The sequence below is a fragment of the Lycium barbarum genome, chromosome 2 (genome assembly GCF_019175385.1).
Source record: "Lycium barbarum isolate Lr01 chromosome 2, ASM1917538v2, whole genome shotgun sequence".
NCBI classification, from domain to species: domain Eukaryota; kingdom Viridiplantae; phylum Streptophyta; class Magnoliopsida; order Solanales; family Solanaceae; genus Lycium; species Lycium barbarum.
Genome location: NC_083338.1, coordinates 30,784,102 through 30,928,280, shown reverse-complemented (window position 1 = coordinate 30,928,280; position 144,179 = coordinate 30,784,102). Strand labels below are relative to the sequence as shown.

Genomic DNA, 144,179 nt, shown 5'->3' with positions numbered 1-144,179 from the left:
GGCAAGTAAGTGCCCATGATGATGATATTACTATCCCCCATCTTATGCTATTCTTTTGTTGCTTATTATGCTTCTACGTTGATATTGATCATGCTTTACATACTCAGTACATTCTTCGTACTGACGTCCTTTTGTTTGTGGACGCTGTGTCGTGCCCGCAGGTGCACAGGGAGACAAACTTGATTCATAGCTACATTCTCAGAGACTACATAGCAGAGCTCCATTTCATTCGGAGCCATAGCTTTTGGGTACTTATTCTTTTGTGTACATAGTTATGGGCATAGCGGGGTCCTGTCCCGCTCATGTAATGTGTTATACTCTTCTTAGAGGCTCGTATACATGTGTATATGGTTAGATATGTCTGGCCTTGTCAGCCTATATGTTGTACATCATTTTGTTAGCCTTGTCAGCTCACGTACATTGATACGGCATGGATGCCTATGGTGATATAAAAGATGTTGTTGTCCAATGGGACTAGCATAACGGATAACTAGAAATATATGTTTTATTATGTGGCTCACCTAGATATAAGCGTAAGTGCAAGCTAAGGGGTGCCCGGGTGGGCTAGCACGGGGTGCTCGTCGCGGCCCCAGTCGGGTCGTGACACATACTGAGTAAGCATCACAGGACAACAATGTTTAGAAGAACATATCAATAAAAGAGCACACAAATAAGCATGGTAGGTAAGCTAGGTCAACATCGCACATTACCTTCCGCTCGTCATAACATCAAGATTCTTAATTTCATTAACTCTTTCTTAGTGATCCGATTGCTCAACTTACATTATACATTCTTTCACCTCACCTACTATACACTAAGCAATTTCAGACAAGTATCACCTGCCAAGTATCATTACGCTATGCAATCTTAGTATTGAAGTCATGTTGTCATTTTGATAATCATTATCCACCAAATTTTAGGAAACCAACGCATACAACTGGACCAACGAACAGTTAACAATGTAATCCAAGATCATGGCATATGGTTATAGCAACTAAGCCCAATTATGTCAAGTATCGATATACTCTATCCAAATCCATATAACACAGGTACATCCTAAGAATATCAAAACAGAAGACAAGTGCAATGCAATGTAATGATGTATGAAATGTATGTGCAATGCAATGCAAAGTTGTGTACACATGTACTCCGGACAGAAGTATCGATTTTTATCAGTACCACAACAGATGAGGGACCCGTGAAGTCCATGTACCACTCGTTTCGTATCTTTTCTGAACGGTCGAACGACACTCTGGATCTTTGCCCACAAAGGATTTTCATCAGCACAACCCATGGGGGACCTACAGAGTCCATGTACCTCACGGTCTGACAACAATCTTAGGTACCGCTACCACTCAACCACGATTTTGGGACAACCATTGGATATCAAACCTCACATCACTCTCATCCAAACTAAGCATACCTCATCACAGTGTTTCCTCAAGTATCATCAATGTATCAACAGTATATCATGAAGGATGAGAATGCGTGCAATGTATGAGATCAATGTCAATGATCATGTCAATATCACAAGTACCAAGCATGGATACACTAACAATATCATGGGGGAAGGTTACATAAGCCATATAGAATAGTATCCTCGTATCAAGCATCAACAAGTAACATACCACAATATGATGAATAAGATATGTTAATAGTCTCTGATAACCAACACAGACAAGTCACATACCAATATTACCTCACTTCTTTTACTGCCTATCAACATTAATACACGATAATTTCACTTTCTACTTACAAGACATCACTAATACCTAGTCTAGAATCAATTCACGATCTTTGATACATTTTATCCATTTCAAAACCAATTATGATTCACTATTAATAGCATAGAACAAATTTATGAAAATCACAGGGACATAGTAAGCTAAGTACAGCACAACTAATCTTCCAAGTCACATAACAATTTTTTTTTATTTCACTAGCCTACATTATAGAATTGGTCGATCCGCAACTCATTATTTTTTAGTAAACAATTTAGCAAAGTCTTAGTCATTTTTTTTACTGATATAGGTCCTAAAAGGGTCAAATATTCATAAATAAGAGTATGACCCTTATACTGAATTTCTTCCAAGAGTTATTGTGAGATGTGTTGTCACATTGAATGGTAGTAACCATTCTAGTTGTTCCATTATTCCTGGTTTAAAAAATGGCTGGAGGAGAACAAGCTCAAAATTCTCCAAGTGGGAGTGACACTAAAAGCCGAGTTAGGGACAACATAGAAGAGTATGTTGACACAGGACCATCATCAGTACTAATGATTGTGATTCTGAGATCGTCAGGTCTAATATTTTGACGATGATACGAAGGATCTTTTGGGATGAGAGATCGTCATAGTAAGGGGAGAAGAAAATATGAGTAATTTATAACGTTCAAAATGAACTTTTCTGCTATTATATACTTTGCCTATTTGGGGCAAAATTAGCAGAATTGATAACCTATTATTTATGGATTCAATATGAGAACATTTCGTCCAATTGAGAGATTTTCTCCGAGAGTATTGGGAACAAAGAATTGAATGGTATTTATCATGGTTTGGTCCAAATCAGTCCCATTGGGTATATACTGGCGCTTCAAGCCGAGTGGGAGGAGAAAAAGGATAGAAGCAACAATTAAGAGATTTGGCTTCTAAAGACTTGTCCAAGGCCTCGCATTTATCAACCTTCTCCTATAGACAAGCTAGCTAAGACTTTGGATGAAAGAGTTGTAATTTTTTTTTGATATGTATAATTGAGTATGTAAGAGGATGAGACTTAAAGAATCTGTGTGATTCTAGTCAGAAATGTAATTTGATACATATTAAGAAATGATTTTCATTTTTGATTAATCATTGGATTGTAGATGAAGATTGTAAATTAAATGACCTTTTGATTTTACACTAAATGCGAAGTCATTATGAGAATTGATTTGCTTGAGTGTGTATATCACATGCATGATTGATGAGTCTTACTTTCATGATTGTCTCTTATGACTATGGCTACAAAAGAAAAATAATATATATATATATATATATATATATATGCTGATGTGAATAAGGGTGATGTGTCAAAAGGTGAAAATAATGATACAAGAAGCCGTAAAATATGGTTTGTACTGAAAAGGCTAGATGCTATAAAGAGTATAAACTTTGTGATGTGTTACCCAAAAGAGGATAACACTACCTAACATAGGAGAGATCTTGATACTTACAGTGAGTAGAAGAAGAAATACTCCACTACCTATGGAGTTCTTGTAAGTCCAATTGTTATTGATCCCATCTATGATGTGAATAATATTTTACTGCTTATGTCACATTGTCACACTTATGCGATATATATGGCAGTACAATTTTGGGTCGCCTTAGATAGTTGACAATCAACTTTGGCATGTAAAAGAAGTGAATTACCCATCGTGTCAGGAAACACCAAACGGTGGTGTCTGAAATAGTTGCTCAACTTAAAAGTGTTGGCCATGTTCTATTGTATGAGGTAACGTCAGGCAGTGATCTAGTCTCTTCCCAATTGTTGGGAATTAAAGTTTAACTTCACCCACAATGATAGCATCAAAACATTTGTTTCCCATCATGTGCAGCTTGAAGATGAGTGGCTTGGTGCTGCTAAATCAATACCTAGTGCTTATGTGGCAAATCAAGTGGTAAAAACTTTTCAGGCTTCAAGCGCAAGGAATTAGTAAAGGTTCAAGGAGACTGGAGGTGGATCCTCTAAGGAAAGAAACCTGCTGAATTCCAACAAGCAAAATTGGTATTACGAGATGAAAGATAAAAGGAAGATGCAGTGCTGCTACTGTTAATGTTTGTTCTTCTTGTATTAGGTTTCTCTTGTTATATCCCGTATTTTTGTACATTGGGATATTTTAAGCTAATCGCGATAAGTTAAGGACAAGACTATTTTGGGATACGAGGTAGAGACTTTTAACCTCCGATTTTGTTTTAGTGCACAAGTTGCTTATAAATTTTACTTGGTATAGAAATATTAATGGATATTAGGGATTAATTAACCATTATTATATTATTAAGTGGGATTAAAAGTTTAATTATTCACTAATTAAGCCATAAGTGGCCGTGTGGGCCCCACCCATGACATGGCCAAGTGTAATTGGCTCAAAATTTTGGTGGGACACGTGTCCAACTCATGGACATCCCATATATAGAATGTGGATGACTAAGAACTTCATTTATCATCTTCAACAAACATAGAAATTTAGAGAGGGAGAGAGAAGCTCTCGGCCGAGATTGAGCTTGTGATTAGTGATCAAAATTTAATTTTCTCCAAGCATTTCAACTCTTTGTATGGTGTATAACAAAGTGGGATTGATCCTAGGGCAACAAGAACAAGTATTGATTCAAGGCACAAATTCTAGCCAAGTTGAGAAGTCAAGTGTTAAAGGTATGGTTTAATTTTCTTTTGCATGTATTATGAATGGTTTGTGCGTGTTGTAGTGTGTAGAAATGAATGAAATTCATGGAACTATGTGTGTTGGTGTTGAAGTCGTGTAGGGGCTGCTTGTGTAGGAAATGGTGAATTGATATTGCTTGGTATTTTGGTCGTTGTTGTTATGGATTTTATGATGAACATGAAAGTATTGATGGTTCAAGTTGGAGTTGAAGTCGTTTGTGGGCTGTTATAGAAGTTGGTACGTTGTTAATATAGTTTCTTGAATTTATATGAATAATATTGTAACGTGTGGATTGTTGGTATAATTCATGAATTTGGAAGAAAAGAATGTGTTGTTGTTAATCTTGTTGAACTTGGAAGATTTTATGTTGTATTGTGTGTTGGTTAGGCTGTTTTGAAGTGTTGTACGGGCTGTCCGGAGTATCCTCGAGTCATATTTGAATAGTCTCGGGTTGATACTTGAATGCATGACTAGTGATATTAGCTTGGTTGTATTAGTTGGTTTGAATATGAGCGAAACGTCGTCTAATTGTTTAAAAAGGGGTTATTAACATTAGAATACATTTTGAATCTCCCCGTAGCGTAACCGTAGTTCTTGACGTCTTAATATAGGTTGAAGTGCTATTGGGCAGCATATACGTGTTATGTTATGAATAAATGCTAAAGGTACGTAAACCCTATCCCTTCTTTCCTTTGGCATGTCCTATATGTAAGTAAGATATGATATGAGCTTTAGGGTAATTCTATTCACAAGTTCCGAGTATGATTTATGATTCTTATTCACTTCTTGATGTTAGAACTCTCAGGATAGTCGAGCTATTTCCCTCGAGTCTTTTATATGATTGAATAGTAAATGATGCATAAAAGTTCCTATTCTTGAAGGATTCTATAATGAATAATGTCCTTAACTTTCATAAGTTGTCTCGCATTGATTTGATACATGTCTACGATCCCTGAGACTTTCCTTAATGTAGTTCTTAATGACATTTAGAGAGAACTTAATATGGCTATTATCCTGATACTTGAGAGCTGATTAGTCTACTTATCTATTGAGTCTCAAAAGAGGATTTGTATGTATATGTTTACTCACTACTCTGTTCGTGCATACTATTGTTACATCTTTCACCGAGTCCCGAGTCGGGTATGTTATCGTGCACAGTGTCACTGCATTATTCACCGAGTCCCTCACTAGACGGCCGGGTACGGTATATATATATATATATATATATATGATATAATGATATGTTATGGCGGCCAGGAGGGCATATGATGACTTTATTCACCGAGTCCCTCACTAGAGGGCCGGGTACGGTATATATATATGATGATACGATAGTATGCTGACATGATGACATGATTTTATCCACCGAGTCCCATAGAGGGCCGGGTAGGGTATATGATAATGATATGCATGATTTTGTTTCGTAATGCGCAGGTACAACGATTTCTTGATTATCATACTTGTCCCCTGGAATCTCTATTTCAGTTATGATCTACCTAATTGTATTTCATGCTTTATATATAAGTACATATTCCGTACTGACCCACTTTCTTCGGGGGGGCTGCGTTTCATGCCCGCAGATATAGACGCTCACTTTGGTGACCCGCCAGCTTAGGATTCCTATTCAGCTATTTTGGAGTGCTCCCTTGTTCCGGAGCCTAGATTTTTGGTACAGACCTTTTATTGCATATATGTGTTTATCCAGGGGTACGGCGGGGCCCTGTCCCGTCATATGATACTGTTGTTACTCATAGAGGTCTATAGACATATGTGTGGGTTGTATATAGCTACTGTTCAGTCGTGTCTGTATGACTTATGTTTTGGGACATTCCCATTCGTAGTGGCAGCCTTGTCGGCTTGCGTATATATATGTTTTGGGATGTTGTGTGTAGTGGCAGCCTTGTCGGCTTGCGTAGATATATATGCATATGTTCTGGAAGCTATATATTATGGTAGCCTTGTTGGCCCGTGTATAGCTGGGACGTTCCCTTATATCATGACAGCCTTGCCGGCTTATGTGCGATATTATCTGTTGGAAGTTGTACCTCCTCAGGAGACAGGTGGCTATGATATGCATATATGCGACAGTTTTAAGATGACGTCTTGTCTTTTTATATATATAAGTTCTTTATTATGCTAGTTGTGGATGATTATAGCTAACAGGTGTATATGAGTGTCCAGCTCGGGCACTAGTCACGGCCTACGGGGTTGGGTCGTGACATCTCTTCAACATTAATATTGTGAAAATTACTTTAGAATATGTCTTCTATGGTTCTGGACACTTTTATGATGGTTTCATAGTGTAAATTGTAATTGTTTACTTATGGTTATTAAGAGGACCAACGCGTCGTGGCATGCTATATTGGGTATCATATGCAAGGTCAAATGAATAAATTGGCTAGATACGTGTGTTCTTTCTCTCAAAAATAAAAAATAAAAAAATAGACATGCCAACTTGTGAACGTTATCTTGTCAGAAATATTATCTATAAACAATCTGGGATGGCTAAGAGAGTTGACTTCTTAATATAAGTAATCCATTCGGATGTCTGTAATTAAATAAATATGAAGGCTAGGTCTGCTGTGTTTCTTTCACATTACTTTGTCGATGATCTCATGCACTTTGATTATGTCTATTTGATTTCGCATAAATCTGAAGCACTTGAATGCTTTAGAAGATCTATTAATGAAGTTGAGAATCAATTAGAAGGCGTGAATGTCACTCAAGACAATTTGATAAATTATGTAATGAAAAGGGCAGTGTCAGACAATTAATTGTTCCTTACACACCTCAACAAGATGGTATAGCAGAAAGAAGGAATAGGACACTATTGGACATGACATGGTCAATGATGGCGAGGCAAATTTACCTACCTTCTTTTAGAGAGATGCGTTATTGATTGCGGCCTACATATTGAAGAAAGTGTCTTCTAAATCAGTTATTCCACTCCTTGAGCTATGGACTGGTCAGAAACCAAACTTGAATGATCTGCAAACTTGGGTTGTGCTGAATATGTAAACGATCATTCTAACAAGTTTGGTAAACTAGATCCAAAAGTCAAGAAATATATTTTTATAAGATACTCAGAACGCTCCAAAGGGTATGTGCTCATTGGTGAATTGGAGAATAGAAGTGGTACTGAAATTGAATCACGAGACGTCACATTTGTGAAAAATAATTTTCCAAAGAAGGGAGAAGTAAATGAAGGAGAGCCTCCTTATGAAATGTTGAACTCAGATAGTCAGCTAATGTCTTCTGACAGATTTGACAATCAAGTTGATCAAGATCTTATGCTTGATCCAAGTGGGAGTGGGATTTCTCAATCCCAAATTTTTTTTGGTTAATCTAAATTTCAGCTATGTAAGAGTAATTGAAGATTAAGTTTTCCTTGCATCTCCCACAGGATTGGATGAGCCTAATTCTGTGACTGAGGCTTTAGAGATCCTTGAAACGATGAGTGGTTAAAGCAAATAAAGAAGTATTAAAGTCCATGAGAACAAATAAAGTCTGGGATATGGTTGACTTTCCTCCCAGCGTAGAGCTATTGAGAACAAATGAATTCTCAAACTTCAACGCAAAGCGGACGGGTCAATAGAAAGATGCAAGACACGATTGGTGGCAAAAAGTTTTACTCAAGAAGCTGGAATAAGTTATGAGAAGACATTTATACAATTTTTGAAGTTTACCTCGATTTGCTTACTTTGGCTATTGTTGCGCGTTTAGATATAGAATTACTCCAAATGGACGTGAAGACAGCTTATCTCAATGGAGAACTAAACGAGGAAATCAACATGGAACAACCTGTAGGTTTCATCGTTAAAGGCCAAGAACATATCATCTATAAATTGAAAATGTCTATTTATGGCCTGAATCAGTCTTAAAGGAAATGGTATTTGTAATTTAACAAGGAGGCGATCTCAAATGTTTTTATCATGATCAATAAAGACCATTGTGTCTATGTAAATAAGTCCAATGGAATTCTTGTAATTCTTTCCTTTTACGTGGATGATATATTACTAGCCGAAAATAATTTGGAGTATTATTGCTCCCAAACGCACACGCAAGTATACGTGGTCGTACAAGTAATATAGAACTTTTAAGTCCAAATATTGATACCGCAGAGACTTAGATTCTACTATTAAACTAATTCAAATTCGAATAAAACTATTCAAAAAAGTGAAGATCAATGTGTTTGTTTTGACTAAACTAAAACTGAAAAGTAAGCAATTTATGATAGGTGTTTTTGTGAGTGAGAATATTTCAACAAAGCTTGTAATGTTTATCAGATGATGAAGAGTTCCAGAGTCATGGCTTTCGACAATCCAGTTGATCTTCTGACAATTCTACCTATCTTATTTCTTGGGTTACTAGTTGACGGGTTAATTATAACTTTATGATATTCTCTTGAACTAATCACAAGGCTGTAGATGTTACTATAACGCCTATATCTCTATGGTTATCAGAGGTAACAAGAACGCATTTAATTCTCCATATTCAACTAAGTAGGACTAAAAGGTATATCTCTATCCTCTGTAGCGAAATGATAATATCGAACAAACTCTATTTATTTTTAATACGTACGTAAATTTCCCTTTTCAAGTCCAATTCACGCACCACAGGTAGTGTGTTCAACTATTGGCTAGATAATTGTCACACCCAAATCTCCCTAGGGTGTGATGGGCACTCAACCCTATATCCGGAGCCGAGCGAACCCACAGATTCTTATTACATACATAATCTCTTCGGACTCTGAAATCAAATAAAAGTGAAATACATAGTAAGCTTTCAAAATCTTTCTTTTATCGCTTGATTCTGTTAATCAGTGAAAATGACAAACATAATAAATTCTTTTGCAAACTTCAAAAACAAGTCAAATCTCTAATCATACGAAATTTGTAACATAACATAAAATGACACATCGGCTGATGAAGCCGCTTACAAAACAGATGTCCTATACCCACGACTCTGTCTGCAAAGTCTCTAACTTCGAACAAAACATCATAGCACATATACTCTAACTCGGCACCACTCCGGGAGCAAATGGAGTTGCCACTCCAGCTGAAGCATCTTCTAGAAATGTCCTTTACTTATCTTGGTGTACCTGCATGGCATGAAACGTAGGCCCCGAAGAAAAGGGGGTCAGTACGGAATATGTACAGAGTATGTAAGGCATGGAATATAGAAAACAGAATCATAATCGAAACAAACAGTACAAAATTAAGTACATTTTCAAAATACCAAATTACTTATTTTCTAGAATACAAATGGTGTATACCGATGTCATGTGTCAGAAGAAGTACAGAAAATAAGTAGATCACCCAGAGTGACAAAATGTGTACTTTCCAAACACAGACTGTGTGTGCCAACATCGTATGTCATCATATACATACACACATAACTTATTCATATGTAACATAATAGTGCCGAGGAACGTACGGCCCGATCCATATATATAACATATTAGTGCCGAGGAACGTTCGGCCTGATCCTCAAATGTATTTGCTGCGGAACGTGCAGCCCGATCTATATACATATATTATATTGCTGTGGCACGTGCAGAAGGTTAGTACAGACAATAAGCACGATATGTAGAATAATAAAAACAACTTACTGGAAACACGAATCATGCATGCCAAGAACGGTATCCAGCCCCTTAAGGAACCCGGGGAACGTGGCGCCACCCTGCCTTTGGCGCCACACATATCATACTCCGAAAGGTTTGCTCCGTAATCTCCGTCACACATCATAATATCACATCATAAGATCAGAATATACATATACACATATATGGTTCGGCGAACCATGAACACATCATAACACCATAACACATCATACTCCGGAATACATATATGGCACCCGACCCTCAAGCAAGGGACCCGGCGAACCATGCGCACGATCTATACCGGCCCGGGACTCGGCGAACGATATAATAGTAGTATGCACGAGTAGAGTACTGAGAAACCATATGCACATAATTCAAGACTCGATGGATAAATATACTTACCGACCCCTGAAGGCTCAGAAACAAGTTTCGGATCAATCTGAATTAGTATAAGAAAGTTATGAACATTTGAAGTACAAAACGTTCTACAAGCGTTTCAGAAGCCATTTTTGGAAAATCAAGGCCATAATCATGTCAAGTACCTTTCGGATATCGTTATGGATCAATTCAATTAGAGTTTTTGGGACCATATGCACATATCAAAATATATCAAAGGCTCGATGGAGTAATCGAACGTGCTAGCATATGAAAATCAAAACCTTATTCATATCAATTATTTTTCGAATGCCATTTGGAAACATATCAACAAACTTCGGACATCATATATATACATCAAAACCATATGAGACAACTTATGGAAGTAAAAAATATTAGCCATCCTAGTGGCTCTAAGAACAGGAAATTTCTTTGAAATCATACATATACGTCATTTGCTAGTTTCATAAAGATCATGCCAAAAGAAAGAAAGGGTAAGCCTTACATACCTGTTCGACCGCTTATAAGCTACGCTTATTCGTCCAAGCTTGTAAGTCTACATTTAAAAGGAATTTATGCTAATGTTAGCCTTTTCGTCGCACATTTGTACCATATTTCGAATCATACTATTTTCTCCGTTCTAGTTTGATAGAACTCTAAATAAACTTATTAGCAATGAAAAGGAACCTTTATCTTACCTCAAGTGTGCAGCCACCACGTCCACCCCCTTCTTTTTGGTTGATTGTAGCTCAAATTGGAGGCAACGCAACATAGAACACTTTTCGCTTCACGGGCTTCGGGATTCGGGGCTCAGATTTTGGTCCAAATTGATCTTTTCTCTCTAAGCTTTCTTCTCCCTTTTTCTCCAGAATTTTCTGGGTGTTTTTTTTCTGAAAATTAGGAAAAAAGGCTGATATATCACTTAAATAAACATGGGTCATGGGCCTAACCCGGTTGGGCCCGGATTGGGCGTAGCCCACTGACCTTTCTGCCTTAAAACGTCCATATCTCCTTATCCCGACATCACCTGTGGACCCACGACCTATGGTTGAAAATCTAATTCAATTATCTAAAACTTCTATTTCTTGGTAGTTTTCCAAATTCCAAACTTATAATACCGTTTTTGCCCCTCGAAGTCAGATCACCCGAAAACGTTACTTAAAAATATTTGTTTGGAGGACTTCCACTTTGATTTGGCTCAAGGGTCCTTCTTGAGTTGTGTTTAACTTCACGTATCTGATTCATATAACTTGTCACGTGTTCCAAAAAAAATCTAGATGTGTAGGCCCCACCTCCGTTTACGAATAATCTGACGTACAAAAAATACGAAATATAATACTATCAACGTGAGTTTAAATTATGTTGTAACAACGTGATTGTCAATGTTTGAGGAAGTACGTGTCACGCTCAGGCTCTGAAAATGCGAGGTATAACATCCTTCCCCCCTTTGGAACATTCGTCCTCGAATGTTTAAACTAAGCTCGTACTCTGTCTATAATCCCATTCTCGGGTACATCCATTATCGGATCATCCTTTTCTAATACTATCGTAATTGATGCATTATTGCATCATCTTTTTCCTACAGCCTGGTCATTTAGTTGTTCGGCTCTTGCTGTTTTGTAGTCTCCCTTTGCTGGGTGGTCATTCCATAGTAAGCATCGTATTTATTCCAATATCTTGTTAATGTTTGTCCCCTTCACCGGAACATCGTTCAATTCCTTTTCTTCCTGATGAATTATTTTCAGTCCAATCTTGAAAGATACCCTGCAATCACTCTATTCTTTTGCTGACTGACCCTTATCTCTTATTGAATTCGCTTCTACAAAAATTCTCACTTCAAATTACATCTGTTTATCATGTCTGAGTACGTTTTGAATATTTGCATCCTATTCACTCGCTTTCTCCTTATGAGTCTTACCTTACGGTGCCTTCCAAAACAAATACACACTTTGGTCTTCAATCCTTACTTTTCAATTTTAAGCCCAATACGTTTCTTCAATAGATTCACTCAATGTCCGTACTGAAATGGATAACGATAACAACTATATCATTCCCGTATAACTCTCACTTTTTGTTTTAGGGTCTATAATTGTCACATTTTAGGATTTGTCGTTCCAATCTCTACACATATACTTTCCTTACTTGCTTCCCCCCTTTTAAAGTCTTACTTATAACACTCATAAATCCATTACCTCATCTCCGATCTTGAATTCATGTACCCCTTCCTCAATTCCCTTTTCAAACTACATCATATTCATGCCATTTCCCATAATTTATAGTTACAGTACTTTATGTGCGATGCCTTAACATACTCATCATGCAGTAACGTAATTCAATAGTACAGCCAGTGTTGCAATCCAAACAAAGGATGTATTTTACTTAACTCAACCGTTAATTATGGGTCAATGTTTACCTCTGCTCCAATTAACAACTCTGTCCCATGGGGATACTTAGAATACTAGTATGTCAAACCGTCTGTACCCTCCGAGTAGTACCATTTATCCCATTCTTCAATAATCAACATTCACTGGTAGCGTCATCTTCCCCTTTTCTTTCCATCTCCGTTATTTCTCTCTTTCCCGTAATTGCTTTTCCCTTGAGCCGCCATCTGTCTTATCAAGGATCTAAGTCTCATGTACAACAAAGACCCCTTGTGCGTCATAGTCTTTTATTCTTGTGTTGTACTCAGAATTGATTTCAAGGACAATCATAATCATATATTTACTTGTTATTGGTGATATCCTTACTTTATCGCCTTATTATCACGTGATGAAATCGCAACTCATAGCCACATCTTTCTTTCCAGCTTATTTCTTTAGGTACTTTACTTGTTCTGTCTTAGTATAAGGTATCGTAGGAGACGCATCCTCTTTTTTCTCATAATATGACTACTTCTTAGGCTTGTGTACTTCGCCTGTTTCCTTTTCTTTCTATATCCCTCGACACCAGTATACTTGTCTTTAATTTCCTTGTATTGGCTATCGTTTCGTCAATCGTTATTCCTTGTTGGCTCTCCGGCGTAGACCCCTCACAATTATAATTGGGAATAGCTTCACGTTGATAGTTCACATTATTCCATAGCGTATACTCTCATATTCAGTATAATTAATGGTCCATGAACTATTTTCTAATACCCGGTGGCCTCTTTTATTTTCCAACCATAAGAACAACGTTCTTTCTTTTCTTTGAAAAATTACTAACTACCAATCGTTGTTACTTCGTTATAATAGTCATCATCTGAAATGTCCTTTGGATTTGTCATCCTCTTCATATTCCCTTGTGAACTTAGCTTGTAGCCATTTTCTTGCTCTTTTTGTTACTCTTTAAAACATATCGCTGCGTGCTTAGGTACGGCGCAAATTTTCCCGATATGAGGGATTCAAATCATGCTCTGAACATATCATAATTCATGATGGCATGAAGCATTCTCTTAAAGTGTCTTTCATCCTTTCCCTTCATGTCGACCTCACGGTACACTCATTGTCAATTCGTTTCTACTTCTTTCATGTATTCTCTTGATATGCCGATATGTTTCGAACTCTGGCCCCAAGCTCATAAATTTTTCCTCCTCTAGAGTCTGAAATCGTTGTGATTCCCTTTTAGGTCTAATATAATATGGTCTCCCCCCCCCCCCCCTTTAAGGGGTTCCTTATACACCAACAGTCTTTTGTGAAGTCTTCGTTTCTACCTTACTCCTCATCTTTCTTTCCAACTCTATGCACAATATATCGAAACTTTTTACCATAATTCTTTCTTTCTTTTACGCTTATATTATCATTCTTATCAATATCCCCATATCTTTCCATCCACTATTAGTCCTTTTACCCATTTAACTCACTTACTCGTTACTTTTCTTAACTACGCGTTCGCGTTGCAGCTGTGCGTCCATATTTTTCGAGCGTCCCATTACTTTTGCTCTTAGCACAGAATTCTTACAGTTTACACTCTCTCTATCCCCGCTCATTGAACCTTTGACCATACTTATGACACTATGGCCGAGCTGTCTTCCATGCACATTTTTTTTTATATTGCATTCCATTTTCCTCTGAGATCCAATCTCCCCGACCTCACACATTCCTCTTTTGTTCCACATTACCACACTTTATCCTTTTCACAATCCTACTTTAAATTTTTATTCAAATAGTGTCGTGCTTTGCCGATAATTTCTCTTGGGGTTTCACTCACCGAGGTTTCTTACCTTTCACCTTTTTTCCGACATTTTAATCTCCTTGTCTTCCATTTACTCACACTCTTTCTTTTTAAGATATCATTGTATTAGAATTTCCAATCTTAACCAGTAGAGAAAATAACATCAGCTTACCTTATAACATTTGTGCCGTTTATTTTTGCTTTCACTCGAACTTCGGTACCCTTACTTGATTAATGCCTTCTTTATCGTAGCGCCGATTACTGGGACTCACATCACATGCTCGTCAATATAATCACATAGGGGATATCATGTGCATTCATATAATTACTGCCAACTCGCTCACAAAATACTTCCAAACGTTATTCAAGCCTATCCAAATTCCAGAGCTGGGAGGCACTTTCTGTCTCTTCACCAGGCTCGTCTGCCTCGTCCTACGTGACCTCTTATGGTCTCCAACCATCCCATGTACTCTAGTTTCCCTTAAGCCACTCTAGCTTCTCATTTGTCTCTTATGTCTACATATACAGAGTTTCTTGCACACTTCCCAAGGGGTCACCCATCCTAAGATATCTCCCACCTTAGCACGCTTAACCTCGAAACTTCGATGGAATCCGGTGCCTTAATGCTGATATAATCGCGCCCGCGTTCTCGCATGACCTTTATTACATGATCTAGAGAAAATCGAAGTCTCACAGATTCCGAGACATTTTCGTAACACGTCCTTTCTTTTACAATTACTATTTTACCCTTTTCAATCCTCAATATTCACCTTTCGCTTATGTGTATACTACTTTTCGTCCTAAATTCCTAGATTCCCGATGGTAACAAATATAACTTCGTCGCCGTTATTTATAAGTATTCGGATATCAGTTTGTTCGGATTCTGATACGCTCAAATTACACCTATTAATGGTATAATGCGGACGTTGTCAAATATAGTAACCCAACAAGGTTGGGGTCGAATCCCACAGAGAACAATATGTAGGCGATTTAAGCAGATTAAAAATTATCACTAACAATTGCTAGACCGAACGCATCAATGGTGATTTTTGATAAGGTTTTGATAAAATACGAAAATGTAAATTCTAATCTAGAAAGCAAGAAAATTGATCAATGGCAACAAGAATGGGATAAAGGAAAATACTTCTCAAGTAACGATCCAATCTATTTCACGAATTATAAATAATGGCAAGTTTATGTTATTTAGCCTCGGATAATGACTCTAAATTAACTTCTTCCGAAGATTAACTAGACTACCCAATTGAAGATCCCTCAAACAATTAGGAGCATTAAGAACACCCGAATATAGCTACAAGTGGTATTGCCTATTCCTAGGTCAATTTCCATTAGATGAGGGTTAACGCCCCAAATTCATGTTAATTATTCTATCCCAACTCCGTTCTTCCTCTTCCGAGTTTCAAACAAAGTAAATGGGCGAGCTCAAGGGTTAGCTAATCCATTGAGAAACATTCAAGAACAAGAATAAGTAAAATAACAAGAACTTACTTGATTAAGAATAATGCAGATGAATAAATAAGCATAACAAGAGTATCAATCATAATTGTCATCAAGAGATTTCCATCAACAAGAATTAAATAAAAGAAAGAACATTTTTGTAGGAACCCTAGCCTCCAAACTTGTGAAAACTGCCAAAGATATGTTTAGAAAACTCTAGTTGGCTTTTTATAGGACTTGGAATGGCAGAAATCGTCAAAGCCCAAGTTCTGGTCGAACTGGGCCAAATATCCTTCAGCGCGAACGCGCCATTATTCTGCGCGAACGCGTGAGCTTCTAACGCGAACGCGCAGAGTCCCCGACGCGCGTGGGCGCGAACGCGCAGAGTGTTTTTCCACAAAATTTTCCAGAACCTCCAGTTGTTTCCAGTGATCAACGTTTTTTGCTCTGTTTCGCTTGTTTTCCACACTTAGGCTCTAGGGACCTCGTATTACTTGAAACATAATAAAAACCACGTAAACTAACATAGACTTGCGTAAAAATAAGTAAAACTTATAGCCGAAAAGCATCGATTGTGATGTAAAATCACGCCACATCAGATTCCCACTCACCATTCTTGTATAATAATTTATAGCAAAACTGATTATCGACTTTCTGATTCCCCCAACAGACCTTGTTCCTACTAAGCCTCAAATGTTATCCATTGCAATCCTTCGGACTGCTAATCGTCCTTCTCACAATTATCTTTCACGCTACGCCCAACCCGTAGCTCCTCTAAAACATCACATCCCAGTTATTGTGTACTTACGATATTTCCCTTCCACACTTCCTTCTGTTAGGCATACTTAACTAAGTGACCTGATTTTTGAACAATTCTAGCAGAATCTTCTTTTACAGTTCTTACTATTCAGAATCCACACACAACTAATACCAACAATGCCTCACAGGGCATACAGTCATATGACATATTCCAGCCACCCAGAGCTTCCAATTTCCAAGTAACAGAACAATTATATCAAGGCTTACCTCTATGACCTTCCATATCGTTACTCGCTTTCTTCCGTCGTATGTAAGGCTTATATAAGGAATTCCATTTTCCTATGACTTGGCTCTATCGCACGATCTGAGACAGAAAGAAGGTCAACAATCCCTAGATGCCATGTAGCCTCCTGTTTATAAATGTGGCCGGCTTCACACCCATAAACAGGACTCTACTGGGCACGACTTTGCAGACAACCCCTAGGACAAACCTGCTCTGATACCACTTTGTCACACCCTAATCTCCCTTGGTTGTGATGGGCACTCAACCCTATATCCAGAGCCGAGCGAACCCATAGACACTTATTACATACATAATCTCTTTGGACTCTGAAATCAAATAAAAGTGAAATACATAGTAAGCTTTCAAAATCTTTCTTTTATTGCTTGATTCTGTTAATAAGTGAAAATGACAAACATAATAAATGCTTTTGCAAACTTCAAAAACAAGTCAAATCTGTAATCACACGGAATTTGTAACATAACATAAAATTACACATCGGCTGATGGAGCCGCTTACAAAACTGATGTCCTATACCCACGACTCTGTCTGCAAAGTCTCTAACTTCGAACAAAACATCATAGCACATATACTCGGACTCGGCAACACTCCGGGAGCAAATGGAGTTGCCACTCCAGCTGAAGCATCTTCTAGCAATGTCCTTTACTTATCTGGGTGTACCTGCGTGGCATGAAACGCAGGCCCCGAAGAAAAGGGAGTCAGTACGGAATATGTACTGAGTATGTAAGGCATGGAATATAGAAAATAGAATCATAATCGAAACAAACGGTACAAAATTAAGTACATTTTCAAAATACCAAATTACTTATTTTCCAGAATACAAATGGTGTATACCGATGTCATGTGTCATAAGAAGTACAGAAAATAAGTAGATCACCGAGAGTGCCAAAATGCGTACTTTCCAAACACAGACCGTGCGTGCCAACATCGTATGTCATCATATACATACACATATAACTGATTCATATGTAACATAATAGTGCCGAGGAACGTACGGCCTGATCCATATATATAACATATTAGTGTCGAGCAACGTTCGGCCTGATCCACAAATGTATTTGCTGCGGAACGTGCAGCCCGATCTATATACATATATTATATTGTTGTGGCACGTGCAGAAGGTTAGTATAGAAAATAAGCACGATATGCAGAATAATAAAAACAACTTACTGGAAACACGAATCATGCATGCCAAGAATGGTATCCAGCCCCTTAAGGAACCCGGGGAACGTGGCGCCACCCTGCCTTTGGCGCCACACACATCATACTCCGAAAGGTTTGCTCCGTAATCTCCGTCACACATCATAATATCACATCATAAGATCAGAATATACATATACACATATATGGTTCGGCGAACCATGAACACATCATAATACCGTAACACATCATAATCCGGAATACATATATGGCACCCGGCCCTCAAGCATGGGACCCGGCGAACCATGCGCACGATCTATACCGGCCCGGGACTCGGCGAACGATATAATAGTAGTATGCACGAGCAGAGTAGTGAGACACAATATGCACAAAAATGAAGACTCAATGGATAAGTATACTTACCGACCCCTGAAGGCTCAGAAACAAGTTTCGGGTCAATCTGAATTAGTATAAGAAAGTTATGAACGTTTGAAGTACAGAATGTTCTACAAGCGTTTCAGAAGCCATTTTTGGAAAATCAAGGACATAATCATGTCAAGTACATTTCGGATATCGTTATGGATCAATTCAATAAGAGTTTTTGGTACCATATGCACATATCAAAATATATCAAAGACTTGATGGAGTAATCGAACGTGCTAGCATTTGAAAATCAAAACCTTATTCATATCAATTATTTTTCGAATGCCATTTGGAAACATATCAAAAAACTTCGGACATCATAGATATACATCAAAACCATATGAGACAACTTATGTAAGTCAAAAATATTAGCCATCCTAGTGGCTCTAAGAACAGGAAATTTCTTTGAAATCATACATATACGTCATTTGCTCGTTTCATAAAGATCATGCCAAAAGAAAGATAGGGTAAACCTTACATACCTGTTCAACCGCTTATAAGCTACTCTTATTCGTCCAAGCTTGTAAGTCTACATTTAAAAGGAATTTATGTTAATGTTATCCTTTTCGTCGCACATTTGTGCCATATTTCAAATCATACTATTTTCTCCGTTCTAGTTCGATAGAACTCTAAATAAATTTATTAGCAATGAAAAAGAACCTTAATCTTACCTCAAGTGTGCATCCACCATGTCCACCCCCTTCTTTTTGGTTGATTTTTAGCTCAAATTGGAGGCAACGCAACATAGAACACTTTTCTCTTCACGGGCTTCGGGATTCGGGGCTCCAATTTTGGTCAAAATTGATCTTTTCTCTCTAAGATTTCTTCTCTCCTTTTCTCCAGAATTTTATGGGTGTTATATTCTGAAAAATGAGGAGAAAAGGCTGATCTATCACTTAAATAAACATGGGTCATGGGCCTAACCCGGATTGGGCCCAGAATGGGCCTAGCCCACTGACCTTTCTGCCTTAAAACGTCCATATCTCTTTATCCCGACATCACATGTGGACCCACGACTTATGGTTGAAAATCTCATTCAATTATCTAAAACTTCTATTTCTTGGTAGTTTTCCAAATTCCAAACTTATAATACCGTTTTTGCCCCTCGAAGTCAGATCACCCGAAAACGTTACTTAAAAATATTTGTTTGGAGGACTTCCACTTTGATTTGGCTCAAGGGTCCTTCTTGAGTTGTGTTTAACTTCACGTATGTGATTCATATAACTTGTCACGTGTTCCAAAAAAAATCTAGATGTGTGGGCCCCACCTCCGTTTACGAATAATCTGACGTACAAAAAATACGAAATATAATACTATCAACGTGAGTTTAAATTATGTTGTAACAACGTGATTGTCAATGTTTGAGGAAGTACGTGTCACGCTCAGGCTCTGAAAATGCGGGGTATAACATCCTTCCCCCCTTTGGAACATTCGTCCTCGAATGTTTAAACTAAGCTCGTACTCTGTCCATAATCCCATTCTCGGGTACATCCATTATCAGATCATCCTTTTCTAATACTATCGTAATTGATGCATTATTGCATCATCTTTTTCCTACAGCCTGGTCATTTAGTTGTTCGGCTCTTGCTGTTTTGTAGTCTCCCTTTGCTGGGTGGTCATTCCATAGTAAGCATCGTATTTATTCCAATATCTTGTTAATGTTTGTCCCCTTCACCGGAACATCGTTCAATTCCTTTTCTTCCTGATGAATTATTTTCAGTCCAATCTTGAAAGATACCCTGCAATCACTCTATTCTTTTGCTGACTAACCCTTATCTCTTATTGAATTCGCTTCTACAAAAATTCTCACTTCAAATTACATCTGTTTATCATGTCTGAGTACGTTTTGAATATTTGCATCCTATTCACTCGCTTTCTCCTTATGAGTCTTACCTTACGGTGCCTTCCAAAACAAATACACACTTTGGTCTTCAATCCTTACTTTTCAATTTTAAGCCCAATACGTTTCTTCAATCGATTCACTCAATGTCCGTACTGAAATGGATAACGATAACAACTATATCATTCCCGTATAACTCTCACTTTTTGTTTTAGGGTCTATAATTGTCACATTTTAGGATTTGTCGTTCTAATCTCTACACATATACTTTCCTTACTTGCTTCCCCCTTTTTAAAGTCTTACTTATAACACTCATAAATCCATTACCTCATCTCCGATCTTGAATTCATGTACCCCTTTCCTCAATTCCCTTTTCAAACTACATCATATTCATGCCATTTCCCATAATTTATAGTTACAGTACTTTATGTGCGAAGTATTAACATACTCATCTTGCAGTAACGTAATTCAATAGTACAGCCAGTGTTGCAATCCAAACAAAGGATGTATTTTACTTAACTCAACCGTTAATTATGGGTCAATGTTTACCTGTGCTCCAATTAACAACTCTGTCCCATGGGGATACTTAGAATACTAGTATGTCAAACCGTCTGTACCCTCCGAGTAGTACCATTTATCCCATTCTTCAATAATCAGCATTCACTGGTAGCGTCATCTTCCCCTTTTCTTTCCATCTCCGTTATTTCTCTCTTTTCCATAATTGACTTACGGTAACCGTAATTGCATTTCCCTTAAGCCGCCATCTGTCTTATCAAGGATCTAAGTCTCATGTACAACTAAGACCCCTTGTGTGTCATAGTCTTTTATTCTTTTGTTGTACTCATAATTGATTTCAACGACAATCATAATCATATATTTACTTGTTATTGGTGATATCCTTACTTTATCGCCTTATTATCATGTGGTGAATTCGCAACTCATAGCCACATCTTTCTTTCCAGCTTATTTCTTTAGGTACTTTACTTGTTCTGTCTTAGTATAAGGTATCCGTAGGAGATGCATCCTCTTTTTTCTCATAATATGACTACTTCTTAGGCTTGTGTACTTCGCCTGTTTCCTTTTCTTTCTATATCCCTCGACACCAGTATACTTGTCCTTAATTTCCTTGTATTGGCGATCGTTTCATCAATCGTTATTCCAACCATAAGAACAGCGTTCTTTCTTTTCTTCGAAAAATTACTAACTACCAATCGTTGTTACTTCGTTATAATAGTCATCATCCGAAATGTCCTTTGGATTTGTCATCCTCTCCATTATCCCTTGTGAACTTAGCTTGTAGCCATTTTCCTGCTCATTTTGTTACTCTTTAAAACATATCGCTGTGTGCATAGGTACGACGCAAATTTGCCCGATATGAGGGATTCAAATCATGCTCTGAACATATCATAATTCATGTTGGCATGAAGCATTCTCTTAAAGTTTCTTCCATCCTTTTCCTTCATGTCGACCTCACGGTACACTCATTGTCAATTCGTTTCTACTTCTTTCATGTATTCTCTTGATATGCCGATATGTTTCGAACTCTGGCCCCAAGCTCATAAATTTTTCCTCCTCTAGAGTCTGAAATCGTTGTGATTCCCTTTTAGGTCTTGTCACACCCGACCTTACTGGGGTGTGATGGGCACCCGACGCTTACTTAGGGCCGAGCGAACCCTCAGACTCTTGCTGCACATAAAATCACGTCAAACTTTTTAAATCAAATAAGATAAAATACATTGTAATTTTTTTTTTCAGAAATATTCTTTCTCGTAGTTTCCAAGTAGAACAAATCTATAATCATACAAAATTCAGTACATAACACAGACCGGCATATCGGCTGACGGAGCCACTTACAGACTGACTAACAATACCCACGACGTTGTCTGCAAAGTCTCTAACATAAATCAAAAACCTTTACATACGAACTCTCACTCGGCAGCGCTCCAGGAGCAAATGGAGCTTGCCAACTCCGCTGGAACATCTTCTATAATAATCTCGACTCATCTGGGAGTACCTGCGCGGCATGAAACGCAGCCCCCGAAGACAGGGGGTCAGTAAGGAATATGTACTGAGTATGTAAGGCATGCATCACAAAGAAGCAGACAGAACTAACAAACAAATACGGTATTCAGAGTACCGGACGCTCATTACTTTTCAGACACAAAGCATACATACCTGTCTCACATATCAGTGAATATACAGAAAGTAAGGGTGTTGACCAAAGTACCAAAATACATATTCTACATTTACAGATCGCATGTCCGAAGAGGTGCAGAAAGTACAGAATACAGAACGGAGTACCGAACGTACAGAGGTGATATCACGCGCAAGACGGGGTACCGAAACGTACAAAATGCTCAGATGATGTCATGTTTCGGACGGAATACAAAACGTACAAAATACTCAGATGATGTCATATATCGGACGAAATACAGAACGTACAGAATACCAGAGTGGTTACTTTCCGGACACAAATTATGCATATCGAAATCATATAATATTTCCACAGATAACAGATCCCGGCCCTGTGATAAGGGACGCGGTAAACAGAATCATCATATGTCAAAATCATGTGTCAATATATACATATGCAGATAGCAGATGACAGATCCCGGCCCTGTGATAAGGGACGCGGTAACAGAACCCGACCCTCTGGGAAGAGACGCGGTGAACAAAATCATATGCCATCCTGGCCGCCATCCCCATATCATCATACACAGATAACAGAACCCGGCTCTCCCACCGAGGGGCGCTGTGAACAATGCAGAGGAAATGCACGATAACAGAACCTGGCCCGGGACGCAGTGAACAAGCAGAAGAAGGGCACGATAACAGAACCTGGCCCGGGACGCAGTGAAAGAGACATTGAGTCATGCACGAGCAGAGTCATGAGAAACCATATGCACATAAATCCAGACTCGATGGATGGGTACACTTGCAGACATTCGAAGGCTCAGAAACGAGTTTCGGGTTCTTCCAAGTTAATATCAGGAAGTTATGAGCATTTGAAATACAGAAACCTCTTCGGACTTTTAAGCGATCCGAGATCGTACTTAGAGAACTTTAAGGCTTACAGAGAATACTCATATCAGAATACTTGGATCAGAAGGCTCATATCCAGACACTCATAGCCGAATACTTATTTCGGAATACTTATATCGGAATACCCATATCAGAACACTTATACTAGACACTCATACCAGTATACCTAACTCAGAATGCTTATATCAGAATATTTATATCGGATTATTTATATCGGATTATTTATATTGGAATGCTTAAATCAGAACAGTTATATCGGAATATTTACATCAGAATACTTATATCAAAATGTTCGAATCAGATCATTCGTATCGGAGTATTTATATCATAATAGTCGAGTCAGAACACTTGTATCTGAGTTACTAGGTACTTATAACATACTCGGAACATTATCCAAAGTTTCCCTTAATTATCGTACGGAAATAGGGCAAATAAAACAATACAAATAGGTCTCGGGGGTTGTGGGCCCACCTTGGGTCAAGTCGAGGTGACATACGTAAAACTATAAACATTTGGTCTTATAAGGTCATCTACGAAAGTTTCAGGGCAATCCAGTTCCGTTGGTGGAAGTTACATATATTCAAACTAACTTTTTCAACTAAACATAATATGCCTAATTCAATTACACTGAATGAAAAAGGGTCAAACATAAGCTCGGATTTCTAAGAGTAGAGTCATCCCCGAGGCTCGAATCTGTCACACCCCGACTTTACTAGGGTGTGATGGGCACCCGACCCCATACTCGGAGCCGAGCGAACCCGCAGACTCTTATTACGTACTTAATTTCCTTAGACTCTTGCATTAATAAGGAGTGGAAAACATAGTAAAGCTTTCAAATTTTTTTTCATCGTACTCAATCAATATAATCTGTGATCATATGAACTTTATAACATAACATAAAATGACACATAGGCTAGTGGAGCCGTTCACAATACCGACATCCTATACCCACGACTCTGTCTGCAAAGTCTCTAACATTTATCAGACATCGTAGCACATGTACTCTGACTCGGTAGCACTCGAGGAATAAGTGGAGCTTGCCAACTCTGCTGGAATATCTTCTATATTAGCTTCAACTCATCTGGGTGTACCTGCGCGGCATGAAACGCGGCCCCCGAAGAAAGAGGGGGTCAGTACGAGCAATGTACTGAGTATGTAAGGCATGAATAATAACTGTATGGAACATAGAACATGTCATAAGATAAAAGAGTAACCTGTACATATGAGTGCCGCTTAGGCGGATGCCATGCATACTTATCTGGTCATATCATATCATATCATGTCATAGCGCCGAAATACGTCGGCTCGCCCATATATCCCGCGTCCGGGCATCCCGCGTCCGGGACGATATCATGTCATACAGTGCCAACTGATCAGGTGGATAGCGTCTATAGCGCTCTGGCCCCTTTTTCCCATATACATATACGTGTATCATGTACATATATCAGCGTCTATAACGCTCTGGCCCTTTTTCCCATATACATATACATATATCATGTCCATGTGTCATATACATATATCATATAAGCAACATACATGAGAGCCCGAAGAAGGTCATGTATCTATCGGAGTGACGTAAGGTCGGTAACCTCCGATTATATTATGGAATAGCCGTGGGCGTTGTGTCTCACCTTGAAGGGACAATTAATATAAGGCGAGACTATCAATGGAGAGTGTCATCATAATAAAAGCATAGAACGGGATCATAAGACATCGTTTCATATACTTGGAGCCTTTAAAATAGTGAATATCCATAATAGAGTTGAGGAATCAAGAAATAACTTAACATTTTCATATTGTCATATTCATGGTAGGAACATATCTGTCATAGACATTTTCTCATATTTGACGTCAGCGTTGTCATTGTAATACATATCCATCATTTTTGTCATAAAAGCTTACAATACCATAAACCTTTGTTTTGAAAAAATACGAACATTTTGAAAAATGTTGACGGGTTATCCGGAAAGTAATCATACCTTAGAATCATAGACATCTAACTTTTAAAAACAAGTAAGATATGGAGACAATTTTAAATTCGCAATATCGGGATCATGCCTTTGAAAGAAAAGGGACGAGCCTTAACATACCTGTTCCACGTCCTATTAGCTACGCTTATGTGTCCGAGCTTGTAAGTCTACATTTAAGATAATTCACACTAATGTTAGCCTTTTCATCGTACACTTGTACCATAATTCAAATTATACTATTTTATATTCTGCCGAAAATCGGGCAGCATCTCCCCTGTTTATATGCCTAGCCCAAATTTTTAATTCAACAACCAACAACACAATCACCCCCACTTATATTTCAGAAAATTCAGCCACAATAACTCTGAGATCATATTCCAAATCAGTCCAAAAAACTAGCAAGAGCTCTAGCATGCATCCTAACTTCTCTTCCACAATTTCTTTATCTAACACGTTGACTAAAGACTAAACTAACTCAAGAACATAGAGAAAATATATAATCTTACCTCGATCACACAAGAACAACCTTAATCTTAGGATACTTCACCAAGAAGAAAAGCTTCAACTTCAACACAAAGTAATCCCAAACTTGCTTTTAAAGAACTTGAATTATTTTTGTAAAAAGGAAACCCCCTATAATTGTTGCTGCACTTCGTTGGATATAGAAAAATGGATAAAAATATTTGTAGTGCTTCATCAAACTTGAAAGATAGAGAAAGTTATACAGAGCACTTCGTTTAAATTTGGAAGAGTGTAGAAAATGATACTTGCTAGTACTTTTATATTAATAGCTTAGGTGGTGGAGTACTTTTTCTTCATAAGTACTTATCCACTACTTATATTATTAATATAATCAAGTAAATATCTTCTATTAAAAAGACATTTTCACACGACCACACATGGAGCAAAAACAAAGAATTAAATATTTTATCCTTTCTCAAGGTCCTATTATTAAAATATTAATAAATCATGGGAATTGTTTTTTAAAAAAATTGATATATACACCAATATTTCATAAAAAGTAAAATATTTACAAAACATATTTCATCCAGTTCTATTATATTTTTCCAACCCCAAGTACAAATTTTTGTACTATTATTTCTTAAATCGGTAAAAGATAACCTTCTTTTCTTAAGAGAAAATTATTTCTATATTTACAATAAGGAAAATTCCATTTATAAATTAACTTCCTCATATCATGTGTATGATTTAAAGCATATACAAAAAGTAGTAGCAAAATTTAACTATATAAAATCATATTTATCAATTTTTCACAAAAAGGGTTTCACTTAATAGAAAATACATTATCAAGGCTATATATGATAGTTACGAAACTCGTCAAACTTATGGGTCTTACATCTATAACCTCATGCACGACGTTAATCCTCTAAATCCATATTGATCAACTCGTGATGCATCTAAACGTAAACGTTCGAGATGTAACATCCTCCCCCTCTTTAGAACATTCGTCCTCGAATGTTCGACTAGCCTCATGGGGTGTTGTAATATTTCGGGAGGGTCTTTCTTATAGTTGTCCTTTTCTTCATGTCCATTCCTTATCTTTCACCCTATTTTCTTTATAATCGAACTCTTCGGTCTTCACATGAATCCTCATTCCATGTCATGGATTTTCTAATCAACTACGCCAACTCATTATCCTTGTCCTTCCCTTGGCGAGTAATCGGTTTCCTATCGCCAACTTGTTAACGTATCCTTCGTACTCCGATATGTTCTTCCTATTTTCACCCTTAACCGTCCTTGGGTCTATTCCTCTTTGTGTCCCATACTACCATACTCTAATCCTTTTACGGACCTATCCTTCGAATTTCTACTCAAATAGTCTCATGCTTTGCCCATCGTCTCTCTCTTAGAGGCTTTATACACCCATACTCCTTTCCTTTGACATTTCTGACACTTCGAAGTTCCTTACCCTCCACGTACTCACTTTCTTTCTGTTCCCGAATATCGTTGTATTAGGACTTTCCAGCCTTAACCAGTAGTGGAACCAGTATCAGTTTACCTTGTGATATCTGTACCACATTTTTCATTTTGTCTCTTGAACTCCGTTCAATTAATGTCTTTCATACATCGCAACACCGGTTGCTGCGATTCACCTACCGATTGATACAGTTATAAATGGGATATCATATGCATACATATATTCACCGCCCTCTCGTTTACATAATATTTTCAAGCGCTATTCAAACTTACCCTAATTCCAGGACTGTGTTGCACTTTCTTCCTCTTCATCAGTCTAGTCCACCTCGGCCTACGCGGCCTCTTTAAGGTTTCTAACCACTCTGCATACTCTAATTTCCTTTAGGTTATCCTAACTTCCTATTTGTCTCTTATATCTACATTTATGGGACTTTTAGTACACTTCCCAGGGGGTCACCCATCCTAATATTTCTCTCACCTTAGCACGCTTAACCTCAAAATTTCGATGAAATCCGGTGCCTTAATGCTGATATATTTGGGTCCACTTCCTCGCATGACCTTTATTACATAATCTGGAGCAAGTCGAAGTCTTACAGATTCTGAAACATTTCGCAACACGTCCTTTCTTTTACAATTACAATTTTACCCTTTTCAAATCCCTATGTTCACCTCCCACCTGTGTGTAGGGCTACTTCCTGTCCTAGGCTTCCAGATTCCCAATGGTAATGATCACACCTTCATCGCCATGCCCAATCCATAACCTTTCTGAAACAACGCATGTCACTTATTGCCTATTTACAGTATTTCCTGTCCTTGCTTCTTCCTGTTAGGCGTATCCATTCAGGCAAAACCTCCTTTACCATTCTTACTTTTCAAAATCTGTACGTAGCAAATATCGATAATACCTTACAGAACATACGGTTATATAACACGTTCTAGCTATCCAGAGCTTCCAGTTCCAGAACAAATATCAATACTTACCCCTGTGGCTCTCCAAATCGCCATTCACTATCTTCCGTCGTATATAAGGCTTATGTAAGGAATTTCTTTTTCCTATGACTTGGCTCTTTCGCACGATCTAACACAAAAAGAAGGTCAACAATCCCTAGATGCCCTGCAGCCTCCTGTTTATAAATGTGGCCGGCTTCACACCCATAAACAGGACTCTACTAGACACGACTTTGCAGACAACCCTTAGACCGACCTGCTCTGATACCACTTTGTCAACCCCGACTTTACTAGGGTCTGATGGGCACCCGACCCCATACTCGGAGCCGAGCGAACCCGCTGACTCTTATTACGTACTTAATTTCCTTAGACTCTTGCATTAATAAGGAGTGGAAAACATAGTAAAGCTTTCAAAAAATTTTTTCATCGTACTCAATCAATATAATCTGTGATCATATGAACTTTATAACATACCATAAAATGACACATAGGCTAGTGGAGCCGTTCACAATACCGACATCCTATACCCACGACTCTGTCTGCAAAGTCTCTAACATTTATCAGACATCGTAGCACATGTACTCTGACTCGGTAGCACTCCAGGAATAAGTGGAGCTTGCCAACTCTGCTGGAATATCTTCTATATTAGCTTCAACTCATCTGGGTGTACCTGCGCGGCATGAAACGCAGCCCCCGAAGAAAGAGGGGGTCAGTACGAGCAATGTACTGAGTATGTAAGGCATGAATAATAACTGTATGGAACATAGAACATGTCATAAGATAAAAGAGTAACCTGTACATATGAGTGCCGCTTAGGCGGATGCCATGCATACTTATCTGGTCATATCATATCATATCATGTCATAGCGCCGAAATACGTCGGCTCGCCCATATATCCCGCGTCCGGGCATCCCGCGTCCGGGACGATATCATGTCATACAGTGCCAACTGATCAGGTGGATAGCGTCTATAGCGCTCTGGCCCCTTTTTCCCATATACATATACGTGTATCATGTACATATATCAGCGTCTATAACGCTCTGGCCCTTTTTCCCATATACATATACATATATCATGTCCATGTGTCATATACATATATCATATAAGCAACATACATGAGAGCCCGAAGAAGGTCATGTATCTATCGGAGTGACGTAAGGTCGGTAACCTCCGATTATATTATGGAATAGCCGTAGGCGTTGTGTCTCACCTTGAAGGGACAATTAATATAAGGCGAGACTATCAATGGAGAGTGTCATCATAATAAAAGCATAGAACAGGATCATAAGACATCGTTTCATATACTTGGAGCCTTTAAAATAGTGAATATCCATAATAGAGTTGAGGAATCAAGAAATAACTTAACATTTTCATATTGTCATATTCATGGTAGGAACATATCTGTCATAGACATTTTCTCATATTTGACGTCAGCGTTGTCATTGTAATACATATCCATCATTTTTGTCATAAAAGCTTACAATACCATAAACCTTTGTTTTGGAAAAATACGAACATTTTGAAAAACGTTGACGGGTTATCCGGAAAGTAATCATACCTTAGAATCATAGACATCTAACTTTTAAAAACAAGTAAGATATGGAGACAATTTTAAATTCGCAATATCGGGATCATGCCTTTGAAAGAAAAGGGACGAGCCTTAACATACCTGTTCCACGTCCTATTAGCTACGCTTATGTGTCCGAGCTTGTAAGTCTACATTTAAGATAATTCACACTAATGTTAGCCTTTTCATCGTACACTTGTACCATAATTCAAATTATACTATTTTATATTCTGCCGAAAATCGGGCAGCATCTCCCCTGTTTATATGCCTAGCCCAAATTTTTAATTCAACAACCAACAACACAATCACCCCTACTTATATTTCAGAAAATTCAGCCACAATAACTCTGAGATCATATTCCAAATCAGTCCAAAAAACTAGCAAGAGCTCTAGCATGTATCCTAACTTCTCTTCCACAATTTCTTTATCTAACAAGTTGACTAAAGACTAAACTAACTCAAGAACATAGAGAAAATATATAATCTTACCTCGATCACACAAGAACAACCTTAATCTTAGGATACTTCACCAAGAAGAAAAGCTTCAACTTCAACACAAACTAATCCCAAACTTGCTTTTAAAGAACTTGAATTATTTTTGTAAAAAGGAAACCCCCTATAATTGTTGCTGCACTTCGTTGGATATAGAAAAATGGATAAAAATATTTGTAGTGCTTCATCAAACTTGAAAGATAGAGAAAGTTATACAGAGCACTTCGTTTAAATTTGGAAGAGTGTAGAAAATGATACTTGCTAGTACTTTTATATTAATAGCTTAGGTGGTGGAGTACTTTTTCTTCATAAGTACTTATCCACTACTTATATTATTAATATAATCAAGTAAATATCTTCTATTAAAAAGACATTTTCACACGACCACACATGGAGCAAAAACAAAGAATTAAATATTTTATCCTTTCTCAAGGTCCTATTATTAAAATATTAATAAATCATGGGAATTTTTTTTAAAAAAAATTGATATATACACCAATATTTCATAAAAAGTAAAATATTTACAAAACATATTTCATCCAGTTCTATTATATTTTTCCAACCCCAAGTACAAATTTTTGTACTATTATTTCTTAAATCGGTAAAAGATAACCTTCTTTTCTTAAGAGAAAATTATTTCTATATTTACAATAAGGAAAATTCCATTTATAAATTAACTTCCTCATATCATGTGTATGATTTAAAGCATATACAAAAAGTAGTAGCAAATTTTAACTATATAAAATCATATTTATCAATTTTTCACAAAAAGGGTTTCACTTAATAGAAAATACATTATCAAGGCTATATATGATAGTTACGAAACTCGTCAAACTTATGGGTCTTACATCTATAACCTCATGCACGACGTTAATCCTCTAAATACATATTGATCAACTCGTGATGCATCTAAACGTAAACGTACGAGATGTAACAGAATCATAGCCTACCACATCTAGGACATGCCAAGAGAAAGAGAGGGTAAGCCTTACATACCTTAGTTGCGCCTCACGCTCGTCCAGATTCAATTCCCGTTTCGCCCAGAATCTACAAATGGTCATTTTTACCAAATGTTAACTATAAGGCTTTTGGTATTCAATCTTGAATTGGTACTTGTCTACCGGAATTTCGGCAGCACCTCCCCTGTAAATACAACGCCCCGAGAATTTAACTCGGCCCAGAATATCAACAACAACAACACAACAATACCAACAACAAACCAACAGCATCAATAGTCAATCAAAATGCATTCTAACATACATTGTTTCCTTTCCTAAATAGTGCAACAACTTCCAACCCAACTTTGCACTTCTAAGTCAATATCAACATTTTCATATTCATGTACCAAATTAAGATCATTCTAACACAATTCGAAAGCTTTTCGTGTCACTCTACAAAATAGGCAAGATTCCACCAAATTCCATAACTTGCCCGAAAACTCCTCAACTTCCCTAGAAACGATTTTTAATGCATTTCTTGCTTCCGAATTCATGAACTACTCCAACAACACACATTCTAACAACATTATACTCGTGAATATAGAAACGACATTAATATCACATTGGCTTCCAAATCAACCCATAATATTTCCAACACCACTTTAAATCATCAAATTCCCATTTCTATCATAGGATACATATCAACAACAATTAAATTACTACATATAAATTTGGTCATCTTTCCTACACAACATATACACCACATGGCCAACCCAACATCTACAACTTCAACTAAAATCATCACACTTTCATTGTCAACATAGAATTCACAACAACAACAACAACAACTAAAACACTTCATAAAATCATTGAATCATTGTTCCTACAATCACCCATGCACACGGCCACACACAATCATCATGCAAACTTCCATATTCTTATGAATTCTACTCCTTTCTACATTCCACAACATAAACAAAGACTCCATAACATATAAAAGGAGATGAATTCTTACCTTTTCCTTCAACTTCCTCACTTAACCAAAGTTGTCAACTTGCAACAAAGAGAGAGATTCTTTCCTCAACAACTATACCATGTTGAAGAGCATCCTTGAGTTAGTAGAAATGCATGAAGAAATAAATTTTTGGGACAAGATTTCATGGGGATGAAATCCCCTCCTCTTGGCCGAAACTCCCCTTCTTTCTCCTTCATCTTTTTTTTTTGTTCTTTCTCTCATGTTCTTGAATTTTCCAAATGACAATGTGATGAATTCTTCTCATCCATGTGCCACATATTAAAGGGTCATGTGCATGACACATGCCCTCCTCTAGAATTTTCTTGAATGGTGGCAAAAGATGACTTATTTGTCATCTTTGCTTATTTTTTTCTTTTCTCCTCTTTTTCTAGAATTTTGTAAAATTACCATCTTGCCCTTAGTCTTCCACATTATTTCCATTGGCCATTTTGCAAATTTCTCTTTTTACCCTTGGCCTCTCCCAATATTTTCATACCACTAATGTTCATAGATAATATTCCTAACCACTCGTACATTAAAATAATTCTTGAAAATGATCTTGTCCTTAACTTGTCATGACTTTCTCGGATTATCCGAATGTATGAGATACGGGATATAACATCCTCCCCCCCTTTAGAACATTCGTCCTCGAATGTTCAACTGATCTTGTGGGGTGTCATAACACTTCGGGAGGGTCCCTATCATAGTTATTCCTTTCTTCGTACCCATTCTCTGCTTTACACCTTACTTTCTTCGTAATCGGATTTCCCTACGCATAACATATCGAAAACTTCTTACCATGAGTCTTTCTCTCACTTTAGGTCTGTATCCTTATTTGTCCACATCTTCATGCCCTGTCTTTTTTCAAATAGCCTGGTGTTAAGGCTTCTCCATTCTTAACTTATGATAGGAATAACATCAACGTATTTTATAACACTTGCACCATTTACCTTTGCTATCACTTGGACTTCGGTACCCTTATTCAGTTGGTGCCTTCCATATCGTAGCACCGGTTACTGGGACACACGTGTCCACTAATACAATCACAAATAAGGTGTCATACGTATCCATATATATATATACATATAAGTATTATCAACTAGCCCATAAAATACTTCCAATCGTCATTCAAGCCTATCCAAATTCCAGAGCCGTGACGTACTTTTTGTCTCTCCACCGAGCTAGTCTGCCTTGTTCTACGCGCCTTCTTATGGTCTCCAACCATCCCATATGTTCTAATTTCACTCAGGCCATTCCAACTTTTCATTTGTCTCTTACAGCTAAATTTTTGGAATTTCTTGCATACTTCCCAAGGGGTCACCCATCCTGAAATTGCTCCCACCTGAGCACGCTTAACCTCGAAACCTTGGTGGAATTTGGCGCCTTAACGCCGATATAATCACGTCCACTTCCTTGTATATCCTTTTCTACATGATCTACAGCAAGTCAAGGTTTTACAGATTATGAGACACATTCGTAACATGTCCTTTCTTGTGAAATTACTATTTTACCCTTTTCGGTCTTCCATACCACCTTTACAAATTCTTATCATTCGAAATCTGTACGCATCAAATACCAACAATACCTTACAGAGCATACGGCTATATATCACATTCTAGCCGCCCAGAACTTTCTGTTTCAGGGAACAGAAAGATTATCTCCAGACTTGCCCTTGTGACCCTTCCATATCATTTCCCATCTTCTTCCGTAGTATGTAAGGCTTGCATATAAGGGATCTCATGTCCTATGACTTGGCTCTATCGTACGATATATGACAGAAAGAAGGTCAACAATCCCTAGATGCCCCGTATCCTCCTGTTTATGAATGTGGCGCGCTTCACACCATAAACAGGACTCTACCGGACACGACTTTGCAAACAACCCCTAGGACAGACCTGCTCTGATACCACTTTGTCACACCCGACCTTACTGGGGTGTGATGGGCACCCGACCCTTACTTAGGGCCGAGCGAACCCTAAGACTCTTGCTGCACATAAAATCACGTCAAACTTTTTAAATCAAATAAGATAAAATACATAGTAATTTTTTTTTCAGAAATATTCTTTCTCGTAGTTTCCAAGTAGAACAAATCTATAATCATACAAAATTCAGTACATAACACAGACTGACATATCGGCTGACGGAGCCGCTTACAGACTGACTAACAATACCACGACGTTGTCTGCAAAGTCTCTAACATAAATCAAAAACCTTTACATACGAACTCTGACTCGGTAGCGCTCCAGGAGCAAATGGAGCTTGCCAACTCCGCTGGAACATCTTCTATAATAATCTCGGCTCATCTGGGAGTACCTGTGCGGCATGAAACGCAGCCCCCGAAGATAGGGGTTCGGTACGGAATATGTACTGAGTATGTAAGGCATGCATCACAAAGAAGCGGACATAACTAACAAACAAATACGGTATTCAGAGTACCAGACGCTCATTACTTTTCAGACACAAAGCATACATACCTGTCTCACATATCAGTGAATATACAGAAAGTAAAGGTGTTGACCAAAGTACCAAAATACTTATTCTACATTTACAGATAGCATGTCCGAAGAGGTGCAGAAAATACAGAATACAGAACGGAGTACCGAACGTACAGTGGTGATATCACGCGCCAGACGGGGTACAGAACGTACAAAATGCTCAGATGATGTCATGTTTCGGACGGAATAGAGAACGTACAAAATACTCAGATGATGTCATATATCGGATGAAATACAAAACGTACAGAATACTAGAGTGCTTACTTTCCGGACACAAATTATGCATATCGAAATCATATAATATTTCCACAGCTAACAGATCCCGGCCCTGTGATAAGGGACGCGGTAAACAGAATCATCATATGTCAAAATCATGTATCAATATATACATATGCAGATAGCAGATAACAGATCCCGGCCTTGTGATAAGGGATGCGGTAACAGAACCCGACCCTCTGGGAAGAGACGCGGTGAACAGAATCATATGCCATCCTGGCCGCCATCCCCATATCATCATATACAGATAACAGAACCCGGCTCTCCCACCGAGGGGCGCGGTGAACAATGCAGAGGAAATGCAAGATAACAGAACCTGGCCCGGGACGCAGTGAACAAGCAGAAGAAGGGCACGATAACAGAACCTGGCCCGGGACGCAGTGAAAGAGACATTGAGTCATGCACGAGCAGAGTCATGAGAAACCATATGCACATAAATCCAGACTCGATGGATGGGTACACTTGCCGACATTCGAAGGCTCAGAAACGAGTTTCGGGTTCTTCCAAGTTAATATCAGGAAGTTATGAGCATTTGAAATACAGAAACCTCTTCGGACTTTTAAGCGATCCGAGATCGTACTTAGAGAACTTTAAGACTTACAGAGAATACTCATATCAGAATACTTGGATCAGAAGGCTCATATCCAGACACTCATAGCCGAATACTTATTTCGGAATACTTATATCGGAATACCCATATCAGAACACTTATACCAGACACTCGTACCAGTATACCTAACTCAGAATGCTTATATCAGAATATTTATATCGGATTATTTATATTGGAATGCTTAAATCAGAACACTTATATCGGAATATTTACATCAGAATACTTATATCAAAATGTTCGAATCAGATCATTTGTATCGGAGTATTTATATCAGAATAGTCGAGTCAGAACACTTGTATCTGAGTTACTAGGTACTTATAACAAACTCGGAACATTAGCCAAAGTTTCCCTTAATTATCGTACGGAAATAGGGAAAATAAAACAATACAAATAGGTCTCGGGGGTTGTGGGCCTACCTTGGGTCAAGTCGAGGTGACATACGTAAAACTATAAACATTTGGTCTTATAAGGTCATCTACGAAAGTTTCAGGGCAATCCAGTTCCGTTGGTGGAAGTTACATATATTCAAACTAACTTTTTCAACTAAACATAATATGCCTAATTCAATTACACTGAATGAAAAAGGGTCACACATAAGCTCGGATTTCTAAGAGTAGAGTCATCCCCGAGGCTCGAATCATAGCCTACCACATCTAGGACATGCCAAGAGAAAGAGAGGGTAAGCCTTACATACCTTAGTTGCGCCTCACGCTCGTCCAGATTCAATTCCCGTTTCGCCCAGAATCTGCAAATGGTCCATTTTTACCAAATGTTAACTATAAGGCTTTTGGTATTCAATCTTGAATTGGTACTTGTCTACCGGAATTTCGGCAGCACCTCCCCTATAAATACAACGCCCCGAGAATTTAACTCGGCCCAGAATATCAACAACAACAACACAACAATACCAACAACAAACCAACAACATCAATAGTAAATCAAAAATGCATTCTAACATACATTGTTTCCTTTCCTAAATAGTGCAACAACTTCCAACCCAACTTTGCACTTCTAAGTCAATATCAACATTTTCATATTCATGTACCAATTTAAGATCATTCTAACACAATTCGAAAGCTTTTCGTGTCACTCTACAAAATAGGCAAGATTCCACCAAATTCCATAACTTGCCCGAAAACTCCTCAACTTCCCTAGAAACGATTTTTAATGCATTTCTTGCTTCCGAATTCATGAACTACTCCAACAACACACATTCTAACAACATTATACTCGTGAATATAGAAACGACATTAATTTCACATTGGCTTCCAAATCAACCCATAATATTTCCAACACAACTTTAAATCATCAAATTCCCATTTCTATCATAGGATACATATCAACAACAATTAAATTACTACATATAAATTTGGTCATCTGTCCTACACAACATATACACCACATGGACAACCCAACATCTACAACTTCAACTAAAATCATCACACTTTCATTGTCAACATAGAATTCACAACAACAACAACAACTAAAACACTTCATAAACTCATTGAATCATTGTTCCTACAATCACCCATGCACACGGCCACACACAATCATCATGCAAACTTCCATATTCTTATGAATTCTAATCCTTTCTACATTCCACAACATAAACAAAGACTCCATAACATATAAAAGGAGATGAATTCTTACCTTTTCCTTCAACTTCCTCACTTAACCAAAGTTGTCAACTTGCAACAAAGAGAGAGATTCTTGCCTCCACAACTATACCATGTTGAAGAGCATCCTTGAGTTAGTAGAAATGCACGAAGAAATAAATTTTTGGGACAAGATTTCATGGGGATAAAATCCCCTCCTCTTGGACAAAACTCCCCTTCTTTCTCCTTCATCTTTTTTTTTTTGTTCTTTCTCTCAAGTTCTTGAATTTTCCAAATGACAATGTGATGAATTCTTCTCATCCATGTGCCATATATTAAAGGGTCATGTGCATGGCACATGCCCTCCTCTAGAATTTTCTTGAATGGTGGCAAAAGATGACTTATTTGTCATCTTTGCTTATTTTTTTCTTTTCTCCTCTTTTTCTAGAATTTTGTGAAATTACCATCTTGCCCTTAGTCTTCCACATTATTTCCATTGGCCATTTTGCAAATTTCTCTTTTTACCCTTGGCCTCTCCCAATATTTTCATACCACCAATGTTCATAAATAATATTCCTAACCACTCGTACATTAAAATAATTCTTGAAAATGATCCTGTCCTTAACTTGTCACGACTTTCTCGGATTATCCGAATGTACGAGATACGGGATATAACAGGTCTAATATAATATGGTCTCCCTCCTTCCCCCATTTAAGGGGCTCCTTATACACCAACAGTCTTTTGTGAAGTCTTCGTTTATACCTTACTCCTCATCTTTCTTTCCAACTCTATGCACAACATATCGAAACTTTTTACCATAAGTCTTACTTTCTTTTACGCTTATATTATCATTCTTATCAATATCCCCATATCTTTCCATCCACTATTAGTCCTTTTACCCATTTAACTCACTTACTCGTAAGTTTTCTTAACTACGCGTTCGCATTGCAGCTGTGCATCCATATTTTTCGAGCGTCCCATTACTTTTGCTCTTAGCACAGAATTCTTACAGTTTACACTCTCTCTATCCCCGCTCATTGAACCTTTGACCATACTTATGACACTATGGCCGAGCTGTCTTCCATGCACATTTTTTTATATTGCATTCCATTTTCCTCTTAGATCCAATCTCCCTGACCTGACACATTCCTCTTTTGTTCCACATTACCACACTTTATCCTTTTCACGAGCCTACTTTTATTTTTTATCCAAATAGTCTCGTGCTTTGCCGATAGTTTCTCTCAGGGTTTCACTCACCGAGGTTTCTTACCTTTCACCTTTTTTCTGACATTTTAATCTCCTTGTCTTCCATTTACTCACACTCTTTCTTTTTCAGATATCATTGTATTAGAATTTCCAATCTTAACCAGTAGAGAAAATAACATCAGCTTACCTTATAACATTTGTGCCGTTTATTTTTGCTGTCACTCGAACTTCGGTATCCCTACTTGATTAATTCCTTCTTTACCGTAGCGTCGATTACTGGGACTCACATCACATGCTCGTCAATATAATCACATAGGGGATATCATGCGCATTCATATAATTACTGCCAACTCGCTCACAAAATACTTCCAAACGCTATTCAAGCCTATCCAAATTCCAGAGCTGGGAGGCACTTTCTGTCTCTTCACCAGTCTCGTCTGCCTCGTCCTACGTGATCTCTTATGGTCTCCAACCATCCCATGTACTCTAGTTTCCCTTAGGCCACTCTAGCTTCTCATTTGTCTCTTATTTCTAGATATACAGAGTTTCTTGCACACTTCCCAGGGGGTCACCCATCCTAAGATTTCTCCCACCTTAGCACGCTTAACCTCAAAACTTCGATGGAATCCGGTGCCTTAATGCTGATATAATCGCGCCCGCGTTCTCGCATGACCTTTATTACATGATCTAGAGCAAATCGAAGTCTTACAGATTCCGAGACATTTTCGTAACACGTCTTTTCTTTTACAATTACTATTTCACCCTTTTCAATCCTCAATATTCACCTTTCGCTTATGTGTATACTACTTTTCGTCCTAAATTCCTAGATTCCCCATGGTAACAAATATACCTTCGTCGCCATTATTTATAAGTATTCGGATATCAGTCTGTTCGGATTCCCACTCACCATTCTTGTATAATAATTTATAGCAAAACTGATTATCGACTTTCTGAATCTCCCAACAGACCTTGTTCCTACTAAGCCTCGAATGTTATCCATTGCAATCCTTCGGACTGCTAATCGTCCTTCTCACAATTATCTTTCACGCTACGCCCAACCCGTAGCTCCTCCAAAACATCACATCCCAGTTATTGTCTACTTACGATATTTCCCTTCCACACTTCCTTCTGTTAGGCGTACTTAACTAAGTGACCTGATTTTTGAACAATTCTAGCAGAATCTTCTTTTACAGTTCTTACTATTCAGAATCCACACACAACTAATACCAACAATGCCTCACAAAGAATACAGTCATATGACATATTCCAGCCACCCAGAGCTTCTAATTTCCAAGTAACAGAACAATTATATCAAGGCTTACCCCTATGACCTTCCATATCGTTACTCGCCTTCTTCCGTCGTTTGTAAGGCTTATATAAGGAATTCCATTTTCCTATGACTTGGCTCTATCGCAAGATCTGAGACAGAAAGAAGTTCAACAATCCCTAGATGCCCTGTAGCCACCTGTTTATAAATGTGGCCGGGTTCACACCCATAAACAAGACTCTACTGGGCACGACTTTGCAGACAACCCCTAGGACAAACCTGCTCTGATACCACTTTGTCACACCCTAATCTCCCTAGGGTGTGATGGGCACTCAACCCTATATCCGGAGCCGAGCGAACCCACAGACTCTTATTACATACATAATCTCTTCGGACTCTGAAATCAAATAAAAGGGAAATACATAGTAAGCTTTCAAAATCTTTTTTTTATCGCTTGATTCTGTTAATCAATGAAAATGACAAACATAATAAATGCTTTTGCAAACTTCAAAAATAAGTCCAATCTGTAATCACACGGAATTTGTAACATAATATAAAATGACACATCGGCTGATGGAGCCGCTTACAAAACTGACGTCATATACCCACGACTCTGTCTCCAAAGACTCTAACTTCGAACAAAACATCATAGCACATATACTCTGACTCGGCAACACTCCGGGAGCAAATGGAGTTGCCACTCCAGCTGAAGCATCTTCTAGCAATGTCCATTACTTATCTGGGTGTACCTGCGTGGCATGAAACGCAGCCTCCGAAGAGAAGGGGGTCAGTAAGGAATATGTACTGAGTATGTAAGGCATGGAATATAGAAAACAGAATTATAATCGAAACAAACAGTACAAAAGTAAGTACATTTTCAAAATACCAAATTACTTATTTTCTAGAGTACAAATGGTGTATACCGATGTCATGTGTCAGAAGAAGTACAGAAAATAAGTGTATCACCCAGAGTGCCAAAATGCGTACTTTCCAAACACAGACAGTGCGTGCCTACATCGTATGTCATCATATACATACACACATAACTTATTCATATGTAACATAATAGTGCCGAGGAACGTACGACCCGATCCATATATATAACATATTAGTGCCGAGGAACGTTCGGCCTGATCCACAAATGTATTTGCTGCGGAACGTGCAGCCCGATCCATATACACATATTATATTGCTATGGCACGTGCAGAAGGTTAGTACAGACAATAAGCACGATATGCAGAATAATAAAAACAACTTACTGGAAACACGAATCATGCATGCCAAGAACGGTATCCGGCCCCTTACGGAACCCGGGGAACGTGGCGCCACCCTGCCTTTGGCGCCACACACATCATAGTCCGGAAGGTTTGCTCCGTAATCTCCGTCACACATCATAATATCACATCATAAGATCAGAATATACATATACACATATATGGTTCAGCGAACCATGAACACATCATAACACCGTAACATATCATAATCCGGAATATATATATGGCACCCGGCCCTCAAGCAAGGGACCCGGCGAACCATACGCACGATCTATACCGACCCGGGACTCGGCGAACGATATAATAGTAGTATGCACGAGCAGAGTAGTGAGAAACCATATGCACATAAATCAAGACTCGATGGATAAGTATATACTTACCGACCCTTGAAGGCTCAGAAACAAGTTTCGGGTCAATCTGAATTAGTATAAGAAAGTTATGAACGTTTGAAGTACAGAACGTTCTACAAGCGTTTCAGAAGCCATTTTTGGAAAATCAAGGCCATAATCATGTCAAGTGCCTTTCGGATATTGTTATGGATCAATTCAATTAGAGTTTTTGGAACCATATGCACATATCAAACTATGAAAATAAAAACCTTATTCATATCAATTATTTTTCGAATGCCATTTTGAAACATATCAACAAACTTCAGACATCATAGATATACATCAAAACCATATGAGACAGCTTATGGAAGTCAAAAATATTAGCCATCCTAGTGGCTCTACGAACAGGAAATTTCTTTGAAATCATACATATACGTCATTTGCTCGTTTCATAAAGATCATGCCAAAAGAAAGAAAGGGTAAGCCTTACATACCTGTTCGACCACTTATAAGCTACGCTTATTTGTCCAAGCTTGTAAGTTTACATTTAAAAGGAATTTATGCTAATGTTAGCCTTTTCGTCGCACATTTTTACCATATTTCAAATCATACTATTTTCTCCGTTCTAGTTCGATAGAACTCTAAATAAACTTATTAGAAATGAAAAGCAACCTTAATCTTACCTCAAGTGTGCAGCCACCACGTCCACCCCCTTATTTTTGGTTGATTTTTAGCTCAAATTGTAGGCAACGCAACATAAAACACTTTTCTCTTCACGGGCTTCGGGATTCGGGGCTCAGATTTTGGTCAAAATTGATCTTTTCTCTCTAAGCTTTCTTCTCTCTTTTTCTCCAGAATTTTCTGGGTGTTTTGTTCTGAAAAATGAGGAGAAAAGGCTGATATATCACTTAAATAAACATGGGTCATGGGCCTAACCCGGTTGGGCCTGGATTGGGCCTAGCCCACTGACCTTTCTGCCTTAAAACGTCCATATCACCTTATCCCGACATCACCTGTGGACCCACGACCTATGGTTGGAAATCTAATTCAATTATTGACAACTTCTATTTCTTGGTATTTTTCCAAATTCCAAACTTATAATACCGTTTTTGCCCCTCGAAGTCAGATCACCCGAAAATGTTTCTTAAAAATATTTGTTTGGAGGACTTCCACTTTGATTTGGCTCATGGGTCCTTCTTGAGTTGTGTTTAACTTCACGTATGTAATTCATATAACTTGTCACGTGTTCAAAAAAAAATCTCGATGTGTGGGCCCCACCTCCGCTTACGAATAATGCGACGTACAAAAAATATGAAATATAATACTATCAACGTGAGTTTAAATTATGTAGTAACAATGTGATTGTCAATGTTTGAGGAAGTACGTGTCACGCTCAGGCTCTGAAAATGCGGGGTATAACAATAATCAAACAATTAAGATCAAGAATAAATAAACAACCCAAAATATGGAAATTTAATTAATAAAACTTGTCGTCAATCCAACTATCACATCTTTCGCCACAACCTCAATATTAAGAAGTTTAGCTACTCATGATTCTCGATGAAGACCAAGAATTCATGAACAACTAGAGTTTAAAAGAAGAAAATAAAATAATTCTAGGGAGAGAAAATGGAATGGCGGCTTATAAGTCTTAGAATAATCCCATCACACCATTTACAACTAATAAAATGTCTATTTATAGTCTAGAGATAAAAATAAATTAAGTAGACCTAATCCCGGTCAAACCGGGATAACGTTGCGAAAAAAGGATTGGTACGCCGCCCTGCGTGTTGCCCGAGGCGGCTCCCCATGAGGATATTTCAGGGCTTTTGCTTTCTTTTAGGATTTCGTGACCTTTGTGCAGGGGCGCCTCCCCCGAGAGGCTTTTACAGGCTTCTTGTTTTTTTCCGGCACTTGTTCTTCGCTCCTTCTCGTGCACACTTGGTCCTTGATTCCCAAACTCGATCAAACTGCTCGGTTTCTAGTCATTTGTCCTCATTGTACCTAAATACACAAAATATACCAATATAAGCATGAATACAACGATTCCATCATAGAAATTGCGATTAAAGTAATAAGAACAAGAGGTAAAGTGACGCTAAATATCGATATTTGTGTCAAATATCACCACCTTCCACTTAGACTTTGCTCGCCCTCCACAATCATTTGCACAAATTCTCTCGAAAGACATGCCAAAGATTAGAATTTCCGTTTAAAAAACCACCAACAACCTTCTCAAAAATAATTTTCTTTCAAGAACAACATGACTCAAAGACACAACTTAAAAACAAAGCGATCATGCGACTTAACCAAGAATCCAACATTTCACCATTCTATTGTCAACTAAGTGCCCTCACAAGAAGAGAGTTGTCCATATTGTTGACACCTAATTTTTGACCTTCCGTAATTTATTTCAATCACTCAGAGTCCCCAGATAATAAATAAAATGTGCTGGGCATCTTGAAAGATTTAAATTATTTTTATAAATTGTCCAAGTCAATGTTTAACTCCCTTGAATTGATAAAAGGGATTTTCATACATCATAAATTTATTTGGAAATTAATGAGTACTTTTATGATTAAAGGTTTGTTAAATTTGAATAAATAATTAAAAAAAAGGAGAAAGAGAGAAAAAAAGGGGTTTCATTTATTTAATTATTTAAAATTGTCAAGAAGTCAAAATTCTTGCAAATACTTTATTGCCTTTAAATCCATGAAGTTTGAGTAATTTAAATAATTCAAGTAGTTAATCATTTAACCCTTTAAACATCTAATTTTTATATAATTTGCATGATTTGTCAAAAAGTATGCATAGTTGCACATAAATGTTTAATTAGGCTACTTAATTAATTAATTAAATGAAAATTATTGCAAATTGATCCTTTTTATATATAAATATTTTCCTATGGCCCCAATTAAATTAATCAGTTCATGATTTAAAGAAATTAGAGTTATTTTGTAAAATCAACCTGCTAATGTTTTTATTTGAAATAACCAGTTCAATTTAATTTCAAAGAAATTGTTGATTAGGCCAAGCAAGGGAATAATTGAAATGATCATGCCACGATAGAAAATAATTAAGGCCAAGTTTGTAATTTTCGGCCCATTAACAATTTGGCCGATTTTTAAATCATTTTATTAAAATAATTATGTCTTAATTTTTCCTATGATTAAGACTTCATTAATTTTAATATTTTTCAAATTATTTGTTTTTTTATGTACTATGTGTGTGTGTGTGTGTGTATATATCTGTATGCACTTGGTGTATACATAAACACTTGGGCCCTTTTTAATATTCAGAATTCAGACCGAGTCCTACCCAAACTAGGCTGAGACCTGGCCCAATTCATTTAAAACGGATAAGAGGGTATACTCCCCACCCTTTATTGCATTTTCTTTTCTTTGCAAAAGGTCCCTCCCCTTCCCTAGCTTCTCTCTCTTCCATTTTCATGAAACCCTAGTGCCGCCATGATTTTCCATCGCCTCTCTCTGCCACAAATGGCAAGTTTACAGAGCATGGCTGCCATATACAACTATTGCATCTTATTGTGGTGAAAGTATTAAATGTTCTACTCGATTTCGTGTTCTTTTTACCCGAATATTGTAATGAATCTTTATTTTTCAGATTTCGTAGTCAAAATCTTGAATTTTCTTTTTCTTTTAAGTTATTTTGATTTATTATTTCTCGCATTTTCCTTTGGTTGATGGTTGTTGGGTCAGATCAACCCAAGAAAGGTCAGATCTAACCGCATGTTTGGCTACGCCTTTGATCTAGGTCGTTGGTTCTTTGTTTACTGAGTATTTGGTTTGGAAGAGGATTTATCCCACATCGTTTGTTATTAGTTTTCGTTGGGGTTCTACAAATAGAACCCCACTCTCACAAAAATAGGAAACAAGGGAAAAAATATTGAGATAGAAAAATAGAGGAAAATCTGAAAGTGGAAGAAGTTGGAAAATTTCAATTTTTAAAAAAGCTTCTTAGTAATTTTTTGTTTTAAAACCTTGATTGAAATAGTTGGGGTTTTCTCTGTTAAAATATTTTTTCTTACTTCATTTTATTTTTTGTGCGGCTAAGTTGTTCAGGTTGGAAGTACAAAGCTCCCAAATTTGTTATTTTCTTGGCTGCGTACACAAAGGTAAATTTTAATTCATTTTATTATGTTATTTAGATTTTTTCCTAGTGTCGGTGTATTTACATAGTTAGACTGCTCTGGTTGTTCACTTTGCTAAGAGTTGCCCTATTTGATTGTGTGCTTAACTTATGGATTTACTTGAGGTAAACATGGTTGAACTAATGTGAATGTCATTATGAAACTCATTAGAATGTAGGCTGTTTAGACTTCCTACTGATTTTTTTTGTTCATGTGATTCTAATGTTCCATGTCTACTATGAAGGGGTTTGGTTGAAGTACTTTCAAAAGAAAATCTCCCTTTTTCTTTTCCTTTCCTCTTGAAGTCATGTTAGTTTGTGACCTGTAATCCTAAGTAGAAACAATGGAGTAAAGTTCAACTCATCTTCCCCTACTCAACTCCTAGGTGTTATTTAAAGGAGATGAGGCAGTTTATATGTTGGTATAGATGAATGTAGATAGATTACTTGTGATATGTGCTTGTGTTTATTGTTAGAAGTCACATGTTGTTGCTAATCTGTCATGACCTACCCCTCCTTGTGAAGCAAAGCCTTTTGTCAAAATCATCTTAACTATGAATGTTTTAACTTAACAAATTGGTTTAGATGCAATTTCTGATGTGTTCACTTCTTTCAAAAAACACATAAGTATAAGTTGAACGTATTTGCTAAAGATATAACTGTAGTTTATTTATTTTCCCTTTCCTTCCCTCTCAAATGATCTTGCTCACGTAGAATAGAGTTAAGACAAGATAAATCAATAGTTTGTTTGTTTTATCAATTAATATTCATATTAAAATGGATCAGGTTCAGTTAAAGTTTGTGGGTTGGTAGTGTCACACCCCGACGAGGAGTAGGAAGGGCTCCGACCCATAGACCGGGAACCACCTGAATTAATAGTTACTTTGAACACTATATACCATGACTCAAAGAACACCTGCATGCAGAAAAGGCCTAACATAGAAATATTTGATAATCCAACACATATGTACAAATGCGAACCGACAATGCCGTTATAACATCACGAGTATCATAAAGCGGGCAAGGCTAACAAGAAAGTATCACAGACCAAAACAAGGCCAACATGACCAAACACAAAATTTACATACCCCACTATGCTTATGAGCCTCAAAGAGTGTACATATGAACATGTATTACACTAGCAGAAACGTACAAAAAAATAGAAACTCCGGAGTAGTGGCACTTGCTGATACTGCTGAAGCTGGAAGTCCTACTGTAGATGCTCTCCAATAGCTCTGTCAGAGCCTGCAGCACATAATGCAGTGTCCCGTGCAATGGGACGCCATTATGGGTAAAAGTACTGAGTATGTAAGGCTGCAAGCAATAACATAAGTAGGACGGAAATATAAAGAGAGTAGAGGTAGCCTATCATCTGAGAACGTACAATTGTAATGCATGAATCTTGAAAATCGTTTGTAAGTAAGCGCGCGCGCACACACACACACATACAGAGAGACACAGATATATATATATATATATATATATATATATATATATATATATATATATATATATATAAGTGTTAGTGTTGCGAAACGTGCAGCCCGATCCATAAATATAAGTGTCGGGGAACGTACAGTTCGATCCATAAATATAGTGCTGCGGAACGTACATCCCGATTCATATATGTTAGTACTGAGGAACGTACGGCCCAATCCATAAATATTATATGTTAGTGCCGAGGAACGTACGACCCAATCCATAAATATACTATATTGTCGTAGAACAGACGGCCCTATCCATAAATATACTACATTACCGCGGAATGAATGGCCCGGTCCATAAATATATTATATTCCTATACATAATGTAAATAACATGCATGAGAGCCTAATAAACGCCACTACTCAGTCGGAGTTACATAAGGTCGGTGGCCTCCGAATAAATTATGGAAATACGTATCGAATCCAAAGAAATAACTCAATGATGATAAGCATGATAATATACCAAGAATCAATCAAATAACTAAGACATTAAGTTTTGAGCTACATGATATAGGAATGGAGTGATTAATTATAGAACGTTCATGTTCATGCTCTAGTTGGATTCATGGCAAGGAAAGAGAGAGAAACGAACACCTTGCATACCTTATTCCTCAAGCCACCTCTTAAAGGATCTTTTACCCCGATGCTCACGTTTCACCCGAACCTATATAACGAGAAATACATCTTTAATCATACTTTCCCATCAACTTATTCGTACTAGTTATCGAAGACTAATTTGGGTTACAAAAATTTGGGCAGCATCTCCCCTATATTATCTACTTCCTCCAAATACCAAAACAACTCCCAAACAATACCAACCACATCAACAACAATATCATCAAGATTATACAAGATAAATATGTACAGTTCCATATAAAACTTTCTTCAAACCTCAATCCGTAAGCCAACAACACCAACAAAACAAACTATAACTTTTATTCTCGTAAATATTCCTAAATCGAGGTTAATAAATAGAGATTCATACCTTATCCTTACTAGAATAGCAAGATATTCAATATTTACTTTTAATCCAAGCCAACTCCAGTGCAAGAAAATACTATAATCGTGACTACATCTTACTCGGACCTGAAACTCCAATTCTCATCGTCGTACATCTGCATAAGATTTCTAGAGACTCTGGGTTGTGCCTAACCGTTCCTGAATAATCTTTACCTTTCTAATGCCCTAATGAACAAGGTATAGCCCGAACATGTTTGCTTCTTCGACTTCAAACCATTCGGCAGGAGACCTACACTTCCTGCCATATAAAGCCTCATACGGAGCCATTTTGATACTGGCATGATGGCTATTGTTATAGGCAAACTCTATCAGAGGCAAATGTCCATCCCAACTTCCTTAGAAATCCAGTACACAGGCTCGTAACATATCGTCCAAAGTTTAAATAGTCCGCTCAGCCTGCGGATGGAAAGTGTCACGACCTGACTAGGGGGCCGCGAGGAGCACCCGGTGCTAGCCCACTCGGGCACCCCTTAGCTTACACTTACTCTTACATCTAGGTGATCCACATAATGAAACTTATATTTCTATTTATCCGTCATGCTAGTCCCAATGGACAACAATACCTTTTATATCATCATAGGCGTCTATGCCGTATCAATGTACATAACCGACGAGGCTAACAAAATGATGTACAAAATATAGGCCGACAAGGCCAAACGTATCTAACCATATAAACATGTATACGAGCCTCTAAGGAGAGTGTAACAAATTATATAGGCAGGACAGGACCCCGCTATGCCCATAATTATGTACACAAAAGAATAAGTACCCAAAAGCTATAGCTCCGAATGAAATGGACCTCTGCTATGTAGTCCCTGAGAATGTAGCTATGGATCAAGTCTGTCTCCCTGGGCACCTGCAGGCATGATGCAGCATCCACAAACAAAAGGACGTCAGTACGAAGAATGTACTTAGTATGTAAAGCATGATCAATATCAATATGGAAGCATAAGCAACATAAGCAGTAGCATAAAATGGGAGGTAGAGGAATCGTCGTCATAAGCACTTACTTGCCTTGCATAGGGACTTTCCATTTTTTAGTACGTGATTGTGTACATACATCCGTATCCATATCCATATTCATAGTCATATCATATACATATTCTATCTCGTAATCATATCGTATTCGTATTCATACTCATATCTATATCATTTATCTACCCATAGCATATACATATTCATATTAGACACATCTCATTTACATAGCATACCCGATCACGAAGGTTCGGTGTTTCACGTACCTGACCATAACTAGGCTCGGTGATCATACATACCTGGCCAACCAACGCTCAGTGTTACACATACCTGGCCCTACCAAGGCTCAGTGTTTTCCGTATCCAACTGCAGTGGTGTGCGTGTATTGCATAAACATACATATATACATATACATCTCTATATATATTCTACCCGGCCATATAAGCTCGGGGTTTCATAATAGCCATACACAGACACACATACATATAAGCTCATAAGCATCTTTACTATTATCATCGCTATCATCATCGTCATCGCTATTACCATTATAGTCGTCATCAACATCATTATCACCATTATCGTCATTCATTACATCTATCTTAATAGGCTTGATCATCGTATGAGGAACTTAGTACAATCGTATCATATCAAGAATCGTGAGCTTACTAGCTCGGAAGATCAATTTATTTTAAGGATATCATAGTCTTATAGAGGATTTAGACGTTTGGCCAAAGAACCATGCTTTATGAAAGAAGAGTTAGCCTTACATACCTTTCCGTTCAACTATTCTACACTTGCACGTGCTCCATCAACGCTCACGTTTCTACCTTCATTAAAGTCATATTGTCATTAGAATCGATAGCTAGCATACATGACAAAAACTAGAGAAAATCGGGCAACATCTCCTCTATTTACACGACATTCCTCTATAGCGTATATCAACTCTCAAGCGTCAATAATACATCCACAATACTATAACAATAGTCATTATTCATCCACATTATCCATATTCTAGACTTACTTTCAATCATCCATATCCATGGCCATAACGCACGACGACATCCATTCACAAACATTGCTCATCTCATGTTCTCAACATCATTTATAACATATTTACATCACAATACATCAAGAATCATAACTTCATTCAAGCTATTTCTCAAAATGGCACTATTCTACATTCATGACCCACGTTTCTATACCCTTCTACAATCCAAGTATTTCAACTCTCAAATACCTTAAACAACATAGAAATATCATAAGTCTCACCTTAGATGTCGTAGAAACAAGCCTTGGTTAACAATACTCCACTTGAGCAGAAACCCTAGTTCATCTCCAATGAGATTTCTTGACTTGTATGATCTTTAATGGGTTTTCTTACACTCGATTTACTTGGTTTATGTTGTTGATCACTAACAACCCTTGAATTCTTGTGGAATAAATGTAGAGAGATGTTTTAGAGAGAAGGGGTGAAATGTGGAAATGAGATAATAAACTTGGTCCTCTTTTTAATAACCCAAAATCTGATCTGAATTGAACAGTCGTTGAAAGTGCAACAGTGGTCATAAACTCAATTTATGGTCTGTATTCCAGTTTACGGGCCGTATTTCGTGGACGTATTTAATCATAACAGAACGAGAAAGTCAGGCTGAATCATGGTGATTTACGACCACAATTTACGGGCCGTATTTCAGTTTACAGTCTGTATTTCAAGTTGTCTTTAACCATTCAAGCATTTGACAGAAAGTTGAAGTTTTGGAAGCTGAAATACGACATGGCAGTTTACGGGCCGTATACCACTTTATGGTCCGTATTTCATTTTACAACCAACTGGCCAAAGTGCAAATCTGCAACATTCCACATTTTTAGAACCTATAGTTAGTCATCATGATGCATAACCTATCTCTTATTGCAATCGCCTTTGGAATCTTACTTAGGGTCGTCAAACGTCATTCCCTTCTTATTAAAACATCGTATACTCGTATTCTTCATTAGTCTATTCCCTGTACATTCACGGGGAAATTTCCGAGGTGTAACATTCTCCCCCCCCCCCCCCCCCTTAAGAACATTCGTCCTCGAATGTTAAAGTCTTCGGCGATTCTATAAAAATTTCGCCAGAGTTTCCCCTATAATTTGGCACTACCAACCTGTCACAACAACCCATAATATCATCGCCTCATAGGGCTACATCACAATATCAACATATCTATGGCCACACACAACCAAAAGCATGAAAAGTAAGCATATATACCTTAGTTAATGGTGTGGCATGAGAATGGAATTTGTTTCCCCTGAATTGGGATGACATACTCCAACTCTTTTTCATAAGTAAGCCCGGGCTCCTAATTGGCATAAAATTCTTTAACTATATCGATATTTGCAGGGCCAACTATTTGTCCCAAACGACCATAACCCAAGTAGAAGATACTTATAAGGATGCGCGGGGATCTATTGCGCAGCTTATTCGCATCAATGGCAACCTCTGGAGCGGAGAAATTGCTGGCTAAAAGTGTTGGAACCAGTAGTGACCATGCGGTTCTATTGCCCCAAACTGCGGTGCATTGTTTGTGTCATCCTCTTCTACGTGGGCAGGCCTCTTGTTTTTAGCTCGACTACTTGAGGCTGTCGGAGCTTTGCCCCGTATTTGCTCGTTTCGGCCTTTGAGACATTATTTTTGCAATAAAAAAAACCAATTAGCCCAACATATAATTCAAGAGTGTCCACCCCACATTTAAATCATTGGTATACTGATAGTGACAACAAATTTGTGGTGTTTATAAGGGGATTCAGACTACCCCATTTTATCGAATTCGTGCGGGTGGTAGTTGAATGGAACTCGGTGCCATTGCTTTTTATGATAATAATTTCAACACAAGACCACATACACCCCACACTTATTTTTCGCAACATAATAACAACCAAGCATATAGAAACATTCATGACCATTAACAACAAATTTTCTTCCTTTGTGGCATTTTGACAAACTCCTAGCATACATAAAAATATTTTATCATTCATTCACTTAGAAAGCCAGGATTTTTCCAACAATTCAATCCGACCCACATATCAACACCAGCCCACACTTAATTTTGGGTCATTACACCTCATAATCCACAAACTGTCATATATTACATGTTATATTTTCATTAAAAATGAAATTAATGGGGGCTTTGGGAAGTGGGTTTGCCATGGAAAACATCCTTATCTTCAAAATAACCCACAAGAAAAGAGAAAGAAGAAAGATACATACCTTGATTCTTGTAAAGGATGGAAGGGATTTAAGAATTTGGGAGGAGAAAGGGTTAAAGGTTATGGAGAGGTTTGTTTTAGAGAGAGAGAGAGAGAGAGAGAGAGAGAGAGAGAGTAAAAAGGAAAATAAGAAAATAGGGGAAAAGAAAAGAGGGCAGTATGTTTTTTGTTGTTCCAGTTTTTTGTGTTTTTTTATTTTTATTTTTTTAATTTTTTAAAAAAAATTCGAAAATAAAAAAGAATTAGGCCTGGAGCGCCGCCCCAAGAGGGTTTTTTTAAGAACCTGTGTTTTTTTCTCTTCGTCCTAAGGATCAGCATCGAACCAACGTGTGTGTCGCCGGTGCACACGATCATTTTTTACCTAGACAACCTTTTGCCTCAATTCCAATCCCGTTTAAGTGCTTCCTTTGACTCAAGCCTTTTCTAGATCAATGGAGGACCTCGCACAGCCAGTGGCCTCCCTGTAGTAATGCTTCACTCTCTGCCTGTTCTCCAAGAATGTTTCATCCAAGTTGGGCTTCTTTAGCTCAACCGCTCCATGTGCGTTCAAATGAACTACCTCGAATGGCCCAGACCACTTACTATTCAATTTCCCACCAAACATCTTCAGACGAGAATTATATAGCAGCGGTAACTGCCTAGGCTCAAATTCACCAGGTTGGATGCGCTTATCGTGCAATCTCTTAGTTCGCTTCTTGTACATTTTTACAATCTCATAAGCATGATTGCGAAATTCGCCTAACTCGTTCTACTGCAACAATCTCTTTTCTCCAGCTTGTACCATTTCCAAATTCAATTTCTTTATTGCCCAATAAGCTCTATGCTCAAGCTCAACCGTAGATGACATTCTTACCAAAGATGAGCTTATAAGGAGATGTGCCAATAGGAGTTTTGGAGGATGTTCTATATGCCCACAGAGCATCATCGAGCTTCAGTGACCAGCCTTTCCTACTCATGCTCACAGTCTTCTACAAAATTCTCTTAATTTCTCTATTCGATACCTCCACTTGACCACTCGTCTTAGGATGATAAGCAGTCGCTACCTTATGTTTCACTCCATACTTGAGCAATAATTTATCAAAAAGTCGATTGCAAAAGTGCGTACCTTGATCGCTGATGATGGCTCGAGAGGTTCCAAACCTTGCAAAAATGTTCTTCTTCAAAAATCTTGCCACCACACTAGCATCATTGGTGGGAAGTGCAATGGCTTCCACCCACCTCGAGACATAGTCTACAACAAGTAATATGTACTTATTCCCCTTGGAAGGTATGAAGGGGCCCATGAAGTCGATACCCCACACATCAAATAGTTCAATCTCTAAGATGCCTGTCAAAGGCATTTCATGACGCTTGGAGATATTTCCGGTTCACTGGCTGCTATCGCAGGCTCTCACAAATTCATAAGCATCATTGAACAAAGTAGGCCAATAAAATCCGGATTGAAGTACCTTCGCAGCTATTCTGTCACCCGCGTGAAGTCCACTATAGGGTGACACGTGACACTTCTCAAGAATTGCGAGGACCTCTTCCTCTAGGAGACATGTTGTAATCAGCTGATCTTTGCCAACCCTATAGAGATAGGGTTTATCCCATAGATAGAAACGACTATCATGCAAAATCCGTTTCTTCTACTCGTGATTAGAATCAAGGGAATAAATATCACTCACTATAAATTCATATGTCTACATACCATGGCAACTCAGCTGATTGAGGAGCAAAGAGTTGTTCATCAGGAAAAGTCTCCCTAATCACCACTGCTTCATCAACATGTTCCCGATCTTCCAATGTCAATAAGTGGTCTGCTACTTGATTTTTTGTGCCCTTTCGGTCAAGAAACTCAATGTCAAACTCTTGCAGCAGTAACACCCAATGAATAAGCCTCGATTTTTTCATCTTTCTTCGCAAACTAGTGTCGAACTACAGTGTGATTAGTATAGACAATTTCTTTTGTGCCCACAAGATATGATCGGAACTTGTCAAAGGCGTAGACCACTGCCAATAACTCCTTCTCTATGACATTATATTTTGTCTGGGTTGCATCAAGAGTATTGGTGGCATAGCATATCGGATGAAATATCTTGTCCCTCTTCTATACAAAAACAGCTCCCACAACAAAGTCACTTGCATCACATATCAACATAAATGGCAGAGACCAATCGGGTGCGATGATAATTGGGGCAGACACTAACCTTTTCTTCAACTCATCAAAATCCGTCAGAAAAGCTTCATTTAACACAAACTTCACATCTTTTTTCCAATAGTTTGCACATCGGATTAGCAACTTTAGAGAAATCTTTGATGAATCGTCGATAAAAGCCTATATGCCCAAGAAAACTGTGCACTCCCCGAACTGAAACGGGTGCTGGCAATTGTTCAATCGCTTCGATTTTCACCTTGTTAACTTCTATTCCCTTGCTCGATACCTTATGCCCAAGAACAATGCCCTCTCGAACCATGAAATGACATTTTCCCAGTTAAGTACCAAGTTCGTTTTTTTCACAACGAGCTAACACGACATCAAGACGGTTCCGACAATCATCAAAAGAGTCCCAAAAAATAGAGAAGCCATCCATAAATATCCCACATATGTTTCCACCATATCGGTAAAAATAGCTATCATGCATCACTGGAAAGTACCTAGAGCATTGCACAAACTGAAAGACATCCTCCGGAATGCCATAATGCCATATGGACACGTGAATGTGGTCTTCTCTTGATCCTCAGGTGAAATCATGAACTCGTTGTAGCCTGAATAGCCATTCAAAAAGCAATAATAATCGTGCCCAGCCAATCTATCGAGCATCTGATCCATGAAGGGCAAAGGGAAGTAATCTTTTATGATGGTGTTGTTCAACTTGTGATAGTCAATACATATCTTCCAACAATTAAAAGTTCATTAAGGGACAAATTCATTCTTCTCATTCTCTACCACAATCATGCCCCCGTTCTTCGAGACACATTATACAGTACTTACCCATTTGCTGTCAGAGATGTGATAAATAATGCAGCTATCAAGCCACTTGATTACCTCTTTTTCCTCACCTCCTTTATAATATGGTTCAGTCGTCTCTGGCACTCAACACTAGGCTTGTTGTCTTCCTCCCATAATATTTTGTGCATGCAAAACGAACTACTAATACCTCGAATATCAGCTATCGACCACCCGAGGTCTCGGATTCGATCTCTTAGCATTTGCAATACACGTTCAAGCACCTCATCAGTCAAATAAGCAGAAGGTATCACAGGAAATATATCTCTGCTACCCAAGAAAGCATAGCGAAGACGAGGAGGTAATGGCTTCAACTCAAGGAATGAAGGCTCCTCGACAGATGGCTTCAGCTTCATCCATGACTCTGGTCTGTCTAACTCCTAAAATTGTGTATTTACTCGTAAATAAGCACATGAAGTATCAAGGATGCTTAGATACTCCTCGACTTTTGCATCAATTATCAAGGCTTCCCTATACACCAAAGCTGTCTCCAAAGGATCTCGCGAAGCTAGAAAGTTATCTAACTCTGCATTAGTAAGCTCGGACTCCAGCACTGTGATCATCTTCAACTAGTAATAATGGGCTGGAAACTTGGTAGTTTTAAACACATCAAAAGTCACCTCTTGTCCATCACCTGTCATGGACATCTTCCAATCACTAACTCGAATCATAGCGTCAATAGTAGCCAAGAATCCTCTCCCCATCATGAGATGAACACTCTTATCTCCCTTATAATCAAGTATAACTAAATCAACTGGCATAATAAATGGGCCCATCTTCACAAGAACATCCTCAATAATGCCATCAGGATAAGCAAGAGATCGATCATCTAGCGGCAAAGTAATAGTCGTTGGCCGGGGCTCACCCAAGCCTAATGTTCGGAACACGGAAGTAGGCATCAAATTAACACTAGCATCTAAGTCACACTATGCTAGCCCAACTTCAATGTTGCCAATAGTAATCGAAATCATAAAGCTACCCGAATCATTCAACTTTGGAGGAATTTAAGTCCTCACTCTAGAACTAAACTCCTCAGTAAGTGCAACTGTCTCAAACTCTTTCCAATGCCTTTTATGCACAAGTACATCTTTGATATACTTCGCATATTTTGGAACTTCTTGAAAAAGCTCCACCAAAGGAATGTTAATGTGTACCTGTTTTAAGAGCTCAAGAAATTTCTTTCTGTCAAATCTACTTTCTGTTTCTGAATTCAATATGGAAAGGGAGGGGTTGGTCGAACGACTTTCTTTACAGGTTGTTCTGTAGCTGTCTGCTTTGGCTCATCTTGCTTAGCAGGGATAAGTTTTGCTTCTACTATGTTCTTTTTTTTCGGAGGCACTTCTTCAAGTTCTCTGCCATTCCTCAAGGTGATTGCCTTGCACTCCTTTAGATTCTCCTCATCATCACTAGGAAAAGCACCTTGTGGTCTGACATTCTGCTTAATAGACATCTGCTCATCCTTAAGCTCATGAATATATTTGTGCAACTCACTTTGAATTTTCTGATTCTGCTGTTACGTTACTTGTGGTTGAGCTATAAGCTACTTCATCATCTCTTCCAAATTGCTAGCTAGCTGAACCTGGGGTTGCTGATAATTGTTCGGCTTGTGGAAGTCCTGCTTCCCAAATGGAGTATTGCAATTGTTTCCATAATAATTTCCACAATTTCCAACACCACGATTCTGCTGCCCCACATAATAGACAGATTCTGAATTCAATGGGCAATTGCTATAATCATGAGGCTCACCATAACTTACACACGCTGTTTTCTGAATATGTTGCACTGGTTGGATCTGTTGTGCTTGAGGAAACACCCTCAACATCACATTAGTAAGAGTGCTTATATCGGCCCGAATAGCTGCAACATCATTTACTAGAAGAACCCTAGCAACTTTCTGTGGTAACCCCCGACTCATCGCTTGATACTCATAAGCACATTCGGACATCAACTCAAGAAGAGCTTCCGTCTCCTTATACATTTTGTTTAAGATCTGCCCTTGAGTTGAAGCATTCAACAAGGCTCTTGATTCATGCTTAAGTCCTTCTACAAAATAATTTCCAATGATTTCCTTTGGCTGTATGTGATGTGGGCAATCTCGCAAATAGCCCTTATACCTTTCCCAAGCGTGTGTTAGAGATTCAGAGTCTCTCTAAGTGAAGTTAGAAATTCTCCATTGCAGCTCCTTTGTTTTCTTGGGTAAGAAAAACCTGTCGATGAATTTATTCGATAATACCTCCCAAGAAGTGATAGAACCCGTAGGCAGATTTGTCAACCATTCCCTTGCTTCACAAATTAATGAGAACGAAAATAAGGACAACTTCACATAATCATAGCGAACATCTCTATATTGAAAATTCTCGCTCAACTCCATGAATTGTATCAAGTTCTTATGCGAGTCTTCACTAGACTTACCCATATACTGGCACGTATGTTGCACCAGCCGCACTGTTCCTTCTTTCAGCTTAAAATTTCCAGTAATGTCAGGCCTAACGATTGCCTTAGCAATGGTCGCCAAACTAGGCCTAGCATAACTGGACAAAAGAATGTGTTGTTCTTGGGCCCTCGTAGCCTCTCTTGCAACTTGTTCAACCCCATTTCTGTTTCTATCCCTTTCTACCGCTTCAACAGCAAGTCTTGTTGCTTCCTCGGTGATTTTTCTTTGTATGTGTAAAGTTCTTTCAATTTCGGGACCAAGATCAACTAACGATTTTCCTGAAATTCTAGTGATTGGCATAAACTAGAGAAACCTGAAGTGACACAAGTAGAGCAATGAAATAAATTAAAGACTTAAATAGGAACAGTAAATTTTTTTAAGTCCCCGGCAACGGCGCCAAAAACTTGTTTATCCCCAATATATATGGAAGTATACGTGGTCGTACAAGTAATATAGAACTTATAAGTGCAGATATCGATCTCACAGAGACTTAGATTCTACTATTAAACTAATTCAAATTGGAATAAAACTATTCAAGAAAGTGAAAATCAACGTGATTGTTTTGACTAAACTAAAACTGAAAAGTAAACAATTTATAATGGGTGTTTTTGTGACTGAGAATATTTCGACAAAGATTGTAAGTTTTATCAGATGATGAAGTGTTCCAGGGTCATGGATTTTGACAATCCAGTGGCTCTTTTGACAATTCTACCTATATTATTTCCTGGGTTAATAGTTGACGGGTTAATTATAACTTTATGATATTCTCTCGAACTACTGACAAGCCTGTAGATGTTATTATAACACCTATATCTCTATGGTCATCAGAGGTAATAAGAACGCATTTAATTCTCCGTATTCAACTAAGTAGGGCTAAAGGGTATATCTCTTTCCTTAGTAGCGAAACGATAATATCGAAAAAACTCTACTTATTCTTATTACGTACGTGAATTCCCTATCTCAAGTCCAATTCACTGTCACACCCTAACCCTACTAGGGTGTGATGGGCACCCGACCCTTACTTAGGGCCGAGCGAACCCTCAAACTCTTAGTGCATGCATTATCTTCTTAGACTTTTAAATCAAACACAAATGAAATTCATAATAAATGCTTTTAGAATATTTTTTTCATCTTTCTCATATCAAATAAAATCTGTAATCGTATGGAATTAATTTCATAACACAAAATGACACATCGGCTGATGGAGCCGCTTACAGACTGACTTCCAATACCCACGACTCTGTCTGCAAAGTCTCTAACTTCGAACAAAACATCATAGCCTATATACTCTGAGCCGGCAACACTCCAGGAGCAAATGGAGTTGCCAATCCAGCTGAAGCATCTTCTAGCAATGTCCTTTACTCATCTGGGTGTACCTGCGTGGCATGAAACGCAGCCCCCGAAGAAAGCGGGTCAGTACGGAAAATGTACTGAGCATGTAAGGCAAGAATCACAGTAAAAGAACCATAACTGATATGAGGGGTACAGAAACATATACAATGTCCAGAATACCAAAACTCTTGCCTTTAGAGCATTAATCATGCGTATCGTCATCACATAGCGTACCCGGCCCGTGATGGGACTCGGTGGATAAAATCATATCATCATATTTTCATATCATCATGCATACATATACATATACATATATATATATATATATATATATATATATATATATACCGTACCCAGCCCTCTAGTGAGAGACTCGGTGAATGAAGTCATATCGTATCCAGCCCATTAAGGGACTCGGTGAATAGAATCATACATGCGAACAACATATATCATATACATACTGTACCCGCCCTCTAGTGAGGGACTCGGTAAACAGAATCATACATGTGAGCATCATATATCAGATACATACCGTACCCGGCCCTTTAGTGAGGGACTCGGTGAATCAAATCATCATATGAGCTCCTGGCCATCATAACACATCATCATCATCATCATATCATCATAAACATATACCGTACTCGACCCTCTAATGAGGGACTCGGTGAACAATGCAGAGGAGTGCATACGATAACATACCCGGCCCGGGACTCAGTGAATGGACATATTAAGGCGTGCACGAGAAGAGTAGTGAGAAACTATATGCACACAAATCAAGACTCGATATACAAGTATACTTACTGACATCCGAAGGCTCAAAAACAAGTTTCGGGTCAATCCAACTTAGTTTATGAAAGTTATGAGCGTTTGAAGTACAGAACGTTCTACAAGCGTTCCAGAAGCCATTTTTGGAAAATCAAAGCCATAAGCATGTCAAGTACCTTTCGGATATCGTTATGGATCAAATCGGATAGAGCTTTTTGGAAGCATATATACGTATCAAAATAGATCACAGACTCAAGGGAATACTCAAACGTGTTATCATTTGAAAACCAAGACATTAGCCATATCACTTATCTCTCGAATACCATTCAGATACATATCAAATAGATCTTCAGACATCATAGATACGCATCGAAACCATATGACACAGCTTATGGAAATCAAGAACGTTAGCTCCTAGTGGCTCTAAGAATGGGAGTTTCTTTGAAATCATACACATACTTTATCATATTGGTTTCACAAAGATCATGCCAAAAGAAAGAAAGAGTAAGCCTTACATACCTGTTCCACGTCCTATTAGCTACGCTTAGTTATCCAAGCTTGCTGGTGTACATTCAAAAGAATTCACACAATCATTAGATTCATCGAGATATACTTGTCTTAGTATTCCAAATGAGTTCACTTATTTCCTACCGAAATTTCGGCAGCATCTCCCCTGTAAATACACCATCCCCGAGAATCTAACTCGGCCAAATGATCAATCAACAATCCGAGAATTTAACTCGGCCAATTTATCAACAAGAATCACAACAACCATACTAACAACTTCAACAATCAACCCAAAATATATTCTAACATTAACAACCTTCGTCACACAATTCAACGGTATTCCATTTATATTCAATCTAATCGCATATATTCAAACTAACACCAATGATTCCACATTCAAGTATTAATCCGAAATCATTCTAACATGATTCGAGAATACTTCAAACGATTCACATAATATTCAAAACAACCCAATCAACATACTACTTCACCTGAAACCTTCTAAATGCAACAAGAACAATAACAACACATTCTCTTCCTTCAATTTCATGAACTACACAAACAATTCACACACTAACACATTGTTTTCCATAAATATAAGAAATGGCTTCTAACATCACATTAGTTTCTAAAATAACTTTCCAACACTTCCAAATTCAACTTGAATCATCAAACTTTCATTATCAACATAGCATCCATGACAACAACAATCAAAATACTAAGAAAATTGATTCATTCTCTTCTACAATACACCATATTCACACGGCCACAACACCATATATTCGGCCACCACATAGCATCCATGTTTTAATGATTTTCATTCATTTCTACATACTACAACATACACAACCATCCATAACATATAAAAAGAAGATTAAATCTTACATTTTTCCTTCAACTTCTCACTTGGCTAGGGTTGTGAATTTGCAACAAAGAGTAGTTTTCTTGCTCCAACAATTATACCACGTTAAAGAGGACCTTCCAATTAGTTGGTTTGCTAGAAGAATATAATTTCTTGATCAAGATTTCAAGGGGTCACTTTTGGCCATGCTTGGCCGAATGAAGTGGTCCTTTTTCTTTTTTTTTTCTCTTCCAAGTTTCTTGATTGTTCTTTTGGGTTTAAGATGTTAAAATGATGGATTGGTCCCCTTTTTATTAGTAGTATTAAGTCCCCATGTTGGCCTTGGCCCATCCTAGATGGCCGGCCACACTTGGGCCTCCTCTTTGTTTTTTTTTTGTTTTTTTCCTAGCCCATTTTATTACATGACCAATCTTTGTAATTCATGAAAACCATTTCCAAATTTGCCCTTAGCCTTCCTCAATATTTTCACATCAAAAATTTTGTGAACAACCTATGTGCCAAACAAGATCAAATATATAGGCTTGCTCTTAACATCCCGCAATTATCTTAAATTATCCGAATGCACAAAATGTGGGATATAGCATTCACGCACAACATATAGTGTTCAACTATTAGCCAGATAATCAAACAATTATGATCAAGAATAAATAAGCAACCTAAAATATGGAAATTTAATCGATAGATATTATCATCAAACCAACTATCATGTCTTTTGCCACAACCCTAGAATTACGAAGTTTAGCTACTCATGATTGTCGATGAATAAAAATAATTCATGAAGAAACTAGGGTTTAAAAGAAGAAAATAAAATAATTCAAGAGAGAGAAAGTGGAACGGCGGCTTACAAGTCTTAGAATAATCCCAGTGTTACATCTTGGAAAAATCCCCTGTAGGTGTACAGTGAATAGGATAGCAGAGGAAATAGCATATACGATGTTTTGATGAGTAAGAAAGGGTATTAGATGACCCTCAACGATATTTTTAAGGCATACAATGTAAGGACATAAAGTTGTTAATGAAAGTGAATCATATGTTGTGTAGCGGATAAGAATAACGAGAAACGATTTGGTGATGGCACAAGGATGTTTTATAGATGAGTGATAACGTCCCTTAGGTTGGAATTGAGGTGTTGAATAAGTTCCAAGAAGGTTCCATAAGGATTGGAGATCAAACGAGACAACGAGAACGAAAACGGAACAACTGGCGTTATACGGTCCAATCTACGGACCGTATAAATTATACCAGCCGTAGATTTGGCCGTATAATCAACCAAAGAAGGGACCAGCCACTGGACCAAATGTACGCCCAAACATATGGTTCATATAAATAGTACGAACCATATGTTGGTCTGTATAATAATGGTCGGCCAGCTTTGTATTTTTAATATAGGGGACCCTTTCATTTTATTTTTCATTCTATTCCCTCTCCACACTTAAAGAACCATCTAGAGAACTCTCCACTCTTCCACTACAAGGGAAATCAAAGGATAACTAAGATCATCAACACCAAATATATGGAACAAAGTGTATAAAATCTAATTGGAAGTAATCTCCTTCAAGAAATTCCAAAAGAGGTGAAGAATGGTTTTAGTGCTAAAGGAGTGATCCCACTCTAGGCTTGTTTTACCATCATCTAAGGTATGTTTTGTGACTTTAGCATGTTATTTAAGGTATTGGCAAGCTAAGATGCTTGAAATGTAGAAGAACATAGAAAATGGGTCATTACTGAGTGAATAGTGCCATAGTTGGGTGATAGCTAGATTGGATCATGAGTGTTGATGTGCTATGATTGTGAATACGTTGTAAATGATGGTTAGGCTACGAAATAAGTAGTATATAAAAGGAAATGCGATAACGATCTATAACCATAAATGTGAAGAAATTGGAGAGAAATGGTAGATTTTGCTTAAAGTATGTGAATGATGATTATTGCTTGCAATATTATGAGTTTTGTTGTAAAGTTTGGGAGTTGAAATAGAACATGGGAAAAGTAGTAGAAACAAAGGAAATGCTGTCCGATTTTCCCTAGAAATAACGATGCGTTTTCATAATCGATTAACTAACATTAGTCCAAATTCTCTCGTGAAGGTAAAGACGTGACATCAAAGGAGAACAAGTGAACGATAGTTTAGCTAAACGGCAAAGGTATGTGAGGCTAGTCCTTTTCTTCCATGGCATGAATCCTATGACATGATTCTTTTTTCATCCTCATGATTCCCCTACATTCTTAAAGGCTAAGAGTTTAAGATCATGAATAATTATACGAGATAAGAGCAATGTTATGAGTTTAGTAGTGATATAATTTCATTTATTGCTTACACTCACCTCATGCACTAATCCCTTCGAGGTGAGGCAGAATGTTTGTAAATGTTCATAATGGAATCGAGGGTGCACGACCTTCTGTCACCTCGATAAAGTATAGTTGCTCTAGAGTATTTATGCATATACTATAATGAGCATGACATGATGATATTACACCGCGCCTAGTTGGCCGGGCAGTCACCGCCAAGGCGGGCAGCTATGTTATACACCATGGCCAGTTGGCACGGGCAGACACCACTAGTGGGCGGCACGAGATGATACCCCGGACGCGGGAGGCCTGGACACGGGCTAATGCTATGATTATCACACCGATCCTATACGGACGGGCAGTTTATATATTATGCATATATGATGATGATGAGTATGAGTAAGATTGCATGCATTGCTTCTTTTATGTTTGTCAGTCAGATCCAGATGCTTCCTTTTGATATTCCCTTTATATCATGTATTATTTCTTTGTTTATGCCTCTCATACTTAGTACAATATTTGTACTGACATCCATTTTCTTTGGACGCTGTGTTCATGCCCACAGGTAGACAGGGAAGTGAGCTCGGCCCAAATTCTTAGTAGCTGTCAGCGAATTGAGAGCACTACATCGTTCATGTTATACCCCGTATTTTATACGTTTGGATATTTTAAGGTAGCCGTGGTAAAGTTAAGGGAATGACCATCTTCAAAAATTATTTTAACGTACAAGTGGTTATGAATATTATTTATGAAAATTATTAGTATGGAAATATTGAGAAAGGGTAAGGGCAAAAAGGAGAAGTTGCAAAATGGTTCATGGTAATATTGTGGAAGACTAGGGGAAAAATAGTAATCTCACAAAAGTTCAAGAAAAGTCTTGAAAAGGCCAAAGCTTGCATGAGAAGACAAAAGGGGCATCTTTGTTAATTTTCAAAAAAAAAAAAAAAACTCTAGAAAATGGAGAAGGGGGGTTAATTATAAATAATAATAAAATACATGGACTAAAGTTTATATAAGAAGACAATTGGTCTTCTTTGACCATGTGAGAAAATTCAAGAAAAAAGAAGAAAGCTCTAGAAGAGAAAAAGAAGGGGGACATGTGACCATATTTAAGGGACCTAAGCATAAATATATAAAAGTGGTGGCACATATATATATATATATAAGGAGTCATCTTTTAATTCAAGAATTTGGAGAAAGAAAAACAAACTTGAAGAAGGAGAAAAATCACAAAGGCCATTCGGCCATGGTGGAGCAAAATTGCTCCCTTGAAATTTTGACCAAAATAATTATTTCCTCCTAGTTTCCTACCAAATGGAAGGTCCTCTACAACATGGAGTAGTTGTTGGAGTAGGAAAAGCATTGGTTGTGCAAGTTGGAAACTCTAGCCAAGTTGAAGAAGCAAGTGGAAAAAGGTAAGAATCAATTTTCCTTTATGTGTCATGGATGTTTGGTACATGTTGTAGTGCGTAGAAATGAATGAAAGTCATGAAAATGTGGATGTGGAGTTATGGCCGTGTGTATGTTGTGGTGTGGGAATATTGAATTTATGTAGTGTGTTGCTAGTTGTTGTAATGTATAGAAAAAAGATGGAAAATTCATGGAAATATGTATGTAATGTGGTGGCCGAAAATGGTGATGTTTTGGTAAGCTATGATGAATCAATTTCATGTGATATTCTAGTTGATGTCGTTGTGGATTCCATGATGAAAATGAGAATTTAATTGTTAGAAGTGAAGTTGTGATTGTTTGTGGATTATGGAAAAAGTTAGTGTGACATTGGTATGGTTTCTTATATGTGATAATGTGTAGGATATAAATATAATGCATGAACTTGGAAGTGAGCCATTTGTTTGGAAGGTGTTGGATGGAGTAGTATGTTGATTAAATCGTTTTGAAAGCTATGTGAATTGAATTGAATTGAATTGAATGTTGACGTGTTGCTAGAATAATTGTTGGTATTGTTGTTGATAGTTTGGCTGGGTTGAATTCCCGGATTGTTGTTGATTAAAATTAGCCGAGTTAAATTCTCGGGGATGGTGAATTTATAGGGGAGATGCTGCCAAAATTTCGGCAGACTATAAAGTGAATGTACTTGAAAGGTTAAGACAAGTATATGTCGATGAATCTAACGATAAAATTAATCTTCTTGAATGTAGACTAACATGTTGGGGCGAATAAGTGTAGCTAGTAAGGCGCGGCGCAGGTATGTTAAGGCTCGTCCCTTTCTTTCAAAGGCATGAATCCTGTGTTATGATTTTATAAATGTTCCATATCTTTCTTGTTTTCAAAAGTTAAAAGTCTAGGGTTCCAAAATATGATATCCTTCCTAATCACCTATAATGGTTTCCCAAAATGTCTATATCTTTCCAAAGCAAAGGTTTATGATTTTATAAGCTTTTATGACTATAATGACGGACATGTTTTCGTAATGACAACGATGATGTCAAAGAAGAGAATATGTGTATGACGATTATGGCGATTATTTCTTAAAGGTTCCAAATGTATGTGAATTGATGCCTTATGAGATGATAATTTTATTTTATGTTGTCCTAACGCTATTCTTTATTGATAGTCTCGCCTTATAATACTAGTCCCTTCAAGGCGAGACACGACGATCCTGATTGTCCATAATGTAATCGGAGGTTACCGACCTTACGTCACTCCGATGGATACATGAATTTCTTGGGCTCTCATGCATGCTGTATAGATGATATATGTTTATATGTATATGTATATGTATATGTATATGGGGAAGTACGGGGAAGGTCAGAGCGTTATATACGCGTAGCCACCTGATCAGTTGGAGTATGATATCGTCCCGGACGCGGGGCATATGTGGTTAAATGGATCGGCTGCCGACGCCTCGGCAATATGATAAGAACTATTTTCTATATTATATGATATATGTATATGATATATGTATATGTATATGGGGAATATGGGATTAGGGCAGAGCGTTATATACGCGTATCCACCTAATCAGTTGGTATTATATGACATGATATCATCCCGGACGCGGGATGCCCGGCCGTGGCACATATGTGGTTAAATGGATCGGAGCCGACGCCTCGGCAATATGATATGTTCTATTTTCTATATATATGAAAAAGAAATGTTTTCAAGGAAAGTAAAGTATGATATGTATATGGATCGGGCTGCACGTTCCGCAGCATTAAGCATGCATGGCATCTGCCCTCAGAGGCACTCACACGTACAGGTTACTCTCTTATCTTATGATATATTCTATATTTCCATACAGTTAATATTCATATGTTTCATCTCTTACTATGTTATTATTCATGCCTTACATACTCAGTACATTGCTCGTACTGACCCCTCTTCTTCAGGGGCTGCGTTGCATGCCGCGCAGGTACACCCAGATGAGTTGAAGCTATTATAGAAGACGTTCCAGTGAAGTTGGCGAGCTCAATTTGGCCCTGGAGTGTAGCCGAGTCAGCGTACTATGCTATGATGTCTTGTTCGAAGTTAGAGACTTTGCAGACATAGTCATGGGCGTAGTATGTCAGTCTTAAAGGCGGCTTCACCAGCCTATGTGTCTTTATTTATTATGTTACAAATTCCACATGACCACAGATTCTGTTTGATTTGAGAATAACGAAAGAAAGATTTTGAAAGCTTAACTATGTTTTTCATTTCTTATTAATGTAAGAGTCTAAGGAAATTAAGTACGTAATAAGTGTCAGCGGGTTCGCTCGGCTCCGAGTATGTGGTCGGGTGCCCATCACACCCTAGTAAAGTCGAGGTGTGACAGTTCAGAGGTGCTTATGATTATTCTTTTGGTACATATGTATATTTTGGGCACGACGGAGTCTTGTTCCTTCTATATGTATAGTATGTCAGTAGAGGCTCGTAGATGCGCAGTGTGGGTAGTATGGTCTTACATTTTTCATGTATATGTACATTTATTATTTTGATAGCCTAAAGGCATATATGTATAAAAGTATTTATGTTTTCATATGAAACATGATTTTTCCATGCTTTGAGTATAAATACGATGAAAGAGTCTTAAATGGATAAGGTGAGTAATAGAACGAGCGGTGCTCGGTGGTTAGCCCCGGGTGCCTGTCGCGGCCCCTAGCCGGGTCGTGAAAAAAGTGGTATCTGAGCGGTTCAATCCTAGGAAGTGTCTACGAGCCGTGTCTAGTAGAGTCTTGTTTATGGTGTGTAGCGCGCCACATCAATAAACAAGAGGCTACAGTGCATTTAGGAAAAATTACCATCTTTCTTCTTATGAGATCGTGCGATAGAGCCATGTATAAGATTTTGTCCTCCCCAAAAAGTGTGTTGTGATTTCAGAATGCCGCCAAAAGGAAAAGCTACAGCCGCCCAGAAGGGCAAAGCTATGACGAAAAGACAGGCACAAAGAGAGCTTCCGATGAATGTAGAAGAAGGTGAATCACAAAATGAGGCCTCGACCAATGTGGAAGGGGAAGGAGGAGCTTCAACTCCGATTCCTTCACCGGATGCTTCGGGTCAAAAAATGACCGAGGCTATATAGTTATTGACACTGTTGGTTGCCGCCCAGGCACAACGGCAAGGGGCAGGCCCGAGTGATCATTCAGCTAGTACGAGAGCTCATGATTTTATGACCTTAAATCCTCCGGAGTTCTTTAGGTCGAAGCCGGACGAAGATCCGCAAAGCTTTATTGATGAAATGTTGAGGACCTTAAAGATTATTCATGCATCTGAGACCGAATCCATGGAGTTGGCCTCTTATAGACTCCGGGATGTGGCAGTGATATGGTACAATAATTGGGTATTATCAAGAGGAGATAATGCACCACCTCTCGTTTGGCAAGAATTTGTTGACGCTTTTATTTGTCATTATTTGCCGCCCAAGGTCCGCTGAGATAGAGCAGACAGGTTCTTGAATTTAAAGCAAGGAAGCATGAGTGCTCGGGAATATAGCTTGCAATTTAATTCTTTGGCCAGGTATGTGTCACGACCCGACTAGGGGCCGTGACGAGTACCCGACACTTGTACCGAGCACCCCTTGTCTATCATATTACCTTTACCTCTTAGCAAGCCGAGTAAACAGAGCCACCTTTTTTTTTTTTGAACATTAACATTAGCAGCGTCATTCTGAACATGAACTAGTAAACTTCGTTATTACTTTATACAACAATCATACCGAGACACCATACATATACCTGTACCTGACTGACTGTACATATCTGTCTACGAGCCTCTAGACATAGTACATTTATACATAGAAAGGGCCGAGTACTGTCGTGCCCGAGAATACATACACAAAATAGTACCACTGAAGTGAGGCTCCAGGACAACTGGAGCGCTGTAGAGTACCGCTGGTAGAGCTCCTAAGGATCAAGTCCACCTGTCTGCTGACCTGCGCGGCATGAAACGCAGCGTCCACAAGAAGGGACGTCAGTACGAATAGTGTACCGAGTATGTAAGGCATAGAAAATGATACAAGCGGTAACATAGAGTACGATTAATAATATCATGGAGTCACAGGGCATATAGCGAGGCGAGAGAGTAACCTGTGCATATGAAGGCCCCTTTTTAGGCCGGCTGTCATGTAGGCTTGTCCTTTCGTTTTTGAAACGTTTCTTTTCATAAGCATAGGAATTAACATTTATATATTACTTATTCCCGTGTACAGAAAACAGTACATTTCAGTAACGGTACCCTTTGCTCACATTTACAGACGCCGAATACAATCGGCTCCACCCCCACGGTGTCCCTTATTCTCGTAAACAGAAAACAGTACAATTCAGTAAACAATATCTTTTATTCACATTTACAGACGCCGAATACAATCGGCTCTCCCAAGCCCCCTCCCCAACGGTGTCCCAACACATTACATCATATATAGGTATCATACATTATATATATATATATATATATATATATATATATATATATATATATATATATATATACAGACGCCGCGTACGGCTCTCCCATATCCCGCATCCGGGCATCCCGCGTCCAGGATGGAATCCAGCTGGTGATATAACAGTGGCCCTTCCCCTTTCCCCATACACATATACATATACATTTGTTTATCTTTTATACATATACACGCCTCATATACAATTACTTATCTTATTTATATATACATATCGATACACACATACCTGTTTTATATACATATATCATATAAGCACACAAGAGCCAAGGAAAATCAGGTATCCATCGGAGTGACGTAAGGTCGGTGACCTCCGATTACGTTATGGAATGCTAGTTATAGCTTTGTCTCACCTTGAACGAACAAGTATTTTAAGGCGAGACTATCAACGGAGAATAGTATTACAGTAATCGTAGAATGAAATCGTGGGCATCATAGATGACCGTCATAGGCTTTGGAGCCAGAGAAAATAAAGATATAGCTAGGAAATATAAATACGATTCAAAAATTAGTGTATCACTTTCATATTTACATAAGATACTTAGCTTAGTCATCCTAGTCATAGAGTCGTTCCGGTCGTACTTATCAAAGGTACATTCTCTTGTCTAACATTGCCATTATCATTATCCTCGTAGAAACATTCTCGTTAGAGTAGTCATAGTACTTATCATTCGGTAACGAGATTGGGATCAAAAGTCCCCTTTGGATTTACTTCAAGTAAGTCAACCACGACTATAGGAAAATCCGAGAGTAACGGGCCCACCTCTGGCCGGATGAGGTAGCGCATACGATTTACGTATGTTACGTGTCATAGCGTTACTTGTGAGGGTCTAGGGGTAATCGGGTCCCATTTATACAAGTTCTAAGGGTGTAGGAGGTTTTTCCAACAATTGGCACACTTTCTAGTTCAATTCTATTGAAAAAAAGGTAGAAAACATTAGGTGCGGATTCCGGGGAACCGGGTTGTCCCCGAGGCTCGTACCCAACTTATTACCACTAAGACATGCCATAGAAAGAAGGGTGAAGCCTTACATACCTCTTTCCGCTCCTTTTGCTATTCCAAATTCACGATGCAATCTCGTCAAAATCTGCAAATTGGTCATGTTTACCAAAACTCTTATTAGGATACTTAGAGTTAGAATCTTAAGGAAACACTTGGCTACCGAAATTTCGGCAGCATTTCCTCTGTAAATACTCCATCCTACCAAGTTCAACTTGGCCAATTTCAATCAACAACCATCCGGGAATTCAACCCGGCCAAACTAACAACACAATATCAACAACCATACTAACAATTTCCATATTCATTCCAAATTACATTATAACAATTCAATCGATATACTACTTCCTTCAAAACCTTCCAAATCTCATAGGAACATTAACAACATTATAATTCATGCGCCGACAACACCATACTATCAATATTATCTTCCATGCATGCAAGACATTATATTAAATTTTTACATAAACTTCTAAAACAAGTCTCCAACTACTACCATTTTACTAAAGTCATCCATCCTTCATTTTTCAACATAGTATCCACAACAACGCAATTTCACTCCTTAACCATTGAATCCTTATTTTACATCATGGAACTTACCATAACAACAATTACAATGCTAAGTAAAATTAATTCACCACACCTTTCCATAACCTACACCATTCGGCCAACACACCCCATATACATATTTTCATGAATTTCCATATTTTCTATACTTTACAACAATAACCAACACACAACATAACACAACACAACACACAACACACACACATATTATACCTCACGGCCTCCACCCCTACTTCCCTATTCTTCACAAATTTCATTCATTTTTATACACTACAACATGCATAAACATCCATAAAACATAAAGAGAGAATTAAACCTTACCTCTTTCCTTGTTTCTTCACTTGACTACAACTTCCAACTTGTAAGTATTTGTGTTGTTCTTGCTCTAATAACCACTCCAACTTGGTGAGGACCCTTTAATTATTTGGAAATAATTTTTGAAGGAATTTTTACCAATTTTTCTTGGCAATCTTGCTCTTGGCCGAATGGCCTCTTAAATTTTGCTCAACTTTCTCTTGTTTTTATCTTCTTGAATTCTCTAGAAAATTTGATGGATTAAGATGACTTCCTACATATATATCCACAAGTCTTCCACCAATTTTCATTATTTATAGATAGGTCCCCCAAAATGAAAGTATGGTCACATGATCCCTCTCTTTCCTTTTCTAGAAAATCCTTCCATTTTCTTGGATTTTCTTAAAATAATTAAAGAAGACTAAATGTCTTCCTTTGTAAGATTTAGTCCACATTTCCTTATAGTTTGTAATTATCCCCCACTAATTAATAAAAATGTGGGCATATGCCACACGGCCAACTTGGAATTTTTCCAAGAATTCTTCTTGAACACTTGTGAAATTACCATTTTACTCTTCATCATCCTCCATAGTTCCACGAGTCATATTGCGCATTTCCCTTCTAGCCCCTAGCCTTTCTTAATATTCCCACTTCTAAATTCTTCATAAGCAACTCATATGCTAACTATAAATAAAATTATAGTCTTGCTTGTTATCTTCCCGCAATTGCCTTGAATTGTCCAAACGCACAAAAATGCGGGGTATAACATCCTCCCCCCCTTTAGAACATTCGTCCTCGAATGTTAAACTTGCCTCATAGCGTAGTATAATATTTCGGGGAGGTCTCCTTTGTAAATACCTCATGTCGCTTAGCATACTCATCTTAGAAGCTTAGGTTGCCCCTTCTTTTTTGTTAGATTAGTCCGTCTCGGCTTATAGGACTCGTGTGGGGTTTCTAACCGCTTTCCACACCCCAGTTTACTCTGGGCTGCCTAATTTTACACTCGTCTCTTATTTCCGCATTTATGAAATTTTCAGTATATTTCTGAGGGGGTCACCCATCATGGAATTACTCCCACCTGAGCACGCTTAACCTTGAAACTTTAATACATTTCAGTGTCTCGGTGTTAGTATTTTTACCTCCGCTTCCCCGTACTACTTATATCACATAATATGGGGCAAGTTGGGGTCTCGGCAATGTTCGAACGCGCTCATAGCACATATTTCTCTTTTAATGACTATTTTAGCCTTCACGGTCACTACTATTCACCCTTTTTCTTGTGTGCACGACTACCCTTATCCTAAACTTTCCCGAATTTCTTATATGTTCCGCAACACACGGGACGGTGCAAGATAAAGTAAAATCCAGTTCAATTTAACATCCATATATTATAGAAAAGATGCCGGAAGTGTACCTGTGGCCGCGTCGGCGGAAGGTTCAGGGTCCTGTCGTCCCGTCAGTGCATATAAGCGGTACGGAGGACCGACTGAACTAGATGCCCCTCCTCTACCTCGGCCGCGGCCCGCTGGAGCCTGGGTAGTCTGTCCACGAGGGCGCACGGTCGACGATGAACCGATTGCTGATCCGGCTGGCTGAGTTCGGCCTCCTTCATCCTTTAGTGGGAAGTCACGCACCAAATGGTCAGTTCGACCGCAAACAAAACAACCGCCTGTTTCCAGGTAACACTGCCCAGAGTGTGGCTTGCCACACCGAGCACATCATGGTGGGGGCAGCCCCGTCCTGCAAAAATCAGCTCTGTACTGGGATCCTGAAGCTCTAGTACACTGATCTGGTCCCGAATAGATAGAGCGGTCAAATCTCCTATCCGCAAATCGAGGTGGTGCACTGGCCACTGATTGGCCTGAATGCCTAGACTGCTCTTGTGCCTGCCCTCCTCTATACTCGCTTCTAGCCCCAGAAGATCTGCCTCTTTTTCTGGAACCCCTATCTGGATAACGCTCCTCTCTCCGTGACTGGTACTGTTCTTCCAGATTTTGGGCGCGGGCCTGGATGCGGGTAATAGTCATCCCGTCGTGGAGTGAAGCCGTCAAACATTCCTTAACCAAATGTGGCCCTAGCCCACTCACAAATCGGTGCACATGATCTCCCCTATCAGCTATCATGGCTGGGGCATACCTGGCTAACGAATTAAAACGGAGGCTGTATTCTCGGACACTCATATTTCCCTGTCTCAGGTTCAAGAACATATCGGCACGAGCCCGTCGAACCTCTGGCGGTAGGAAATGTAGTAGGAAAGCCTTAGTGAATTCCTGCCAAACCAGAGGGGGTGCATTTGCTCCCCTCGATGCTATCCAGTTACCGTACCACAGAACTGCCACATCCCGCAGCCTATATGAAGCCAACTCTACGGACTCCGTATCCGAAGCATGTATAATCCTCAGAGTCCTCAGCATCTCATCTATAAAGCTCTGCGGGTCTTCCTCTGGGTTTGACCCATAAAACCCTGGCGGCTTCAGGGTAATAAAGTCACGGGCTCTTTCACTTACCGCCCTGCCTCCCAAGTCTACATCTTGCCGCTGAGCCTGTGCGGCAACTAACTGGGTCAATAACTGGATGGCCTCTGCCATCTGCTGGCCTGGAGCTGCTGGCGGTGGAACTGGAGGGGCGGGGGCTAGAGCTGGAACTCTTCCCTGCTCTGCCGGTGTAGGGGGAGCAGGAACAGTCTGAGGGGGAGCCTCATTATGAGATTCTTCTTCTTCTAGCTCCTGTTCAACTCTGCTGGCCGCCACCCTGTTGGCTTGCTCGGCCATCGTAGCCTTTCTCTTCGGCGGCATTACTGAAACCATAACATAGGTTTAGGAAAAGGAATATGGAAGCCTGGCAACTTAGCTCTATCGCACGATTTCAGAATGCAAAGAAGGTCACATTTCCTAAATGCCCTGTAGCCTCCCGTTTATAAGCGTGGCGCGCTACACACTCATAAACAAGAATCTACTGGACACGGCTCGTAGACAAACCCCAAGGACCGAACTGCTCTGATACCACTCCTGTCACGACCCGACTAGGGGCCGTGACGAGTACCCGATACTTGTACCGAGCACCCCTTGTCTATCATATTACCTTTACCTCTTAGCAAGCCGAGTAAACAGAGCCACCTTTTTTTTTGAACATTAACATTAGCAGCGTCATTCTGAACATGAACTAGTAAACTTCGTTATTACTTTATACAACAATCATACCGAGACACCATACATATACCTGTACCTGACTGACTGTACATATCTGCCTACGAGCCTCTAGACATAGTACATTTATACATAGAAAGGGCCGAGTACTGTCGTGCCCGAGAATACATACACAAAATAGTACCACTGAAGTGAGGCTCCAGGACAACTGGAGCGCTGTAGAGTACCGCTGGTAGAGCTCCTAAGGATCAAGTCCACCTGTCTGCTGACCTGCGCGGCATGAAACGCAGCGTCCACAAGAAGGGACGTCAGTATGAATAGTGTACCGAGTATGTAAGGCATAGAAAATGATACAAGCGGTAACATAGAGTACGATTAATAATATCATGGAGTCACAGGGCATATAGCGAGGCGAGAGAGTAACCTGTGCATATGAAGGCCCCTTTTTAGGCCGGCTGTCATGTAGGCTTGTCCTTTCGTCTTTGAAACGTTTCTTTTCATAAGCATAGGAATTAACATTTATATATTACTTATTCCCGTGTACAGAAAAAAGTACATTTTAGTAACGGTACCCTTTGCTCACATTTACAGACGCCGAATACAATCGGCTCCACCCCCACGGTGTCCCTTATTCTCGTAAACAGAAAACAGTACAATTCAGTAAACAGTATCTTTTATTCACATTTACAGACGCCGAATACAATCGGCTCTCCCAAGCCCCCTCCCCAACGGTGTCCCAACACATTACATCATATATAGGTATCATACATTATATATATATATATATATATATATATATATATATATATATATATATATATATATATATACAGACGTCGCGTACGGCTCTCCCATATCCCGCGTCCGGGTATCCCGCGTCCGGGTATCCCGCGTCCAGGATGGAATCCAGCTGGTGATATAACAGTGGCCCTTCCCCTTTCCCCATACACATATACATATACATTTGTTTATCTTTTATACATATACACGCCTCATATACAATTACTTATCTTATTTATATATACATATCGATACACACATACCTGTTTTATATACATATATCATATAAGCACACAAGAGCCAAGGAAAATCAGGTATCCATCGGAGTGACGTAAGGTCGGTGACCTCCGATTACGTTATGGAATGCTAGTTATAGCTTTGTCTCACCTTGAACGAACAAGTATTTTAAGGCGAGACTATCAACGGAGAATAGTATTACAGTAATCGTAGAATGAAATCGTGGGCATCATAGATGACCGTCATAGGCTTTGGAGCCAGAGAAAATAAAGATATAGCTAGGATATATAAATACGATTCAAAAATTAGTGTATCACTTTCATATTTACATAAGATACTTAGCTTAGTCATCCTAGTCATAGAGTCGTTCCGGTCGTACTTATCAAAGGTACATTCTCTTGTCTAACATTGCCATTATCATTATCCTCGTAGAAACATTCTCGTTAGAGTAGTCATAGTACTTATCATTCGGTAACGAGATTGGGATCAAAAGTCCCCTTTGGATTTACTTCAAGTAAGTCAACTACGACTATAGGAAAATCCGAGAGTAACGGGCCCACCTCAGGCCGGATGAGGTAGCGTATACGATTTACGTATGTTATGTGTCATAGCGTTACTTGTGAGGGTCTAGGGGTAATCGGGTCCCATTTATACAAGTTCTAAGGGTGTAGGAGGTTTTTCCAACAATTGGCACACTTTCTAGTTCAATTCTATTGAACAAAAGGTAGAAAACTTTAGGTGCGGATTCCGGGGAACCGGGTTGTCCCCGAGGCTCGTACCCAACTTATTACCACTAAGACATGCCATAGAAAGAAGGGTGAAGCCTTACATACCTCTTTCCGCTCCTTTTGCTATTCCAAATTCACGATGCAATCTCGTCAAAATCTGCAAATTGGTCATGTTTACCAAAACTCTTATTAGGATACTTAGAGTTAGAATCTTAAGGAAACACTTGGCTACCGAAATTTCGGCAGCATTTCCTCTGTAAATACTCCATCCTACCAAGTTCAACTTGGCCAATTTCAATCAACAACCATCCGGGAATTCAACCCGACCAAACTAACAACACAATATCAACAACCATACTAACTATTCCATATTCATTCCAAATTACATTATAACAACTCAATCGATATACTACTTCATTCAAAACCTTCCAAATCTCATAGGAACATTAACAACATTATAATTCATGCGCCGACAACACCATACTATCAATATTATCTTCCATGCATGCAAGACATTATATTAAAGTTTTACATAAACTGCTAAAACAAGTCTCCAACTACTACCATTTTACTAAAGTCATCCATCCTTCATTTTTCAACATAGTATCCACAACAACGCAATTTCACTCCTTAACCATTGAATCCTTATTTTACATCATGGAACTTACCATAACAACAATTACAATGCTAAGTAAAATTAATTCACCACACCTTTCCATAACCGACACCATTCGGCCAACACACCCCATATACATATTTTCATGAATTTCCATATTTTCTATACTTTACAACAATAACCAACACACAACATAACACAACACAACACACAACACACACACATATTATACCTCACGGCCTCCACCCCTACTTCCCTATTCTTCACAAATTTCATTCATTTTTATACACTACAACATGCATAAACATCCATAAAACATAAAGAGAGGATTAAACCTTACCTTTTTCCTTGTTTCTTCACTTGACTACAACTTCCAACTTGTAAGTATTTGTGTTGTTCTTGCTCTAATAACCACTCCAACTTGGTGAGGACCCTTTAATTATTTGGAAATAATTTTTGAAGGAATGTTTACCAATCTTTCTTGGCAATCTTGCTCTTGGCCGAATGGCCTCTTAAATTTTGCTCAACTTTCTCTTGTTTTTATCTTCTTGAATTCTCTAGAAAATTTGATGGATTAAGATGACTTCCTACATATATATCCACAAGTCTTCCACCAATTTTCATTATTTATAGATAGGTCCCCCAAAATGAAAGTATGGTCACATGATCCCTCTCTTTCCTTTTCTAGAAAATCCTTCCATTTTCTTGGATTTTCTTAAAATAATTAAAGAAGACTAAATGTCTTCCTTTGTAAGATTTAGTCCACATTTCCTTATAGTTTGTAATTAACCCCCACTAATTAATAAAAATGTGGGCATATGCCACACGGCCAACTTGGAATTTTTCCATGAATTCTTCTTGAACACTTGTGAAATTACCATTTTACTCTTCGTCTTCCTCCATAGTTCCACGAGTCATATTGCGCATTTCCCTTCTCACCCCTAGCCTTTCTTAATATTCCCACTTCTAAATTCTTCATAAGCAACTCATATGCCAACTATAAATAAAATCATAGTCTTGCTTGTTATCTTCCCGCAATTGCCTTGAATTGTCCAAACGCACAAAAATGCGGGGTATAACAGTATGCTCCAACTATGGTGGCCGACATGGGGGATCGTGTGCACAGGTTTGTGAGTGGTTTGGGACAACATTTATTCAAAGATTGCTTGACAGCCTCATTGCAGGATGGGATGAACATTTCCCGTATACAAGCTCATGCCCAGAATCTAGAGGGACGACATCCACCACAAATAAGTGATCGTGATATTGACATGAGACAAAGTAAGAGGGCTAGATCTATGGGAGAAAGTAGTGAGTGTAGAGGGGGACCGAGACAGATGCATCCTAGGCATTCAGGCCAGTCAGTGACTAGTGCGCCTCCCAGATTTTCAGATAGGAGGTTTGATCATTCTTTTCGTTCAGGACAGTGCCAGAGTTCGAGGGCCTCAGATTTTCAGTCTAGAGGAGATTTTAGTCAGAGGGGACCCCTAGTACCGCGGTGCAGCCAGTGCGGTAGACTACATTCCGGACAGTGTCGCCAAGGTTCGGACGGTTGCTATGTTTGCGGCCAAGCTGGCCATATGATGAGGGATTGTCCTTCGATGAGAGATAGAGCTGGGACTCAGCCCACAGGTTCAGCAGTGGGTTGTTCTTCAGTACGCCCGACAGCACAAACTTCAAAGGCTACTGCAGGTAAAGGCAGAGGCAGAGGGGGAGCATCTACTTCAGGTGTTGTTCAGCCCCTCGTATATGCTTTAGCTGGGCGACAGGATCTTGAGTCCTCCCCAGATGTTGTTACAGGTATATTGACTATATTTTCCCGTGATGTGTATACATTGATAGATCCGGGTTCTAGTTTCTCTTATGTTACTCCATATGTTGCTGGTTGTATTAGGGTGAAACCCAAGTCAATTAGACCCTTTGAGGTGCTTACTCCGGTTGGTGAACCCGTGATAGCAAGACAAGTATACAGAAATTGTGTTATTGTGACATGTGATCGTAAGACCCAAGCCTATTTGATTGAGCTGGAAATGGTAGATTTTGATGTAATTATGGGAATGGATTGGTTGGCTTCGTGCTATGCTAACATTGATTGTCAGACGAAAATGGTTCGATTTCAATTTCCCGCAGAGCCCGTGCTTGAGTGGAAAGGTAATGCCGCATCGCCAAAGGGTAGGTTTATTTCCTACCTCAAGGCAAGGAAGATGATAGCCAAAGGTTATATTTATCATCTAGTTCGGGTTCATGATATCGAGGCAAAACCGCCAACTTTCCAATCTGTTCTGGTGGTAAATGAATTTCCAGATGAACTCTTCGGTCTTCCTCCAGAAAGGGAAATTGATTTTGCTATCGATGTATTGCCAGACACCGAGCCTATTTATATTCCTCCGTATCGAATGGCTCCGGCAGAATTGAAAGAGCTAAAAGCACAACTGAAAGATTTACTTGAGAAAGGGTTTATAAGGCCCAGTTCATCACCGTAGGGAGCACCAGTCTTGTTCGTGAAAAAGAACGACGGATCTCTACGAATGTGTATCGATTACAGGCAATTGAATAAGGTGACAATAAAAAATAAATACCCTCTTCCCAGAATTGATAATTTATTTGATCAACTACAGGGCGCCAAATGGTTTTCTAAAATAGACTTGCGATCGGGTTACCATCAAGTGAGGATTAGAGAAGCAGATATTCCCAAGACTGCCTTCAGGACAAGATATGGTCACTACGAGTTCCGAGTAATGTCGTTTGGGTTGACAAATGGCCCGGCGGTGTTCATGAATTTCATGAATAATGTGTTCAGGCCATTCTTGGATCTCTTCGTGATAGTATTTATCGATGCTATTCTAGTGTATTCTCGCACAGAATCAGAACTTGCAGATCATCTAAGAATTGTCCTTGGCGTTTTCCGAGCTTGGGAATTATATGCAAAATTCTCAAAGTGCGAGTTCTGGCTGAATTCTGTGGCATTCCTAGGTCATGTTATTTCATATGATGGCATCTGAGTCGACACTAAGAAAATACAAGCTGTGAAGACTTGGCCAAGGCCTACGACACCCACAAAAGTTCGTAGTTTCCTGGGTTTGGCAGGATATTATAGAAGATTCATAGAGGGCTTTTCTTCTATTTCAGCCCCTTTGACGAAACTAACTCAGAAATCCGCTAAATTTCAGTGGAACGATGCGTGTGAGCGTAGTTTTCAAGAGTTGAAAGACAGATTGACCTCAGCTCCAGTGTTAACTCTCCCAGAAGGGCTAGATGGCTATATTGTGTATTGTGATGCTTCCGGTGTGGGACTAGGATGTGTATTGATGCAGCATGGCAAAGTTATTTCATATGCCTCGAGACAATTGCGGAAACATGAGCAGAATTATCCAACCCATGATCTCGAAATGGCCATGGTTATTCATGCCCTGAATATTTGGAGACATTATTTGTATCCAACATATTTATAAGCAAAAGTCTCCAACATATTTTTAAGCAAAAAGAGTTAAACTTGCGGCAGAGGCGATGGTTAGAATTATCAAAAGATTATGATGTTGACATTTTATACCACCCCGGGAAGGCAAACGTTGTAGCCGATGCGCTTAGCCGCCGGTCTATGGGCAGTTTATGTGAAGTCCCTCCGGAAAGGAAAGAGATAGTTCAAGAACTTCATCTATTGGCTAATCTTGGAGTACGTGTAATTGATTCGGGTGATGCAGGTATTAGAATCAAAGATTCCACAATTTCGTTCTTAGACATGGAAGTGAAGGAACGACTGTCATGACCCAACCACATGGGCCGTGACTAGTGCCCGAGTTCACCTACTTACCAAATCGACAAATCCATACTTAATCATATCCAATATATATTAATCATTACAGATATCAAGGGCAAATATTATCTTAAACGATCTCATATTTCAAACACATCGTCTAAAGCATATGCATAAGTATATATATATATATATATATATATATATATATATATATATATATATACACATACCAGCCGTTAAGGCTGTCATGGCTAATAGTACCGCTTAGACGCAAACCACCGACGTAACAGAACGATGACGACCCACGACCCACATATATGTCTACAGGCCTCTAACAAACACAACAGAATCATATGACGGGACAGGGCCCCGCCGTACCCCTGAACATACACTTACATAAACATGTACACAGAAGGATCTGTACCAAAAGTGTAGGCTCCGGAGCAAGGGAGCACTCCATGGCAGCAGAGTAGGAAGCCTAAAACGTCGGGTCACTCTCACAAACGGCTGTACCTGCGAGCATGAAAACGCAGCCCCCGAAGAAAGGGGGTTAGTACGGAATATGTACTGAGTATGTAAGGCATGGAATACAGAAAACAGAAACATAACCGGAACAACGGTACAAAAAAGTAAGTACATTAGTCAGAATACTAAGGTGCTTATCTTCTCAACGTAAACCATGCATACAGATGCCATATGTCAGAAAGGTACCGAAAATGAGTAAATCATCCAGAGCACCAAAATACTTACTTTCCAAATACAGATCATGGGTGCCGTCATCATATGTCATCATATACATATACACAGAACCGATCCATATTTAGTATAATAGCGCCGAGGAATGTACGGCCCGATCCGCATATAACATATTAGTGCCGACGAACGTACGGCCCGATCCACATATATATATATATATATATATCCATATATATAACATATACTGTCGAGGAACGTTCGGCCCGATCCATATATATATCATATACTGCCGAGGAACGTTCGGCCCGATCCATATATATAACATATATTTCCGAGAAACGTTCGGCCCGATCCATAAATATAACATATACTGCCGAGGAACGTTCGGCTCGATCCGTACATATATTATACTGCTGCGGAACGTGCAGCCCGATCCATACATATATTATACTGCTGCGGAACATGCAGCCCGATCCATACTTATAACAGATACATATCCGTAGTAATACTTCATTTGAAAAACATATCATGTTCATATATATATATAGAAAACAGAACATATCATGTTGCCGAGGAGTCGGCTCCGATCCATATATATCATAACATGTTAGTGGCGAGTATAACATAGTGCGCACAATGATATAACCAACCCGAGGCTCGGTGGACGATGCCATAGTAGCACGCACGAGCAGAGTGGTGAGAACCATATATATCATAACATGTTAGTGGCGAGTATAACATAGTGCGCACAATGATATAATCAACCCGAGGCTCGGTGGACGATGCCATAGTAGCATGCACGAGCAGAGTGGTGAGAACCATATGTATATAAATCAATTTTAGGACTCGGTGGACAACTATACTCACCGACCACTGAAGGCTCAGAAACAGGTTTCGGGTCAATCGGAATTAGTATACGAAAGTTAAGAGCTTTTGAAGTACAGAACGTTCTACAAGCGTTTCAGAAGCCATTTTCGGAAAATCAAAGCCATAATCATGTCAAAGATCCTTTGGATATCGTTATGAATCAAATCAAATAGAACTTTTGGAATCTTATGTACGTATCAAAATGTTTCAAAGACTCGATGGAACGATCAAACGGGCTATCATTGGAAAACCAAGACATTAGTCATTTAAATTTTCTTTCAAATACCATTCGGAACATATTAACCGAACTTTGGACATCATGGATAGGCATCAAACCACTTGAAACAACTTATGGAAATCAAGGACGTTAGCCATCCTAGTGGTTCTAAGAATAGGAGTTCCTTCGGAATCATATACATATCGTATGTTCGCTTCACAAGATCATGCCAAAAGGAAGAAAAGGTAAGCCTTACATACGTTGCCCGCTTTCCACGCAAATCCGAATTTGAGTATTTGACTTCGCAAAATCTACAACAATATTCGTACATAACAAACATTAGCCATAAGCACTTAAGAGTTCAATTCCAAACCAACACTTTTCTACAGAAATTTCGGCAGCATTTCCCCTGTAAATTCAACATCCCCGAGAATTTAACTTGGCCAAATTTATCAACAACCATACCAACAATACCAACAACCATACCAATGACATCAACAATCAATTTAAAACGCATTCTAACATTAGTAACCTTCTTCTCTACGTAGCTTATCACATTCAATTCAACTACGTACATTCAAGCCAACATCAACGCTCACATATTCATTACTAATCCAAGATCATCCAAACACAATTCAAGAGCATTTCAAACAATCTACAAAATATTCAAACAACTCCACCAACAACATACTCCACCCGAAACTTCTACAAATGCGACGAAACTACGACGACACATTTTCTTCTTTCAAATTCATAAACTACAACAACAATGCACACTTTAGCAACTCCATTTCCACAATTACATAAAACCATATTAAAATCACATTAATTTTCCTACAACAAATTTCAATGCCGACTTGAACCATTTCACCTTCATTTACATCATAAAGGCCACAACAACACAATTAACATACTAAATAAATTTAATTCATCTCCCTTCACTACACCCCACCACACGGCCACACACACTCACACACACCCACACGGCTGCACCCACAACACCCAAATTTCATACTTTTCATTCATTTACACATACTAAAACACAACATAATATATAAGTCTTTCATAACATAAAAAGGATAGAATTCTTACCCTTTTTTCAATTTTCCACTTGCCACAAAAGTAGTTTTCTTGCTTGAATAATTATACCACGTTGAAGAGGGTCTTGAGCTTAGTAAGAATACTAGAAAATTATAATTTTTGGATCAAAGTTGGAAGGCTTAAAATTTTTCCCTTCTTCTCTATGTTGGCCGAATTCTCCTTGCTCTCCCTCTCTCTCTTTGTTTTGTTTTCTTGAAATTTCTAATGGAAGACATATAATAGGCCCTCTTTATTTATTCATTACCTGGATCAATTTATCACATGGGCTTGGGCCCCCTTTTGTTTCTACATGGCCGGCCACTTATTGGGCCATTTCTCTTTTTTTTTTAGCCCAATTACTTATGGTTCATATTTTGTAATTCACGAAACTAATTTCCGAAATTCCAATTTTTCCCTTAGCCTTCCTCAATATTTCCGCATCAATATTTTTCATGAATAACATATATGTTAAATAGGATCAAAATGTTTCCTTTTCTCTTATTAGTCCAATTAATTCGATTTATCCAAATGTGCAAAATTACGGGATATAACATCCTCCTCCCCCCCCCCCTTTAGAACATTCATCCTCGAATGTTAAACTAGCCTCATAAGGTTTTAGAAATACTTCGGAAGAGTTTCCTTTCCATTACATACCGTTCCCGTATGGGTTTCACTTTATCGACTGCTCGTTGAGTCGTATCTGAGCCGATTAACTTAGTTCCGTCAATATCGAACCAACCAATTGCTGACTTGCCCTTCCTGCCATATAGAGCCTCATATGGTGTCTTTCTGGGTTATCCCCTTATATTTGTCGGCCTCTCCAGGTGTCTTTTATACTTTCTCCCTTTATTTTCCTCATGGCACACTTTTCGTCATTTCATTTCTATGTCCTTTTGTAATCTTCACGATATGCCAACATACCCTGAACTCTGGCCCCGACCTAATATGTCTTCTTTTATTGAGCTTGAATCGTTGCAATTTGTTTAAAATCTAGTATGTTCTCCCCCCCTCCCCTTTTTTTTTTAAAGGGGGGTCCGTATACACTTATGATCTTTAAGTAACCATCGCTTTCTGCGACCTTCTCACAATTGAAGTTCCTTCATTGCAAAGTCTACCATGTTTATTCCCTTGTTAACTACGTTCTCGTATTTAATCGAAATACTTATAAGGGAATCCATTTCCGACACTTACTTTTTCTATTTTGACATAGCTCTACCCTTTATGTCTAACGGTGTCATTAACCTTTTGATGTGTATCCGTTTTCCAGTCACCTTCTTTCTAACCTCTCTCTTTTTTCCTTCGATCAAGCCATTAGTATCCTTAATCCCTCTTAGGGAGTAGTTTTTCCTCTTTTTACGTACTCTTTTTTTTTCCATTCCCGAGCATCGTTGTGCTAGGACTTTCCAGCCTTAACTAGTGGTGGAACCAGTATCAGTCTACTTTGTAACATCAGTACTATATCTTTCGCTTTGTCTCTTGAATTCCGTTCAGTTAATGTTTTTCATATATCACAACACTGGCTGCTAGGGCCCACCTGCCGATCGGTACAGTCATAAATGGGATGTCATACGCATACATATACATTTGCTGCCATTTTGCTTATAGAACATTTCCAAACGCTATTCAAACTTACTCTGATTCCAAAGCTGCGTTGCGCTTTCGTTTTCTTCACCGGCCCATTCTACCTTAACCTACCTGACCTCTTTAAGGTGTCTAATCACTCCGCATATTCTAATTTCCTTTAGGTTACCCCAAATTTCCTATTTATCTCTTATATCAAAGTTTATGAAAATTTTAGTATACTTCCCAGGGGGTCACCCATCCCAAAATTGCTCTGGCCCTAGCACGCTTAACCTCGAAACTTCAATACATTCGATACGTTAATGCTGGTATAATTGCACCCATTTCCCCGCACGACCTTTTTCACATAATCTACGGTAAGTCGGGGTCTTAACGATTTCCGGAAGGTTCTCGTAGCGGGTCCCACTCCGATCTAGAAAGGATCCTTTATTTTTCTGACTATGCAATTACCGAGTTAGCCTTTTTAAATTCTCAACATTCACATCTCATTTGTATGTATAACTACCTCAGACGGTCCTATCCCAGTTCTTCTAACAATCGGGGGAGGGGGGGAATATATAATAAAATATAGTCTAAATCTATCAATGCATATACATTTCAATAAAAATTAACAGTATACCTGTAACCACGTCTGGTGACGCCTCCCGGTCCTGTCGGCTGGCCAAAGCATATAAGCGGTTCGAAGGACCGCTAGAACCGGGAGCTCCGCCTCGACCTCTACCGCGGCCTGCCGGTGTCGGCATACCTTGCCCCGTAGGGCGCAGGGATACAGAAGGGGTCGATGAACTAGCAACTGACCCGGTAGGCTGAGCTGCACCAGCTGAACCTATCCTAAGCGGACAATCCCTCATAAAATGGCCCTGACGGCCACAAGTGAAACAAGCACCCGTGGAGCCGGTAGCCCTGGAGGTCTTACCTGCTCCTGAATATCCTGCACCATCTGGTCTCCTGCTCGTAGACTGTGGGGGCGCACTCCGTGCTGACTGGGAAGGGTATCTGCTATACTGCTGTTGAGGGTGGTTGTAACAAGCTAAATGGTCATATTTGTTATTTTTAAGAAAATTCAAGAAAAATAGAGGAGGGGGGCATGTGGCTATTTCATATTTGAAGGGGGCAAATATATATATATATATATAGGGAAAGATGGCCAATTCATCATAATTAATTTGGAGAGCAAGAAAGAACAAAGAAAAAAAAAAAAAGAGGATGGAAGAGAGTATTCTGCCACCATGGCCAAAAAAATTGGGCATGGAAAATTGATCAAGAAAAAATATTTCCTCCTAGTATTTCAACCAATTGGAAGGTCCTCATCAATATGAAGTAGTCGTTGGAGCAAGCAAAGCATTCATTTGGGCAATTTATAAGCTTAGCCGAATGAAGGAGTTAAGTGAAGAAGGTATGTATTCAATCTCCCTTCCCATGTTTTATGGATGATTTGTGAGTGTTGTAGTGTGTAGAAATGGATGAAAATCATGAATTTGGTATGTTGGGGTGTTGGCCGAAAATAGTAGTGTTCTGTAGAAGTGATGAATTAATTTTATTTAGTAGTTTGATTGTTGTGTTGTGGATTCCATGATGTAAAATGAAGGTTTGATGACTTGAAATGAATTTGAAATCATTGTGAGATTGTTGAAGAAGTTAATATAATATTAGCATGGTTTCTTGTGTTGTGAAGACAATGTTGTTAACGTGTGGTCGTAGATATAATGCATGAATTTGGAGGTGAGAAATGCGTTGATTTTATTGAATTGGAAGATTGTAATTTGGTTGTTGTAATTGAATTGAATATAAGAAAAATGTTGTCGAATTATGTAAAAGAGGTTACTAACGCTAGAATGTATTTTGGATAAATTGATGAAGTCGTTAGTGTGTAGATTGTTGTTATAGTTTATGAACTTGGAAGAGAAGAAATGTGTTGTTATTGTTCGTGTTGAATTTGGAAGGTTCCGGGTGAAGTGGTATGTTGGTTGGGTTGTTTGAATGTTATGTGAATTGAATTGAATATAAATGAAATGTCGTAGAATTGTATGAAAAAGGTTGTTATTGTTAGAATAAGTCTTGAATTGATTGTTGATGTTGTTGGCACGATTGTTGGTATTGTTGTTGCTGATAGTTTTGCCGAGTTGAATTCTCGGATTGTTGATTGATGATTTGGGCCGAGTTAGATTCTCGGGGATGGTGTATTTACAGGAGAGATGCTGCCGAAATTTTGGCAGACTATAACTGAATTCATTTGAAGCATTAAGACAAGTATATGGTGATGAATCTAATGATTGCGTTAATCTTCTTGAATGTAGACTAGTGATAGCGAGATTGGACAATTAAGCGTAGCTAATAGGACGCGGAACAGGTATGTTAAGGCTCGTCCCTCTTCTTTCAAGGCATGATCCGATGTTATGATTTCATAAGTGTTTCCATATTTTCCTTGTTTTCAAAGGTTAGTTGTTTATGACTCTAAGGTATGATTGTTTTCCTGATAAACCGTAAATGTTCTTCAAAAATGTCTATACTTTTCCAAACCAAGGTTTATGATTTTGTAAGCTTTTATGACTATAACGACGGCCATGTTTTTGTAATGAAAACGATGTTGTCAACGATGAGGATATGTCTAAGATGATCATGATGAGAATGGTTCCATGTTTGAAAGTCTCAAGTTACGGATTCAATATGAATATGAGAATATTGAGTTAGTTCTTGATCCTCAACTTTACTCCTTGATTATGACTCCACTTTCTAAAGACTTCAAGTATATGAATTTACGCCTTATGAGGTTTATGATCTTATTATATGTTTTCTCTTAATGCTATTCTTTATTGATAGTCTCTCCTTATAATACTAGTCCCTTCAAGGTGAGACAAAGCGATCATGGTTATTCCATAATGTAATCGGAGGTTACCGACCTTACGTCACTCCGATGGATACATGACTTTCTTTGGGCTCTCATACATGCTGTTATATGTATATGTATATGGGGAATATGGGGAAAAAGGGATATATGTATATGTATATGGGGGGGAGGGAGATATGTTGCGCTATAGACGCATTGCCACCTGGTCAGCTGGCGTATTCATCCCGGACGCGGGACATATATGGGCGAGCCGACGTATTCGGCGCTATGTGGGCGAGCCGGCATTGTTCGGCGCTATGACATGTTCTATTTTCTATATATATGAAAAGAAATGTTTTCAAAGAAAGTAAAATATGATATGTATGGATCGGGCTGCGCGTTCCGCAACACTAAGCATGCATGGTACTGCCAAAAGGCATTCATACGTACAGGTTACTCCTTCATCTCATCATATGCTCTATATTTCCTTTGTGTCATAGGCTTGTTCCTTTTAATTATAATTTAGCCCCTCATTTAATAAAAATTAACATGCACCACACGGCCAACATGGCCCATTTTTTAACTTTCATGAACTTTGTGAAATTCCCATTTTGCCCCTAGCCTCCCGCAATATTACCATGAGCCATTTTGTGAATTTTCCTTTTTACCCTGGACCTTTCTCAATAGTTCCATGCCAATAATGTTCATAAATAATATTCATAACAAACTTGTACATTAAAATAATTTTGGAAGATGGTCATTCCCTTAACTTACCACGACTACCTTGAAATATCCGAACGTACAACATGCGGCATATAACACTGGTCGCCTCGAAACTCCCCAAAATATCTAGCCAATCTAGCCCTCTTGGGCTGGCCTCTATCACGATCTCTGTCGGGCTGGCGCCTTCTGTGGTGATCCTCCATTCCTTGCGCATATGCCTGCACCCGAGCAATATCCATCCCGGACTGAGATGCCATCGCCATACACCTATCAATCAGGTAATCATCTAACCCCACCACGTATCGGTGCATCCTATCAGTCATATCGGCTACAATGGTGGGCGCGTATCTGGCTAGGGAGTTAAACTCTAGGCTGTACTCTCGAACACTCCTGCCCCTTTGTCTCAGCTGTAGAAATCTATCAACCCTAGCTCGTCGTGCCTTGGGAGGTAGAAAGTGACCAAGAAAGGCCTCTGTAAACTCGGCCCACATCGCTGGGGGAGCATCCTCACCCCTAGACAGCTCCCAGGACTCATACCAATTAACCGCTACATCGCGCAGTCTATATGAGGCCAGCTCGACAGACTCAGTCTCAGAAGCTCTGACTAATCTCAGCGTATGCTGCACTGTCGGATAAAGTCCTGGGGATCCTCCTCGGGCTTTGACCCGTAGAACTCTGGGGGATTACAAGTCAAAAAGTGGCGAACTCTTAAACTGTCATGTCTATCCACATAATCACCCCCTGGCCCAGGCCTGCGAGCCTGTGCTGCTACTAATCTCGTCAGCAACTGCACGACATCTCTCATCGCCTTGTACTCTGCTCCTAGCTGAGGAGCTGGTGGCTTGGGCGCTGGAACCTCTGGAGCTACTGGTGGAGCCGTCTCCTGATCCACAGCGGCAGCGGCTGCTGCTCCAGGCTCCTTTGATGACGATAGTGTAGCAGAGCTCGCTGACTGGGGCATAATCTCGGGCATAGTCTGAGCACGGGCCCGAGTAACTCTCTGAGCCTGGCTAGTCTCTCCAACGGCTGCTGACTTGCCCTTCTGGGCAGCTGTCGCTTTTCTTGGAGGCATCGCTGAAAACATAGCATTTCGTCAGAAAGGAACCATCGTAATAATACTGCTCTATCGCACGATCTAAGATCGAAAGAAAGGCAACATCCTAAATGTCCTGTAGCCTCCTGTTTATAGATGTGGTGCACAACACACCGATAAACAAGACTCTACTAGACACGACCTGTAGACATTCCGAGGACAAACCGCTCTGATACCACTTTTGTCATGACCCAACTCCGTGGGCCGTGACTAGTGCCCGAGCTGGACACCCTTACGCACCTACTTACCAAATCGACAAATCCATACTTAATCATATCCAATATATATTAATCATTACAGATATCAAGGGCAGATATTATCTTAAACGATCGCATATTTCAAACGCATCGTCTAAAGCATATGCATAAGTATATATATATATATATATATATATATATATATATATATATATATATATATATACACATACCAACCGTTAAGGTTGTCATGGCTAATAGTACCTCTTAGACGCAAACCACCGACGCAACAGAACGATGACGACCCACGACCCACATATATGTCTACAGGCCTCTAACAAACACAACGGAATCATATGACGGGACAGGGCCCCGCCGTACCCCTGAACATACACAAACATAAACATGTACACAGAAGGATCTGTACCAAAAGTGTGGGCTCCGGAGCAAGGGAGCACTCCATGGCAGCAGAGTAGAAAGCCTAAAACGTCGGGTCACTCTCACAAACGGCTGTACCTGCGGGCATGAAAACGCAACCCCCGAAGAAAGGGGGTTAGTACGGAATATGTACTGAGTATGTAAGGCATGGAATACAGAAAACAGAAACATAACCGGAACAACGGTACAAAAAAGTAAGTACATTAGTCAGAATACTAAGGTGCTTATCTTCTGAACGTAAACCATGCATACAAATGCCATATGTCAGAAAGGTACCGAAAATGAGTAAATCATCCAGAGCACCAGAATACTTACTTTCCAAATACAGATCATGGGTGTCGTCATCATATGTCATCGTATACATATACACATAACCGATCCATATTTAGTATAATAGCGTCGACGAACGTACGGCCCGATCCGCATATAACATATTAGTGCCGAGGAACGTACGGCCCGATCCACACACACACACACACACATATATATATATATATATATATATATATATATATATATATATATCCCTATATATAACATATACTGCCGAGGAACGTTCGGCCCGATCCATATATATATCATATACTGCCGAGGAACGTTCGGCCCGATCCATATATATAACATATACTGCCGAGGAACGTTCGGCCCGATCCATAAATATAACATATAATGCCGAGGAACGTTCGGCCTGATCCATACATATATTATACTGCTGCGGAACGTGCAGCCCGATCCATACATATATTATACTGCTGCAGAATGTGCAGCACGATCCATACCTATATTATACTGCTGCGGAACGTGCAGCCCGATCCATACTTATAACATACACACACCGTAGTAATACTTCATTTGAAAAACATATCATGTTCATATATATACAGAAAACAGAACATATCATGTTGCCGAGGCGTCGGCTCCGATCCATATATATCATAACATGTTAGTGGCGAGTATAACAAAGTGTGCACAATGATATAACCAACCCGAGGCTCGGTGGACGATGCCATAGTAGCACGCACGAGCAGAGTGGTGAGAACCATATGTATATAAATCAATTTTAGGACTCGGTGGACAAGTATACTCACCGACCACTGAAGGCTCAGAAACAGGTTTCGGGTCAATCGGAATTAGTATACGAAAGTTACGAGCTTATGCTCGTATGTTCGTATGTTCCTTTGGAATCATATAGATATCGTATGTTCGCTTCACACGATCATGCCAAAAGGAAGAAAAGGAAAGCCTTACATACCTTGCCCGCTTTCCACACAAATCCGAATTTGAGTCTTTGGCTTCGCAAAATCTACAACAATATTCGTACATAACAAACATTAGCCATAAGCACTTAAGAGTTCAATTCCAAACCAACACTTTTCTACAGAAATTTCGGCAGCATTTCCCCTGTAAATTCAACATCCCCTAGAATTTAACTCGGCCAAATTTATCAACAACCATATCAATGACATCAAAAATTAATTTAAAACGCATTTTAACATTAGTAACCTTCTTCTCTACGTAGCTTATCACATTCAATTCAACTACGTACATTCAAGCCAACATCAATGCTCACATATTCATTACTAATCCAAGATCATCCAAACACAATTCAAGAGCATTTCAAACAATCTACAAAATATTCAAACAACTCCACCAACACCATACTCCACCCGAAACTTCTACAAATGCGACGAAACTACGATGACACATTTTCTTCTTTCAAATTCATAAACTACAACAACAATGCACACTTTAGCAACTCCATTTCCACAATTACATAAAACCATATTAAAATCACATTAATTTTCCTACAACAAATTTCAATGCCGACTTGAACCATTTAACCTTCATTTACATCATAAAGGCCACAACAACACAATTAACATACTAAATAAATTTAATTCATCTCCCTTCACTACACCCCACCACACGGCCACACACACTCACACACACCCACACGGCTACACCCACAACACCCAAATTTCATACTTTTCATTCATTTACACATAATACAACACAACATAATATATAAGTCTTTCATATCCTAAAAAGGATAGAATTCTTACCCTTTTTTTAATTTTCCACTTGCCACAAAAGTAGTTTTCTCGCTTGAATAATTATACCACGTTGAAGAGGGTCTTGAGCTTAGTATGAATACTAGAAAATTATAATTTTTGGATCAAAGTTGGAAGGCTTAAAATTTTTCCCTTCTTCCCTATGTTGGCCGAATTCTCCTTGCTCTCCCTCTCTCTCTTTGTTTTGTTTTCTTGAAAATTCTAATGGAAGACATATAATAGGCCCTCTTTATTTATTCATCACATGGATCAATTTATCACATGGGCTTGGGCCCCCTTTTTTTTCTCCATGGCCGGCCACTTATTGGGCCATTTCTCTTTTTTTTTAGCCCAATTACTTATGGTTCATATTTTGTAATTCACGAAACTAATTTTCGAAATTCCAATTTTGCCCTTATCCTTCCTCAATATTTCCGCATCAATATTTTTCATGAATAACATATATATTAAATAAGATCAAAATGTTGCCTTATCTCTTATTAGTCACAATTAATTCGATTTATCCAAATGTGCGAAATTACGGGATATAACAACGACAGTATGAAGATCCTCGGTTATGTCGTTATAGAGACACATCTCATGGGAATGGAAAGTCTCATTTGAAGTTTCCATAGATGGAGTCCTTAGATACCAGGGCAGACTATGTGTTTCGGATGTTGCAGAACTGCGTCACCGAATTATAAAGGAAGCTCACTATTCTCGGTATTCTATCCACCCAGGAGCACCAAAGATGTATCATGATCTAAAATTGATATATTGGTGGAATGGAATGAAGAAAGACATAGCAGAATTTTTAGCTCAATGTCAAAATTACCAACAAGTAAAAACTGAACATCAAAAGCCATGAGGCTTATTGCAAGCAATGGAAATTCCTACATGGAAATGGGAAAAAATTAATATGAATTTCATTGTAGGATTACCTCGCTCCCGAGGCAGATACGATTCTATATGGGTGATCATGGACAGACTCACAAAAGCAGCTCATTTCCTCCAAGTTAGAACCATGTATTCAGCGGAAGATTATGCTAGGTTGTACTTGAAAGAAATTGTGCGACTTCATGGAGTTCCATTAGCCGTTATTACAGACAGAGGGGCACAGTTTATAGCCAAGTTTTGGAAATCCTCTCAAGAAGGTCTGGGTACTCAAAGTCAAGTTCAATATGGCATTTCATCCGCAAACCGACGGACAAGCCGAACGTACTATTCAGACCTTGGAGGACATGCTACGAGCGTATGTGTTGGATTTTGGTGGTAGTTGGGATGAGCATTTACCCCTTATCGAATTTGCCTACAATAACAGCTACCATTCTGGTATTCAAATGGCCCCGTATAAAGCTTTATATGGGAGAAAATGTAGATCTCCAATTGGATGGTTTGAAATAGGAGAAGCAAAATTAATAGGCCCCGACTTGATTCAACAAGCAGTCGAAAAAGTCAAGATCATCCGAGACCGATTGTTGACAGCCCAGAGTCACCAAAAGTCTTATGCGGATAATCGCCAACGAAACTTGGAATTTCAAGTCAATGATTGGGTGTTTCTGAAAGTATCGCCAATGAAAGGGGTAATGAGTTTTGGTAAAAAGAGGAAGTTGAGCCCAAGATATATTGGACCTTATAGATCATCCGTAAGGTGGGTCGTGTAACCTACGAATTGGCCTTGCCTTCAGAGCTCGAGTCAGTGCACCCAGTTTTTCATGTTTCAATGCTCCGCAAGTGTATTGGAGACCCAACAAGATTAGTCCCGATTGATGATGTCCAAGTGACGTAAAAATTGGCATATGAAGAAATGCCTATTGCCATCTTAGATAGACAGGTGCGAAGACTTCACAATAAAGAGGTTTCTTCAGTCAAAGTCTTGTGACGGAACAATAATCGAGAAGAAATGACTTGGGAAGCGGAGGATAATACGAAAGCCAAATATCCACATTTATTCCAACCCCAGAGGAGATTCGAGATTAAACGTCGACGAGATGAGGTATGTGTGCTTTATTTTTATGCCTTTGGTCGTGTGCGGCCATAGATATGTTGGTATGGTGATGTAGCCCTATGAGGCGATTATATTATGGGTTGTTGTGACAGGTTGGTAGTGCCAAGTTACAGGGGAAACTCTGGCGAAATTTTTGTAGAATCTCGAGTGTTTAACATTCGAGGATGAATGTTCCAAAAGGGGGGAAAAATGTTACATCTTGGAAAACTCCCCCGTAGGTGTACAGTGAATAGGATAGCAGAGGACATAGCGTATACGATGTTTTGACGAGTAAGAAAGCGTACTAGATGACCCTCAACGAGATTTTTAAGGCATACAATGTAAGGAGAGAAAGATGTTAATGAAAGTGAATCATATGTTGTGTAGCGGATAAGAATAACGAGCAACGATTTGGTGATGGCACAAGGATGTTTTACAGATGAGTGATAACGTCCCTTAGGTTGGTATTGAGGTGTTGAACAAGTGCCAAGAAGGTTCCATAAGGATCGGAGATCGAACGAGACAACGAGAAAGAAAACGGAACCACTGGGCATTATACGGTCCAATCTACGGACTGTATAAATTATACCAGCCGTATATTTGGCCGTATAATTGGCCAAAGAAGGTACTAGCCACTGGACCAAATGTATGCCCAAACATACGGTCCGTATAAATAGTACGGACCGTATGTTGGTCCGTATAATAATGGTCGGCCAACTTTGTATTTTTAATATAAGGGACCCTTTCATTTCATTTTTCATTCTATTCCCCCTCCACACTTCAAGAACCATCTAGATAACTCTCCACTCTTCCACTACAAGGGAAATCAAAGGAAAACTATGATCATCAACACCAAATCTATGAAACAAAGTGTATAAAATCTAATTGGAAGTCATCTCCTTCAAGAAATTCCAAAAGAGGTTAAGAATGGTTTTAGTGCTAAAGGAGTGATCCCACTCTAGGCTTGTTTCACCATCATATAAGGTATGCTTTATGACTTTAGCATGTCATTTAAGGTATTGGGAAGCTAAGATGCTTGAAATGTAGAAGAACATAGAAAATGGGCCATTTACTGAGTGAATAGTGCCATAGTTGGGTGATAGCTAGATTGGATCATGAGTGTTGATGTGCTATGATTATGAATACGTTGTAAATGATGGTTAGGCTATGAAATAAGTAGTATATACAAGGAAATGCGATAACGAGCTATAACCATAAATGTGAAGAAATTGGAGAGAAATGGTGGATTTTGCTTAAAGTATGTGAATGATGATTATTGCTTGAAATATTATGAGTGTTGTTGTAAATGTTTGGGAGTTGAAATAGAACATGGAAAAGTAGTAGAAACAAGGGAAATGCTGTCTGATTTTCCCTAGAAATAACGATACGTTTTCATAATCAATTAACTAACATTAGTCCAAATTCTCTCCTGAGGGTAACGACGTGACATCAAAGGAGAACAAGTGAACGATAGTTTTCCTAAACGACAAATGTATGTGAGGCTAGTCCTTTTCTTCCATGGCATGAATCCTATTACATGATTCTTCTTTCATTCTCATGATTCCCCTACATTCTTAAAGGCTAAGAGTTTAAGATCATGAATAATTATACGAGATAAGAGCAATGTTATGAGTTTAGTAGTGATATAATGTCATTTCTTGCTTACACTCACCTCATGCATTAATCCCTTCGAGGTGAGGCAGAATGTTTGTAAATGTTCATAATGGAATCGAGGGTTCACGACCTTCTGTCACCCCGATAAAGTATAGTTGCTCTAGAGTCTTTATGCATATACTATAATGAGCATATATAATGAGCATGACATGATGATATTACACCACGCCTAGTTGGCACGGGCAGTCACCGCCAAGGCGGGAAGCTATGTTATACACCATGGCCAGTTGGCATGGGAAGACACCACTAGTGGGGCGCACGAGATGATACCTCGGACGCGGGAGGCCTGGACGCGAGCTAATGCTATGATTATCACACCAATCCTATACGGACGGGCAGTTTATATATTATGCATATATGATGATGATGAGTATGAGTAAGATTGCATGCATTGCTTCTTTTATGTTTGTCAGTCAGATCCAGATTCTTTATATCGATATTCCCTTTATATCACTGTCATATTTCTTTGTTTATGCCTCTCATACTCTGTACAATATTCGTACTGGCGTCTTTTCTTTGGATGTTGTGTTCATGCCCATAGGTAGACAGAGAGGTGAGCTCGACCCAGATTCTTAGTAGCTGTCAGCGGATTGAGAGCACTCCATCGTTCAAACGTGCTTATAATTATTCCTTTGGTACATATGTATATTTTTGGCACGACGGAGTCTTGTTCCGTCTATATGTATAGTATGTTAGTAGAGGCTCGTAGATGCGCAGTGTGGGTAGTATCGTCTCACATTTTTCATGTATATGTGCATTTATTATTTTGATAGCCTAAAGGCATATATGTATAAAAGTATTTATGTTTTCATATGAAACATGATGTTTCCATGCTTTGAGTATAAATACGATGAAAGAGTCTTAAATGGATAAGGTGAGTAATAGAACGAGCGTTGCTCGGTGGTTAGCCCCCGGTGCCCGTCGCGGCCCCTAGCCGGGTCGTGACACCCAGCACACCATTTACAGCTAATAAATGTCTATTTATAGTCTAGAGCTAAAAAAATAAATTAAGTAGGCCTAATCCCGATCAAATCAGGAGAACGTTGTGAAAAAAGTCTTGGTATGCCGCCCTGGGCATTGCGTCAGGCAGCACCCCAAGAGGAAATTTCAGGGCCTTTGCTTTCTTTCAGGATTTCATGACTTTTGTGCAAGGGCGTCGCCCCAAGAGGCCTTTGCAGGCTTCTTGGTTTTTTTTGCGGCCTCTTCTTCGCTCCTTCTCGTGCACACTTGGTCCTTGATTCCCAAACTCGACCAAACTGCTCGGTTTCTAGTCATTTTTCCTCATTGTACCTAAATATACAAAACATACCAACATGAGAATGAATACAACAATTCCATTATAGAAATTGCGATTAAAGTACTAAGAACGAGAGCTAAAGTGACGCTAAATATCGATATTTGTGCCAAATATCAAGTATTGGCTATCAAATTCAGTTGACATTAAATATATGGGTGAAGTAGAAAATATATTGGGTGTTAAGATCCAAAGAGATCGTTCCAAGAAATTTTTGATTCAGTCTCAAGAAACATACAAAAAGAGAATTTTGGAATGTTTTTGAATGAATAGTTGCAAACCCATGAACCCTCCTATAACAAGAGGTGAAACTTTAAGTCTTGATATGTGTCCAAGCACTAAAGAAAAGAAATGGAAGAAATGTCTCGAGTTTCATATTCAAGTGCTGTCAAGATCTTGATGTACGCTATGATGTGTACTCGTTTGGATATTTGTTATGCCATAAGTCTGGTAGCGGTTAACAATCCCATCCTAGAATAGATCATTGGAAATCTTTGAAGAGCATTTTATGGTACCTGAAAGGAACTGCAGATTATTAACTATGCTATAGTGGATCAGATTTACTCCTGAGAGGTTATATAGATGCCGACTGAGCTGGTGACCAAAATGTTAGAAAATCGATCTCCGGCTATGTTTTCTAACTTATTGGTAGTACTATTTCACAAAAAGTAAGAAATAAACTTGCACGGTGCTTTCGTCTAGGGAAGCTGAATTTGTGGCTTGTGCATCTGTAGTACAAGACACTGTTTGGTTAAGGATTCTTTAAGCATTTTCCTATTGCGAAGAATTCTCATAATTCAGTAATTTTATATTGTGATAGTTAAGAGGCTATTGCATACACAAAGGATTCTAAGTTTCATAATAAGACCAAACAAATTGATTTCAAGTCATGACTTCGTGAGACAGTAAGGCAAGTGGGGAAATAACATTACAGTACATACCTTCTCAATGATGATGGTTGATCTTCTTACAAAAAAAATCAATATCTAGAGACATTTTAGAAACATGATGTGGCTCTAGGTTTGCGAAGGTTATTTTAAAATTTATGTATTGTAAAACTTACTCATCGATGAATTATGATTAAGATTATGTTGATATTATATATGCATGTGATGATATCCTAGTGAAGGATATAAGTGTGTCGAACAAGTCATGAGATTGTGTAACGACCTATTTAATCGTTGTTTGACTTTCGGGATATTCACGACCTTGACCCCCTTGAAACACCTTCGGTTTGTTATGCTCTTAAAAATCGCTGACTTGATCGGACCAGTCGTGCGAATTGTGTGTAAATATCGAAATTGAGCCACTGGGCCAGATATACCATTATAATGACAATCTGCTGCCCCAGCGATTGTACAGCAACGACAATGTGATCCGCCAAAGCGGAGATGCATATTAGTTAAAGGACCGCCCTAACGGTTCTTCAGCCGGTGAATCAGTGCCGCTGTGGCGACGGCTAGACTGCACGAGCGGTTGATAAGCAGTTATATCCCTATTTAAAACCCATTTATTGACTGGACCTGATATTCATTTCCCCCAAATCTGCAGCGGCCAGAAAGAGAAAATTGCAGCCTTAGATACTTAAATGGTTGAAAGGTAAACTCTTTAAATCCCTCATTTCATCTTCCTTTAACTCTCTATTTCTTCTTGCACCATTTATGATTATAGTAGAGCATTAATTGAGGGTTCTTTCTTAAATCTTATGAGACCTTTGGGTAGTTGTAATAATGATTGACCTAGAATAATTAGTAACTCTAGGATGGCTTCCTCATTATAAGAATAAGTTTAACAACTAGTTCTAAGCCTAAATCCTTGCTGTTTCTCAAATAGGTTAACTTGTTAGTTTCTAATAATGTCTTATGTGAATTAAAACTTAGGTAAACCATATTTTCCATAAAATAGGTGAAATAACAATAATCAAGAATCTTGAATGATTATTTTAGAAATGACGATTTTACCCCTATGACCCCGATTTCCTCAATTGTTGCTTACTTGAATACATCCATCGTCCTTAGACCTCTTGGATCTATAAATTCCCTACAAAGATGGAAGATAGAATCCAAGTGAAAGTTCGCAGACCTGTACGACCCTGTGGTAGGTTACAACTTCCTTTTCTTGGTAGATTCTAGTTAAACTTTCATATACGAGTGTTAGATGAAATAGAGAATGCATGTATAGGATCTCGGAGATTTGGATGGAAATTTATATTGTAATGTATAAGAGCTAATGGTTATTTCGTATTACTAAGATAGTGATGGATATATGATTACCTTAAGGTGAGACTTAGATTAACGAAGCGTATGTTTATATGAAATTGTCAGAGAATGCATGTAAACTTTCGGGTATGAAGTAGGGTGGCATATTGCCTTAGGTGGTGACTTATCTCATTCTATTTGTTATAGGCTCGTTGCCACGTGGAGATAGTAGAAATTTGTGACTAATGCTATATCTTGATGATGATATTATAGCACCTTACTTGTCCCTATTTTGAGAGGAGGATTGTGAATCTATTGTGGCTTATTGTGTATCCTTTTATTGATATTATTAGTGTGTCCGTGTGTGGTACTGTTGAGATTGATTTGATTATTGACATTGAACTCATACTTTGCATGCATTCTCATCCTTCATGATATACTGTTGGTACATTGATGATACTTGAGATAACACTGTGATGGGCTAGGCTTAGTTTGGATGAGAGTGATGTGTGGTCTGATATTCGATGGTTGTGTCGAAATCAAGGTATTAGTGCTGTTAGTAATTGCCGAGGTTTTTTTCGAAATCGTAAGGATTGGTACATGGACGTCGTGGGTCCCTCAAGGGTTGTGCTGTCGAGATATGGTGTTCCATCATCGGAGTACATGTGTATCGGTGCATATACATTGTATGAAGTACATCCATACTTCATACATTATTGCATCACATTGTACCTTTGGCTTCTTGTGATATAGTTGTGATATGCGGATTCAGATTGGATGTACTGAGACTTTACTCAGTTGGGTTTAGATGCTATAACATAGGTGATGACTTGTTATGGTATGATTGTGTTGTATTGATTTAAATTGACTATTCTTTGGATTAGTTACCATAACTGTAAGCTGTGGTTTGTTTTGGGAAAGCGTGGTGTAAGATGATCTCATTATGTTGGTGGATGATCTGCTAGGTTGGGTGAGTAATGAGTATTAGAATGACGTTAGAACTTTCCTTAGAACTTAGTGATTATATTAATGAGAGTTGGCTAGTGATACTGGAGCATAATTGTCTATTATATGTTAAATGAGCTATAAGGCAAGTGGTAATGTAGTAAGTAAATGAATCCCTAAGGATGAGTTAATAGAAATAAGGACCTTATATTGGTAGAGGTGAGTGGTAGGTGATGTGTACTATTGACTTAGTTTTTCCTATCATGCTTATTTGTAGATTCTATTACCGTTATATTATTCTAACCATTGTCGTCCTCTGATGCTTACCAGTACAAGTGTTGTACCAATACTACTCTTGCTACATCCCTTTCGGGGTGTAGAGTTTTCAGGATATTGATTGATTGGAGTTTTTTGGAAGATGCTCGATGCCTATCACGAAGGCCTCCATCATTCTCACTCATAGATGGCGGTTGAGTCTTTATATTTATTACTGTATTCAGTCTTCGGTATTAGTCACTCTTATACTAGTCTAGACCAACTCATGGGAAAACAGTTGTATTTCTTAAGTTGTTGTAACAATTCTGCTTTTAGTCTATATTCAGTGGTTTTACTTCCGCATTTTGATTATGTTATAATCAGGAGTTTAATGAACCTTGTTCTTACTTGCAAATGATTTTGTTTTGGGTTAAGGGTTAAGGGTTTGGCTATTGAGGTGGGAATGGTATGTGCCCACACGATCCTAAAATGGGTCGTGACAAGTTGGTATGCGAGCCTAGGTTACCGGTTTCACAAGTACAAGAGCATTGTCTAGTAGAGTCTCGTGGAATGGTACATAGATGTTTGTGCCCATCCACGAGAGGCTATAGGAAATTTAGGAAAGATTCCCTTCTTGCATTCTATTCGTGCTACTTCGGTCAAATTGGTATCTCGGTGGGTTCAATGGGTATCTAGACAATTCCAATTGGTATCTAAGCGTGTAATTATGTTATGTTACTGATTAAACTTAGTTTGTGTGGAAGAATTACTCGGTTAAATTCTTAGTTGCAGAAGTTACTCGGTCGTGAAGCACATGCCACTGTTCAGTCACGAGCGGCACAACGGTTAGTCAACAGCTGTAGCATTACCACTATAGTGGTTATTCGCACCGCTTAAGCGATATTCTTCATTCCCTGTCGACCGCTCCTGGGTGCCCTTGTTCCGCCGCAGCGGGACTGCCATAGCAGTCTAATAGACCGTAGAAGTGGCATACCTGAATCTGAGACCTGGAAGTTGTCCCTTGTTTTCTAGAAATGTACCCTATTCTACAAACCAGCAAAAACCAAACAAACCAGTAGAAATTTCATAACCAAACTGCTATCTAAAACCAAGCCCGATAAGGGCGAAACCATTCTAGCCAATATTACAACCCAAAATACGAAAAAACAAGAAAGAAAATTGTCCAAACATCAAACCAAAATAGAAATTGTTCGAAAATAGAAAGCCCTACAAGGGCAGCCAAAATCATTATCATAGAAAAGGGAGAGTCTCTAGGCCGTCATCCTGCTCATCGCACCATCATCATCTGAGTTGTCGACATCATCACCCAGTCCACATTGACCACCATCACCTCGAGCCATACTCTCGAAAGAGTACTGCTCCTAATCGTCATAATCCTCCACCGAGATCGTCTCACGGAGTGCATATCCCTCCACAACCCCTTAATACCCCTCCATGCCTCAATATGAAGTTTATCACAGGATCGGTTCTTAGCCTTTTCTTTGTCAAAGTCCCTGCAAAGGTCACCGTGATTCTTGGCCAGAGTAGTATACGCAGTCTGTAGGATGGGAAGTGACTCACCCATTTTATTTTAGGTATCAAAGTAACCTCTCTTCTCCTCCTGAGTGGCGAAACCCACAACAACCACTGATGAACTGGACCCGTCAGAAGGCATGGATATCTTCTGAAACAACGGGATCAGCTCATCGAAGTGTGAGTCCATGAACTCAAAAGGGCCCTAGATACAAGGGACCTCATCCCTAGCCTCATGATCAGCCCCATCCCCAGCCTCAATATCGGCTTCAGCTCAACTCCCTCCCTCACCGGTATCATCCACCTTTCTCTTCTTCCTGCTGATGATTGCGGTACCATGACCCTTAATTCGTAATGGATGAAGCAAAGCATCGGAGCAAACCCGGTCATCATCGCCCTCCTTGAGAACCTTGGCCCTCCTACATAAGGAAGTGATCAGCGGTGGGAACATTAAGCTCGCTGCACCAAACCTTTACAAAATCCATCCACTCCTCAATTATCTGTGAGCCCACATTCTCCGGCATGTCAGCAAGGATGCAGGCAACAATGAAAGCCCTGGGGAAGGTCACATCATGGACATTCCTAGAAGGACTGATCTGGCGGGAGACGATGCGCAGCCATCTCTTCGTCTTCGCAGTAAATAGGTCGCTATGGATCGCAACCTTTCCATGAACACAAGGAGCATGCTGTATGTCATCCTCATGCACTAATTTGGAGACCAACCACACCGAGTTCTTCTCTGCGTCCTTCACTGCTAAGGGCTCCTCTTGAGGATCATCTAGTCTATACCCAGTTAATCACTCTTGCCCTTACTTTCACTGGAACACCACCTATAATGATCTCCAGCTCAGGAAAATTCCAATATACCATAGGCAGCACCGCGTAGAACTCGCTCACCCATATTTTATTGCAGTCATCGGGATCCCAGAACAAGCGAGTCCACATGATTCTGACAAATCTTTTGAGGTCGCTCTTGTCTATTGGTCATATCGAAACCCCGCTCCAACAGTAGGGGCATACACATCTGGCTCAAGTGTAAGCGTTGGCTTTGGGGGTGGGAAGCTTCTCATATGTGGGAACCTCTTCGTCTTGTATTAACTCTTCTTGATTTTGAGCCATATTACCTGCAAAGGAAATTGAAACGCATTAGATTTTGTGTCAGCCAAGTTTAGTATCAATTCTAGTACGTTACCGTGGAAATTACTCAGCAAAACGACCAGCGTATCAGAAAATTTAAGCTGCAGTTTCTGGTGCCTGATATTACTGGCGCCGCTGTGGCGGTCACTTAGACCACTGTAGTGTACATACGCAATCCCTCTAAAAACTGCTTCTGCACAGGGTTGAGAGCCATAGCGGGGTCGCTGTAGCGGTTAACAAGTCGTTGCATCCGTCTTGTCTTCTTCGCAAAACACGAAAAATTTCAAAATTTCGACTTCAATTTTTGACTCAAAAGCTTATTTTTATGTATGGATCGAGCAAATATCAAGCATGCATGATGTTTAAAACCTTTGGGAAAAAATTTCTAGCAACAAACAACCCCAAATTCGATGAAAGCCAACACCCACTTTCAAAGAAAAAAAAAATCTTTACTATATTCAAGTTTCCTAACCCAAATTTGTGCACTAACTACGCAATATTCGATTTAAGGATTATTATAATTCTAGGCAAGTTGTATATTCTATTTTATCAACACCTATGAAGTTCATCAACCAAAACAAAAAAAAATCCGAATTTTGAGTTACAAATTTGGTCTTTCTAAGCGTATTTATTGGAAAATCTAGTTCTACTTTATATCTACAAGTTGAGAGGAATGATTTCTTGCTTGGTTTTTGATTTCTGAACGATATTTGTTCCTATTAAGTGTTACCTTGAAATTCTCTCTTTTTTTTTGATCAATTTGTGAGATTGTGGGTTTGGGTTGGTGTAGTGAGAAGTGTAGCGTGTTAAGGAGACTTTTTTTGTTTTAAAGAGGTAGATGGAGAGTTGTGGTGTATTAGGAGATGGAAGGGCAGACGTTTGTTGTTGGGAGTGTAATGGAGGAAGTGGGCAAGTGGAAAGGTGATTGACCCATTTATTTTTTCTCAATCTGCGACTGCCGCTGTAGCGGATTTCTTACTGCTCCAGTGGTGCTGCTGCATCGTTCCTTCTGATCGCTAATGCGGTACTTTAGAATTCGCTGAAATCGATTCTTTTAATTGCAATCCGAGTTTAACGCCTTTACCCGTGTGTGCCTAATGGATCTATAATTGGTAAAAGTTTAATTTCTTGGACCTAATCCGACTCATGAGCTATTACCTGTTCAAATTTCCTCGTGAAGAATATTAGCCAAGCCATCACAAATTGTACGCTGCCAGAGTTAATTTCGCATATGATGATTCTTACGGATAAGGTTCGGACGGGAGCGATAATGTAATTTTTGATAAATTGTTAAGTTGAGTGTTACTTCTTTCGCGCCTTTTATTACTGGAGCCAATTTAAATAAATACTCCTCATTTTATGGCTGACACATATTTCTGCAAGATAAGTTGTTCCAAATAAATCTAGGATTTTTCATCCATTTCACTGACCTAATTTTATACACTGCAGTATATATTTCTTTGTTACTGACACAAATAATGAATACCTTTGACCTCACAAGTTCGACTGCTAAGTTCGTTTCATGTGCTTACCTTCCCGTGAGGCTTTGCCCGCCCAAGCCATTCGAGGACGAACGATTGTTTAATTGGTATCTGATGTAACGACTTGTTTCGTCGTTACTTTGACTTCCGGGAAATTCGCGTCCTTAATCCCCTTGAAACACCTTCTATTCTCTATGCTCTTAAAAATTGCTAACTCGATCGGACTAGTCATGCGAATTGTGTGTAAATATCGAAATTGGGCCATTAGGCACAGATATACCATTATAGCGACAGACTGCCGCCCAAGCGATTGTGCAGCAGTGACAATGTGCTCCGCCAAAGCGGAGATGCATATTAATTAAAGCACCACCCCAGTAGTTCTTTAGCCGCTGAAGCGGTGCCGCTTTATATCCCTATTCAAAGACCATTTATTGACTTGACCAAATATTCATTTCCACCAAATCTGCAGCCGCCAATTAGGAAAATTCCAGCCTTAGATAATTAAATGTTGGGAAGGTAAATGCTTGAAATACCTCATTTCATGTTTCTTTAAGTCCCGCTTTCTTCTTGCACCATTTATGATTATAGTAGACCAATAATTTAGGGTTCTTTCTCAAATCTTATGACACCTTTTGGTATTTGTAGTAATGGTTGACCTAGAATAATTAGTAACTCTAGGATGGCTTCCTCATTGCAAGAAATAGTGTAAAAGTAGTTCTAAGCCTAAATGCTTGCTTTTTTCTGAAATGGGTTAACTTGTTAGTTGCTAATTTGTCTTATGTGAATTAGTCAGGTAAGTTGACTTAGGTAAACCTTATTTTCCATAAAAGAGGTGACATAGCAATAATCAAAAATCTAGAATGATTATTTTAGAAATGACGATTTTACCCCTATGACCCCGATTTCCTCAATTGTTGCTTACTCGAATGTATCCATCGTCCTTAGACCTCTCAGATTTACAAATTCCCTAAAAAGAGGGGAAATGGAATCCAAGTGGATGTTCACACACCTGTTCATCCTTGAGGTAGGTTACGGCTTCCTTCTCTTGGTAGACTGCGGTTAGACTTTCATATATGAGTGTTAGATAAAACGGAGAATGCATGTACAAGATCTCGGAGATTGGGATGGATACTTAGATTGGTAATGTATAAGTGGTAATGGTTATTATGTATTACTAAGTTAGTGGTGGATTTATGATTACCTTATGGTGAGACTTCGATTAGCGAAGCGTATTCTTAGATGAAATTGTTGGAGAATGCATGTAAACTTTCGGGTAAGAAGTTAGGTTGAATATTGACTTAGGTTGGGCCTTGTTGTATGATTGTTGGGCTATCCACCCTGTTGTGTTGTGACTTATCTTGTTCTATTTATTATTGACTCATTACCACGTCGAGATAGTAGATACTGGTGACTAGTGGTATATCTTGATGATGATATTGTAGCACCTTACTTGCTATTGTTTTGAGTTGAGGATTGTGACTCTATTGTGGCCTATTGTGTAGACTTTTACTGATATTGTTGGTGTGTCCATGTGTGGTACTGTTGAGATTGATTTGATTATTGACATTGAACTCATACATTGCATGCATTCTCATCCTTCATGATATATTGTTGATACATTGATAATATACATGGAAACACTGTTATGGGCTGGGCTCAGTTGGATGAGAGTGACGTGTGGACCGATGTTCGATGTTTATCCGGGAATAAAGGTATAAGTGCTGGTAGTGATTGTTGAGGTCTTTGCCGGAATGGTGGTAATTAGTACATGGACTTTGCGAGTCCCTCATGGGTTGTGTTTCCGAGATGTGATGTTCCATCATCGGTGTACATGTGTATCGGTGCATATGCATTGGATCCATACTTCATACATTATTGCATTGCATTGTACCTTTTGCTTCTTGTGATGTTCTTGTGATATAGTTGTGATATATGGATTCGAATTGGATGTAATGAGACTTAGATCAGTTGGGTTTAGATGATATAGTATAGGTGATGACTTGTTGTCATATTATTGTGTTGTACTGATTTAGATTGACTACTCTTGGGATTAGTTACCATAACTGTAAGTTGTGGTCTGTTTTGGGAAAGTGTGGTGTTAGATGATCTCATTATTGTAACACCTCGTGCATTTGGGCTTAAGATTTGACTCGTAAGATGGGGGGTTATAATGAACCCAATTTGAGTAATATGGAAATGGTGTTTGAAAACCAATCAGGACATGAGAATAGTCCTTGAGCAAAGGAAAGTCGGAAGCTACCCTACTGAACGTGTTTTCAAGTGAGTTTGGTCCATGTCTCACTTAAAATAAGTATACAGAAAAATTTGTAAGTAATCTGGGAAAATTTCGTCTTGAAAGTTGTAGATCCCATCTGTACAGATGTCACTTAAAATAGAGGTCAAACAGACATATGTACAAAAAGTTATGCCCGTTTTACTAAAACAGTATTCTGTCGATTTACGGTGGAATCTACGGGCCGTAAAATTTATAGAGGTCGTATATTTGGGTCGTAAAATTGGTCCAGAAAGCCCAAATCGCTGTAATTGATTTACGGTGGGATCTAAGGACCGTAAAACTTTTACATTCCGTAAAATAAGGCATTAAACAGGTCTGACAACAATTTTAAAACATCGTTTTAAGGCTTTTTCACTTCATTCTTCACACCCCCAAGCCCTAGAACGACCTCCTATCCTCTCCCATCATCAAGAACACCAAGGTAAGCCTATTCTAATCATTCAACGTCAATTCTAATATATATCTTTGTAATCTAAATAAGTAATAATCATTCCTAACCTAGGGTTTCCAAGAAACCCCATCTCAAGGTTCAAGATTCAAGATTCAAGATTTTGGAAATCTTCTTCAAAGTTCAAGTCTTTAATTCGAGTTTTGGAGCATTACCAGGTATGTAGGGTTTCTATCCACGTGTTAGAACATCTTTGTTCTTCCCCATGCCACGTTCTTCCATGATCATACAAGTTATACCAAAACTAGGGTTTTAGTCATGTTCATGATAACCCTAAGTACATCCATGATATACTATAATTGTATGATTACTTCGTTATTGTATTCTTAATAGTCCCTTTTGGTTATTGAGAATCTGTCTGTAATCCATGAAAACTCATACTTTGCATTCCATGGGTTCCTACATGCAAGTTATTAAATGTAATGCTTATTTTCATGAATATCCTACATGTCTACAAGTTTTCATGAAATTTTATTATATTATTATATCCATGATATGCTACATGATACTCATGTTTAATACAAGTCATGTTTTATAAAATTCATGGGCTACTTAGCCTACTATATCATGTTCATGTTTTTGGGAGTTGCACATATTGCCGAGAAGGCTCAGACAGCCTGAAACTACATTTTCCACCGTAGGATAAGGATCGCTCCGCCCAGCTAGGACGATACCTTTATATTTTTCGCCATTGAGGGATTTGGATCCATTCATGTCATGTTCATGTCTTGTACTCCGACAAGGTACAGGATGGCTTAGCATATCGGGAAGAGATCAGATGCCACGTATTAACGTGGTGGTTACATGTCGGTTATATTTAGGCTCTCCTAACTTGAAATGCTTTTAATCATGATATATATGCATTCATGATCATGTTAGATACTCATGTTCATTACCAGGTTTCCGTTTCATTTTTCACCCTTAGCATATTACTTTCATGTGTCACGTTTATTTCATTCAGTTGCTTTACATACCAGTACATTCAATGTGCTGACGTCCCCTTTTATTGCCCGGGGGCCTGCATTTCATGATGCAAGTACGATTTTATAGGATGATACATCGGCTCATTAGGATCTGCACGTACCAGCTTATTGGTTAGCCACATCTCATTCGGGGTTTAGCTATTGTCTTTCTTTATTTAGTTTTGCATTGAAAGGTATGCTGGGGGCCTTGTTCCAGTAAGTATGTCACATGTTTTAGACTCATGTTAGAGGTTTCATAGACAAGACAAGTATCATGTTAGACTTCCAAAGTCGGTTAGCCGATTCGGCTCATTAATGATATTGTCTGCATTCATAACTTAGCCAAGTACTTATGTTTAATATTATGACTTACTATATTTTACAAAAGCGCATCATGCATTTCACGCTAAATTTTTGCTCATGTATGCCTTATGATGATTCAGCAAGCCATGTGCTTCGCTTGGTCACATGAAGTCATGCACCGAGTCCCGTGTTACGCCCAGGCCATTGTTCGGGGAGTGACAAAGCTTGGTATCAAAGCCTAGGTTCAAGTGTATTTAGGGAGTCTATGAAATTGTGTCCAGTGGGGGTCACTTTTATACGTGTGAGAGCTCCATACATATAAACGGTTGACTACCAAGACAGTTAGGATTGTCTCACTTTCTTCATACTCTAAATCGTGTAGTTAGAGCAGTACTTAGGATGCCTTTCTAATTTGTGCGTGTACGTATTTTCAGAAAATGCCTGCGAAAAGGAAATACACCAGAAAGGCCGCAGCCACCAGCCAGGGGGCTACTACAGAAACAACTAACGAAGAGACTGTTCCGACTCGGGCAATAGCCCCAACCGCTCCTACAGTTACACCTCCTAGTGATTCGGATGGGGATGTTAGGAGTTCTATCAACATGCTCACACAACTGGTAGCAGCTCAGGCCCAACGTCAGGAATCCGGGTCAAGTTCAGGAAATAATGGAGAGTCTTCTAAGACTAAGGATTTCCTCACAATGAATTCCCAATATTCATAGGGACAAAGAAAGACGAAGACCCACAGGACTACATTGATGCTCTTCAGAAAATCTTCAGGATTATGACAGTTGCTGAAACTGAATTAGCTACTTTTGGAGCTCATCAGCTGCAGAGCATTGCGAACACTTGGTATGAATCTTGGGAGTTGTCCCAAGGTGAGGATATACCTGATGCTACATAGGATGAGTTTGCAAGTGCATTCTTAAACCAGTTCATGCCAGTAGAGGTCAGGAAAGCTAAGGCTAAGCAATTCCTAAAGCTTAAGCAGAATGGCAGGTCAGTTCAGGACTACTATTTGGAGTTTGTCAGTTTGGCTAAGCATGCTCCAAATATAGTATCGGACATGAGGGCAAGAGTGAGGAAATTTGTTGGGGGTCTTGATTCCCATTTGTATGATGTGGACAATATTGCTGCACAGAAAAAGAAAGACAAGGAGTTCAACAAGAGGATCAAGTCTACCGGACAGTTCAGCGGTAATGAAAACAGAAAGTTCTTTAAGAACACGTCAGCAGTACCTACTCCGTCCACAGTAAATGCCCTAGTCCCCAAGTTCCGTAATGATAAGAAGCAGAATTTCAGGCCATCAAGTTCTTACTCTCAGGCTAGTGTGGGTCAGTTGACTTATAACAATCTGATATATGGAAAGTTTGGTAAGAGACACCCAGGTGAGTGTCGTATAGTTATGCATATATGCTATGTTTGTGTCCAGAGGGGCCACTTTCAAAAAGATTTGTTACACCTCGAAAATTTTTCCGCGTCATGTGCGTTGTGAGTAAACTAACGTAAGATCGAGGAGGTCATGGAACCCTTATAATGTTAATGAACACTCTTACCAAGTTTAAAGCAAGCTTCTAAAGGTTTCGGGATCAAGCAAATCGAAAAAAATAAGTTTGTCGAAAATTTGGAAAAAAGTTGATAGAATTTTTGGTCAACTTTGGAGGGGTATATCTCCTAGTATATTAGGAGTTTTACGGTGTTTCAAAAGCCTAAAATGAATGTCGTCGAGTCTAGTTTCCAGCTCAATAATCCGGTCATCGATACAACGTCGGAGTAGAGAATTATTGACATCACAAGTTAGGCTGACAGGGCAGAAACCGACTGCTACAGTACCCAGGTTGCTACAGTACCCGACCCAACACATCTATAAATATCCGTCTAACCCATCATATTTTCATTCACCACACCTCTAAAAAGTTCTAGGGAGAACTTGAGAGTTTCATAACTCTCCATAAATTTCCATAAATCTCAATAATATTCCATAATCCTCCATAACCTTCCAGAATCCTTCATAACCTTTCCATATTATTAAGAGAGAATACCAACATCAAAACCCCAAGTATAATCCATGGAAGGTAATTGTTCTTGTTTCTCTTCAAGGCGTTGATGAACTTGGTCTTGGAAAGGGGTGAATAAAGTGAAGTTCTTCTACTGTAAGGTATGTTCTTCCTATTATTTACATGATTGAGATGATGTAAAGGTTTAGCAATTCTTAGAGAGGAAAAAATAATAGGAGAAAAATCATGAAGTGTTGAATTGAAGTTGATGGCCATGAGGTGAATTTGAAAGGAGATGTTGGACTAATTTGAGATTAAATTAAATATAATTCCTTGATTATGGTATGTGGATATGGTTATGGTTAGTTGAGAAATTTGAAAAACATCGTGTGGGATGTTTTATGGAACCAATTGGTGTTGATAATATTGTGGTTGATGTTAGTATTGTTATTATTTTTGTTGGTTGCTGAATTATAATTTTGGGCTAGGCATATAAATAGGGGAGATGCTGCCCGAATTTCGACAGATTCTAAAAAGATTTCATTTGGATGCTTGAGACAAGTGTATGATATTGAGCCTAATGATAATATAGAGTAGATTTACGAGCTTGGAAGGATAAACGTTAAGTGGCTAAGTCTCCCTTTGTTTCATTTTGGTATGATCCTATGACATGAGCGAACAACGGGTAATCGAGACTCCATATTACATTACTTTTAGAAGTACTAGGAGTATCTCAGTTCTGGATAATCCCGTTCCCCTTGTTATGACTGTTCCTTTTGTTCATGGGTCCTGAGTTTTATATCATGATTATGTTAGTTCACATTCATGCATTGCATTCATTTACATATATGCACATTGACTCGTGACCAGAAGATGCTATATAAGCGTATATTATGTGTGTGTATATATATATATATATATATATATATATATGTTGTATGGGGAAATGGGTGAGGTATTATATGCGCATTACCACCTCATCAGCTGGTGCATAGTGATGATGATTATGATGCCCGAAAGGTCCATTATGCTATTATGGCCGAAGGGCCCATTATGTTATTATGCCCAAAGGGGCCTATATATAGATCGGGCCGTATGTTCCTCGGCACTATGACCTATGCATATCATACGCCCGCAGTGGCAATTTCAGTAAGAAGACATATAGATGCATTCATACAGATATGTTCAGATACTCAGACATACAGATGCATTCATACAAATGTATTCAGTCAGTCTGTTTAGTTTATGATTTTCAGATTTTCTTCATGACTCCTGTGTATGTTACTCTTCTGCCTTACATACTTAGTACATTATCTGTACTGACTCCCCTATTTTACGGGGGGGGGGGGGGGGGGGGGCTGCATTCATACTTGTAGTTTAAGATAGCCAGGAAGACAGATCGCATCTTTAGGCTGCTTTTACAGCTTGATAGTGGAACACTCCTCTCTTGTCGGAGTTTCCATCTAGACCGGGTATACGGCCTGATATTATAGGTAGGGTGGAGGCCCTGTCCCATCCACAGCATGTCCAGTATGTCAGTAGAGCCTTATAGACGATTATATTCAGTCAGACAGTGTGGTCCGCTCAGCACATATTTAGTTACATAGTTTTATTGTGTAGCCTTGTCAGTTTGTACCCCCGGTTCAGTTTAGTGATGCATGTATATATATATATATATATATATATATATATATATATATATATATATATATATATTCTGAGGGTTGGGAGCCTCCAGTTTGTGACATCTATCAGTCAGCAAATCATGTTGTGAGTGCCCTCAGGTGGCCCAAAATGAGCATAAGCAGATATGTCATGTACGTTTAGTGGCATCTAGGAGGTCAGCTTCTGGGTGTCCGTCATAGTCCTCTGGTTGGACTGTGACAAATGTGGTGTCAGAGCAGTTCATCTTAGGGTTTTCTATGAGCCGTATCCAGCAGAGTCTTGTTTATGGGTGTGTCGTGCACCACACTTATAGACAGGAGGCTGTAGGATATTTAGGATGGTCATCTTTCTTTCTGATCATAGATCGTGCAGTAGATCCAATGATAGGAAAGCTTGTTCTAGTACTATTTTCACTAAATTGCAAGATTGTATTCATGAAGAGGACATGTTCTATTAATGGGAGCATAAGTAAGGCTCCGAAGGTGGATATGAGACCCATATCACTCGTCGACTCATGATCAAGGATGTCAAAAGGTATACGAAAGAGCATCATCTATTCCCTTAAGATGGACCCCTCGGTAGATGTGGTTCCAGTAGGAGGAGACCTGACTGGAAAATCATATGACAAAGACCCGTTTAAGAGTTCACGAGACCCCTGACGGTGAAGACACAATAGAGGTAGTACAGAGCTTGGTACATCTAGATTTTTCTTATGTTTCAGCACTATGTTAGGCAAGTTTTCATGTTAGTATCACAAAGGTTCCTAGTCCTCTATCTTGGGTTTTAGTTAATCAGGAGTTACCCACAGATTGTGGGGAGTATGAGGTAGAAAAAAAAGAGCCAGTTAAATGAGGTAGAAAAAAAAGAGCCAGTTAAGGAGCAGTGATTTTAATAAGGACAAGGGGCTTCATTCCCAAATACATTTGACCTAAGTTCTCCAGTATCTTATTTACAGGTATATGCCTTTTTCCGTCAGAATCAGTTGTGGCTTATATGTATATGACCTAATCTAAGGATATCATCGATCATTTGTTAATCCGGGGCCTTAGAAAGTTGATAATGGATTGTTTTTATGAATAATTATGGTCAGGACATTCTTATTTCGGACATGGATTTTGAAGTGAGAATTTAGTATTTTAAGTTATATAAGTTTATGTACTCTCCGAGAGATTTCTCAGGGATGGATGCAGAAGTTGTAGTAGAACTAAGCAGATAGGGTGGGACATAAGAATTTTAAGAAATTGAAGAAAGATGAGGTGATATTTAATTCCCTACATTTATTAGCAGTATTAGATTGAAGCACCCTGGGCTTATAGTATATTGGCCTTTAGAAGAAAAGCAACCGGAAAGAAGTTAAATAAAGGAATAAGGCACCAATGTTAGAAGGTGTAGAGATACGAGTAGATGAGATTTGCAAATACCTATAGAAAAGGAGTGCGGTATGTGACCAAAGAAAAGGATACTGGATTATTTGTATTAATATTGTATGTAAATGAAGGCTTCATAGACCGGAAAGTAAGAAGCAGAACCAGAAAGTGAGTTAATCAGTGAATTTGAGGCCCTTGGCAATGACTAGATTATAGAATATATATAATTTTGACTAAGGATTTCAAGATGGTTATAAGGTAACTTGTGGAAGTAATTGTTAAGGTCACCGTCTGCAAGGATTACGAGTTTTGTGATATGTAAAGAACCAAGTAATTGTAAGTCAAGGAGTGAATCATCCATTGTGTTAGAAGGTATGATCTAATGCAGAATAGCAAATAGATTTGAAGCGAGACATTAAATGAATATCTGTGAGTCGATTATAAAGTATATAGTGTGCTTTTCAAGGTATACGGACCAGAATGATATGGTCTATAGAAGAATTGGGTGCAGATCTTCAGAGGCACTTGAGCCATGCAAGTTATATAAGTACCAAGGAATAAGTCTATCTCCTGTCCTAAGATCAAGAAGGTGAATCAGAAATAAGTATGCATCTCATATGATTGGAGTTCATATTATGAAAGTCAAGTTACCAACCTCCCAGTTTACATTTATGGTTCATAAGTTTTAGGGATGTCCGAGGGAAACCCCAAGACTTCCTCTAAGTAAAGGAGTAGTCATGCTAAACAAAAGTATTATCAAGTGCGCAACCAATATTTACTTTTCCTTATACAAATGACCCCTACAAAGTTGAAGAAAATAAAGATTATTTAAAGGATCAGTTGAATCAATTTTGTCTATAAGGGAGTAGGATAGCTCCTTGCATATGTACAAGTGATTGTAAGCAGCTAAATAAGATGATAGCTAAGGATGAGCAAGTATGATTAAGGGTTGACAGTTTGTTTTGCTAGTACAAAATGCTCCCTCAAAGATGGACATGAGCTCCAGTTATTCCCAGATAAAGGGCAGAGGAAAGGCGTCCCAAAGAAAACTTCCAGGATAAGGTAAGTTACCTTGAGCTTTGAGCAACGTCATTTGGACTGACTAAGGCCCCAGCAGTATTATGGTCTTGATGAGTAAGTGTGTTTAGATTCCTCCGAAACCTATTCGTAATAGTGTTCCTAGATGATCTTTGGGTTACTCTTGCTCAAATTGGGAGCATGTTATTCGTTAATTGCAGATCTATGGTTCATCCGGCTCAGAAAGTTTTCAAAATGAAAGTTCTGATCAAATAGTATAGTGCTCCTAAGGTTAAAGTATAGGGAGGTGAACCTATAGAGAATTTCCCAAGGGCAATAAAACTCATAGAAGTCGATGATTTCATGGACTTAGCAAGTTATTATTGGAATTTTGTGAAGGATTTTTCCTATGTTTTGTGCCACTGATAAACTGGCCAAGGAAACAGCCAGACTCTAGAGGACTGATAATTGTAAGCCTATGTTTCAAGAAGATGAGTAACAATTGAAGTTTCAGCATCAAGTGTAACATCCTAAAGGAACCGGATGGCCCTATCACGTGTTATGATGATTTAAGCATTGAGTTAAGTTATTGGTTGATACAGCGTGGTGAGATTACAGCTCATGCCTCAGGATAGCTGTAGAGGTACAAGAAGAATCATTCGACCCATGCTCTTAAGTTAGTTATAGTTATGTGTACAGGAAAGGATATATTGGGATAGCGTTAATATGAATTATATAAGTACTCTATGAGATTTTAGTGCACCCTTAAGAAAAGATGGTTAAGTTATAACAAGGTTAATAAATATAATTATGGAAAGACTCCGATGATTGTGCAAGTTAATGGAAGCAAAGAAAGTCGCTAATGGTCGAGCCAAAGATCTAGAGTAACTCAGTTTATGTTCAGATAAAGAGGAAATGTTGAGGACTTGTGAGTTCAGTACTTTGTCAGCATCAGAATTGATTAGTAAACATAGATTATGGCATCTATCTGGGGCATATCCTTATTAAGTCAAGGAAAAAAAAAGTTCGTTAAATTTGATGTCAGCTCATTATAGGGCTGTGGATCCTCAAGGGAGGAGCTATCTTTATACATCCTACAGACTGGGACTATACCGAAGCAATTGTCTAACGTGATCAGATTGATGACGGATGAAAGGAAAAGCTTATTGCCTCGTTGTGCTAGGCAGTTGAGAACAACAAGGATATACATTAATACTACCAAGAAGGGAATAAGGAAAGACATACCAAACTTCATAGCGCAACAAAATTTAGGTATCAGAAGTTCAGTAAGTTATAGTAAGTCATTGAGATTCCAATTCGGAGATGAGAAACCACCAATATAGAGGACCGTGTTTACCGCAGAAGTTTACCTCAGTTATGGAAAATTACCAGTAGGCCTATGGAATTAGCCTATTCCCTCTTCATCAGGACTACTTGTACAGCAGGGGACTACATAAATCCTATGTTTGCAAGGGATAGTATGATGTGTCCATTCCTTATGTCTATCATTCAGACCAGGGAAGCGCAGATTATAGCTCACTCCAGAAGGATTTAAAGACTCTAGATAAGTCTTGGTTAAGCTGAGCATACCATGAGATACTTAAGGATACGCCACAAGTTTGCGTGACATATTTCAAAGGTAACGGAGACGACCCCTAACGCTTATTGAGATCATTATTTCGGTAGTCAGATGAATCTATACTGGGCTTCGACCAGATTTATTTATTATTAATAGCAAGCAGTAGAAGGATCTGGGATTCCCAGAACCGATAAGATTTCCCTACCTGTATCAGACTATGTACTCTGGGGAGTACAATCTCAGAAGAACACGATGAAATTCAGAAAGAAGAACAAGCCTAGCCTTTGATATATTGAGCCTTACAGATTATACGCAAGCCAAAGATTTAAAGCCCTAGAGTCAATGCCCAAGATTTATATGTCAAACTAGAAATTCTTTCAGAATTATGCCAGTTAATGATAGTTAGATTACAGAGCAGCTATGTGCATTTACTGCATGAGAAAACTCTAGCGCTATACTTGATAGCCAACTCCAAAAATTTAGATTAGGCAATAAAAAGTAAAGTTGAAGTCCTATAAAGAAGTCGAAGAGTAATGCATAAGGTTGAATATTCCAGAATATGGACTGGAACAGTTGGACTATGTAAGGTTATTGAAGAGAAAATTTCGTGTTATTCGTAGAGTCTGCGAATGGCCTACAGGCTACCGAGAGGCATGAAACACTCCAAGGGTTGTAAGGTCTCTAATGAAACGACGAGGGAACTAGGTGAGTTATAAGTCTTGTGTAAAGGTTAAAAGGTAAGATGAAGTGAATGATACATCTTGAAGGAATAGTTATAAAAGAAGAAGGGGTTGAGTTATGACTAAGTGTTCTAATATGCAAGATATAAGAGAAAGAGGATAACCAAAAGGAATTGAAGAAGGTGAGTTCATTGAAAGTTCACATTAACATCTCCTATACTTATCCAGTGTCTGAATCAAACATATACCCATCCTAAGCCTTTTAAACTGTTCAATACTATCATATCCCACCCTGACTTTGCCACTAGTCTAGGCACAACTTGGAGTCACAACCCTAGAGGCACTTAAATATTTAATCTGTGGATGAAATTAAAGGCAGTAAAGGAGGGGGTAAAGGGTCTGAATTCCTATCTAGCTTCTTATGATCAAAAGCTGCAACAAGCTAGATAATCCTTGGAATTTGTACAATCTTGTTTGATGATCCACCCTTTGGACCAGCAGTTGATTGACCAAGAAAAGGGTATTTAGCTTGAAATTACCTAATGGAGTGAAGTGAAGGAGATGGCTTTAAGACAGAAGTCTAGAGCTACCTGGATTAGTTGTGGAGATAAAATCTCAAGCTATTTTCATGCCCAATGTAAATTGAGGGCTAGTAAAAATAGCATTACTTAAGTGTATGATGCTGCTGGTACTAGATTAACTGATCCTGTACAATTGGAGAGTGAATTCATTTCATTCCTCACTCAACTTATGGGCACTGAAGCAGAAGAGATGCCTTGGCCAAATTAAGGGACGAATATTCCTAAGGGGGGGGGGGGGGGGGGGGATGATGTTACACCTCAAAAAATATTCCGCGTCATATGCATTGTGAGTTAACTAACGTAAGCTCGAGGAGGTCATGGAACCCTTATAATGTTAATGAATACTCTTACCAAGTTTTAAGCAAGCGTCTAAAGGTTTCGGGATCAAGCAAATCGAAGAAAATAAGTTTATTGAAAATTTGGAAAAAGGTTGACAGAATTTTGGGTCCACTTTTGAGGGGTATATATCCTAGTATATTGGGAGTTTTAAGGTGTTACAAAAGCCTAAAATGAATTTAGTCGACTGTACTTTCCAGCGCAACAAACCTCTCATCGATACGACATCGGAGTAGAGAATTATGGACATTACAAGTTAGGCTGACAGGATAGAAACGGACTGCTACAGTACCCGGGGTTGCTACAGTACCCAGTTTGCTACAGTACCCAGTTTGCTACAGTACCAGACCCAAGACATCTATAAATATCCCTCTAACCCCTCATTTTTCATCATCTTTTCATTCACCAAACTTCTATAGAGTTCTACAGAGGTCTTGAGAGTTCCATTACTCTCCATAAATTTCCATAATCTTCCATAATAGTCCATAATCCTCCATAACCTTCAATAATCCTACATAACCTTTCCATATTATTAAGAGATAATACTAATATCAAAACCCTAAGGATAATCCATGGAAGGTAATTGTTCTTGTTTCTCTTCAAAGCGGTGATAAACTTGGTCTTGGAAAGGGGTGAAAAAGTGAAGTTCTTCTACTATAAGGTATGTTCTTTCTATTATTTACATGATTGAGATGATGTAATGATTTATCAATTCTTAGAGAGGAAAGAATCATAAGAGAAAAATCTTAAAGTGTTGAATTGAAGTTGATGGCCAAGAGGTGAATTTGAAGGGAGATTTTGGACTAATTTGATATTAAATTAAATATAATTCCTTGATTATGGTATTGCGGATATGGTTATAGTTAGTTGAGAAATTTGGAAAATATCGTATGGCATGTTTAATGGAACCTATTGTTGTTGATAATATTGTGGTTGATGTTGGTATTGTTATTATTTTTGTTGGTAGCTGGATTATAATTTTGGGCTAGACACATAAACAGGGAAAATGCTACCTATATTTTGATAGATTCTAAAAAGATTTCATTTGGATGCTTGAGAAAAGTGTATGATATTGAGCCTAATGGTAATATGGATGGTTTATGTGTGGATTTACGAGCTTGGAAGGATAAGCGTTAAGTGGCCAAGGCTACCGAAAGGTATGTAAAGGCTTTCCCTTTGTCTCATTTTGGCATGATCCTATGACATGAGCCAACAACGAGTAATCGAGACTCCATATTACTCTACTCTTAGAAGTACTAGGAGTATCTCAGTTCTTGATGATCCTATACCCCTTGTTATGAATGTTCCTTGTGTTCAATTGGTCCTGAGTTTTATATCATGATTATGCTAGTTCACATTCATGCATTGCATTCATTTACGTATATGCATATTGAACCGTGACCAAAAGGCGTTATATACACGTATATTATTTATATATATATGGGGTATGGGGAAATAGGCGAGGCATTATATACGCATTACCACCTGATCAGCTGGTGCACAGTGATGATGATTATGATGCCCGAAGGGGCCATGGTCATTATGCTATTATGCCCGAAGGGGCCTATGTGGGATATGGATCGAGTCGTACATTTCTCGGCACTATGACCTATGCATATCATACGCCCGCAGAGGCAATTTCAATAAGAAGACATATAGATGCATTTATACAGATATGTTCAGATAGTCAGACATAGAAATGCATTCATACAAATCTATTTAGTCAGTCAGTTTAGTAAAGAATGAAATGAATTCACTCTTCACTTGTACAGGATCAGTTCATCCAGTACCAGCAGCATCATACACTTATGTAATGCTATTTTTACTAGCCCATAACTGACTGACTGAATACATTTGTATGAATGCATCTGTATGTCTGACTGTCTGAACATATCTGTATGAATGCATCTATTTTTACAAGGCATCTCTTCTGCTGCAATGCCCATTAGTTGAGTAAAGAATGAAATGAATTCACTCTCCACTTGTACAGGATCAGTTAATCTAGTACTAGCAGCATCATACACTTAAGTAATGCTATTTTTACTAGCCCTCAATTTACATTGGGCATGAAAATAGCTTGAGTTTGTATCTCCACAACTAATCCAGATAGCTCTAGACTTCTGTCTTAAAGCCATCTCCTTCACTTCACTCCATTAGGTAATTTCAAGCTAAATACCCTTTTCTTGGTCAATGAACTGCTGGTCCAAAAGGTGGATCATCGAAGAAGCTTGTACAAATTCCAAGGATTATCTAGCTTGTTGCAACTTTTGATCATAAGATGATAGATAGGAATTCAGACTCTTTACCCCCTCCTTTACTGCCTTAAATTTCATCCACAAATTAAATATTTTAGTGCATCTAAAGTTGTGACTCCAACTTGTACCTAGAGTAGTGGCAAAGTCAGGGTGGGATAGGACAGTATTGAACAGTTTAAAAGGCTTAGGATGGGTATATGTTTGATTCAGACACTGGATAAGTATATGAGATGTCAATGTGAACTTTCAACGAACTCACCTTCTCCAATTCCTTTTGGTCATCCTCTTTCTCTTATATCTTGCATATTAGAACACTTAGTCATAACTCAACTCCTTCTTCTTTTATAAGCTATTCCTTCTGTTATACCCCGTATATTTATACGTCGGATTATTTCGCAAGCAAATCGATTCAAATTAAAAGCAGAATCGTTTTCGAACACGAAATAGAAATCTTTAATTTTCAATTGCTAAATTAGAACCAATTGATTATAAATTTTATTTAGTGTAAAAGAAATATATATATATATATATATATATATATATATATATATATATATATATATATATATATATATAAAATAAAGAATTATTATTATTTGAGATTAGGAATTAATTAATTGTGATTAGATTGTTAAGTGGGAATTAATTATTAATTAAAACTGTCACGATCCAACCCCGTGGGCCGCGATTAGTGCCCTAACTAGACACCCATACTTATTCACTTACCAAATCGACATATCAAAGACTTATTCATATTTAACATACGTTATTTTGCACAGATACTGAGAACAGACGTCATCTTAAGCGGTCACCTGTAACAGAAATATCATACAAAAGCCGGCAGGCTGGCGGAATACACATCGCCCGAATATACATACATATACAAACATATGGGCCGTTTCGGCCATAATAGCAAACAGGACCGCTTAAGGCACAAGTCACAGACATAACCGAACAAACACGACCCATGACCCAGATATATGTCTACAGGCCTCTACAAACCATAACAGAAAGATTTGACGGGACAGGGCCCCACCGTACCCCAAATAGTCATCTATACAGAAACATGTATAACAAAAGATATGTACCAAAAATATGAGCTCCGGATCAAAAGAGTACTCCAGATAGCAGAATAAGTGTCCTACACTGGCGGGTCACCAGAACGAACGACTGTACCTGCGGGCATGGAACGCAGCCCCCGAAGAAAGGGGTCAGTACGAAATATGTACTGAGTATGTAAAGCATGAAATGCGGTAATCCAAATCAGAACTGAAGTGAGAAGTATGGAAAATAGATACAAAATTAGTATATCAAAACCTTTTCTGAAAATATAAATTATTCAAATAAAAATCATGCATAGGGCTCAGGAACGTGGTCGCCACTCCGACGCTGGCGCCACAACACATCATACTCCAGAAGGTTTCAAATCTCCATACAATCCCCGAACATATCGTATCATCATAACATATCACAACATCAGAACACATCATATGTCATATCACATCATAACGCCGTATATAAGCGGTACCCGGCCCTATGGCGAGGGACTCGAGAACCGTAACGCATCATACTGCCGAATGTAACATAGTGCGCACGATAACAAAATCGGCCCGGGACTCGGCGAACGATATAGTAGTAGTATGCACGAGCGGAGTAGTGAGAAAACCATATGCATATAAATAAATAAATAATTAATTAATTTAATTTGCAAAACTCGATGGACAAATATATTTACCGAAATCTGAAAGTTCCGGTTCAATCGGAACTAGTATAAGAAAGTTACGAGCTTTTAAAGTACAGGGTCTTCTAAAAGTGTTTCAGAATCTCTTTTTGGAAATTCAAGTAACAATTATATTGGGTAACTTTCAAATATCCTTATGAACCAAATCAAATAGAGCCTTTAGAATCATACGTACATATCAATATATATATATATATATCCATGACTTTAGTCATATCAACTAGAATCTTCGAACATCATAATTACGTATCAAGCCATATGGAATAGCTTATGGAAGTCAAAGATATTAGCCATCCAAGTGGCTCTAAGAATAGGATTTTCTTTAGAAGCATACATATACGTTATTTGTTTATTTCATAAAGGTCATGAAAAAAGAAGGAAATGTAGGCTTTACATACCTCAATCGCTCGCTAAACAAATCCCGACTCAAGTCTCGGGATCCCCAATATCTACAATAACGTTATCAATTACCAAACATTAGCTACAAGTACTTAGAAATCCAATTCTAACTAGTACTTGTCTACAGAAATTTCGGCAGTATCTCCCCTGTAAATTCAACATCCTCGAGAATTTAACTCGGCCAAATATATCAACAACCATCCCAACAATACCAACAACCATACTAATAACATCAACAATCAGTTTAAAACGCATTCTAACATTAGTAACCTTCTTCTCTACGTAGCTTATCAACATTCAATTCAACTACGTACATTCAAGCCAATATCAACACTCACATATTCACTACTAATCCAAGATCATTCAAACACAATTCAAGAACATTTCAAACAATCTACAAAATATTCAAACAATTCCACCAACACCATACTCCACCCGAAACCTCTACAAATGCAACGAAACTACAACGACACATTTTCTTCTTTCAAATTCATAAAATACAACAACAATTCACACTTTAGCAACTTCACTTTCACAATTACATAATACCATCTTACAATCGCATTAATTTCCTACAACAACCCACAACAAATTTCAATGCCGACTTAAACCATTAAACCTTCATTTACATCATATAGGCCACAACAACACAACTAACATTCTAAATAAAATTAACTCATCTTCCCTTCACCATACATATCACACGGCCACAAACACACACATATCCACACGGCCCACACACAACACATAATATGTCCATGATTTTCATTCAATTCTACTTACTACAACATACATAAACCTTTCATAGCATGTAAAAGAATGGAAATTCTTACCTTCTTCCACTTGACTATAATTTTTGGACTTGCCACAAAAGTAGTTTTCTTGCTTTAATAATTATACCACGTTGAAGAGGACCATTGAATTAGCAAGAATACTAGAAAATTATAATTTTTGGATCAAGGATTGAAAGCTTCAATTTTTTTTTCTCTCTTTCTCCTCTAGCCGAATCCCTCTCTTTTTCTCTCTCAAGTTTTGTTTTTCTTGAATGTTCTAAATGATGACAAATAATAGGCCCTCTCTTATATATACTTGGATTTAATTTTTCACATGGGCCTTGGGCCATTTCCCTATGGCCGGCCACCTCTTGGGCCTTTTCTTTTTTTCTTTTTTTTTTATTTCCAAGCCCACTTACTTGTGTCTAATATTTGTAACTCATGAAATCATTTTTCAAATTTCCAATTTTGCCCTTAGCCTTCCTCCATATTTCCGCATCAATATTTTCCATGAACAACTTATATATTAAGTAAGATCAAAATATTGCCTTATCTCTTACTAGTCACAAGTATTTCAAATTTTCCGAATATGCAAAATACGGGATATAACATCATGAAATTAAGTTAATTAATTATATTATCTAGTGGGCCCCACCCGATTTTTAAATTAAAAAAATAGCAAATGATGAGTCAATATAAAGGAACACGTGCAACATCTAGGGAGAAAATATATAAAGCAAGGAAAGTGATTCACAAATGCATTCGTTTGTAAAAAAAAAACAAGAACAACAAAAAAAAAGGGGAGGGGGGGGGGGGGGGGAGGAAAGAAACATTTCCATGGCTGCTCGGCCAGCCATGGTTGGAGGAAAACAATTGATTTTGTTGCTAATTGATCAAGTTCCAAGTATTATACAAGTTTAAGGATGTGATAGCAACATTGGACATTAAGTTGGAGAAGAAGAAATTGCGAAATTGGAGCAATTAAGAGTAGAAATTCCTCCGAGAAAATTAAGGTAAGATTTTCTTGTTTTATGGTGTAATTGTGTTAATATTATTTTAATGGAGCTATTAAAATTGGATTGGATGAAATTGGAAGAAGAAAATTGCATAAAATCGTTGTTATGCAAAATTGTGGGTTGAAATGTATTAAGTTGTTGGGTTGTTAGATTTGTTATGGGCTGAATTGGGAGAATTTATTATATATATTGTTGTTGTTGGTATTTATGTGTTGACAGGAGGATAATTGGAAATTCGGGATAGGCGAATATATAGGGGAAGTGCTGCCAAATTTCTGTTAAAGTCTTTAGATAATAGAAAACTCTAAACGAGAATATATAAGCTGAAATATAGGTTCTATAAGAAATGGGCTATAGATTTGTGAACTAGAAAATATAGTTACTAACGATAACGTTACTCTTATATTAAATAGGCTAAAAGAGCGATGAGACGAATGGGTTACGAATAGCCGCTAACAGGTATGTAAAGCTGTCCCTTCTTTCTTTGGCATGTCTTAGACTTAAGTGATGACAGATATGAACTTTGGGGTAATTCCATTCATAAGATTTGGGTGATATTTATGATTTTTATTCACTTCTTGATACTACAGTTCTCAAGTGATTGAGTCTTCCTCTCCAGTTTTCTGTACGTTGGATAGATGTTGATACATAAGCTCCTATTCTCAGGAACTCTGTAACAACTAATGTCTAGACTTCTATAAACTGCTTACTATGATCTTGATACATGTCTATGATTCCTAAGTCTCTTGATATATTCTATAATGACATTCGAGGGACACTTGATATGATTGTCGCTATTGATACTCAGGTGCTAATATTTCTTCTTATTCTGTTGAGTCTTGATAATGATTTAAATTGCATATGGTTTCTCACTACTCTGCTCGTGCATGCCTCAATATGTCTTTCACCGAGTCCCGGGCCAGGTATGTTATCGTGCACAGTTTCACTGCATTGTTCACCGAGTCCCTCACTAGAGGGCCGGGTACGGTATATATATATATATATATATATATATATATATATATATATATATATATATATATATATATATATATGACGCTATGATGATGTGATGATATGTTGATATGATGATATGATGATATGTTATGGTGGCCAGGAGGGCATATGATGACTTTATTCACCGAGTCCCTCACTAGAGGGCCGGGTACGGTATATATATATATATATATATGATATATGATATTAACATTCATGATTTATGTTTCAAAGGCAAGTGTTTTGATATTCTGGACATTGCACCTATTTTCTATACTTCTGTTTCAGTTATGATCCAGTTTATTGTTTTTCATGCTTTACATGCTCAGTATATATTCCGTACTGACCCCATTTCTTCAGGGGGGGGGGGAGCTGCATTTCATGCCCGCAGGTGCAGATAGTCGCTTTGGTGATCCGCCAGCTTAGGATTCCCTTCCTGCTGTCTTGGAGAGCTCCGTTGTCCCGGAATCTAGACTTTGGTTTGAATCTTATGATATATATACATATATATGTTATCCAGGGGTACGACGGGGCCCTGTCCCGTCATATTTCGCTATTCGTACTCTTAGAGGTCTGTAGACATATGTGTGGGTTGTGTATGGGTTCTGTTCAGCTGTGTCTATATGATGTGCTGTGATATGATATTCGTCTATGGTGGTAGCCTTGTCAGCTTGCATATGATATTGATATACGATGGCAGCCTTGTCGGCTTGCGTATTATTTCATGATATGATCAGTTGTGACTCCTCAGGAGATAGTGTATCTGAATATACATATATGATGACGCCATGAAACTTCAGAGTTCTTTTGTAAAGTTCCATATTGTTCGTAGTTTCAGTTTGACTATATATGATAGGTATGTATACGGGTGTCCAGGTCGGGCGCCAGTCACGGCCTACGGGATTAGGTTGTGACAAAAGTGGTATCAGGGCAGTTCATCCTCGGAGTGTCTACAGACCGTGTCTAGTAGAGTCTTGTTTATCAGTGTGTTGTGCACCACATCTATAAATAGAAAGCTACGGGACATTTAGGATGTTACCTTTCTTTCATATCTAAGATCGTGCGATAGAGCCCAGCCATAGGAAATGAAATCCCTTATACTAACCTTTGATTTCACCTGAAGAACGACATCGACAGAAGAAAGCGATTGATGATATTGGAAGCTACACAGTACGCAGGTAAGCTATGGTGAGAAAGAGGCATATCGGATAAGGTAAGAATACTGAAACATGATTGAAATGTAAAGTTGGAGGATGAAAGACAAGGTAGATAGAAAGGTATAACTGGACAGATCGTTAAAGGATCAGGTCGTCTCGAGGTGCGATATGTGAGGTAAGCCCCGACACCGTTATACTTTTTCTGGAAATTGGGAGCCCTGTGTGGCTATGATACGATATGATATATGCGTATATATGTTGGCCCTGTGAGGCATTGTTGGTATTTCCTGCATGCAGGTTTTGGGATAGTAAGAAGTATAGAGGAAACTCTACCCAAATATTTCCAGAAATAGAAAAAGAAGAGAATGAGATATAAGTTCATAATATGTCTTGAAAGTCGATACCAATAGGGAAAATTTATTATGTTGAACTAAAGCTTTAAGAGATATCCTCCATGTCATCCGTAAGGGGCGCCATTCTTATTTGGAAAATTTTATTTCGAAAAAGCATATGTGAGCAGAAAAGTTTGGAATTCATTTGAACGGACCAGAATACTTTCCAACCACATTTGGCCTTAGAAAACAGCTCATGTTGAAGGGCGAAAATGTCCAACAATTACGTTTCACTTTATTGGAATAGTACAAGCATACAACAAGTAGTTTGTAAACTAAATAGTTCGTTCATGACCCAAAAAATTTTTGAGGGTAAACTATGTGAGCTAATCAATAGAAGTCTCGTGGTGGTTGTCGGATTCTAGTTCTTCCTGTGTGGTTTTGGAGGACGTTTCATGGTGACATAACCTTGGAGCGGGAGTGTTCTGATGTTCGTGAGGTAACATTTCATCATGTCCTTGAGGTTATTAGTTTTTAATCAACTAATTGAAGATAGAATTTGTGGAAGGAAAACTCAACTTGTGAGCTATTATAGATCATGTGTTCCACGTGGTTTTGATGAAATTCTAGGACAATTCGGAAGGGCTTCTGATACTAAGGGGTGATTTAGAAAAAGGTGGCAAATTTCAACAAGACATTTTATTAAAGTATCGAGTGAACTTAGAAGTAGGAGATTCTGTTATAGCAAGGAAAGTATATTGAGATTGTTCGGTGATCATATACAGTCGTTGCTCCAAGGCAGATCTGATAGAGCCAGATATGACTGAATTTGATGTTATTATGGGCATGGATTGGTTAGCTTTTTGTTATACTAATGTTGATTGTAGAGGCAAGATAGTCCCATTTCAGTTTTCAGGAGAGCCAATTATAGAGTGGATGGGAAATATAGCATCGCCGAGGGGTAAGTTTATTTCATACCTCAAGGCAAAGAAGATGGTCAGAGAAGGTTATATTGAGGTATCGACTGAGCTGATAAGCAAGGATAAGTCACGACGAGTTTACAATTAAATGGAGTAGTAGTATGATTGAGATAAAAGTACGGAGGAGGAAGAGTTATGACAAGTTATGAAGGTATTGATAAGACAACTTGTGAGATATTAAAGGATAAGATTGATCAGAAGGGGTGAAGGGTTAAAGTACGCCTAGCCTACAGTGTGTAATTAAAATATAGTAAGCATCGTGAATAAGATTAAGAAGTGATACGTTATAGGATGGATTACGAACAAGATGTGATGTGAATACCATAAGGATTACTATAGAAATGAGTAAATCCTCGCAAGGAAGTAACAAAAAAAAAATTAATACGATGTGATTAGTATAAAACAGAAAAGCAAATGTAGAATAAACAACAAAGACTTACAAAGTTCTATAGGGAAAGTTCAGAATAAAAGACAAGTGGTAACGAAAGTGAAAGTGAGCACAGGAAGAAAATGAGTTAATAGCAAAAGGAAGATAAGGAGAAAGCGAGTAGGATTACAGTATAGCGATGCGTTATGACATGTATAGCTTGGAAAACGAGTAATACAAGCGACAGAACTGTGAAAGACCAACCTAAAGAAAGATGTGCAACGAGAAAAAATGAATGCCAGGAATAACTGGCATGATAAGGACAAATAGAAATGAATAGAATATATTTTGAAAACGAAAGAGGGATTATGTAAATCAACTGACACTGCAACACGTTTAATGTGAATACTTAAACTTCAAGTGAGATCCCTTGCTGAAACAAGTTAGTAAGATTTGAAAGCCAGTAATAAACGGATAGAAGCCAAGATGGTATTTGAGACACTGCTGATAATTATTGGTAAAAGATCTTGGATAGTATGACACCAGAAGACGGATGCTTATAAAAAGGAAGAATACGGCAAGAGAATGCTAACGAATGACGTAAAAGATATTATAAAGGACGGAAAGGTTATACTGGATTAGGGGTTAAGATGTTGACAACAGAGCTATTGGCTAATGATATTGTGACACATAAGTAGCAAAGGAGAAATGATAGGAAATCTCTCCTATAATAGGATGTGAGAAAACCAAATTGTGAATAGAAGAAGGGAAATGAGTATGGTGAAATAGACAGCAAGTGAGCGTTAGCACAATAGGATATGTAGAACAGAATAAGCCAGTAGAAGGAAAGACTATGACTAAGATTGGGTGCACTTTGTACAAATTGTCCGAGAATAGTTATGCAACCTACGAATATTTCTATACTAAAGATAAGACCAAGTGAGTACTTAATAAGAAAAGTAAGGATGCTGTAATAACAATGTGGTTGCGATATCTGCGGTACATCAAAGAAAGGTGTAAGACGGTTTGAGGCAAAATTACAGAGATATAATTAGTACTGAGGGAAAAAGCCATAGTTAAGCCTTGATATCAATTGAAAGATATAAGAGAAGAATATAGGATCTGCATAAAGACTAGCGAGGCAACGCTAAAGTACTTTCTGGGCTGATTTGAGCGCCTACACATACTTGTGTAAAAATTGCAATAGGATGCGTGATAGGAGAACTAAGAGCAAATTTGAGTAAAGGGGGCAACAGAAGAGTCTGAGTCAAAAAGAGAAACCACACGAGATAATACACCTAAAGTATGGCCAGTTAGGGTAAAGGGAATTACGAAACGTTTTAACCGAGACAATCAGGATAAGCAGGTTACTGATTACTGGATGACAGTAAAGTTATAATATGAGGGGATCCTAGCGCTATTCAATAGCCAACCCTAAAGATCAAGATCAAGAATTAAAAACAAGTGATAGTTAAAAACCTTTAAAAGAAAGTCAGGAAGTGACGCATGATGCTGAGGGTTCCAGAATACAGACTGTCACAGCGGAGTAAAGCAAGGATATTAGAGTACAAAATGTTACCCTCTGGGAAATTTCATTTTACTCGTAGGACCTGCGAAGGGTTCACAAGTTACCAGAGTTATGCGAGACTTCAGGGATATTAAAGTCTAATGAACCGACGAGGGACATCTGCGCATTATTAAAATCATATTTAAAGATTGAGAGACAAGATAAACGAAACGATACCTCAAGGGAATAACTATAGGAAAAGAAGGAGTCAAGGTAAAACCAAGCGCACAAGGAAGAAAGTAAGATTTCAACGGAAGAGCTCGCAATACAACTGACAACGGATTGCGAAATAAAGAAGAGAGTAAACACAATGACGTGGAATTATTACCTGGAGAAGCAACAGAAGGAGGAGATATTATAGGAATGACTATGTAGAGACTTGGAATGTGTTATAATGAATAATGGTGAATCGACCAATGGAAGAGGTATGTGAAGGGCGTGATTGAATAAGACGATACTTGAGAAAGCATTGGGAATTCAGAATCAGTTTAACATTCGAGGACGAATGTTCTATAAGGGGGGAAGGATGTTATACCCCGTATATTTATACGTCGGATTATTTCGCAAGCAAATCGATTCAAATTAAAAGCAGAATCATTTTCGGATACGAAATAGCAATCTTTAATTTTCAATTGCTAAATTATAACTAATTGTTTATAAATTTTATTTAGTGTTTATATATATATTATTGTTTATATATATATTATTGGAGATTAGGAATTAATTAATTGTGATTAGATTGTTAAGTGGGAATTAATTATTAATTAAAAGAAATTAAGTTAATTAATTATATTATCTAGTGGGCCCCACCCGATTTTTAAATTAGAAAAAAAATAAAGGAACACGTGTAACCTCTTGGGATAAAATATATAAAGCAAGGAAAGTGATTCACAAATGCATTCGTTTGAAAAAAAAAACAAGAACAACAAAAAAATAAATAAAGGGGAAAAGGAAAGAAACATTTCCATGGCTGCTCGGCCAGCCATGGTTGGAGGAAAACAATTGGTTTTGTTGCTAATTTATCAAGTTCCAAGTAATATACAAGTTTAAGGAGGTGATAGCAACATTGGACATTAAGTTGGAGAAGAAGAAATTGCGAAATTGGAGCAATTAAGAGTAGAAATTCCTCGGAAACGATTAAGGTAAGATTTTCTTGTTTTATGGTGTAATTGTGTTAATAGTACTGTAATGGAGTTATTAAAATTGGATTGGACGAAATTGGAAGAAGAAAATTGCATGAAATCATTGTTATGCGAAATTGTGGGTTGAAATGTATTAAGTTGTTGGGTTGTTAGAATTGTTATGGGCTGAATTGGGAGAATTTATTATATATATTGTTGTTGTTGGTATTTCTGTGTTGACAGGAGGATAATTGGAAATTCGGGATAGACGAATATATAGGGGATGTGCTGCCTGATTTCCATTAAATTCTTTAGATAATAGAAAACTCTAAATGAGAATATATAAGCTGAAATATAGGTTCTATAAGAAATGGGCTATAGATTTGTGAACTAGAAAATATAGTTACTAACGATAACGTTACTCTTATATTAAATAGGCTAAAAGAGCGACGAGACGAACGAGTTACAAATAACCGCTAACAGGTATGTAAAGCTGTCCCTTCTTTCTTTGGCATGTCTTAGACTTAAGTGATGACTGATATGAACTTTGGGGTAATTCCATTCATAAGCTTTGGGTGATATTTATGATTTTTATTCACTTCTTGATACTACAGTTCTCAAGTGATTGAGTCTTCCTCTCCAGTTTTCTGTACGTTGGATAGATGTCGATACATAAGCTCCTATTCTCAGGAACTCTGTAACAACTAATGTCTAGACTTCTATAAACTGATTATTATGATCTTGATACATGTCTATGATTCCTAAGCCTCTTGATATATTCTATAATGACATTCGAGGGATACTTGATATGATTGTCGCTATTGATACTCAGGTGCTAATCTTTCTTCCTATTCTGTTGAGTCTTGATAATGATTTAAATTGCATATGGTTTCTCACTGCTCTGCTCGTGCATGCCTCAATATGTCTTTCATCGAGTCCCGGGATGGGAATGTTATCGTGCACAGTTTCACTGCATTGTCCACCAAGTCCCTCACTAGAGGGCCGGGTACGGTATATATATATATATATATGACGATATGATGATATGATGATATGATGATATGATGATATGTTGATATGATGATATGATGATATGTTGTGGCAGCCAGGAGGGCATATGATGACTTTATTCACCGAGTCCCTCACTAGAGGGCTTGGTACGGTATATATATATATATATATATATGATATTGACATGCATGGTTTATGTTTCAAAGGCAAGTGTTTTGACATTCTGGACATTGTACCTATTTTCTATACTTCTGTTTCATTTTTGATCCTGTTTATTATTTTTCATGCTTTACATGCTCAGTACATATTCCGTACTGACCCCCTTTCTTCGGGTGGAGGGGGGCTATGTTTCATGCCCGCAGGTGCAGATACTCGATTTGGTGATCCGCTAGCTTAGGATTCCCTTCCTGCTCTCTTGGAGAGCTCCATTGTTCCGGAGTCTAGACTTTGGTTTGAATCTTATGATATATATACATGTATATGTTATCCAGGGGTACGACGGGATCCTGTCCCATCATATTTTTCTATTCGTACTCATAGAGGTCTGTAGACATATGTTTAGGTTGGGTATGGGTTCTGTTCAGCTGTGTCTATATAATGTGTTGTGATATGATATTCGTCTATGGTGGCAGCCTTGTCGTCTTGCATATAATATTGATATACGATGGCAGCCTTGTCAGCTTGCGTATTATTTCATGATATGATCAGTTGTGACTCCTCAGGAGACAATGTATCTAAATATACATATATGATGACGCCATGAAACTTCAGAGTTCTTTTGTAAAGTTCCATATTGTTCGTAGTTTCAGTTTGTCTATATATGATAGGTATGTATACCGGTGTCCAGGTCGGGCACCAGTCACGACCTACGGGGTTCGGTCGTGACACCTTCAAGATGTATCATTCACTTCATCTTACCTTTTAACCTTTACACAAGACTTATAACTCACCTATGTCCCTCGTCGATTCATTAGAGACCTTACAACCCTTGGGGTGTTTCATGCCTCTCGGTAGCCTGTAGGCCATTCACAGACTCTACGAATAACACGAAATGTTCTCTTCAATAACCTTACATAGTCCAACTATTCCAGTAAATATTCTGGAATCTTCAACCTTATGCATTACTCTTCGACTTCTTTATAGGACTTGAGTTAAGTCGACATTCGAGGACGAATGTTCCACAGGAGGGAGGATGTTACACCTTAAAAAAAATTCTGCGTCATGTGAATTGTGAGTAAACTAACATAAGCTTGAGGAGGTCATGAAACGCATATAAGGTTAATGAATACTCTTACAAAGTGTTAAGCAAGCGTCTAAAGTTTTCGGGATCAAGCAAATCGAAGAAAATAAGTTTGTCGAAAATTTGGAAAAAGGTTGATTGAATTTTGGGTCAACTTTGGAGGGTTATATCTCCTAGTATATTGGGAGTTTTAAGTTTTTTCAAAGGCCTAATATGAATTTCGTCGAGTCTATTTTCCAGCGCAACAAACCGCTTGTCGATACGACATCGGAGTAGAGAATTATGGACATTACAAGTTAGGCTGACATGGCAGAAATAGACTGCTACAGTAACAGGGGTTGCTACAGTCCCTAATCCTCCATAACCTTCAATAATCCTACATAAACTTGCCATAGTATCAAGAGAGAATACTAACATCAAAACCCCAAGGATAATCTATGGAAGGTAATTATTCTTGTTTCTCTTCAAGGCGGTGATAAACTTGGTCTTGGAAAGGGATGAATAAAGTGAAGTTCTTCTACTATAAGGTATGTTCTTCCTATTATTTACAAGATTGAGATGATGTAAAGATTTAGCAATTCTTAGAGAGGAAATAATCATAGGAGAAAAATCATAAAGTGTTGAATTGAAGTTGATGGCCAAGAGGTGAATTTGAAAGGAGATTTTGGACTAATTTCAGATTAAATTAAATATAATTCCTTGATTATGGTATTGTGTATATGGTTATGGTTAGTTGAGAAATTTGAAAAATATCGTGTGGGATGTTTTATGTAACCTATTGTTGTTGATAATATTGTGGTTGATGTTGGTATTGTTATTATTTTTGTTGGTAGCTGGATTATAATTTTGGGCTAGGCATATAAACAGAGGAGATGCTGCCTGAATTTTGACAGATTCTAAAAAGATTTCATTTGGATGCTTGAGACAAGTGTATGATATTGAGCGTAATTATAATAGGATGGTTTATGTGTGGATTTAGGAGCTTGGAAGGATAAACGTTATGTGTCTAAGGCTACCGAAAGGTATGTTAAGGGTTTCTCTTTGTTTCATTTTGGCATGATCCTATGACATGAGCCAACAATGAGTAATCGAGACTCCATATTACTCTACTCTTAGAAGTACTAGGAGTATCTCAGTTCTTAATGATCTTATACCCCTTATTATGACTGTTCCTTTTGTTCATGGGTCCTGAGTTGTATATCATGATTATGTTAGTTCACATTCATGCATTGCATTCATTTACATATATGCATATTGACCTGTGACCAGAAGGCGTTATATACGCGTATATTATGTATATATATATGGGGTACGGGGAAATGGGCGAGGCGTTATATACGCATTACCACCTCATCAGCTGGTGCACAGTGATGATGATTATGATGCCTGAAGGAGCTGCTCGAAGGGGCCATTATGCTATTATGCCCGAAGGGGCCTATATGGGATATGGATCGGGCCGTACGTTCCTCGGCACTATGACCTATGCATATCATACGCCCGCAGAGGTATTAAGAAGACATATAGATGCATTCAAACATATATGTTCCGATAGTCAGACATACAGATGCATTCATACAAATGTATTCAGTCAGTCAGTTTAGTTTTTGATTTTCAGATTTTTTCTTCATGACTGTTGTGTATGTTACTCTTCTGCCTTACATACTCAGTTCATTATCCATACTGACTCCCCTATTGTACGGAGGGGGGGTGCGTTGATGCCCGCAGGTTCAGATAGCCAGGAAGACAGAACGCATCCTTAGGCTACTTCTTCAGCTTGATAGTGGAGCACTCCTTTCTTGTTCGGGTTATCGTCTAGACCAGGTATGCGACCTGATATTATGGGTAGGGCGGAGGCCCTGTCCTGTCCACAGCATGTCTGGTATGTCAGTAGAGGCTCATAGACTATTATATTCAGTCAGATAGTGTGGCTCGCTCAGCACATGTTCAGTTACATAGTTTTATCCAGTAGCCTCGTCGGCTTGTACCCCGGTTCAATTTAGTGATGCATGTATATATATCTTTTGAGGGCTGCGACCCTCCAGTTTATGTCGTCTATCAGTCAGCAGATCATATTGTGAGTGCCCTCAGGTGGCCCAGAATGAGCATGAGCAATTACATCTACATTTAGTGGCATCTAGGAGGTCAGCTTCGGGGTGTCCGTCATAGTCCTCCGGTGGGGCTGTGACAAGATTATCCGTTAACTATGTCAGGTACTAGAGGATTTGTGGCACAGTCCACAAATTCAGCAGCCTCTCGTAATAATCAGGCCCAGCAGGGGCGCACCGCAGCTAAGTCAGGAAACGTAGGTGGTCGTCCGAACTGTTTGTATGCATTGACAGGTCGCCAGGATATAGAGGCTAGATCAGATGTTGCCACCGGTACACTAACGGTTTTCACTTTTGACGTTTACGTTTTTATTTACCCAGGATCCACTTTATCTTATGTAACTCCTTTTATTGCTAAGAATTTTGGTATTGAACTAGAGAAATTGCATGAGCCCTTTGAAGTGTCCACCCCAGTTGGGGAATCAGTCGTAGGTAGACGTATTTATAGGGGTTGCTCAGTTTTAGTCTATCACTGCAGGACCATAGCTGACTTAGCAGATAGAAATGGTAGACTTTGAAGTGATCATAGGTATGAATTGGGTAGTTTCCTATTGTGCCACAGTATGTTATATAACCAAAGTTGTCAAATTTGAGTTTCCTAATGAGCCAGTCATAGCATGGGAGTGTAATTCAGTGGTACCCAGGGGTAGATTTGTTTCTTACCTAAAATCCAGAAAAATGATTTCCAAAGGTTACATCTATCACCTAGTTCGACTCAAGAATTCAGATGCCCAGACATCAACTCTCCAGTCCGTCCCAATTGTAAATGAATTTCTAGAGGTCTTTCCCTAAGATCTTCTAGGAGTCCCTCCTGACAGGGAGATTGACTTTGGAATTGATCTACTTCTTGACACTCACCCGATATCTATTCTGCCATATAGAATTGCTCCAGCTGAGTTAAAAGAATTAAATGCGTAGTTGAAAGATCTACTTGATAAGGGATTTATTAGGCCCAGTGTTTCACCTTGGGGTGCGCCAGTTTTGTTTGTCCGAAAGAAGGATGGTTCCTTACGCATGTGTATTGACTACCGTCAGTTGAACAAAGTCACCATTAAGAATAGGTACCCTCTTCCTAGAATAGATGACTTATTTGATCAACTTCAGGGTGCCCAATGTTATCCCAAGATTGACCTCAGATCAGGCTACCATCAGTTAAAGGTTAAGGAAGTTGATATGCCAAAAACTGCTTTCAGAACCCATTATGGTCACTTTGAATTTTTTGTTATGTCTTTTGGGTTGACAAATGCGCCAGTTGCTTTCATGGATCTTATGAACAGGGTCTTTAAGCCTTATCTCAACTTATTCGTCATTGTCTTCATTGATGATATTTTGGTGTACTCCCGTACTGATCTTGCAGACTCTTAAAGATCGCAAACTTTTTGCAAAATTCTCTACGTGTGAGCTTTGGCTTAAGTCAGTGGCGTTCCTAGGCCATGTGATCTCGGGTGAAGGTGTTAAAATTGATCCTAAGAAGATTGATGCCATGAGGAGTTAGCCCAGACCCACATCAGTTTCTGATATAAGAAGTTTCTTGGGTCTGGCATGCTATTATAGACGCTTCGTAGAAGTTTTTCTTCTATCTCTGCTCCATTGACTAAGTTGACTCAGAAAATTGTTAAGTTTTGTCATGACCCATCCCCGTGGGCCGTGACTAGTGCCCTATTTGGACACCCAAACCCATTCGCTTACCCAATCGACATATCAAAAACTTATTCAAATTTAACATACGTCATTTTGCACAGTTACTGAGAACAAACGTCATCTTAAGCGGTCACTTGTAACAGAAATATCATACAAAAGCCGACAGGCTGGCGGAATACACATCGCCCGAATATACATACATATACAAACATATGGGCCGTTTTGGCCATAATAGCAAATAGGACCGCTTAAGGCACAAGTCACAGACATAATCGAACAAACACGACCCATGACCCACATATATGTCTACAGGCCTCTACAAACCATAACAGAAACATATGACGGGACAGGGCCCCACCGTACCCCAAATAGTAATCTATACAGAAACATGTATAACAAAAGATATGTACCAAAAATATGAGCTCCGGATCAAAGGAGTACTCCAGATAGCAGAATAAGTGTCCTACACTGGCGGGTCACCAGAACGAATGACTGTACCTGCGGGCATGGAACGCAGCTCCCGAAGAAAGGGGGTCAGGTTGAAATATGTACTTAGTATGTAAAGCATGAAATGCGGTAATCCAAATCAGAACTGAAGTGAGAAGTATGGAAAATAGATACAGAATTAGTATATAAAAACCTGTGCTGATAACATAAATAATGCAAATAAAAATCATGCATAGGGCTCAGGAACGTGGTCACCACTCCGACGTTAGCGCCACAACACATCCGGCATCCGGCCCTATGGTGAGGGTCTCGGGAACCCTAACACATCATACTGTCGAATATAACATAGTGCGCACGAAGACAAAACCGGCTCGGGACTCGGCGAACGATATAGTAGTAGTATGCGCGAGCAGAGTAGTGAGAAACTATATGCATATAAATAAATAATTTCCAAACTTGCTGAACAAAAATATTTACCGACATTCGAAGGGTCACAAAAAAACAAGTTTCGGGTCAATCGGAATTAGTATATGAAAGTTACGAACTTTTGAAGTATAGAACCTTCTAAAACCATTTCATAAGCCCTATTTGGAAATTCAAGTATCATTCATATTAGGAAACTTTCGAATAACATTATGGATCAAATCAAATGGAGTCTTTAGGACCATATTTACGTACCAAAATATTCATCAAAGACTTTAGTCATCTCGATTTTCTTTCGAACAACATTCGGAAACATAATAACTAGAATCTTCAAACATCATAAATACGTATCAATCCTTATGGAATAGCTTATGGAAGTCAAAGATATTAGCCATCCTAGTGGCTCTAAGAATGGAATTTTCTTTAGAGGCATACATGTACGTTATTTGTTCATTTCATAAGATCATGGCAAAAGAGGGAAAGGTAGGCTTTACGTACCTCGATCGCTCGCTAACCAAATCCCGACTCAACTCTCGGGCTCCCCAATATCTACAATAACGTTATCAATTACAAAACATTAGCTACAAGTACTTAGAAATCCAATTCTAACTAGTACTTGTCTACAGAAATTTCGGCAGCACCTCCCCTGTAAATTCAACATCCCCGAGACTTTAACTCGGCCAAATTCATCAACAACCACACCAACAATACCTACAACCATACTAATTGTTACGCCCCGTACTTTCTCATATTCGGAAAATTCGAAATAATTATGATTTGTAAGAAACAAGGTCATGTGTTGATCTGAATTTATATATGTCTGTTCTTCATGAGAAATATTGGTGAGGAAATACGGAGGAAGGCCAAGGGCAAAATTGGAATTTTGGAAATTAGTTACGGGAATTGCAAATAAGGTCCATGAATTATTGGGCTCAAAGAAATAAGAGAAATTGAGGCCCAAAAGAGATGGGGTGGCCGGCCAACATGGCCAAGCCCATTTGATTTTAATTAATTTCCATGTGATAATTATTTAAAGGGGTATATATGAGTCATACTCATTTAGAAGCTTAAAGAAATAACCTAAGGAGAAAAGAAAAAAACAAGAGCAAAGAGATAGAGAGGGTTTCGGCCAAGAGGGAGAGAAAAACAAGACCAACTATCTTGCCCCAAAAATTTGTTTCTCATAGTATTCCCACTAATTCAAGGGTCCCCGTTAACGTGGTGTAATCGTTGGAGCAAGAAAACCATCCTTTGTGGCAAGTTCAAGATTCTAGTTAAGTGGGAAGTTAAGAGAAAAAGGTAAGATTTCATCCTCTTTTATATGTTATGAAGGTTTGTTTGTGTTGTAGTATATGGAAATGAGTAGAAACTATGGAAATATGGAAGTTTGCAAAGTGGGTGTGTATATGTATGTGTGGCCGTGTGTGTGTGTTAATGTATAAGTGTGATGAGATGAATTTTATGTTGTATTCTAGTTGTGGTTATGATGTAATTTATATTGGAAGTGAAAGTTGAATGAATTTGGTTGAAGTTGGAAATATAGGTGTTAGCCGTGTGGATATGGAAATTGAAATGGAAATGAATTAATGTTGTTTAATATGCTAGTTGTGTTGTTAAGATCCTTGCAATGCAAATGTAGGCAAAATGGTCTAAGTTGGCATAGAAATGGAATGTAGAAGATTAGAAGTTTTGAATGAATTATGGCTTCGGTGGAAAGTTGGTATATTTTGTATATTTCGTGAATATTTTGTAGAAGGGATATGAAATGCTTCCGAATTATATTGTAATGATCTTGATTAGTCATGAATATGAAAACATTAAGTTTGGTTTGGAAATGGGAAGTCGGAATGAAGGTTATGACACTATGTTGGAAAGAGGACTAGTTATGCTATATTGTGTTATATAATGATTGTTGTTGTTGTTGATGTTGTTGTTGGTTGTTTTGGCCGAGTTGAATTCTCGGGGTGTCGTATTTATAGGGGAGGTGCTGCCCAAAATTTCAGTAGACAAGTACTAATTCAAGATGGGATGCCAAAAGTCTTATAGTAACATTTGGTAAATGTGACCATTTGTAGGTTTTGGACGAAACGGGATTTGAGGTTTGGCGAGCGCAAAAGGCAAGAAAGGTATGTAAAGCTCCACCTTTTCTTCTCTTGGCATGTCCTAGATGTATTAGGTTTGAATATGGACCTCGGGGACTACTCTACTCTTCGGAATCCGCGTCTAAATTTGCCCTTTTTCCATTTAGTGGAATTGAACTAATTCTGTTGTAAATGGTTAGGAAAGTTGTCTAAATACCTAGAACTTGTGTAAATAAAGTCCGATTACCTTAAAACCCTCATAAGCGACTCCATAAAGTTTATTATACATAATTTGTGTCTGCCACCTCGGTGGACCCGAGACGGGCCCCACTATTCCCGCTTTGTCCTTTATGGTACTATTGTCTTATTTTCAAGTAATATAAAATGAAATGTTTTAACTACTCCTCTAGCTATTAAATAAAAAAAATGGTTTTAAATATCCTCTTAAGTCCTATAAACTGTTTTGGAACTTGGAAACGATCTCAGAAAGATTATGCCTCCGCAACCCGTTATGACATCCGAAATATGCTTACTATGATTCTGTCCGATTTCATCATTTCGATTTGTCATTCGATATGCCTCATTGAGTCTCTGGGAATATATGATATTTTTATTGCATTTAGTTTCTCACTACTCCGTTCGTGGATGCCTCAATGTTTCCCCCACTGAGCCCGGGCCAGGATTTGTTATCAAGCGTATTCTACTGCATTGTTCGCCGTGCCTCGATGTGAAGGGGCAGGTATGACATGTACATGGGTCCGGAGTATGATGTGCCATGTACATCTATGTTCTGATGTTGGTAATATGATATGATATGTTATGATATGTTACGGAGCTATTCCCTACTCCGAAGTATGATGTGTTGTGGCGCCAGTTGCGGGGTGGCGCCACGTTCTGTTCACCGAGTCCCGTATTGGGGCCGGATTTGGCATATGTTTCTGCATGCATTATTTATGCTTTGTAAGTGTGTATTTTGATATTTTGGACTTTGCACTCATTTTCTGTACTTTCTATTCCGGTTATGATCTTGTTTACTGTACTCCATGCTTTACATACTCAGTACATATTCCGTACTGACCCCCTTTCTTCGGGGGGCTGCGTTTCATGCCGCGCAGGTACAGATACCCGCTTCAGAGATCCGCCCGCTTAGGATATCTACTCTGCTGTTTTGGGGTGCTCCTTTGTCCGGAGCCACATTTTGGTATAGACGTTTCTATCACATATGTATATGGTTATTCAGGGGTATGACGGGGCCCTATCCCATCTTATGTTTCTGTTATTATTGTTCGTAGAGGTCTGTGGACACATATGTGGGTTGTGTATATATGTTCTAGGAATATGTATTTTATGACGGCCTTATCGGCTTTCGTGCGCTACATCTGCTTATGTACGATAGTTTGCGATTCCGTTTGGCTTTTATATATGTGTATTTAGTTCACAAGTTGGTTTGGGATTATCGGGTACGTAAGGTGTCCTGTTCGGGCACGAGTCGCGGCCTACGGGGTTTGGTCGTGACACTAATAATATCAAGAATCAATTTAAAACGCATTCTAACATTAGTAACTTTCTTCTCTACGTAGCTGATCACAATAAATTCAACTACGTACATTCAAGCCAATATCAACGCTCACATATTCATTACTAATCCAAGATCATTCAAACACAATTCAAGAACATTTCAAACAATCTATACAATATTAAAACAATTCCACCAACACCATACTCCACCCGAAATCTCCACAAATGCGACAAGACTACAACGTCGCATTATCTTCTTCCAAATTCATCAACAACTACAACAATTCACACCTTAGCAACTCCATTTCCACAATTACATAAAAACCATATTAAAATCACATAAGTTCCTACAACAACCTACAACCAATTTCAATGCCGACTTGAACCATTAAACCTTCATTTACATTATAAAGGCCACAACAACACAACTAATATGCTAAATAAAATTAATTTATCCTTCCTCCACCAATTTACACCACACGGCCACACACACACAACACACCCACACGGCCCACACACAACACATAACAATTCCATGATTTTCATTCAATTCTACTCACTATAACATATATAAATCTTCAATAACATGTAAAAGAATAGAAATTCTTACCTTTTCTTCAATTTTCCACTTTTCACCAAGAGTGGTTTTCTTGCTCTAATAATTATACTATGTTGAAGAGGACCCTTGAATTAGTAATATTACTAGAAAAATATAATTTTGGATCAATGATTTAAAGCTTCAAGAATTTTTCTTTTCTCTCTTGCTTGGCCGAATGGCCCTTTATGCTTTGCTCTCAATTTTAGTTTGTCTTGAATGTTCTTGAATGTGGCCGTTGTGTCTATTTATTACTTGGATTTAATTATCACATGGGCTTGGGCCATTTACTCTATGGCCGGCCACACACATACATTGGGCCTCTTTTTTTTTTTCCTAGCCCACTTACTTTTGGTTAATATTTTGTAATTCATGAAACTAATTTCCAAAATTTCAATTTTTCCCTTAGCCTTCCTCAATATTTCCGCATCAATATTTTTCCATGAACAACTTATATATTAAGTAAGATCAAAATATTGTCTTATCTCTTACTAGTCACAATTATTTCAATATTTTCTAATATGCAAAATATGGGATATAACATCCTCCCCCCCTTTAGAACATTCGTCCTCGAATGTTAAACTAGTCTTATAGGGTTTTACAAACATTTCGGGGGAGTTTCTTTTTAGAGACAGTTCATGTAATTCATTCACCAATTAGTATAACCACTTAAGGAATTTATATTACCTGTAGGCATAGGAAACAAGTGAGGATACTTCTTCTTCATCTCGTCCTCCGCTTCCCAGGTCATTTCTTCTCGGTTATTGTTCTGCCACAAGACCTTAACAGAAGGCACATCTTTGGTGCACAGTCTCCTCACCTGACGATCCAAAATTGCTACAGGCTGTTCTTCATAGGACAGTTCCTCTGTTACCTGGATATCTTCTATGGGGAATGCTCTGGAAGGATCGCCAATACACTTACGGAGCATTGATACATGGAATACCGGATGTACTGCTTCCAGATCGGATGGTAAGTCTAACTCGTAAGCGACCTTGCCTATCTTTCGAACAATCTGATAAGGCCCAATATATCTCGGACTGAGCTTTCCTTTTCTGCCGAATCTCATTACACCCTTCATAGGCGACACTTTCAGAAATACCCAGTCACCAATCTGGAACTCTAAAGGTCGACGTCGTTTATCTGCATATGATTTCTGACGACTTTGGTCTGCTAATAATCGCTCCTGAATGAGTTTCATCTTATCTACTGCCTGCTGAATCATATCTGGCCCAATCAATTTAGTTTCACCCACATCGAACCAACCAATCGGAGATCTACATTTTCTACCATATAAGGCTTCATAAGGTGCCATCTGAATGCTGGAATGATAACTATTATTATAAGAAAATTCAATAAGTGGAAAATGATCATCCCAACTACCTCTGAAATCAATAACACAAGCCCGTAGCATATCTTCCAGCGTCTGAATAGTACGCTCGGCCTGCCCGTCAGACTGAGGATGGAATGCTGTACTAAGACTCACCTGGGTCCCTAATCCGTCCTAAAATGATCTCCAGAAGTTAGCTGTAAACCGTGCACCTTTGTCGGACATAATAGATGTAGGAACTCTGTAAAGCCTTACTATTTCTTTAATATACAACCGGGCATAATCCTCAGCCGAATAGGTGGTCCTGACCGGAAGAAAATGGGCTGATTTCGTCAGCCTATCAACAATAACCCATATAGAATCATACCTTTGGGGAGTACGTGGTAAACCTGTAATGAAATCCATATTAATTATTTCCCATTTCCAAGCGGGAATTTCCATTTCCTGTAGCAATCCATCGGGCTTTTGATGCTCGATCTTAACTTGCTGGCAATTTTGGCACTAAGAAACGAACTCTGCAATGTCTCTTTTCATACCATCCCACCAATATAAAGATCTGAGATCATGGTACATTTTAGTAGATCCGGGATGAACAGAATACCGAGCATAATGTGCCTCTCCCATAATCTGTCGCCGCAGCCCTGCAACATCAGGTACACATAACCTGCCTCTATATAGTAATACCCCGTCAGGTGAAATCTCGAACGGGGTCTTTTCCTTATCAAGGGCTGTGTCTCTGTACTGTACCAGAATAGGATCCTCGAACTGACGTCGTTTTACTTCTTCCATAATAGATGATTCAGCAACTTCTCGAACAGAAACCCCAATATTTCCAGAATCGGCCAAACGGACCCCAAGACTAACTAGCTGATGAATTTCACGAACTAATTCTTTCCTTTCTGGCTGCACGTTGGTCAAGCTGCCCATAGACTTGCGGCTAAGTGCATCTACTACAACATTGGCTTTTCCCGGATGATATAAGATGTCAACATCATAATCTTTCAATAACTCGAGCACTTAAAAATATACTGAAGGCTTTTGTGATCCGTATAAATATCAACATGAACCCCATATAAGTAATGCC

The 144,179-nt window shown here is 38.5% G+C and overlaps 1 long non-coding RNA gene across 1 annotated transcript; it reads right to left on the bottom strand.

Moving 5' to 3' along the window:
* Positions 1 to 24,362: 24,362 nt before the first annotated feature.
* Positions 24,363 to 25,349, bottom strand: LOC132629444 (uncharacterized). Its single transcript, XR_009578235.1, has 2 exons — positions 24,714 to 25,349; positions 24,363 to 24,590 (listed from the first exon to the last, which is right to left on the bottom strand). It is a non-coding gene; the product is annotated as an uncharacterized LOC132629444 (long non-coding RNA).
* Positions 25,350 to 144,179: the final 118,830 nt, after the last annotated feature.